At 38.2% G+C, this 118,692-nt stretch overlaps 4 protein-coding genes across 18 annotated transcripts; all 4 read left to right on the top strand.

Moving 5' to 3' along the window:
• The first annotated feature begins 1,148 nt into the window (after positions 1–1,148).
• LOC127419003 (dolichyl-diphosphooligosaccharide--protein glycosyltransferase 48 kDa subunit) lies at positions 1,149–11,821 on the top strand. Its single transcript, XM_051660016.1, has 11 exons — positions 1,149–1,405; positions 1,565–1,675; positions 1,772–1,858; positions 1,940–2,043; positions 7,202–7,296; positions 7,390–7,483; positions 7,575–7,723; positions 7,943–8,090; positions 10,756–10,876; positions 10,962–11,068; positions 11,220–11,821. The coding sequence occupies exons 1-11, from the start codon at positions 1,186–1,188 to the stop codon at positions 11,367–11,369; spliced, it is 1,386 nt and encodes a 461-aa protein (XP_051515976.1). The 5' UTR covers positions 1,149–1,185; the 3' UTR covers positions 11,370–11,821.
• Positions 11,822–11,956: 135 nt separating this feature from the next.
• On the top strand, positions 11,957–45,207 carry LOC127418988 (pleckstrin homology domain-containing family M member 2-like). 7 transcript variants are annotated; one of them, XR_007893582.1, is made up of 21 exons: positions 11,957–13,048; positions 13,952–14,058; positions 14,155–14,264; positions 14,479–14,578; positions 14,702–14,789; positions 16,158–16,332; positions 17,277–17,336; positions 18,328–18,598; positions 23,121–23,915; positions 25,669–25,738; positions 28,675–28,765; positions 28,878–28,942; positions 30,146–30,234; positions 30,351–30,483; positions 31,040–31,105; positions 35,003–35,190; positions 37,535–37,600; positions 40,055–40,214; positions 40,863–41,042; positions 41,353–41,416; positions 42,411–42,478. XR_007893582.1 is itself a non-coding variant. In XM_051659978.1 (21 exons), exons 1-21 carry the CDS (start codon positions 12,989–12,991, stop codon positions 42,546–42,548), a joined length of 3,126 nt encoding a protein of 1,041 aa, XP_051515938.1. In that variant the 5' UTR covers positions 11,957–12,988; the 3' UTR covers positions 42,549–45,207. The 7 variants fall into 7 exon arrangements, 6 of the variants coding, with proteins under 6 accessions (XP_051515938.1, XP_051515937.1, XP_051515939.1 ...); XM_051659978.1 differs by having other exon boundaries at positions 18,331–18,598; positions 41,300–41,416; positions 42,411–45,207; XM_051659977.1 differs by having other exon boundaries at positions 41,300–41,416; positions 42,411–45,207.
• Positions 42,488–72,333, top strand: LOC127418991 (anoctamin-7-like). 8 transcript variants are annotated; one of them, XR_007893584.1, is made up of 25 exons: positions 42,611–42,630; positions 49,220–50,051; positions 51,130–51,247; positions 52,323–52,516; positions 52,636–52,743; positions 53,021–53,157; positions 53,261–53,318; positions 53,499–53,609; positions 53,709–53,874; positions 54,214–54,304; positions 54,903–54,999; positions 55,590–55,733; positions 55,836–55,973; positions 61,284–61,382; positions 61,522–61,624; positions 61,938–62,049; positions 62,160–62,214; positions 63,349–63,446; positions 64,350–64,489; positions 64,611–64,816; positions 65,296–65,438; positions 65,754–65,844; positions 66,815–66,861; positions 68,570–68,714; positions 71,813–71,950. XR_007893584.1 is itself a non-coding variant. In XM_051659988.1 (24 exons), the coding sequence occupies exons 2-24, from the start codon at positions 49,920–49,922 to the stop codon at positions 71,935–71,937; spliced, it is 2,811 nt and encodes a 936-aa protein (XP_051515948.1). In that variant the 5' UTR covers positions 42,488–42,634; positions 49,871–49,919; the 3' UTR covers positions 71,938–72,333. The 8 variants fall into 8 exon arrangements, 6 of the variants coding, with proteins under 6 accessions (XP_051515948.1, XP_051515949.1, XP_051515952.1 ...); XR_007893583.1 differs by having other exon boundaries at positions 42,612–42,630; positions 68,570–68,701; positions 71,813–72,333; XM_051659988.1 differs by lacking the exon at positions 66,815–66,861 and having other exon boundaries at positions 42,488–42,634; positions 49,871–50,051; positions 71,813–72,333.
• Positions 72,334–75,592: 3,259 nt separating this feature from the next.
• LOC127418990 (rho guanine nucleotide exchange factor 19-like) lies at positions 75,593–114,963 on the top strand. Of its 2 annotated transcripts, none has more exons than XM_051659985.1 (16): positions 75,593–76,024; positions 102,178–102,823; positions 103,838–104,353; positions 104,495–104,627; positions 104,724–104,803; positions 104,906–105,144; positions 105,245–105,405; positions 105,550–105,702; positions 105,805–105,934; positions 106,050–106,124; positions 106,214–106,303; positions 106,447–106,610; positions 112,695–112,853; positions 112,996–113,075; positions 113,653–113,757; positions 113,873–114,963. In XM_051659985.1, the coding sequence occupies exons 2-16, from the start codon at positions 102,199–102,201 to the stop codon at positions 114,028–114,030; spliced, it is 2,868 nt and encodes a 955-aa protein (XP_051515945.1). In that variant the 5' UTR covers positions 75,593–76,024; positions 102,178–102,198; the 3' UTR covers positions 114,031–114,963. The 2 variants fall into 2 exon arrangements, with proteins under 2 accessions (XP_051515945.1, XP_051515946.1); XM_051659986.1 differs by lacking the exon at positions 75,593–76,024 and adding an exon at positions 90,630–90,795.
• Positions 114,964–118,692: the final 3,729 nt, after the last annotated feature.

Genomic DNA, 118,692 nt, shown 5'->3' with positions numbered 1-118,692 from the left:
TAATAATAATAATAAAAATAAAAATCTTTAAATCTTAAGAACATTCCAATTCATTCAAAATACATAAATATATATTTGGAAAAAGAATATAGGCCTATATGTTCTAGGCTTACTACTACCACTAAAAATAATAATAGTCACCATCAACATAATTATAAATAAAAATTATTATAGTTTAAATATTGGTAGTAATTAAGGCACTAAACAAATAAATACAGAATAAACTTCACTTCATTATGTAGGATATAGCCCACAACAAGGCGGTTTGTCTAAAACACTTGTGAGAATCGATTTGTTGCTACTAAAGTTAGGTAAGGTTTAGGTCTAGGGTTAAGGTTAGGGGTAGGGCAATGTCCAGGGCTTCTGTGGGATTCCAGATGAACACAATAAACAGTGTTTGAATGCTGTCATTTATGTTGTCTTGGACTTGCAATGACACCTAGCAGCAGTATCATTCAAACACAATAGTTTTCAGTACTAATGCCATAGTCGAAATTCACAGTTCACAGTCCACCATGATTAATGTAATCCATGAGGAAAAGAATCCAATAACAGTGTGGTTACTGAGATTAGGTGAGTACAATCCGACTGGTCATGTGATTCTAACATGGCAGCACCCATGTGGAGACCCTCTCCATGTAGAATAAAACAGCTTTTAGAAGGTTACTAATATGACTGGAGTCTTCATTTCACACGAGTGGTCATGATTTTATACATATGTTTCAAAATGAAAAATAATTTCTTTAGGAAAAAATTACTGAGTGCACCTCTTTAAAATGCCAAATAGAAAAACAAATGAACACTATATGAAAGAGGCAAAGCATCTTAAAGTTCAACCATTTTCTTCAAGTGCATCTTTGTCTGTGACGACGATGACAATTCGTAGTGTTCATTTATTTTTATAAATGACATTTTGGGGGAATATCGTAATTTATTTGTTGGAAATGAGCTTGTACACAGACAGTGGTTTCCATTGTATTTATACATTGTAGTTTCATTATATACCCTGCTAAAGATAAATTACTATGTGTGAACGACTACAGTAATTTTAAACTGGAACATTTTAAATTGAAGTGTGTTTTATTACAATATTCATGATTCCATGAGGCAGCACGCTATTGGCTGCAGCTCTTGGTCAAAGTTCACATCCGCGTTAGCGCTGACGACGTTGTCCCACGTAGGAAAATGGCGATGAGGGACACCGCGACTGTTGCAACTCATACTTGCAAAAAACGAGGCGCTACAATGGTGCCCACGTTGTCTGGTGGATTTGGCAGAAGTACGCTTTTTGTTTTATCCGTGGCTTTATTGCTGCAGGCAGTTTTGGGAGACGGAAAGACTCTCGTTCTGCTGGACAATCCCAATATCAGAGACACTCATTCAATCTTCTTCCGCAGTTTAGCAGGTGAGCTCCTGAATAATGATGCATTTGTATCTGGCATTTGAGATGCACGAGTGTTGCTTTCTAGTCTAGGCTTTTAACTTGGAGAAATTACACTAACATGCCTTTAGCCTGCGCTAAAACTCGTGTTTTTTGACTCTACAATTACATTCTTGTTTTCAGATCGTGGGTTTGACCTTACATTCAAGACTGCTGATGATCCTAGTCTCTCTCTGATCAAGTATGGCCAGTTCCTCTATAACCATCTCATCATTTTCTCTCCATCTGCAGAAGGTGAGCAAATTTCAATAAACATACCTTTCATTAAAGGCTGACATTTTAGTGTTTACGCATGTGCTTTTAAATGCTTACATATTTCCAATGCTATAGATTTTGGGGGCAACATCAATGTAGAGACCATAACAGCTTTCATTGATGGTGGAGGAAATGTTCTTGTTGCTGTCAGCTCTGATATTGGTGAGTGTCCTGGTTTTACATAGATGCATGCATGTCGAACTGTTGGCATTTACATACTAATGTGTCCACTATGACTGGCAGGTGACACTCTGAGAGAGCTAGGCAGTGAATGTGGTATTGAATTTGATGAGGAGAAAACCGCTGTCATCGACCACCATAATTATGACGTTTCAGACCCTGGCGAGGTAAGCGAATCAAAAGAGGGTGAAAATACAATATAAAAAATTATAAATATTTGAAAAATCTAGTTTAAATATATACATAAACATGTGGCAAGTTCGCAGAAATATAATCTTTCCATGCTGGTGTCAGATTCTTTTTTTTTTTTAAACATTTACTGCATTTGTCAAAAAAAGAAAAAAAAAAGGCTTTTAAAATGCTGTGGTGTAACCAAGTAAAAGGTATTTTAAAACTTTCCTTGCACCTTAAATAGTTGAGTGTACACAACCTAATCATAAATTTAAAAAGTTTTCCAACTTATTTTTCATGGTGAAAAATAAATATATATATATATATATATATATATACATACATACACACACATTTGAAGTTAGAAGTTGACATACATCTTAGCCAAATACATTTAAACTCAGTTTTTCACAGTTCCTGACATTTAATCGTAGAAAACATTCCATGTCTTAGGTCAGTTAGGATCACTACTTTATTTTAAGGATGTGAAATATCATAATAATAGAGAGAATTATTTATTTCAGCTTTTATTCCTTTCATCATATTCCCAGTGGGTCAGAAGTTTACATACACTTTGTTAGTATTTGGTAGCATTGCCTTTAAATTGTTTAACTTGGGTCAAACATTTTGGGTAGCCTTCCACAAGCTTCTCGCAATAATTTGCTGGAATTTTGGCCCATTCCTCCAGACAGAACTGGTGTAACTGAGTCAGGTTTGTAGGCCTCCTTGCTCGCACATGCTTTTTCAGTTCTGCACACAAATTTTCTATCAGACTGAGGTCAAGGCTTTGTGATGGCCACTCCAATACCTTGACTTTGTTGTCCTTAACCCATTTTGCCACAAATTTGGAGGTATGCTTGGGGTCACTGTTCATTTGGAAGACCCATTTGCGACCGAGCTTTAACTTCCTGGATGATGTCTTGAGATGTTGCTTCAATATATCCACATAAATGTCCTTCCTCATGATGCCATCTATTTTGTGAAGTGCACCAGTCCCTCCTGCAGCAAAGCACCCCCACAACATGATGCTGCCACCCCCATGCTTCACGGTTGGGATGGTGTTCTTCGGCTTGCAAGCCTCACCCTTTTTCCACCAAACATAACAATGGTCATTATGGCCAAACAGTTAAATTTTTGTTTCATTAGACCAGAGGACATTTCTTCAAAAAGTAAGATCTTTGTCCCCATGTGCACTTGCAAACTGTAGTCTGGCTATTGTATGGTGGTTTTGGAGCAGTGGCTTCTTTCTTGCTGAGCAGCCTTTCGGGTTATGTCGATATATGACTCGTTTTACTGTGGATATAGATACTTGTCTACCTGTTTCCTCCAGCATCTTCCCATGGTCCTTTGTTGTTGTTCTGGGATTGATTTGCACTTTTCGCACCAAACTACGTTCATCTCTAGGAGACAGAATGCATCTCCTTCCTGAGCGGTATGATGGCTGTGTGGTCCCATGGTGTTTATACTTGCGTACTATTGTTTGTACAGATGAACGTGGTACCTTCAGGCATTTGGTAATTGCTCCCAAGGATGAACCAGACTTGTGGAGATCCACAATTTTTTTTGAAAAAATTTGATTTTCCTATGATGTCAAGCAAAGAGGCACTGAGTTTGAAGGTAGGCCTTAAAATACATCCACAGGTATACCTCAGATTCAGTACACCTCCTATCAGAAGCTAATTGTCTAAAGGCATGACATGATTTTATGGAATTTTCCAAGCTGTTTAAAGACACAGTTAACTTAGTGTATGTAAAATTCTGACCCACTGGAATTGTTATAGTCAATTAAAAGTAAAACAATCTGTCTGTAAACTATTGTTGGAAAAATTACTCGAGTCATGCACAAAGTAGATGTATTAAATAGGGATGTGCGCTACGACTAATTTGACTCGTTTAAACGGAAGTTTTGTAACCGACTAATCTAAAGAGAAACCAACCTTCAGAAAACAGTAAAAAAAAAAAAAAAAGTGTTTATGTGACCCATTTAAAATACTTAATCTATTCCAAATCTGATGCTAAATTCTAAGAACTGTTTAGTTGACTAGTCTCGCACATCCCTAGTATTAAACGACTTGCCAAAACTATAGTTTGCTAATATATGAAATCTGTGGAGTGGTTAAAAAATTTAAGTGTATGTAAACTTCTGACTTCAGCTGTATATATTTATACACTGATCAGCCACAACATTAAAACCACAGACAGGTGAAGTGAATAACATTGATTGTCTCATTACAATGGCACCTGTCAAGAGGTGGGATATATTAGGCAGCAAGTGAACAGTCAGTTCTTGAATTTCATGTGTTGGAAGCAGGAAAAATGGGCAAGCGTAAGGATCTGAACAACTTTGATGAGGGCTAGACAACTGGGCCAGAGCATCTCCAAAATGGTAGATCTTGTGGGGTGTTCCCAGGGTGCAGTGGTTAGTACCTTCCAAAAGTGGTCCAAGAAAGGACAACCGGTAAACCGGCGATAGGGTCATGGGCACCCAAGGCTCACTGATGCGCTTGGGGAGCGAAGGCTAGCCTGTCTGGTCTGATCCCACAGAAGAGCTACTGTAGCACGAATTGCTGAAAAACTTAATGCTGGCCATGATAGAAAGGTGTCAGAACACACAGTGCATCACAGCTTGCTGCGTATGGGGCTGCGTAGTCGCAGACCAGTCAGCGTGCCCATGCTCTGATCCCTGTCCACCGCCGAAAGCGCTTACAATGAGCACGTGAGCGTCAGAACTGGGCCATGGAGCAATGGAAGAAGGTGGCCTGGTCTGATGAATCGTGTTTTCTTTTAGATCATGTGGACAGCCGGGTGCGTGTGTGTCGTTTACCTGGGGAAGAGATGGCAGAAGGATGCACCGTGGGAAGATGGCAGGCCGGTGGAGGCAGTGTGATGCTCTGGGCAATGTTCTGCTGGGAAACCTTGGGTCCTGGCATTCATGTGGATGTTACTTTGACACGTACCACCTACCTAAAGTTTGTTGCAGACCACGTACACCCCTTCATGGCAACGGTATTCCCTGATGGCAGTGGCCTCATTCAGCAGGATGGTGTGCCCTGCCACACTGCAAAAATTGCTCAGGAATGGTTTGAGGAACATGACAAAAGTTCAAGGTGTTGACTTTGCCTCCAAATTCCCCAGATCTCAATCCGATTGAGCATCTATGGGATGTGCTGGACCAACAAGTCTGATCCACGGAGGCCCCACCTTCGCAACTTACAGGACATAAAGGATTTGCTGCTAATGTCTAGGTGCCAGATACCACAGGACACCTTCAGAGGTCTTGTGGAGTCCATACCTCGACGGGGCAGAGCAGTGTTGGTGGCATGAGGGGGACTTGCACGGTATTAGGCAGGTGGTTTTAATGTTGTGGCTGATCGGTGTGTGTGTGTGTGTGTGTGTGTGTGTGTGTGTGTGTGTGATATATATATATATATATACACACACACACACACACACACTGACGGCCAAAAGTTTGGAATAATGTACAGATTTAGCTGTTTCTGAAGGAAATTGGTACTTTAATTTACCAAAGTGGCATTCAGCTGATCACAAAATATAGTCAGGACATTACTGATTTGAAAAAAAAGTCATTCAATGATCAAATCTAGACAGGCCCCATTTCCAGCAGCCATCACTCCAACACCTTATCCTTGAGTAATAATGCTAAATTGCAAATTTGGTACTTGAAAATCACTTACCATTATATCAAACACAGCTGAAAGCTATTTGGTTCATTAAATGAAGCTTAACAACCTTCTTTGTGCAAAAAAGAAACAGCTTTCTCTAGAAACTCATCAGTCAGTCATTGTTTTGAGGGATGAAGGCTATACAATGCTTGAAATTGCCAAAAAAAACTGAAAATGTCATACAAAAGTGTACACTACAGTCTTCAAAGACAAAGGACAACTGGCTCTAACAAGGACAGAAAGAGATGTAGATGGCCAGATGTATAACTAAACAAGAGGATAAGTACATCAGAGTCTCTAATTTGAGAAATAGACACCTCACATGTCCTCAGCTGACAGCTTCATTGAATTCTACCCGCTCAACACCAGTTTCATGTACAACAGTAAAGAGAAGACTCAGGGGTGCAGGCCTTATGGGAGGAATTGCAAAGAAAAAGCCACTTTTGAAACAGAAAAACAAAAAGAAAAGGTTAGAGTGGGCAAAGAAACACAGACAATGGACAACAGATAATTGGAAAAGAGTGTTATGGATCTTAACCCCATTGAGCTTTTGTGGGATCAGCTAGACTGTAAGGTGCGTGAGAAGTGTCCGACAAGACAGCCACATCTATGGCAAGTGCTACAGGAAGCGTGGTGTGAAATGTCACCTGAGTACCTGGACAAACTGACAGCTAGAATGCCAAGGATCTGCAAAGCTGTCATTGCTGCACTTGGAGGATTTTTTGATGAGGACTCTTTTCCAATTTCTTTCCATAAGAGCAAAATCTGTACATTATTCAAAAATGTTGTGTATATATATATACACACACACACTTACATTACAAATATCATTAATTTGAGTCATGAATATGAAGAGGTTTTCTCACAGTTAAGCAAAATGACCTGAATAAAATGTGCCATTTCATAAAAATGTTAAAATATTGATTTTTAAATATAAGAATCAGAATGAATGATGTGAATTTCAAGAATTTCAGCTGACTTCACAAACAGTTTTGAGGGTCTAAAGGGGTCCTCTCTGTATTTTTTTATTTGATTGATTCTTACATGTTGGTAACACTGCATGATTTAGATTGGATGGACAATATTTTTTAAAATATTTATCATATTTTAAGAAATAAATAAATAATTATAAAATATTATTCTGCACTACTCATGCCAACATTTATTTTTCAAGAATTTCAGCTTTTAATTATTATCCTTATTTATACTGGCTCTGGATGGCCACACCACATGATATTTTTTACTTTAAGCCTAAACAAATTTTTTTTTTTTTCTCAAAATGACTTTCGATCATACTTTGAAAGTATAATTGAAAACATTTTTATAATAGAAAAGGTGTTTTCACAATGGTTTTGTGTGATTTGTATTTGTAGTGTATTTTTGAATAATTTAATAGATATGGACAACTAAATAAGTGTTACATCATTGACCCATATATTATCAGATGTCTTTGTTTCATACTTTTTTACAGCACACTCTGATTGTTGCTGATCCAGAGAATCTTCTTAAAGCCCCAACAATAGTTGGCAAGCCCACTGATAAACCAGTCCTGTTCAAAGGTGTTGGGTAAGTTGTGTCTTAATGTACTCTGGTCTGTGCTTATTTTACAAAATGGTACTGTTCAAGATACACAAGTTACAAGTCGCTTCTTTTCCTCAGCATGGTGGCTGACCCAGATAACTCTCTGGTGCTGGACATTCTGACAGGCTCTTCCACCTCTTACTCTTACTTTCCTGATCGTCCTATCACACAGGTAAATAAGTATATCCATGCTACCTGAGGGTTTATGTTTCCATGTTATGGTATTTGTAGCCTCTTTCCTCAATCCCTGTTTTTCCTCTCAGTATCCTCATGCAGTTGGAAAGAACACCCTCCTGATCGCCGGTCTCCAGGCAAGAAACAATGCACGTGTGGTTTTCAGTGGATCACTGCACTTCTTCAGTGATGCTTTCTTTAACTCCCCAGTGCAGAAGGCTGTCCCTGGATCAAAAAGGTCTGTAATGTTACATTACAGGATATACAGACATTAAAAACACATTAGGTTAACAATTTGAAACCAAATAGTTAATAAATATTAGAGGATTTGTGAAGTTATTGATGTGAGGAATTAAGACTCTCAACCAAACTAACCGTGCCATGCTGAAAGATTTTTAAACCCTTAAAGATTTTTGAATTTCCATTATTTGTGATGTTTATACTCATTTCTTGTCAGATATGAGCTGACTGGTAACCAGGAGCTGGCAGAGGCTCTGTCCCGCTGGGTGTTTAAGGAGGCGGGTGTTCTTAGGGTTGGCGCTGTTACCCATCATCCTGTTGGAGAGAGCACACCCCCTGCTGCCTACACCATCACTGACCTTGTGGTGAGTCATAGGCTATGTTCAACCAGTCAGTGTTTAGGATTGACAACCATATTTACTTACAGGTGTGAGTCTTGATATGTGCTGTTCATACAACAGCTTACAGTAGCAGTTCAAATGCTGTATGTATGAACGAACAACCGAAATCACAACCGTATTATAACAGCTGTAACTATAGGGAAGATGACTAAAAGATGGCGATGTCCATAACACCAGCATGTTATATCACAGTTGCCGCCGCGTTATTAAATAAATGAGTCCAATAGAGGCGCGAGTCCATCCATCAGATCATAATTAACCGACAGCAGCTTTGAATGATTTTAAACCTTGTACAGAGCGCAGCTTTAGTGTCGTGCAGCTCGTGCCCGTGAACAGCCGGTGGAAGACTGCGGCTGAATCTTCAGATGACACGCAGCTCATTTCTCCATCTCTGTGAGTTAACGAAACCCAACAGGAAACACACGAGACACACACGTGTACAATGCAGCGTGGATCTCACTGTACATGACGTAACTAACAACTAGTTGTTCAGTATGTTTCCCTTCACACAGCACAGGTTTGCAGACAATGCAGCTGTGAGACCTGAACATTTGCGGGTGTCAGTTCAGTAATAGAATGCGGTTGTCACTCTTGTAAATAACCGAACTGTGTGTGAACGTAACAGTATTAAGCACTCAAATACAGGTCTGACGATCATATTCTGCTGCTGTGTGAATGTGACCATAATGTTTCACACATTTTATTTTGATCAACCAGTTGCTTGGACATCATAATCTGTCAGTTAAAGAGCGTAATATGATTTTTGACTGAGAAGCAGGGAAATATTTTGCTAAGAAGATTTATTGCTATTCACTTATCCAAAGAGAAATAGGAATGCAGCAAAAACGGACCTTAAGAGACCTAGTACAATGTGCATTTCTTTAGTGTACAGTAGTGTTAAGGCCCAAACATACTCTACGTAAGTACGTGAACGCAGACACATCTTGCTATGCAAGCTCGATTTCGCTAATTGTTGCATTGCGAAATGTGTCCGAGCGCAATTCATAACGTTCCCCACCCCTGCGCTAGATGGATGTCTGTGACCTTTGCACCATGTCTCACTGTTTTTTCAGCATCTCATGCAGGAGCGCCACGTTTTTATAGATGTCACGTCAGGTTAAAAAGAACTTTTAAAAACACATCTCTAGACAACTTTGTTCTGTTTTATTTGTTGCGCTGCATCTAGCTTTTTTAGAGCAAGAACACATTTGTTTATAGCCCCTAACCAGAAAGCACCCATGCAATAAAGCTCACAGTGTACAGTAGGGGTGTAACGGTTGTCAGTAAAAAAACTAACCGTAACGGTTCGCCAACCATGGTTCGGTAAGCATTTGCTCCACGGTTCATCTCTAGTTTAATAACGCATCTGGAGAACAAGGTTTGGTGAAGAAATGAAAGTACCAAATAGACATGCGCAGTTGTAACCTCCGCTAATGCACCTCTATGGCTCTGTAGATGGACACACTCCACCTGTGTTTCATGTGGGTCAACTTTCTACAGAGAGAAGCTGTCCTATTAACTTAATATGTTAAATCAGTTGATGACATCAAAGTTTGCACGCGTTAGTTGGCAAAATGGCAAGCGGAGTAAGCAAGCCGCAAGAGAGAAGCCCCTGTGTCATTTAAGTCTCCTGTCTGGGAAATGTATGCAGTCAATTACAACAGCGATGGTCAAAAAACGTTTACAAAACAGGCACTGTTTGCAGACATTGCTGGATATATAGCGCGCAGTGCGCACAGAGCCGCAGGTGAGCTGGAAACTGCACACACATGCACACACTCCCTTCCGTCTTTAAACAGGCACTCGGTGCTAGTTCGGGCAGACACGAAACAAGAACTAAAGCACTTGGGGTGTTCATAACCAGCATATGTTGGGGTGTTCATAACCAGCATATGTTGGGGTGTTCATAGCCAGCATATGTAAGGGCATATGTTGCCCTTACTCCGTTGATAAAGATGTGGGATTTCCGCGTATGATTAAAATACTCGAGTCGCGTTACGACATCCATTCTCGTATTTTCATTTTAAATTTTTCTTCTATAGTGATGTACAGATTCTGAATGTTGAATATACTTTGAGTTGACTTTGAAATGCACTTTGTTGATGCATGTAGCATAATACAGGTATTAAGTTAAAATGTTGAGTTAGTAATTCTTTTTAGTTGAGGAACCTAATGAAAATTAACCATGGTTTTACTATAATAATATTGTAGTAACCATGACTGTAATAAGTTGTCACCATGGTTTTCTTAGCAGAAATCACAGTTTTGATGCAATTAACCATACTGTAGTTTCCATATGGTAACCTTGATTTTACCATAGTATTGTAACCATGACAGTAACCATGTTAATTTTGTGGTTACTAAGATTTTACTACAAATACATAAACTATGGTTACTGTAGTAAAACCATGGTGATTTGTATTGAGGGCAAATCTCTTGAAGTGCCTGTTACCAAATAGAATATTTTTACTTTGGTTTTGGCAGTAATATTTTTTTCCCCTGAACATAAATACCAAACCGTACCAAAACCGTGATATAAACTGAACAGTGTGAAATTTGAACCGGTACTCCCCTAGTGTACAGTCATGGTTATATTGACTGACTAGTACTATCTGGATTGTCCCTACAGGAATACAGCATTGTGATTGAAATGCTGTCTGGTGGCAAGTGGGTACCCTTTGATGGAGATGACATTCAGCTGGAATTTGTCAGAATTGATCCATTTGTCAGGACGTACCTCAAGAAAAATGGTATATTAGTACTTTAGTTCTGCCATAAGTTCTCAATTGTATGTATTTTCATGGCATCATTTACATGGGAATGCTTTTTGTTTAGGTGGAAAGTACAGTGTACAGTTCAAGCTTCCAGATGTGTATGGAGTGTTCCAGTTTAAAGTTGACTACAACAGACTTGGCTACACACACATGTACTCCTCAACCCAGGTGAGAATCACAATTCATTGTAAGACTTGCTACCTGTATCTACAGACTCCAGCTTCTGATTAAGAATTCCATTGTCTTCATACTTCTGCAAGAGTGATTTAATGAAACCTTTACATGGAATTCTTTTAACAGTTCTTTTGTTATTCAACAGGTTTCTGTCCGGCCCTTGGAGCATACCCAATATGAGCGTTTTATTCCCTCTGCCTTTCCATATTATGCCAGTGCCTTCTCTATGATGGCAGGACTCTTTGTCTTCAGTGTTGTCTTTCTACACATGAGAGAGAAAGAGAAGTCAGATTAAAATGGGTATTAGCAATGAGGAGTGAAAAGAAAAAACAGAGGCTCCAGACCTCTAGCACAAGTCCGAATGAATAGACATCTGAAATATGTTGGTGTGGGCTCATTATGGTGAGTTAGATGATGTGCCATTACATCTTATGGCAGTATTTGTAAATCATAGATTTTTTTTTTTCTCCTATATTTTTTGGGATAATGAACATCAATACAAATATTTTTTTGTTTTTTTGGACTGGTTTGCCATTTGGTTATTTAAATTAATTTAGAGGGGCACATCATCTTTTTATTTGTATAAAAGACAACTTGAATTGGTTTTTACTGATGCCATGCACTGACGTTTGGCTCTTGCTAAGAAGAGATTGTTTTGAATTCTACAATTTGGTAATGAAAGAGGAATGGATGTTCAAAATGTGGTTGAAAAACCTGATGTCAGTAAAGTTCACATTCCACCACTGAGCTTTTGTGCTTTCTTTAGTAAATTGCATCACACCATCAGTCATCAAGGAATAGCAAAAATTACTAAAGATAAAGGGTCTGAATTGATGGTTTTATGGGTTATCTCCCAAATCTCTACTGCTGATACAAAAGTTTAATAACCTTTATAAGTTTGTAAATAGAAGCCATGAGAAACACAGGCCATTTTTGTGAGGACTTTTATTGTGAAATTTGAAACATTCCAATAAAGGTCTTTCTTGTGAAATCATGTTTTAAATTATTATGCAACGAGAAATTGCCTAGACAAAAAAAATGTGATTAAACTAATAATAATAATAATTACATTTATGAAGGTTAAAAATATGTGTGGAGTCACAAAAGTTGCCTCATTAAAGGTGCAGTTAAAGGTATAGTTCACCCAAAAAAATATAATTAATTTACTCACCCTCATGCCATTTCCGCTGTATATGGCTGAGTTTGGAATGGCATACTATCAACACTACTTCTGCCATATGTTTCTATGTAGTATGCCATTCCAAACTCCGAATGTGACTTTCTTCTGCAACACAGAGTTTCAGAAGAATATATCCGCTTTGTAGGTCCATACAATTCAAGTGAATGGGCACCAAATTTTGGTACCCTTTTTTCACTATCAATCTCCACTTTCACATCTTTCGACGGGTGGATTTTCTGGACCTGTTTATTTTTGTTACTTTAGATTGTAACTAGTACTTTTATAAGCTTTAGCAATCACGTCTAATGTGTCAAGTATAAGTAATAGGGCGCTAAGCAAGTAACTTAAGAAACTAACGCCTAATTGAATACCGAGCTTTACATTCGTGCTTTGTCCACCGCAAAAATAAAATAAATCTAAGCCGAATAGCTCTAATTTTATAAGTCTATTTTTTATTTATTTATTTTTTATTTTTTTATTTTGCGAATAACAGTTAGCCGCTTAGCTAGCAAGTAATAACTCAAAACAAGTCACACAAACAAAGAAGAAGAAGAAAAAGAAGCCTTCAACGCCCTTTTCTTTTAAGCTGTCTAATCAACCAAATCTGTGACCGTATCGCTGGAATAAATCGTTTGTGTCAGTTGGCGATGTGTAATTGTAATAGTTGTCTGTGAACATGCCCGCGGGTCGGGAGCGCGCATCAGCTGACATCTGCAGAGAGAGCACAGCCAGACATGGATCAACTCAAAGTCAAAGACAGGATCCTTGAAAATATCTCTCTCTCCGTCAAGAAGGTATGACACCTCTATACCTGCTTCTATGATGTGTTTTGACTCACTCGAGTGTATAATTTGAAGGTTTGTTTGGGGCTGTTGCGGTTTACGCTTTCATAATTGTTGGGCCTCTCCCTCCTGTGTCTTGCCAAAGACAAACGTCTTCACATCTTGAGGAAAAACATTGAGTGTTTCCGCTTAAATCAGTGTTTCATGAAGACCAGGTAGATGGTAGACATTTGGGTACTTGTGGCGTAGTTATTACCTGTGTTTATTAGTGAAATGAGTCATTCTGGGCTTGAGTGAAGTACATAGGCTACTGTGTACAGCATGAGCATCACCGACAGTGTTCAGCCAGTGTTAACTTAGTGACATGATGCCCCCGTAAACAAGTGTTGTGATCAAATGAGATCCTGTTATTAGGCCAGTCAAGGGTTGCTACCTATTTTGTGGTGCAATCCGAAGTCATTCTGTTTCTGTATGGCTTTCTTGTTGTGCTTTTTGATCTGTCTGCGTTAATGTGTGTTTGCTCTTTATTGATCTACTAATTTTTGAATTCCAGTCTACATTGTACAGAATATCAGTGGCTTGCATACCCTGTCACATTTTGGTCGAGTCATCCAGATTTTGGCCTATCAGGTGCTTAGCATTAGGAAGTTCTCAGGAGTTTGTGATGACAACACCAGAAAGTTCTGCTTTCACAGGATCATGTCAGACAATCACAGAAGGGTGATTTCTTTTAAATGCATTTCACATCCTGATTAGGTTGTTCTCCCAGGATGAAAAAGACTGTTTGGAATGTCAAGGCTCCATCCGAACCATGAATTTAACAGACTGAACACCCTTTTTAAATTCATGTCAACGACTGCAGTCAAGTGTAAGTAATCATTCTTAATCTTATCATGTTTTACATTTAACCTGCAGTTGCAGAGTTACTTTGCTGCCTGTGAGGATGAGACACCAGCCATCAGGAATCATGACCGGGTTCTTCAGCGGTTGTGTGAACACCTTGATCATGCTCTGCTTTATGGGTAAGACAAACTGCTCAGAGACCTTTTTTTTAAAAATTCTAAACTTTTAAGGACAATTTTGAGAGCTTACTGATCTTCTCTCTGTGTGGCTTGAAGACTGCAGGACATCTCATCCGGTTACTGGGTCCTCGTGTTACATTTCACACGGCGAGAGGCTGTCCGACAGATTGATGAGCTCCAACACATTGCTACCAATCTTGGCAGAAGTAAGACCAAACTTTTACCACCTGCAATGACTCTATGATGCTCATATGATTGCTGTAAAGTAAATATCAAATATTTGCTCAAAGGAAGCATGATGCATAGTCAATTTTGTCCATTACAAATATGTACATTGGCGCAGTTGTGGATTTTATGGCACTAAATACATTTGTGGACTTTGTTGCGTACAGCTAAATATGACATGTTGTTGTTCAACAGGCCGTGCCTGGCTCTACTTGGCACTCAGTGAAAGTTCTTTAGAAAGCTACCTCAGACTTTTTCAAGAGAATCAAGGACTACTACAGAAATACTATTACAAGTAAGTGACTTTGATATAATGGATGTTATTGTTCTTCTGTGGTGGTGCTACGTATCTAGATCAGGCTTCCTTTACGCTGTCATCGAGTTATGCGATTTGTGAAAATTCTTTCCTCTTTCACAGGAATGCATTGGTTTGCAGTCATGACCATCTCACTCTGTTTCTTACGCTTGTCTCTGGGCTGGAATTTATCCGGTTTGACCTCGAGCTGGTATGACTGCTCATTGATTTGTCCTCTCTAGAATTGCAGTGGCTGCTCCACTATATTTCCCAGACTTGTAGTACCTTAAGGCTAATTTATATTTACTGGGCGAACAGGGTACGCTTAGTTCACCTACAAATGATGGTTAAATGCAGTGGTGTTTTTATTGTGCCAGTGTGTTCATTTGGTGAGATTTCTCGTGTTCACGCACATCTCCTAGGAAAACTCAGCTGGTCAAAGAGCGTTGATGATTGGTTAAAACTAATTGTGGGTGTGGTTTGGATGTGACTTTTTTATTATTATTTACAATTGCTTGTGCCTGCTGAAGAGTTGTTACCTAGGTAACTGACATTAAAATGGATAACTTCTGAAGAAGCTCCCTCCGATTGTGCAGAAGTAAACTTTTTTTTATATGATTTGCAGCACAAACTCCACAAAGACAGTGTTGTCATGACAAATGTGTGGAGAGAGATTGGAGTTTTATGAATTTCGATCAAATAACTTGTCACGGAGCCCCTTCCACTTTTGGTGACAAGTTTAATAAAGCAAAGAAGCGATGCAGCTAAAAGCACTGATCCACAGAGAGAAAAGCCTGCATTATTGGCATTACTTCCATGGCTGGAACAGTACGTTAAACACCATGATTCACCCTCAGTGAACTAATAAATTTTTTTCTCTCCCCTTTTCTCCCCAATTTGGAATGCACAATTCTCAATGCGCTCTTAAGTCCTCGTGGTGGCGTAGTGACTTGCCTCAATCCGGGTGGCGGAGGACGAATCTCAGTTGCCTCCATGTCTGAGACGTCAATCCGTGCATCTTATCATGTGGCTTGTTGAGCGCATTACCGTGGAGATGTAGTGTGTGTGGAGGCCCACACTATTCTCCGCGGCATCCATGCAAAACTCACCACGCACCCCACCGAGAACCACACATTATAGTGACCATAAGGAGGTTACCCCATGTGACTCTACCCTCCCTAGCAACCGGGCCAATTTGGTTGCTTAGGAGACCTGGCTGGAGTCACTCAGCACGCCCTGGATTCGAACTCACGACTCCAGGGGTGGTAGTCAGCGTCAATACTCGCTGAGCTACCCAGGCCCCCAACTAACAAATTTTTAAACAATGTTGTGTGTAGAATAAACTCTGGCTTCGTTCGCCAAGGGTGCTTTAGCTCATCCAGAAGAGAAAAGGTTAGCTTCTTCCATAGGATAAATCAGGCTTTATACAGAACATATATACAGGATTCTTGATTCAACACATTGTATACGACAGTTTCAAGTAAAACAATTTACATAAATTGGAATTCTTTGGAATAGTTGAATTTAACATTTTCTCTGTGTTAAACATTAAACGTCTTTCCGTTTTAATTCGTGACAGGATGTGCCATACCTGGATGTTGCTCCTTACATGCCAGAATACTACAAACCTCTAAATCTGTTGGATTTTGAGGAGAGGTTGCCAAGCTCTGATAGTCTGTCTCTGCACTCTTTCACATCTCTCACCTCCACTAACCTTGAGTGGGACGACAGTGCCATTGCCCCATCCAGTGAAGGTAAGCTGCTCAGATTTAATTCTCTGTGTATCTCTCTCGCCTTCTCTATCTCTATTTTAACTTTTTGACTTAAGGATGGATTACACATTCTGACCTTTAAAATGTGAACAGAATCTAAAAATTCTAGGTATCTCGCAACTACAGACTATGTACTGTAAATGGCTACGCCAAATGACTGAGTCAAATCAATCTGAACACAGCAAACTCACATGGAAACACAGACCCTCCAGTTCTGTGAGTTGCACAACAATCTGATGTAGAAAAAAACATGGACGTACAGGAGCTGGCTTCTGTTGAACTTGCTGCGACATCAGCTTAGTGGCCTGTTTTTCAATTGGAATGTCCCCGTATGACTTCATATTTGAGTCGTGGAGCATCAGTACCCTACTAGATTTTCTCTGCAGTCAGCTCTAAAATGTCAAACATGTTTAAACTCCAACTAGATGAAATCATGGTCTAAGGGTAAGAAATCTGAGTCTGTACCCATCATACATACTATTCAATATTCTGTTAATATTGATGAGTACCGACTCTTTTAAAAAAAAAAAAAAAAATTGTTACATTTGGTTAGTGTAATCCCGCCTTTTCTTTCTCACTATCTAATATGATATTTTGCTTCTCCATTGCTTTTACAAACTGGCATACGTAACATTAATATAATTTGTTCATCTGCACCAGAATGGCAATAATCACTGTTAAGGTTAAAGATGTGGGCAGTGAGTGTTAATAATCTTAGTGGACCTACATGGTCCCACACAAATGCTTTCATTTTATTCAATGGCACCTTTATGTCACAATGTCTTTTTCAGTTGTCAGCCTTTACTACTTAGTTCCTCATGTGCTCATGTTCAATATTTGTTATCTCTTCCTGTTTTTTCTTTTATCTTTCATTCTCTTCATCATTCTTTTCTTTGTAATGACGACTCTTATTTCTCCCTTTTTAGATTATGATTTTGGTGACATCTTCCCTGTGTTGCAGTCATTGCCAAGTGCAGACTGGGAAGGTGGGACATGGTTATTTCCCCCCTCCGCAATCTTAACATTTCCACTCCACCCCATCTATTCTTCCAAACCCACTAAACAGGATCACGCATGTCCAATTAACTGGGTGGATGTTTGTTTCATGCACAGAACTTGTTATGGGCTCTTGTGCTTGTGAGTATTTAGTTGTTGTTTATGCATAGGTTACTCTTTCAGCCTAAATATATTGATGGTCTTAATTAGTCTGAACAGAGCCCAGGCCTCTGCTGCTGCAGGGTTTGTATGGGACGATACTAAAACATACTATAGTGCCTGATGCAGTCTTTTGTCAGCTTGCATTTCCTGCATTGTACCTGCATCCATGTGGCAGCTGGTCTGCATGTTTGCTGCCTGGTTTTTACCAACTACTCACTAATATTGCTCTGAACATGGTGATTATATAATGCTGACTATAATGATGAACTAGCAGTGTTTTAAATATTCCCCTATTACAGCTGGTTTAAATATTATTTTTATTTATTTGTTTGTGCATGAGGGATATTTATTTTTTGTAGTGTGGCTGCCAAAATTATTGTTTGAGATTAATTAAATGTCTAAAATGTTTTAATGTTTTTCTTAAGAGGAACCAAATGCATTATAGAAGGAAACTATATTTTGAAAGGAAAAAATATAGGCTAAATTTAGAGACATATTAAAAATTTGAGATTAAATGGGAAAATCATGAGATAAATATTGATCTTTTTTTAATGTATTGAAAGGCCTACTTTTCAAATAAATTATTGAGATGGAAATAGCTGTAGAACCAGAATTGTGTTTAAAAGCAACGAATGATTGTTGTGTGTCTATGTAAGTCTGTTATGATTCAATAACAGTTTGCCCCTCCTGTAGTCTTAGACCTGCTAGCACTGGGGCAGTAAAGCTGTTGTTGAACACATAATCTCCACTTGAGCTCCTAATATCTGCCTGTCCTACATATTTGAGATGTTTGTCTTTCTTGCTCTCTCTTTCTGATAGAAGGAGACTTGACCGATCTAGTCAGTGGGCCTCGTTCCTCAGGTTCAGACCCTCAGACTGTAGTCAGTGACTGTGTAGTGGTGAGGACTTCTGCTGGCAACATCAGGACCACATCTCTTTCGCGAAGCCCTACACTTCTACACAACCCCTTCAATGAGGACTCAGACACAAACACTTCAGCTGACGTCACCCCAGTCCACATGGCTAGCCGTCATTTTTCTACAACAGGAGAAGACCCTGAGAACGCCAACAATGAGCTGGAGGTCATTAGGTGTGTCTTGAGCATTAGAGCTAATGTGTAGGAATTTAGAAATGGTAAATTATACAGTTTTGGAATAAAGGCGGTGTGTGTAATTTATAACACATAAAATTACGTAACCAAATGGAATTGAAAACATAAATCAACTTTTCATGACTAGTCATGACTTTTTTTTAAACCAGTCTACTGTACATTGCCCCATCTGCCATTGGTTAGACAAACTGATAGTCCCACCCAGTGTCAGAAATTTACTTTTCATTTTTCAATATTTGCCCCCTGGATTTGATTTTCAGGGGCGTTTTTTGCCTTTGTGGGTGCATATTTCATCTAACAATTTAAAGCAGGGGTGAGGAACATCAGGCCTCAGGGCCGTATATGGTCCGCGAGACAATTTTCGCCAGCCCACAAGGCCATTTGAAAAATAATTTGAAAAGCAAAAAAAAAAAAAAATTGCCTTGATTTAATTTAAAAAAATAAAATACAGTTAAAATGATTATTAATAATTTTAAATGATAACAATGCAAAATATTATAATAGTATAATACACAGACCTTTTAGTGTTTTTTCTTTTATGCGTGAGCATGTAACGGAGTGCGTATGTGAATTTCAACCCACAATCAGAAATTACAAGCAATTGTATGGCTTGCGGATAATTTTGTAAATACTCGAATGGCCCTTAATGGGGGAAAAAGGTTCCCCAGCCCTGATTTGTCAAATATTTCAGTTTAAATGATCAGGGTTCCCACGGTCATGGAAAACCTGGAAATAAAATGGTGATTTCTAGGCCTGGAAACGTTATGGGAAAAATCAATGTCAAGGAATTTTTTTTTTTATAGTTAATATATTTTTATTTATTATCCTCTGTCCTAAAATACTTATTCAGTGTTACGTTGCAGTGGATTAAAAAAAACACACGGTAAAGAGTTTAAAATATATGATGTTATTTAGAATACCTGACCAGTTGGAGACAATGATGTGCCGCTAATACCCACCCATTTTAGGATTCACGCAATGTGTTCGTATGGATTAAATTTGAAAATTAAATGTTTTCTGTTGAACTTATATTAAACAATGGTGTTTTTATTTTTATTTATTTATTTTACAAATTTGCCATTGTGTGAATTTCTGTGCCATTTTCAGAATGAAAGGCTAAATGTTTGGGCATGGAAATTAGCTTTCAAGTCATGGAAAAGTCATGGAAATTTATTGGTTGAAAAGAGTGGGAACCCTGAATGGTTCATTAATACAAATTCTTAAGATTGATCATTTTTTACCATTTACCCTAAGAATTTATGCCATATGGATAACTAGGATTATAATAGAATATTAAGAACTATATTAGATTTTACAAATAAGAATTCATTATGAGGGCTGTTTTTGCTGCCACATTTTGAATTTTGGGGGCATTTTCATCATTTTAGGTGGCATTTTTGCTCTGAGCCCCACTAAATTTCTGACTCTCCATTGGTTTAATGTCAATGTTGATGTGTTGGGCTGGTCAGGATACTCAAACAAGCAAAGTAATGTTATGACAGTGCCACTAGGAAATCAGGGAAATCATCTTATGAATAGCTTACTTATAATTGTCCTGAAGAGTTTAAACACTGTAGCTGTAAAACACTTTCAAAACATTGCTCAGTTTGTTTGAGCATGATCGATTGTTAACGTCAGGGCGGAATGGCTGAAAATAATGATTGTTTTTCAAACAAATTGCCCCAATTCTTTCGGTGCCACAGTGGCGCAAATACGGTGCATTCAGAAAGTATTCAGACCCCTTCATTTTTTCACATTTTGTTACACTATATTGCCAAAAGTATTCGCTCACCTGCCTGTAGACGCATATGAACTTAAGTGACATCCCATTCTTAATCCATAGGGTTTAATATGATGTCGGCCCACCCTTTGCAGCTATAACAGCTTCAGCTCTTCTGGGAAGGCTTTCCACAAGGTTTAGGAGTGTGTTTATGGGAATTTTTGACCATTCTTCCAGAAGCGCATTTGTGAGGTCAGACACTGATGTTGGACGAGAAGGCCTGGCTCGCAGTCTTCGCTCTAATTCATCCCAAAGGTGCTCTATCGAGTTGAGGTCAGGACTCTGTGCAGGCCAGTCAAGTTCTTCCACACCAAACTCGCTCATTCATGTTTTAATGGACCTTGCTTTGTGCACTGGTGCGCAGTCATGTTGGAACAGGAAGGGGCCATCCCCAAACTGTTCCCACAAAGTTGGGAGCATGGATTCTCTTGGTATGCTGAAGCATTTAGAGTTCCTTTCACTGGAACTAAGGGGCCAAGCCCAGCTCCTGAAAAACAACCCCACACCATAATCCCCCCTCCACCAAACTTCACAGTTGGCACAATGCAGTCAGACAAGTACCGTTCTCCTGGCAACCACCAAACCCAGACTCGTCCATCAGATTGCCAGATGGAGAAGCGTGATTCGTCACTCCAGAGAACGCGTCTCCACTGCTCTAGAGTCCAGTGGCGGCGTGCTTTACACCACTGCATCCGACGCTTTGCATTGCACATGGTGATGTATGGCTTGGATGCAGCTGCTCGGCCATGGAAACCCATTCCATGAAGCTCTCTACGCACTGTTCTTGAGCTAATCTGAAGGCCACGTGAACTTTGGAGGTCTGTAGCGATTGACTCTGCAGAAAGTTGGCGACCTCTGCGCACTATGCGCCTCAGCATCCGCTGACCCCGCTCTGTCATTTTACGTGGCCTACCACTTCGTGGCTGAGTTGCTGTCATTCCCAATCACTTCCACTTTGTTATAATACCACTGACAGTTGACTGTGGAATATTTAGTAGCGAGGAAATTTCACGACTGGACTTGTTGCACAGGTGGCATCCTATCACAGTACCACGCTGTAATTCACTGAGCTCCTGAGAGCGGCCCATTCTTTCACAAATGTTTGTAGAAGCAGTCTGCATGCCTAGGTGCTTCATTTTATACACCTGTGGCCATGGAAGTGATTGGAACACCTGAATTCAATTATTTGGATGGGTGAGCGAATACTTTTGGCAATATAGTGTATATTGCAGTCTTATGCTAAAATGCTTAAAATGTTTTGCATCAATCTACACTCCATACCCCATAATGACAAAACAAAAAAAACTGATTTTTCATAACTTTGCGAATGTATTAATAAGAAAAAACTGAAATAACACATTGACATAAGTATTCAGACCCTTAACTCAGTACTTAGTTAAAGCACCTTTGGCAGCAATTATAGACTCGGCATTTTGGATATGATGCGACAAGCTTTGCACACCTGGATTTGGGAAGTTTCTGCCATTCTTCTCTGCAGATCCTCTCAAACTCTGTCAGGTTGGATGGGGACCGTCAGTGGACAGCCATGTTCAGGTCTCTCCAGAGATGTACGATTGGGTTCAAGCCCAGGCTCTGGCTGGCACTGACCAGTCCCTCTCACTGGAAAACATCCCCACAGCATGTTACAACCACCATGCTTCACCGCTGGGATTGTATTGCGCAGGTGATGAGCGGTGCTGGTTTCCTCCAGACATAACGCTTGGGATTTAAGCCCAACAGTTCATTCTTCGTTTCATCAGACCTAGAGAATCTTACTTCTCACAGTTTGAGAGTCCTTTTGGTGTTTTTCTGCAAATTCCAAGCAGGCTTTCATGTGTCTTGCACTGAGGAGAGGCTTCTTTACTATAGAGCCCAGATCGGTGGAGTGTTGCAGTGATGGTTGTCCTTCCACAAGTTTCTCCCATCTCCACACATGATCTCTGGAGCTCAACCAGAGTGTCCATTGGGTTCTTGGTCACCTCTCTTACCAAGTCCCTTCTCCCCCGATTGCTCAGTTTGGCTTGCAGCCAGCTCTAGAATAGTCCTGGTTGTTCCAAACTTCCTTTTAAGAATTATGGAGGCCACTGTGTTCTTGGGAACCTTCAATACAGCCGAAATGTTTTAGTAGCCTTTCTCCAGATCTGTGCCTCGACACAATCCTGTCTCTGAGATCTGCAGGCAGTTGCTTTGACCTCATAGCAAGGTTTTTTTTTGCTCTGATATGCTGTGAGACCTTATATAGACAGGTGTGTGCCTTTCCAAATCATGTCCAATCAATGGAATTTGCCACAGGTGGACTCCAATCAAAGTGTAGAATAATCACAAAAATGTTTCAGAGAAATGGGATGCACCTTAGCTAATTTTCAAGTGTCATAGCAAAGGGTCTGAATACTTATGTTAGTGTGATATTTCAGTTTTTTCTTTTTAATACATTTGCAAAGTTCTGGTTTTTTCTTTGTCATTATGGGGTATGAAGTGTAGATTGATTTTATTTATTTATAAAAAATGCTGCAACATAACAAAATGTGAAAAAATGAAGGGGTCTGAATACTTTCTGAATGCGCTATATTACAAACTTTACCTATAAACTCAGCTTATATTTGTTTTTCTGGTTATTTGGATAGTTATCTAATGCTGAATTGGTTTGACATAAGGTAGATAGGATTGAATGAAGATTTCCCGGTGTTGCTGTTAAAAAGAATTCTCTTTGTGCTACACCAGGATGGCAAGACGCAGAAGACCTGGTAAGAAACAACGCGGGAGGGGATCGACAGACTCTGTGAGCAGTGAGCAGAATGTAATTTCTCCAGACAGGCCTGACACTGAGGAATGCATACAGATTGTAGTTGAGAGGGACATTGGTGTGGACAGCCTTAATGTGGACAAATGGGTTGCTCTAGAGGGGCCAGACTGTCCTGGGACCAACTTTCTCAGGAATGGGAGAGAGGAGGGAGAGGTTGAAGACCCTGGAGCTGGGCTGAGGCTCCCAAAGATGACAGACACCTCTATGGACAGTGTGGGGCAGCCCCTCCGGGATGTCATGGACAGATTGAACGGCTCTCTGGATGGAGAGAGCTGGGAGCAACGTGAAGGTGAAGAGGTGGAGGGAATTGGTGGAGTGGGCGGAGCTTACACTATTCATGATGGTGCCAGCTCTGCCATGGGACCCCTCCACCAGCGGCCCTTTCGAGAGGACTCGGGTGGGGAACCCCCAGACCCAGACTCCCAGCCAAACCCCAGCTTCCTGCAGGCCCCCCTGCCACCTGCAGACTTCTACTGCTTTACCTCCCAGAGTCCAGACCCTGCTGCCTCGTGTGGTGGCCACCATGACTCTGCAGGGAATTGCAAGCCGCAGGATGTTCCTGGTGGCCATGAAGATGAGAGAAAAACAGAAGCAGGGCAGGATACCTCCATCCCCATAGAGGAGTCAGATGTGGAGGATCAGATTAAAACAGAAGAAAAGCAGGAGGAAGATAAAGACAGAGCATTGCAGAGCTCCCATGCTGCAGAGTTTAAGTGAGACAATGAATTGTGATTTTCTTTCAAGCAATGACATTTTAGCCTCGGAATAGCTATAATAATTACCCAATCTTATAAATGTAAATAATCTCATAAATGTATCTAATCTAGAGTATGTTGCATATTAAGATACAGTTGTGCTCAAAAGTTTGCATACTCTTGGAGAACTGGTAATATATGTACCAGTTTTAAAGAAAACATGAGTGAGCAGGCAAAACACATTTCTTTTATTTCTTATGGGATTCATATTCAACTGTAGGTTATAACAGAATGGCACAATCATAAAACAAAACATGGCAACAAAGAAAAAAAAATGAAATGTCCCCTGTTCAAAAGTCTGCATACCCTTAGTTCTTAATACTGTGTATTGCCCCCTGTAGCATCAGTGACAGCATGCAGTCTTTTGTAATAGTTGTCTATGAGGCCCCAAATTCTTGCAGGTGGTATAGCTGCCCATTTGTCTTGGCAAAATGCCTCCAGGTCAGGCAAAGTCTTTGGTTGTCTTGCATGAACCGCACGTTTGAGATCTCCCCAGAGTGGCTCAATGATATTAAGGTCAGGAGACTGTGATGGCCACTCCAGAACCTTCACCTTTTTCTGCTGTAACCACTGGAGGGTCAACTTGGCCTTGTGCTTAGGCTCATTGTCATGCTGGAAAGTCCAAGAGCATCCCATGCGCCGCTTTCGTGCAGAAGAATGCAAATTGTCTGCCAGTATTTTCTGATAACATGCTGCATTCATCTTGCCTTCAATTTTCACAAGATTCCCCGTGCCTTTAGTGAGCCACCACCATGCTTCACAGTGTGGATGGCATTCTTTTCACTATAGGCCTTGTTGACCCCTCTCCAAACATAGCGCTTATGGTTGTGAGCATAAAGCTCTATTGTGGTCTCGTTACTCCAAATTACAGTGTTCTAGAAGCTGTGAGGCGTGTCAAGGTGTTGTCAGGCATATTGTAACCGGGCTTTTTTGTGGCATTGGCGCAGTAAAGGCTTCTTTCTGGCAACTCGACCATGCAGCTCATTTTTGTTCAAGTATCGTCGTGTTGTGCTCCTTGAAACAACCACACCGTCTTTTTCCAGAGCAGCCTGTATTTCTCTTGAGGATACCTGTGGGTTTTTCTTTGTATCCCGAACAATTCTTCTGGCAGTTGTGGCTGAAATCTTTCTTGGTCTACCTGAACTTGGCTTGGTATCAAGAGATCCATGAATTTTCCACTTCTTAATAAGTGATTTTTTACTGACTGGCATTGTCAAGGCTTTGGATATCTTTTTATATCCTTTTCCATCTTTATAAAGTTCCATTACCTTGTTACGCAGGTCTTTTGACAGTTCTTTTCTACTCCCCATGGCTCAGTATCTAGCCTGCTCAGTGCATCCACGTGAGAGCTAACAAACTCATTGACTATTTATACACAGACACTAATTGCAATTTAAAAAGCCACAGGTGTGGGAAATTAACCTTTAATTGCCATTTAAACCTGTGTGTGTCACCTTGTGTGTCTGTAACAAGGCCAAACATTCAAGGGTATGTAAACTTTTGATCAGTGAGTGATTTCTTTTATCATTATGATTTAAAAAGGAGCCAAACAACTATGTGATAATAAATTGCTTTATATGATCACTATCCTTAAAAAAAGACATTTTTTTTCTTTTGCATGATCAGTCATATTTTCAAAATCAATTTCACAATTTCTGCCAGGGTATGCAAATTTCTGAGCACAACTGTATTTATTTATTTTTTTGTACAGGGTGGATAATAATCACCTACTGCTGCTCATGATTCACGTTTTTAGGGAGAATGAAGAACAACTCTTTAGGGTGACTAAAATCTCTTTGATTTAATGTTGGTGGATGAAGACTTTTGTGTTTGCTTCAGTGTTGATCACAATATGCACTCACTGAGCACTTTATTAGGAACACTATACTAATACTGGGTAGGGCATCACTTTGCTCTTAAAACAGACTTTATTCTTTGTGGCATGAATTCCACAAGATGTTAGAAACTTTCCTTTGAGATTCTGGTCCTTGTTGACATGATTGCATCATACAACTTCTGCAGATTTGTCAGCTGCACATTCATGCTGCAAATCTCCCATTCTACCGCATCCCAAAGGTGTTCTGTTGGATTCAGATCCGGTGACTGGGAAGGCCACTGAAGAACAGTGAACTCATTGTCATGTTCATGAAATCAGTTTGAGTTTTGCTTTGTGACATGGTGGAGTATCATGCTGGTAGTAGCCGTAAGAGCATGGGTAAATTGTGGCCATGAAGGGATGCACATGGTCAGCAACAATACTCAAAGAGGCAGTGGCATTCAAGCAATGATTTATTGGTATTAACTGGCCCAAAGTGTGCCAAGAAAACATTCTGTACACCATTACACCACCGCCACCAGCCTGGACTGTTGACACAAGGCAGGCTGGGTCCGTGGATTCATGCTGTTGGTGCAAAGTTCTGACCCTACAATCTGTGTGCCTCAGCAGAAATTGAGATTCATCAGACCAGGTTATGTTTTTCCAGTCTTCAACTGTCCAGTTTTGGTGAGCCTGTGCCCACTGCAGCCTCAGCTTTCTGTTCTTGGCTGACAGAAGTGGAACCCGACGTGGTCTTCTGCTGTTGTAGCCCATCCGCCTCAAGGGTTGATGTGTTGTGCATTCTGAGATGCTATTCAGCTCACTAAAATTGTACAAAGGTGTTATCTGAATTACCGTAGCCTTTCTGTAAGCTTTATCCAGTCTGGCTATTCTCTGTTCACCTCTCTCATCAACAAGGCATTTCCATCCACAGAACTGCCGCTTGCTGGATGTTTTTTGTTTTTTGGCACCATTCTGAGTAAACTCTAGGGCAGGGATCGGGAACCTTTTGCTCACTAGCCACAAGTGGCTCTGTTAAAAATCAAGTGGCTCCCTGGGTGTCTCACCATTCACCAACACATGATCGTTTAAAACTTTCTAGAGATAATTTTCCAACAGAAAGTGTGGGTGCGATTGCAAAGCTTGAAGTCAATGACACTGTTTTGATTTCCTTCCGAATTAGTCGTAAAGCCTACTGGTGAATAAGGTTTGAAATGAACACCCGCCAAATGTGGATTTTTCATTCAGAGTATCTTGCTGATGTACCAGCCACTGTGGAAGGCAACCTGTAAGACTTCTCGGAGTGATATATTACAAGAAATTAGACACAGAGACGTACGTTTGACGAAACGTGATTATATTTTGAAGAACAGACTAAAGAAAAGCCTCCAGTGAGCGTCTGATTTTATATAAGTGCGCAGTGAGCTCTGCTGTTCACGAGTGCAATGAAAGTGCTTCTCCTAGACACGCACATGCATGTTGTTCTGGGCCTCATTTCCCAATAACTATTGATCTTCGCGGTTAAAAGCATTTTCTATGAGCAATTTTATGAATGTTGTCATCTCATGAGGTACTGCGAGTTTCCCTCTATTTCCACGGAGCATTTCGCTCATACACATTGTGAACGCAACTCTGCAGGTTCAGTAGCCTAATATATACAGGTGATGGCAAATGGGGCCCTTGGAAATGGTAAATGTTTGGATTTGGGGAGGTGGTTATATATGGTTTTTTCATCACTTTATTATTTTAATTGCTTTTTTCCATTTCGTTTCAAATGCAATTTGAATTTAGAAATGTCTTAAGTTTTTTGTGTTTCAATGCATGTAATTTTTAAAGCGAAATCAATAAAGCAAAAATATTCACCGACCTTGGGGGTTGACCATATAATCAAATATCGCGATATTTTAAAGGCGATTATTGTTAAAATATTTTTTACATATTGCCCAGCCCAAAAGAGAAGTTAAATTTTTCATGAACAATTGTAAAATGAAGTAATTTTATGGAGACCCGCACAAACACATGTATTCAGTTCCATATTGCCACGTTACCTATCAGTTTTTGAGTCTATGAGCAATATAAACATTTTATTTTATTGAAAAACTTTGTTTTTGAAAATAGTAAATTATTCATTTGTGGTATGGCTCTTTCGAAAAAATGCATCAACCAAAAAATGTTACATTGGCTACTTGGAAAATCGGAAAAAAGCTTCCCGACCCCTGCTCTGCTCCAGGGACTGTTGTGCGTGAAAATCCCAGGAGATTAGCAGTTTTAGAAATACTCAAAGCGGCCCGTCTGGCACCAACAATCATGCCATGGTCAAAATCATTGAAATCTAATTTTTGTCCCATTCTGATGGTTGATGTGAACATTAACTGAAGCTCCTGACCTGTATCTGCATGATTTTATGCATTGCACTGCTGCCACACAATTGGCTGATTAGATAATCGCATGAATAAGTAGGTGTACAGGTATTCCTAATAAAGTGCTCAGTGAGTTTACATTAGTTTCAATGTTGCATTGAACTATTGACTTCTAGGCCATTTCCATCTATTAATATCAGTAGTAGCTTAAGTTGACTGCACTTAACACAGGTGTAAAGGTCTTCCAAAACATTGACCACATCACATTTTTAGTGTCTAATTTATAGTACATTTTATAGTTTATTGTGGTTTAATTTGTAGACAATTATACTAATGTAGAATGCAGTGACACAAATAATTTGAATGCACATACAAAGTTTAGTTAATACAGGTGCTCAACTGAAATAACAATGCAACATTCAGCAGAACATTTTTATATTTAAATTCAAGTATATTTGCAAATAGTGAAACAGGTCAAATAATATTATACTGCAAATCTGTGCTTTCTTAGTGATTGGTTTGAATTTGTACACTATTTCAGATGGTGAGGATGAGTACAGGCCACATGGAAGGAGATTTGCAGCCCCTTTATCTGCTTTTGACAAATTGCTACATTTACCTCTTGCGAAAAGGTAAGCAGACCTTCCTGAAATACAGTAGATGTGCAAGAGGTTGGAAGACATCTGTAAAAGCACTTATTCATTTGGATCTGTTTGTTGCTGATGTATGCAATTTGATTTTCAGGGGCAGCAGAGAAGCCCTACAGTGTTGAGGAGGCCGTGTCTTACAATGAGCTGGACTACATATCTGTGAGTGTGTTTACATGCACTTTAAAAGTCCGATTTCGTACTGAAATCGCAGTCCAGTTTTTGCGAAATGGAACTATCAGATGATTATGCGATGGTAGATCAGTTCCATCTACCATATATACTCTTCAATTGGTGCACAATAGGCTTTGACGTTATGTGCATGCTCCGAGAAACAGAGGTGCTGCGCAACATGTATTTAACCTGGAAGTCAAATGCAACACAAAGCAGAGAAAAAGAGCAACAACAACAACAACATGTTTCAAGTAATCATCCCTATGCCCTATTCCCTTCAAAGTCTTTACCATCTACTTTTTAGAGCTTTGGAAAGCTGAAAGGTGTGGGACTTAAACAGAGTTCATTAGGAACTCACCTTTTTATACTGAAAATTCTGTTTGAAGCGATCTTTCAGCTCGGCTACTATGATTGTTCTCCCTTCGAAGTGCCCTTTGGAAGCTGATTTATCTCGTTTGTAACACACGGACACATGGTGAACTCTAGAATTGTTAATTTTATGATTGCTCAGCAGCCTGTAAACCATTCACACCTGAGACCCATTGATGTGCCTCTAACTACTATTCTTTTGTCACCCAACATCAATCTTTGCAGTAGCGATAAATGTCTTTCTTTAATAAAACAAGTATAAAAATAACTTTTTGATGATCTTACATGGACTATTTTGACACATTCCATAATAAAATACAATAAAAGTGGGTACAAGATGCATACTACGGCCAAGGTTAGCACGTTAGCATTAGCGCTATGAATGCATGATGCAAACATTACAAATTACACATTATATACTGCATATATATATTTCAGTTATCATCAACTGGTTATAACGGCTTACTGATACCACATGGATACCATGCGATAAATAAATGCATTACACCTAAGTAGTACATTTAATAAATTACAACAGAAAAAAAATCAGCCTAGCAACAGAACAGTCATGGTAACCGTTTGAAGTCGCATAACTGCACCATTTAGCCATTCTAACTTAATGTTATTAAAAGAGAGAGAGATTGCAGAGTGATACAGGAGGCATAATGTTGCTGTGAACAACAGTCAAATGTACAGATTATCAGTCATTATACAAAAATATTTGAATGCTGCGATTTTCCAATAAGAATAAGGGATTTAATTGCTTTGTACTAATCTATTTTATACACTGTATAGAGATTCAAGTCCTTTTGTGTGCCTTAGGTTGGACTCCACCAGCAGACTTTCACTCTAGTCTGCACTAACAGAAGACGGCACTTCCTTCTGGACACAGCAGATTCATCACTGACTATGTGAGTTATTGGTTATTTTGAGCCAGGCAGTTTCACTGAAGGGCGTCCCCATGGGATTTTTTTTATTATGCATGTCTTTGATAAGAACGTCTCCATGTTCTCTCTTCGCTGTACAGCTGGTTTCTGACTGTGCTGAAGACAGCTCTGGAAAACAGTTGCAGGGAGCCTCCCTACCCCTCTGTTCTTACTGACGCCACCATGGAGAAACTTGCTCTCTCTAAGTTTGTGTGCCAAGAGACTCATTGTGAGGTAAATGGAGATCTATTAGCCTGAATAATTCATGGGTTTGGCAGACAGTGCCGCACTTTTATAATCTCAGTTCTTTGTGCTATGTCTTCTTGTACTGCATTTGCATTTACAATTTTTAACATGTTGATTCAGTTTAGAGATGCAGTGGGGTTCAAAAGTCCACATGTGAATATGCTTAATACATTATTTTTTTTTCATTACAAATGATATTATCAGCACAACAATTTGAGTGAAAATTTGAACTGAGAAAATTAACATGAATTTCAAAATGGAAGCAAGGAAATCTGACATTTTTTACAAAGGACATAACATGCCTGATGTAGGCATGGGCAGGGGTGGGCTGTGCCCACCCAAACAGGAGTCTTGCCCACCCAATCAAACATTTGGAAAACACGTTTTTAAATAAAATATTTTATTTTTTCCAATTTGTGCATTATGCAACATGGGGGCGGGCTGTGTGTTACAAACATTAGGTGTGGGCTGTGGACTGCCCAACCAATCACAAAACAGCATCAGAAATGTGTAGTGTTTTTCTATTTTTGTCATTGGCTGAAAGCAACGACACACTCAAGAAGCAGCTGCTGCACACCAGAGAGTCAAAGACATCACGCAAGCGAGAATGGTAATAAGAGATATTTTTGTGCAATGCATATGTTTTTAATGGCCATAAAGATGCTTGGTGCTGTCTCAGTGTGCAGTGACTATGTGGCTGCTGTTAATGTACCACAGGCTCTCTTTTCAAATATCTCCCACCCTGACTTCCTCTACATCAGCTCCCCAAAATTGCACTGCGGGTGTTCATGAAATGCTGGACTTGAATGATAAAGTAGAGGTCTGCACGGGATGGATTTTTCAGACCCGCTCCCGCAAGAAATATGTAATATTTTGTCCCGCTCCTGCCTGCAAATTTCATGTTTTTTCCTGCTCCCACTCGCAAAAGCCCACAGGTAGTGGTTTTTCGTCCCACTCCTGTAAGATTCTGTCCCGCTCTGGGAACATAGCTTTTTTACAATTCCCACCTGGAAAAAAAACAACAAAGTGAGAGAGAAAAAACAAGTTTTGTTAACACTCTAACATTGCCAAATATCTGATTGAACTTTGGTTGGTTACAAAGTTTTGTTTGTACTTTCTTTAATAAAGCATTAACATCCATAGCACTTTCCGCCGCATGGAGCACAAGGAATAATTTGTATGAATTAGCCACTAACCCTGTGCCTGTAAATAGTTTATTTTTTTGTTGCTATTGTGCAATAGACGAATAACACACATAACATTCTGTACCTTAAATACATTAAATACATTTGAGGAACATCTATTTTATTTTATAGACATTTATATTTTGCGGTGGTCCCGCAAGTCATTTCTTTTTCCCGCTATTGCACACGCATCATCCTGTCTGCACAATCAAATCTTGTCCCACGCCGCACTGGGTCCCGTTGATTCTGTGGCCAATATTAGCTGATAGTAACGTATGTGATCATGGCTGGATGCAGTGTTTTGCAGGATACGTGCTTCTGTTTGTTGTTAATTCTGTGTCGATGAGAGATGCTGTCTGTCTCCTAGTGTCTTACATCTCTTTTATATACTGTACATCTTTTTACAGTGCTGTGAATGTGATAGTTTGTTGTTTATTGTTTGTCATTGCTTTTTAAACTACTCCATTTTTGCCATGAAAATAACTTTTGGTGCTTACATGGCATTACCATCCATCCATATTCCTGTATTTCCTAAATGGCTTTACACATATACAGTGCTGAGAAAATGTATTTGCCCTGATTTCTTCTATTTTTGTGTATTTTCCATACTAAATTGTTTCAGATCTTCAGATGAGATCTAACATAAAACAAAGGCAACCTGAATAAACACAAAAATACAGTTTTCAAATATATATATATATATATATATATATATATATATATATATATATATATATTTTTATTGAAGTGCAAAAAAGTTATCCAACAACTAAATCACCCATGTGAAAATCTAACTGCCCCTTAAACTTAATAGCTGTTTGTGCCACCTTCAGCAGCAATACTGCAATCAAATGCTTCCGATAACTGGAGATCAGTCTTTCACAATGCTGTGGTGGAATTTTGGTCCACTCTTCTTTGCAGGACTGCTTTAGTTCAGTCACATTGGAGGGTTTGAGCATGAACTGCCCATTCAAAACTTTGACTAGGCCACTCCAAAACTTTAATTTAGCTTCTTTTGAGTCATTCAGAGGTGGACTTACTCCTATGCTTTGGATCACTTTCTTGCTGCATAATCCAGTTGAGCTTGAGCTTCAACTAACGGACTGATGACCGGACGTTCTCCTTTAGGATTTTCTGGTAGAGAGCAGAATTCATGTTTCCCTCAATTATTGTAAGTCACCCTGGCTCTGAATCAGCAAAGCATCCCCACACCATCACACTACCACCACCATGCTTGACCGTAGGTATGATGTTTTTTTTTGTGTGATTCTGTGTTTCATTTACGACAGATGTAACGGGACCCGTCTTCCAAACAGTTCCACTTCCGACTCATCAGTCCACAGAACATTCTCTCAAAAGGTTTGAAGCTCATCGAGGTGTTTTTTGGCAAAATTCAGAGAGCCTTAATGTTCTTCTGGGTTAGCAGTGGTTTTCGCCTCACCACACTTCCATGGATGGCCTTTTTGGCCAGTGACTTTCTGATAGTGGAGTCATAAACAGTGACCTTTATTGATGTGAGAGATGCCTGCAGTTCCTTGGATTTTTTCCTTGGCTTTTTTGTGACTTCCTGGATGAGTTGTCACTGTGCTCTTGGAGGAATTTTGGAAGGTTGGCCACTTCTGGGAAGTTTCAGTACTGTGCCAATTTCTCCATTTGGAGATAATGGCTCTCACTGTGGTTCTTTGGAGTCCCAGAGCCTTTGAAATTGCTTTGTAGTCCTTTCCAGACTGATGCATTTCAGTCACCTTTTTCTTCATCATTTCTGGAATTTCTTTCAACCTTGGCATAGTGTGCTACTGGGTGAGACCTTTTAGCCAACTTCATGCTGCTGAAAAAGTTCTATTTAGGTGTTGATTTGATTGAACAGGGCTGGCAGTAATCAGGCCTGGGTGTGTCTAGTCCATCTGAACCCCATTATGAATTAAGCTTCATAGATTTGGGGATTTAGTAACTAAGGGGGCATATATTTTTTTTTACACAGGCCCAGTTGGTAGTGAATAACTTTTTTGCTTCAATAAATAACATTATTATTTAAAAACTGTATTTTGTGTTTACTCAGATATACAGAGATATATACAAAACCAGAAGAAATCAGGATGGGGGCAAATACTTTTTCACAGGACTGTAAAAATATCAATACCCTTTACTACGCTACAAAGGCCATACTCATTAACTAACATTGAAACTGAGAAATTTTTTTTTTTTTTTTTTTAATTATTTTTATGTGGATTTTGTAGTTACTGCATTTTCAAACAATGGTTTCTCTGAATTTCAGCATATGAGACAAACTTGTCTGTCACTGGACAGATCAGAAGAGACCTGGTTCAGTCATAACCCAATTTTGCGTTTTGCCTTTGTAGGGCAGTATAATTGCTTATTACCTTTCTGTCAAACAGAAAGAATTGTCATCGTTTAATATTATATAATTACTTCTTTAAGCAGTTCCCATCTGTCAAATTTTAGTTTCTTATATGTTATTGATCTCTCCATTTAATATATTTCCTTTCACTCCATCCTTATTTTCCTCCTTGATATTATTTCTCTCCACTCCATCCTTGCATTTGTGGGGACTCTGATTTGTCTTTGTAATTTGCTTTAAAGCTGTAATTACTCTTAAAGTGTATTGCTTTATTTATTAGTAATGAGTAATGGAGGTAGTATACCTTGACAATTACGCCATGTTACGCCAATTAAAGACATTAAATTAGTAGTCAGAGTAGCACCCTCCCCCCCCCCAGCTGGTTGATAAAGTGGGTCCTCACAATCCGCCAGAACAGTTTTGAGAGCAGGTGCTCCCAGTTATGCGGAGAATGGCGGTGTGTGGGCATCACAGCTATTTCAACCCACATTATATCAGATATTACACTTATTCTGTGGTGTCTCGTGGATGCATTTAATAAAATGAGATATTTGCTCCAATCTTGCAAATAAAACAGTCCCCAAAGCAGGAAGAGGTCATTCAGCTGCTCCATCATGACAAGGCGGCTCCCTCATGATTATGCACATTACGTTGTGGATGGAAACGCTCAACAATTCGTATTTTCTTATGCTGAATTTTTTTAAAATGCGCTTAAAAAATGCTAAACATTTTGGATGGAACCCCAGCAAATGACAGATAGAATTATCAGGAAGAGTCAAACGTAATCACCATGGTGGTTTGAATGTAACATTACACTACATTGGTTAAAAAGTGAATGGTTAAAAATGGCTTTTAAAGATCTTTTTACTGTAATTCATCAAAGGGTTATTTAAAGATTACTATCTTAAAACAATGGGACTTGTCTCCTGATACCCCTGACTTTGTGTTTACTGTGTCTTTGTAGTTGTCAGAGGTGAGTATTCGTCTGTATTCTCTGGTTCACTGGGAGGATCCAATGGATGTGTCTGTGGCTTCACCTACATCTCCATCGGGCTCAAGATCCAGCAGCACAAAAGAGGGGGCGCTCTTATACCAGGCCGGGAGCTCCTATCTGGGGAAGGAAGTGTGGAAAAGCTGTTACTTGGTGCTCAGGTACAAAATGCCTTTTAAAGGGATAGTTCACCCAAAAATGAAAATTCTCATCATTTACTCACCCTTATGCCATCCCAGATGTGTATGACTTTCTTTCTTCAGCACAACACATTTGAAGAAAAATAATCAAGAAAAATATCTTGGCTCAGTAGGTCCTTAAAATGCAAGTGGATGGTGATCAGACCTTTTGAAGCTCCAAAAATCACAGACAGTCAGCATAAACGTCATCCATACGACACCAGCGGTTAAATTAATGTCTTCTAAAGCTCATCATTCGCTTTTGGTGTGCAAAAGATCAATATTTAAGTACTTTTTAACTATAAATCGTCGCTTCCTGTCAGCAGCTGTATGCGCATTCACGTCACGAGGGCTGAGTTCACGTGGTGTCTCGTGACGTATTCGCGTTGGCATGTTACTAGGGCTGGGCGATATGTAAAAAATATTTTATCGATAATCGCCTTAAAAATATTGCGATATCCGATTATGTCATCAACACCCCTGCCGAGGGTCATTGAATATTTTTGCTTTTGATTTTTCTTTAATAATTCATTTATTGAAACACGAAAAACTTTAAAGAAAATATATTTCTAATTCAAATTGCACTGTAAATGAAATGAAAAAGCAATGAAAATAACGAAGTGATCAAAAAATCTTATATAATCACCTTCCGAAATCCAAACATTTACTGTCTCTAACAGCCTCATTTACAATCACGCAAGTATTCTAATTACTAATAGCCTAAAAATTAAGGACTAAAGACAACTGTAAAGATGATAATAATAATAATATTAAGAAAAATAAACCATTACCTCTAGAAAGTTCAACACAACCCACACTTTTAAAACGGCTAAAACAGTTTGTTACTTCACTTTGTCTGTGCTTAAATGAATAGAAAACACCAGTTTTTAAATTAGGTGTAAGCCTAATAAATTTCCTTGTGTTCCCAAAATAATTCTGCCAAATGTGTGTTCTTATCGAATTTGTGTTTGTATTGCATTTATTTAAGAGTTAATGCTGCCTAAAGAAAATAAAATAGAACTAAATTTTAGGTTCAAGGTGAACATGGTATTATTTTATGATTTAATCACTTTCGTCTTTGTTTCTTTATCACAAAGATATATTTGAGTGAACCTGAAGAGCTACGTTCACAATGCATGTAAGTGCGAGCTGCTCCATGGAAATAAGCAATCTAAACTTTGAGCACCTCCTGAGATGGTCTGAGGTCATTTTTAGAATTCTCATAGACAACATTATTCTTGCAGAGAAGAAAGAGTGAACTCGTTACATGCACATGTTCCACAAGACATTCTCGCTGCACGCCTCTGAACAAACAGTGCATCAGACATGGGCACTGAAGGCTTTTCTTTTGTCTGTTCTTAAAAATATAATAAAGTGTGTGTGTGTTTTTTTCCAAGCATGTGTCATTGTTTAACAGCATTTCTTGTCATGTGTTACTCCGAGACGTCTTACAGGTCACCCACCACTGTTGCAAAATTACCTGCTCATGAAATACCCATATTTGGACGAGGAGCTTGCGAATAAGGAGCTGGATTCAGCCTCGTTGCATTTGGCGGGTGGTGGGTGCAAATTTCACACCCTGGGCTAATGTTTAATATATCCACCAACTTCCGAGATCCATGGTTTGCCATTTACCGATATTGTCGGTGTGTATTGAAATTGACATCGGGAGATTTGTAAGACATCGTCAGTATCCGATAACATCGTCCTATCACCCAGGCCTACATGTTAATGGACGTTATCTCATGTTTTTCTCTCGGTTGAGACATCCAGGATAAGCACACAAACACACCATTGTGAAAAACATACAAATACAAATAAATACAGAAACCAAATCCAATGAAGCTTGTCAGTTGTAAACAGAGCTGCTCTTCTTGGTGTGTTGCACGTGCGTCAGTTCTCGCATGAACATGCCAACGCAATTACGTCACGCTCGCATACTGCTGCTGACCAGAATTTATAGTTAAAAAGTACTTAAATATTGATATTTTTCTCACCAAAAGCATTTGTTAACAGTAATTTAACCACTGGAGTCATATGGATGAAATTTATGCTGTGTGTCTGTGATTTCTTTTTTTTTTTTTTGAGCTTCAAGTGTCTGATCACCATCCACTTGCATTTTAAAGACCTACTGTGCTAACATATTTTCTATTTTTCTTCAAATGCGTTCAGCAGAAGAAAGAAACTCATGTACATCTGGGATGGCATAAGGGTGAGTATATGATGAGAGAATTTAAATTTTTGGTGAACTAATCCTTTAAGCTAGTCGACAGTGTTTCAACAAGCTGTTTGTGTACTGAATAATAATCTGCTGTGTACCTTGCAGCAATGGAATCCTCTATCTGTATGCTGAGAAAACAGATGTTACACCTTTGATGTCTGTTACCATGGGGTAAGCTCTAATTGTTGTACCATTTTCCTTTTAGTAAAATGTATGAAAAAACTAAACATTTTCACAACGTAATATACACTATAAGGCCAAAAGAATGTAGACACCCCTTCTAAATAATGGTTTGACTAGGCCCATTAATTTTAATGAAGACAAATCTTAATTCTTCTGAATTCAATAACATTCTAGAGAATTGTGTGCTACAAATTTTGTGGCAACAGTTTGAGGAGGGACCTTTTCTGTTCCAGAATGTATATAAGTATATATAAGTATAAAAAGTATATAAGTATTGTTTTGTTTCTAAAAATAATCAATCGTTTGCGTTCAGAAGAACTTTATTTGTCGACTGGAGTCGTGTGGATTATTTTGATGCACCCTAAATATGCATTTTGGACCGTCAAAAAATGGAGGACATTCACTTGCATTGTTAGAGGAGGCGGCCTGCAATGAAATCCTAAAAGTCTTAAATTCTGTTTTGATGAAGAAAGAAACTCAGATACATCTGAGTAAATTATCAGCAAATTTTCATTTTTGGGTGAACTGTTCCTTTAACTGGTCTGCACAAACAAAATCAGTGCCTGAACTCATGTCTGATCATGCAGATTTGCTCTGTATAACATGAGGAAGGTCAGACCCTTCCTATCTGAGCATGCTACACAACTCCTTGTCCAGGCTCTTGTTAAGTCTAGACTGGACTACTGCAGTGCTCTACTTGCAGGACGTCCTGCATGTACAGTCCACCTTGCTGAATAATTACAGATTAACATTGACATTAACCTGACTTTTAGCATAAAGAGAAGATCCTTTAAATTATTTGAAAGTTCCGAAGCAAGGTAGCTTGCAATTCGTCAGCGCTAGCAGGCAAGATCAAGTTAGCTAAATTTACACAGATCAATCCTTATGGCACTATATTTCACATGCTTTGCAGTTATGTAAGCTTACCTGTCCAATAAGAACGCCAATTCAGGGTCGGTTTTGATCCCCAAAACCGAAGGAATGTCCCTCCAGGAATCAAATGCCTTGCCGATGTTCACTCTAGTTTTCGCTCGACCACGATCATGTTTCCGCTTAGCCAGACGGGATTCAGTAGATACATTTTTTTTTTTTTGGCTTACTCAGAGTTTGTGTAGGAGTCGGTGTTGTGCTGTGAGCCGGACGTTTTCTGGATTCCATCTCTAAGGTAACGTTACCTAGTGTTGCATACTGTCTGTTGACGCTGTTGAATAGTGGAAGCACTGAGGCAAGGCTCTCAGGAGCGTGCATAAATATCACATCCTTAAAGTCTACAGGCTTTAAAAGGCAACCTAGGAAGTCTGGGAAGGGCTCTTTTTTTTTTAAGTTGCGTTACAAGCCATTCACACTTTGGCAAAAAAAGGCGAATATTACATCAAAATTGTTACATATTGCACCTTTATACAGATGTCATTCACGAATCTCAAGAAAATCCAGCGCTTTCTTCACATCGAGCGCTCATCTAATATCTTCCTCTGAAGCGTGTATTCTATCAGCCAGAATCAAAAACTTCAGGATCAGGAACAAAAGTTCTTCTCATTCACAAATCATGAAGTAGGTGATCCAGGCTGTTTAAACTGTCCGGAAATGGATCCGCACGAGCACGTGAGTGCAACTTCAAGGCTGTGTCCGAAACCAGGAAAATGCTGCCTCCAGAGGCTGTTTACGGAGGTACAATGAAAATAAGGTGCTTTTCAAACTGTTTGGAGACCAGTTTCCTTAAGTGTTCAATTCATTCAAAACAGATGTCAGTTAAGCCATTAACTGATTAGGCAGCAAGGTAGCAAGTCAGCTGCCTATGTTTTCGGATGCAGCCCAAGGTAAAAGTGCTTCACGTGTGCTATAAGTAAATGTCTTATTCACTATCACTGTATGTACACTGTAGGTTTGATTCTGTATATATTTTTAGTAAATGCGATTGCTAACGTGGACATGCCATTCATGGTTGCTGAACTACTGTGTGTACTGTTATTTCCTTCTCCCTAATATATTAAAAATGTCTTCATTTTCATCAGTAAATTACAAAAATTATTAAAATTTGATGTCTTAAGAGAAATCTGAAGAAACTGCTATCTGCCATTTAAAATACAATATAATTTTTTTGTTTTGTGTGAAACTGAATAAATATAGTGCTAAATAACATTTTTATTATTTTTTAGCAGTTTTATGTTTGTTACTATATTAAATTGTGATATATTGGCATTGTATCGGTCTATCTGCCACCCTGCTCTCTGCATATCGGTATCAATATCGGCCATTAAAAAAAACCCATATAGGTCGAGCACTACTCTCTATTAATGCCAATTGTTTTGAAAGTAAATGTTCAACATGCACAAATGGGTGTTGTGTTCTGGTGTCCACATACTTTTGGCCATATTGTGTACATCCCTTTAAATGAATGTCTTGTAAAAAAAAATCTGTGTTCATGTTGTGTTTGTGTCATAGGGGTGAGCACTGTGGAGGTTGCAGGCGATCAAACAGCTTAGAAAAGCCACACGCATTTCAGGTGATCCTGACGGAACATCCTCCATTAGAGCTCAGTGCAGAGAATGAACAGGAAATGGCTGACTGGATGCAGCTGCTTTGCCAGTCTGCCTCTAAAGGGGTGAGCACACGCTCATAGGGGTGATTAAGCTAATTTTTTTCAAGACGCAATTACCTTGAAGGTCTTGCTTAATATTCTCTTGAATGGTCACATTTCTTGGAAGTGTGACTCAAGACACATTTTCAGACTTTTTTTTTCCACATTTCCCCAGTAGATTTCCCCAAATCTACTGTGTCATTTCTGAGCTGTTAGTGTCTGGGCAAAATGTGGGTGTGTGTGTGTATATGAGATGCTTTTACAGCTTCCATGACACTGACAATGTGTTGTTGTTCCTCATCAATTTCTGACACACCCGCAGTCTGTCTCCTCTCTCTTTGCATTTTGATCAGAAAAAAGGTTGTTGTCTTAGTCTAGCCTAACCAACATTATGCACAATTGTCCACATGCTGAGCACATTTAAAGGGATAGTTCACCCAAAATGGATTTACTCAACCTCATGTTGTTCCAAACTCATATGACTGTCTTCTGTGGAACACGGCAGATGTTATGCAGAATGTTAGCCTCAGTCACTATTCACTTTCATTGCACATTTTTTCCATACAATGAAAGAAAGTGGTAAGTCTAACATTCTGCAGAAATTTAGATTTTGGATGAATTATTGCTTTGACAATTATTTTTTTATACATTTCTACATTTTGTGCCTCTCAGGTTATTCCACAAGGAGTGGCCCCTGCACCCTGTATCCCATGCTGCCTTGTGCTCACAGACAGGAAGTTGCTGACGTGTCACCAGGATTGCCAGACTAGTTTTTTCCGTTCTCTAGGAGAAGCTGATCTGAACGATGTCACAGCTGTTTGCCTGGAGGAGGATAAAGAATACTGTGTCATTGTAAGACCTTGTGCAGACTGCAGAGTGTCAGATTTGCTAGTCAACAGATGTTTGTAATTTCACAGTTACAAATAAAGTTGCATTTAGGGTGTTCCTCATATTTATTTTTCTTAGGATTTAGGAAATGCATGCTTGTCATCATGAGTCATGCTAGTTTTATGAATATAAAATCTGTTGTGATTCAACTGATTGGCACAGGGCTTGATTTTTATTTATCAATTTTATTTATTGTTTGGATGTGCACTCAACCTTTGCAGGAGTTTGCCGAAGATCATGTTCAGTTTCTCCCCCCCTGGGTTCTATATTTTAGTGGATGTGAGGAGAGAGATCGTCTACTAGCAGAATTGCATCAAGCTTGGACTGCTGTTTTCCAGGTAAAAAAACAAACAACATTATTTTTATAAGCTAGCAGATCATCAAATCTGAATACCATATCTGTGGTTTCATACTTGGCATAGAATCAAAAATAACTTTTTGGCTAAATTTTGGTTCCATGTGTTTAAAATTCGTTTTCTTAAATTAAAACTACCATGTTATCTCAACTTAAATACTTCAAGTAGAGGGAAACTGATTGAATTGAGTAAACCCATCTAAGTTACATGTTAAATGAACTCAAATTAATCTCTAACTATTTTTAACTACAGTGAATGCTTGCTTGCTAAATGTATGCTAATGGTAAACACTTTGCTATGATTAGCATAGCAATTGCTCAATGGGTAAAGCAATAAAGAGCATTCCCGACATGTACCTGCCCTCAAGCTATAAACTCGATCTCAAACATAACAGAAACTCTTCTAAATCTCGACACAGCAGAACACTACAAGTCTCCCCCTTTACATACATCTTGCACAAAGACACATTATATAACACTTAATTTTAACATTTACTCTCAATTTTAACATTTACTCTCAATATTGATTACCATTCAAAGCATGCTTGGAATTGGAAGTCCCCAGTTTCAGTTAACCAAACAAAAATAATTCATGTTGTCCCAACACAAATAGATTAAGTAAAGTGTGAAAGCCTCAGAACAACTCAGTTAAATTTAAGTTAATTTGGTTATATGAATATTTGGTGTAATTTGAAAGCAGCATATTACTGTGTGGAAGCAGCATCATGCCAAAAAAAAGTTTTCAGTCATCGATGCCATTGTAGAAATGTGATATTATCGGTCAGCAATAATTATTTTGTGAGCGAAAGTGTCTGATAATATGGGGGTTACAGAGATAAACTGATAAATATTAATCTGGTCATGTGATCTAAACATTTTGGACGCCATGATGCAGTTTTTATTAGACCACAGAAAAAATTACTGTATGCACCTTTAATTCTCATAATGCATTGATTTATGTGTGTCTTTTGATCCAGGTGAGCCTACCTCATAAGCCAGTGTCAGACCTGTCATTGCAGAAGCGGTGCGGGGAGGCACTGGAGCTGATGAAGAGTGCCTGGCAGAGGAGTGACAGTATACACAGAGGCCGATCCGAGAGAGAGCCCTGGTGCTGACTACCTGTCAATCACCGCATTGAGCCCACGATTGGATAGGTTAGGACGGGGAGGTCAGCTCTCCAGCAAACCTACTCTTTATGTAGGTATGAGCAGACCATGTGACATCTACAGCTCATAAAGAGGAGATACAGATACTAAATTGGAGGAAAATTTGAACAGTGTGGGCTCATGTGATATTTAACTAATGATGAGGCATTACCTTGTTTACACTTGCCTTGCACAAATATTTAAAGAGTTCTGTTAGCTTTTGCTGTCACAAGTGGAGGCGTGCAACAGGAAAAAGAAAAAAGCAATCTGTTCCATCATACATAATTGGAATATGTAGAGTGTAAATACATAATCGGCAACAAGAAGCATACAATTTTTTTTTTTTTTACCTTACCTGTCCTCCTTGTGTAAATTTGTCAATGTACAGACACTGTACATGCATATACAATAAGTCGAGGTACGTCTTGCTTTCTGAGCACTTGTGGTCACTCCAGTTAACAAAGTGAAGGAGGATTTTAGTTACATTTACTTTATTGATACTTTCTGGCTGCTTTAAAATGATCATCATTTTAAGTTGGCTAAAGTATTAAAAGCCATTCCCTGTTCCTTTCTTAGTGGTACATTAGATGTAATATAACACTTAAAGCAAAATACTGTAAAGTTTGTTTTAAGAATGTAGAGAGGGATTTTAAAGAGAGTAAACTTGAGTATGTGAATACTTGTCGGACTGTAATGAATGGAAACAAAACAGAAGCACAATCTCAGGTATGTTGAAGTTTGTTCCAGTCAACAGTGATGTTAAATGATACATTGCTGGACAGTGGTGGAATGCATTTGTTCGTTTGCAAATTCAAGTGGGGTTGAAGAAAAAACTTTTTTTTATCATTTTATTTTATGCTTTGTGACTGTTAAAATGGGAATGACCTAATCAATTACAGTTGAAGTCAGAAGTTTACATACACTTAGGTTGAAGTCATCAAAACTAATTTTTTAACCACTCCACAGATTTCATATTAGCAAACTATAGTTTTGGCAACTCGTTAACTACTTTGTGCATGACTCGAGTAATTTTTCCAACAATTGTTTACAGACAGATTGTTTCACTTTTAATTGACTATATCACAATTCCAGGGGGTCAGAAGTTTACATACACTAAGTTAACTGTGCCTTTAAGCAGCTTGGAAAATTCCAGAAAATGATGTCAAGCCTAATTTAGCTTCTGATAGGCTAATTGGAGTCAATTGGAGGTTTACCTGTGGATGTATTTTAAGGCCTACCTTCAAACTCAGTGCCTCTTTGCTTGACATCATGGGAAAATAAAAAAAAATCAGCCAAGACCTCAGAAAAAAATTTGTGGACCTCCACAAATCTGGTTCATCCTTGGGAGCAATTACCAAATGCCTGAAGGTACCACGTTCATCTGTACAAACAATAGTATGCAATAATAAACACCATGGGACCACGCAGCCATCATACCGCTCAGGAAGGTGATGCATTCTGTCTCCTAGAGATGAACATAGTTTGGTGCGAAAAGTGCAAATCAATCCCAGAACAACAGCAATGGACCTTGTGAAGATGCTGGAGGAAACAGGTAGACATGTATCTATATCCACAGTAAAACAAGTCATATATCGACATAACCTGAAAGGCTGCTCAGCAAGGAGGAAGCAACTGCTCCAGACTACAGTTTGCAAGTGCACATGGGGACAAAGATCTTATTTTTTGGAGAAATATCATCTGGTGTAATGAAACAAAATTGTAACTGTTTGGCCATAATGACCATCGTTATGTTTGGAGGAAAAAGGGTGAGGCTTGCAAGCCGAAGAACACCATCCCAACCGTGAAGCATGGGGTGGCAGCATCATGTTGTGAGGGTGCTTTGCTGCAGGAGGGACTGGTGCACTTCACAAAATGGATGGCATCATGATGTGGATATATTCAAAATCTCAAGACATCATCCAGGAAGTTAAAGCTCGGTCGCGAATGGGTCTTCCAAATGGGCAATGACCCCAAGCATACCAACAAAGCTTTGGCAAAATGGCTTAAGGACAACAAAGTCAAGGTATTGGAGTGGCCATCACAAAGCCCTGACCTCAATCTGATAGAAAATTTGTGGGCAGAACTGAAAAAGTGTGTGCGAGCAAGGATGCCTACAAACCTGACTCAGTTACACCAGTTCTGTCTGGAGGAATGAGCCAAAATTCCAGCAACTTATTGTGAGAAGCTTGTGGAAGGCTACCCAAAATGTTTGACCCAAGTTAAACAATTTAAAGCAATGCTACCAAATACTAACAAAGTGTATGTAAACATCTGACCCACTGGGAATGTGATGAAAGAAATAAAAGCTGAAATAAATAATTCTCTCTACTATTATTCTGATATTTCACATTCTTAAATAGTAGTGATCCTAACTGACCTAAGACAGGGAATGTTTTCTATGATTAAATGTCAGGAATTGTGAAAAACTGAATTAAATTTGTTTGGCTAAGGTGTATGTAAACTTCTGACATCAACTGTATATTCTAACACTCAAATGTCGCAGATACACTAAATGTTGCACGTGCATTGTTTCAAAGATATGTTAATATGATAACAGCTGTAAATTAAGAGTGACTTTTTCTTGTAAATGGGAAAAGTATGAATAAACAATAATAGTTGCATTTTTAATACTTGCTGCCTATGACCTTATATTGAAAGGGGGTAAAAGCTTAAAATCATCAACTGTGAATATACAGTATTGCAAGTTTAAGATTGTCACATGTAAGGCTCAGGATGTTCCAAAGGAGAACACAAGTTCACAGAAATTAGGTCTCCCAAAACTGAGCTAAGAGCAATCCTAGTAGTAATTCTAAATTTAGGAAAACTAAATGGCGTAAAACAGCTGCACACAATATCTAGTTTACAGGTGAACTAAAGAGCACAGACTCAATGGCACTTTCTAATGGCTGAACAATGTGAACCACCCCTCCTTAGTATAATTTGATACATTTTCATTTATTGACAGAATTGAAATCTTGGAATTATGCCTTTTTTGTTCAGTGATCATTACATGTTATTTTGTTGGGTTGGGGACTCAGTGGTGCCTGAAAATGAAACAAGTACAAACTGCAAATTTGCTTAAATGTAAAGCTAAAAAAAAACATTAAACAAGGCTCTAGGAATATAGAACTAAAGTCCTCCTGATATAGCCTCTTATTTAGTATTAAAGCATGTTTTTTCCCCATATGCAGGAAATCTTTATCCAGTGTGCAAAGTAGACAAATGAAAACTAAAGGAATGTTTCAGGTTCAATATAAGTTAACCTCGTTCAACAGCATTTGCGGCATAATATTGATAACCACAAAAATAATTCAGACTCATCCCTCGTTTATTTAAAAATGAACTAAAATCGTGGTTACAGTAAGCCACTTACAATGGAAGTGAATGGGGCCAGAAGTATACTATTTCAGAAGTATGGCCACAAGATGGAAACAGTGTGATAAAATACCTTACTAACCTTATCTGTGTAAAGTTATATCCAATATGATAACTTTGTTGTCCTGATGATGCAATCCTAGGAAATCCTGTGAAGTGGTATTGTCACAATAAAATAATGTAGAACATAGATTTTATTACACAAATCATGCTAACAGATATAATATAGCTATACTTTTGAAACAGTATATTTTAACGTTTATGGACTGGCCCCATTCAATTCCGTTGTAAGTGCCTTTCTGTAACCGTTATTTTTGCTTTTGTTTTAATTAAGTGAGGGATGAGTCAAAAGTATTTTCTGTGGTAAACAAAATTATGCCACAAATGCTGTCAATTGAGCTTAATTTACTGATCCCGCAAAATTCCTTTAAACAACCTGAGTAGGTTAGTTCACAATATCAAGGGATCCCAATATAACAATCCCCAGTGAGCTCTTCTTGCAGTGCATTCATTTTGCAAGGGAACTCCTAAAACATGGTGTTCACTGAGTGCAACTTTCCTGTTGTGTGCAGAAATAATTAGAGTGTGCAGAGTTAAGATCTTGTGACAATGTTCGAGCATCTTAAAGGAATATTTTACCCAAAAATGAAATTTCTCTCATCATTTACTCACCCTCATGCCATCCTGGATGTGTATGACTTTGTCTTCTGCAGAACACAAATGAAGATTGTTAGAAAAATATCTCAGCTCTGTTAGTCCTCACAATGCAAATTAATAGTGACCTAAACTTTGAGGTTCCAAAAAGCACATAAAGGTAGCATAAATTTATCCATTCTACTCCAGTGGTTTAATGCATGTCTTCAGAAGCAATATGATAGGTGTGGGTGAGAAACAGATCAATATGCAAGTACTTTTTTTTTTTTTTTAACTATAAATCTTCCCTTTCACCTTTTTGTTTGGGTGATTTGCATTCTTTGTGCATATCACCCCCTTCTGGTTGGAGCTGGCCAAAGGTGGAGATTTATAGTAAAAAAGGACTTCGATACTGATCTGTTTCTCACCCACTGTTTCTCATACCATAATATTGTTTCTGAAAACATGGATTATTTACATTTCATTTGGCAGACGCTTTTATCCAAAGCAACTTACAAAAGAGGAAAACATAAGTGAATCATCTTAAGCAGACAGTGGTATGAAAAGTGCTGTATAACAAAGTTTCACTAGCACCACAACAGTATTCAAACCAGAATAAAGTGCAACAGGAAAATCTGTTCTCTTTCCCCTTTCTTTTCTTTCTCTTTAATGACTGGTTAAGGAATATACCACTAGAGTTGAATGGATTACTTTTATGCTACCTTTATGTGCTTTTTGGAGCTTCAAAGTTTAGGTCACTATTCACTTGCATTGTGAAAACATACAGATCTGCGATATTCTTCTAAAACTCTTTGTGTTCTGCAGAAAAAGAAAGTCATTCACATCTGGGATGGCACGAGGGTGAGTAAATGATGAGAGAATTTTCATTTTTGGGTGAACTATTCCTTTAAAATTATATAAGATAAAAGGTACCCACTAGTTTTGTTTTCCTTTCTTCATGAAATGTGGGCAATATCCTCAATCAAGTGGAATTGCTTGTTTTCTTTTATGACTTGTTCTTTATTAGGTATTTCAGTTATTGTGTCTCTCTAAACCAGCAGTTCACATAAGCCTAGTTTCCATCTAGTTTTCGCGCTATTTTGTTATCGACAAAGTGAAAATGCGTATAAAACAATTTGCGAAATTTGCCGTCTCCTGCCTGTTTTCATTCAAATGGCTTTTTATCGATAAAAATGGTGTGCGTGATGACGTCATGCCTAAAAAATCACTGTGTCGCATAAGTTTTGGTTTAGCGCAAAAGAAATCTGCCCGTAAGCCGTTTCCATACAGAAATGTGTGTTTATCGCTAATTCGCCTCCCAGATGTCCCTAATTTTTTTTCCTCCGAAGTTTTGGTAAAATGGGGAGAATATTGAGACAATTCATTGAAATTAGCCAGGCTTACTGTCATTTTAATTTCACAAATAAAAGCAATCAGAAGACGGAATTGCAATCAAAAGGGAACAGTTGCCCTTCTGATAGGACTGTAATATTGGTCCTGAGGTTGCCACCGGTTCCGACCCGAAATTGAATCGTCATGGCCCGGTTCAAGCTGGCGACCTGCACTAAGTAGTGGGGTAAACTTTCAGTCTTATAAGGACCATCCATCGATGTCTATATGCTGTGTGCACAGCTATTAAAGAAGATCTGTTGCGGTGTAATATCAGGGTTTACATTTATGATACATTCCTAATATTTAATAGGCAATTTTGAACAATCATCTAATCTGAAGCATCGCCATCACAACTGCATTATGTCCCGTATATTTGTCCAGCAACTTTTAACGACCAACTGAACTTGAGTGTTATCTAAAATTAATTTTTGCGTCATAATGCAATTTGGTGCGCCTACTCCACCGGTTGCATACTTTGCATATATGGTTTTTGCGCCTCTGAAACGAGATATTTGTGTTGGCACTGCTGGAAGTGTCATGTTTGTAGCATTGGATCTATATGCCGTTAAGATCAAATCATAATCACGTACAATAAACTGTAGTGAGTAGAAGGTGTTCAAACCCTCCTCTCTCTCTCTCTCTCTCTCTCTCCCCCTCTCTGTGCACTGCCGCAGTAACATCACTCTGAAAGGGTGAAATATTAACGCAGAACAGAGACTGGGGGGATGGGACAGGGGAGATGTAGCAAAGGTGTATATGTCACATATGGAGATTTTAATGTTTAAAGGGAAGTGAACCATAGTGCCAGTCATGCATAGTCAGTACCATATGTAATTCAATATATTGTTTATTTTGTTTGTCTCACACACCCTCTTGCACTTGATTTCTGTGAGATATTTGCATTATTTGTGGCTCACAGCCAAGCATGCAGCACTTAAAACTGACCTAGAAATGTACAAATACCAACCAAACAGCTAATGGTAAAGTTTAATAATGCAAATTCAAATAATGGCAATGCACCTGAAGTATTAGACAGTGAAAGATTGGATGACTCAGTCCATGTGTTCAAGCTCAAAAACAATTCCCAGCATTTAGGTGACTTATCTATTTCCCATTTGACAGGCAATAGGATCTGTGTGATGCAATCTTGATCCATTTCATTTATACATGTAGAAGAATCTTGTATGCAAATTAAAGTGCATTCAGTGTATTCATTTTGTCAGTTTTTGTGTTCCCTATAGGAGCCGAACCAATGATATTGGCATTGCAAGTGCCATGCTCTTCCAGCTGAGCTGCAGGAACCCTGTAGAATTCTATGGCATTAAACATGCTGTAAACATTAAACATGTAGTAAACTGTGTGTAGTAAACTTAGCAAAGATAAACTGTATATTGTTGCACTGTAATTTGTACAACAATGTGTTTATTTGTACAGTAATGTATCTACTTCCCATTTGACAGGCAATAGGATCTGTGTGATATATTCTAACTAAAACATTGACGTGTGTTTTACATGTATCTTTCCTTGCTAAAGATGAAAGAATTCAATAGGCTCCTATTTCAGAAGAATTATGGTAACTCTCCTATGCAGTGAATGAGAGAGAGAGGGAGAGAAAGAGAGAGAGAGAGAGAGAGAGAGTGCTGCAGACCCACTTCTACACTCCTTGTTTTCTCTCATCCGCTTATAAAGGCACTTAGTGCATTCCCTCTGCCTCTTCCTCCTCTCCTGCATCTCTTCCTCTGAGGGAATGCATTAACATTTTTATCTCAGATTTAATTTCTGTGCATAATTTATTGGAACCTGATGTTCTGCAGGAGTGCCTGGAATGAAATCTGGGAATGTGTAAATACATTAGTCATATAGAACCTCTGAATGTGTGTTTAACTACCTAGTTTCTGCAAGCTCCACCTCATTGTCTGGTTGTGATTGTCTGGAATCCTCATGCTAAAGAAGAGAAACCCTGAGGTGCTGATGGACCGGGAGGTTCTGCTGGATCTGGACTACAGTGGTGAGACTCATGGTTCAGACAGTTATGGAAGCCTGCAAAATGGGGGATTCATCCCTCCCAGATATGTGAGTATACAGCCCTGTGTTTTGAATTTTGTGTGTTGTTCCTTTACATTTGAGCATCTTTAAAAATGCATGTGAATTTGCCTGGTAATTGTGCAGTTTTTGTTTTGCGCTCCAGAAGCAGTCGTAATTTCCCCAATGTAAAAATATCCACTCGAGCTGCTCAGATGTGCTAAAATTGCTGTCTAATTTGTGTAGACACTAGAGTATATAGACTATTAGACACGCTTACAGTGTCCCCCACAATCCATTTGATGCCTTTGCTGATCAAGCAATTTGCTGGTTTTCAAGCATGTTTTTAATGTCACAAAAAATCTGGATAAAATCTGGATAATATAATAAAAATAAAAAACGAGGTATTATTTGCAAATCTTGTAAAAAAAAATGTTTTGTTTGATAATCTAAAAAATTTGCTTTATGTGGTGACATCTAAGTGAACTAGTTTAATTCAAGAGCAAATTATTATTTACCGTAATCTGACTGAATCAACCTGAGAATGAGTGTTGGGAAAGTAATTTAAAAAACGTATTTCACTTCAAATGACTAATTACTTCTCTAAAATGGTACTCAATTACTTTACTGATTACATCATTAGAAAAGTAATCACATTACATTCTCTTTTGCTTTCACAGAACCATCTAGCTTTCACTGAAATGCAAACAAACATACAAATATATGAATTGATGTTTTAAATTAAAACCACCTAGTTTTAATGTTGTTGCTGATTGGTGTATTATACAAAAATAATATTTTTTAGATATATGTTTGTCCCAAGTTTTACACTTAAAAGTAATTACTTGAATTGAAAGTCAGTACCTGTATTTAAAATGCAATGCATTACTCTATTTTTTATTAGTTTAAAAGTAATTATTTTAAAGTGACTAATACTTTATAATCAGATTACAAGCAACACTGCTGACAACATTTGGTAACACCAACACAAGTAATTTTTAATGGTTTCACTTTTTGTGCAGTGCATAGTTTACATGATTTCTTCTATGCTTTTTCAATACAAAAATGTGGTATGATTCTACTAATTGCACAATTATATTTTAAATGTGATGTTATCCTATAATTTTAGTTGAACACTGCAGCTAATGATGACGATGATGACCCCATCTATATTCACTGTGAGAGAACAGCAAGCCCACGTGAACGACCCCCAGGCAACTACTTCAGAGATGGCCATACCAAAATAGGTGATGGTTTAATGAAAGGGCTATAAATATAGTACTGTGCAAAAGTTTTAGGCACTTGTGAAAAATGTTGCATAGTGAGGATGTCTTCAAAAATAATGACATAAATAGTTTTCATTGATCACTTATTGTCATACAAAGTCCAGTAAACATAAAAAAGCTAAATCAATATTCAGTGTTACCACCTTTGCCTTTAAAACAGCACCAATTCAACTAGGTACACCTGGACACAGTTTTTCTTGGTTGTTGGCAGATAGGATGTTCCAAGCTTCTTGGAGAATTCGCCACAGTTCTTCTATATATTTAGGCTGTCTCAATTGCTTCTGTCTCTTTATGTAATCTCAGACTGACACTATGTTCAGTGGGGGGCTTTGTCTGTTGCAGGGCTCCCTGTTCTTCTATTCTAATCTTTTCTATTTGCAAAAGTAATATTTGGGAGTCTAACATTTATATTTCCTATTGACACACTAAAGCTGCAGATATAAATAACCATCTTAAGACAAATGCTTTTGTGAAACATCTTATGTGCCTAAAACTTTTGCACAGTACTGTATATTGAAATAAATATAAAGAAATACAACAAAAAGACCTTTTTCAAACAAAACATTTCACAAAAAGAAGTTTAAGTTCAAAATATTAAACAACAGATATTTTGTTCAAAATTAAGACAAAACGTATTTGGACACTTTCTGGTTTTCAAACTTTAGTGGAACATATCCATTGGTAATGTTATGAACTACAGCTGTGGTTACTTTATTAGGAAACCTGTGTGAACTTGAGGGCCTGACTTCATACATCTATTCAGAAATACCTTGTCACCAGTTGGTTAAAAGTCATTGCAAAAATGGCTCAGAAATGTGAAATTGGCTGAGAATAGAGCTCAGAAAAAAGCTCTATTCTCTGAGAAAAGCTCTAGCATCATTTGTTTACAAATACCAATTGGTTGTATGATATTTTGTTATCTATGTAATGAAACTCAGACTTTTTAAAGTGTCTCAAGTGATTCAAGTGTCCAAAATAGCCTAAAATACACTGTAGGGCCATTCTATGTTATTATATTAAAACTGGTCTGTCTCAGACTTTGTGCTGGTGTGGGAGGTGAAGGTACGACGCAAACGTCGAAGTCGTGGACAATCGCATGGAGAGTCAACAGAGGTGGAAGATAAAGCAGCACAAGAGGAGAGCAGTTCAGAGAGAAGGAAAGCTCAGCTGGCCCGATGGAGGGACAAATTCATCCAGAACCTTAAGAGTGCTGGACTGTTCATGGAGAAGGTTTGGCTAATTAGGCCTATTTCCTCAACCGAATGCTATTTCTGAAACTTGACGTTTTGTTAAAAGTTAATGGTCTAATGGCCTAATTTAAGGTCTTATGGTCTTCACTTTATTATCAGGAGGAATCATCCAGTACAAAGAAGACTATACACTATCTGAAGCTTAGTGCCCCATGGGATGTGTTGGTTTACTATGCTGAGGAGTTGTGTCTTAGGGCACCTTTGCAGGTCAGTGCTATTCTAACGTTTTTATTTTCTTAGTATTGTAATCTTTTAGAGTCTTTGACCCTCTCCCAAATGGCACATATGATGTGTACTTGTGGACTTGCACAATGCCCGTGAAGTCCACGAGACTGTAGTGTGTCCCATTTGCCATCTTATTCTGTCTTAGAATGGCATTTTGGACAGATAGCAAATGCATAGGGCTTAGAATAACACTGGAAACAGAATTGAAACAAGTAGTGAATTGTAAGCTCTGAAATTATTTGGTTTTATTTGTCAACAGGCTCAGCCGAATCCAGACTTCAACACTTCAGCTCGAGTTCTTCAGAAGCTCCGGATCCCAAACATCATGACAGACTCTGTTCCCAACCGTCCCGTTGACTACTACACGTGTGCCTTTCGCAAGTCCAAGATGGAAAAGTTAGATTCTTAACTTGCTTATTTGCACAGATTCGAATTGCATTTCTGAGTAAGAATACTTTATTGAGGTTATTGGTTTACCTTGATTTCCTTGGTTTTTTAGGTTTCTGGGCTTTGATGACCGTGATAATTACTTCACCAGCACACAAAGACATCGAATTGTGAGTGAGCAATGAACATTAAATGAGGAAAAGCAGAATAGGGCATCAGATAAGAAGTTTAGGTTATTGGGTTGTTAGTACTATGTGTGATCTTGTAATAAATTGTTAGTACATGTGTAATAAGGTGTATTACATTGTCATTACCTTGTATTAAGTTGCTAACACCTGTACTCATCACAGGTGTATGAAATATTAGCAAGGACTGTATATGGTAGGAGAAAGCATGCTGAGGTTGGAGTCGCACGTTTGCTGAATGAGGGGGCTTTCACAGGTGCATTCCCTCTACACGAGGTTAGGCACAGGACACCACATACAGCAATCCATTGCAAACCTATGTGCCTTATCGAATGCATTGCTTGATACAATTTCACCTTTTTGTTTACCTCTAAGGGCCCCTTTGAGCACCCTGTTCAAGACATCAAGCCTGATAAGTTGAATAAGAGGCAAGTGCTATACCACTATTGGGCCAGCTGGCTAAAATGGTATAAGTACCAACCTCTGGATCATATCCGTGAATACTTTGGAGAGAAGATTGCACTTTACTTTGCATGGTTGGGTTAGTAGGCACTATATATTTTGTATTTTGTTTGTGTGGTGACATTGCAAATGTAATTAATCAGTTAGTGAAAATAGATGGTGTGAAATTACTGGTAATTTTATTGCATAGCAGTTTCATAAGAAAAACATTTACTTTAATACATTTTGCAGACATTTTGCAAGTGACTGATTCAGGTGCATTCAGGATATACATTTTATCAGAATGTGCGTTCCTTGTGAATCAAACTCATGATCTTGGCATTTCAAGGGTCATGCTCTACCATTTGAGCTACAGGAATGCTTAAACAAGATCAAAGTGTCACAGTTTATCCAGTTCGTCTTTTTATTCCGTTCACAGGGTTTTACACAGCCTGGCTCCTACCAGCTGCATTGGTTGGTATGTGTGTCTTTGTGTCGGGTATTATGAGAATGGGATCCAATACCCCAGCGTAAGTGTCTTGCATGTTATCGATTAACGGTGCTTCATCTGCTATATGTAAATTGTTGCAATTTCACATTACTCACACATTTATAGCTCCTCTAAGCTATTCTGCTGCTGTGAGGAAAAACAAATGCCATATCAGTGTGACTTATGACTTGAATTTGTTTCTATAGCAACTATTGCACATCTACCTGAAGGACTCATTGTGATTGGTTGGAAATATTTGCTGCAATTTTCACCTAAAAAAAGAAACAAAATTATGTGTGAAGAGAGAGCGAGTGAGCGAGAGAGAATGCAAACAGAGACTAAATTAGAAGCACTGAATCTGTATCTTTACGCTTAGTGAAACAATTATTTTTGCAGTCTCCCTATTTGGTCTATTGATCTTTACAAAAAACTAAATTATTCATTCTGTTAACCACACTCTTGCTGCACTCTTGTCAGATTAACATTATTTCTGCTTAAGCCATGGAGCCTCCAAAACATCAAAAAAAAAAAAAAAAAGATTGTTTAAAACACAGGCTTTATGTTTGCTATCCACAATATCTTTTTTGTAAAAAATGTAAGCTCTAACATCATTACATTTGTGCATTTACCTTCTACAGGAAGGAAATCTGTGAGAGTAGAGGACTCTATCTAATGTGTCCTCTGTGTGAAACCTGTAAACCCTGGAATATGTCAGACATCTGTCCCATGGCCAAGGTAATCTGCTTCTTTGACTTTCGGTTTTGTTTAGCTGGGTAATGTTGAATACTATTGTTGTATTTAATAATACAATAACACAGTTTATGATTCTCCAGCAGTTTATGGCAATGTTTATGCAGTGTACACATTACAGTGATTTAATTCTGTAAAATATACAATATGTACCAGTCATTTTTATGTCTTTTTAGTTTTGGAATTTAAAGTACACAGTAAAAATTAAAAGATATGTTAAGCAAAATTTGGGGTTCTTAGATTACCACACTAGCACCCTTTGCAGAATCTCTTGGTACCCTTTGAATGTGCCTCAATTATCCTATTGAATACTCAAGGAACTTCAATATAATATATTTCATATAATGGGCCTCAAACCCTTTTCTTTATCATGAGGTTGGCAATAAGTTCTTGCAGGAACTTTTGGGTTCCCTCAAAGAACTGCCTAAAGGTTCTCCAAAAGGTTCTGCCGGTGTGGAAATCTGAGGAACCCCAAATGGTTCCTTAAAGATCTTGTCATTTTTGTCAGGTTACCAATATTGATAAAAAAAAAAAATAAAAAAAAACAGGGATTTTTACTGGCCTTTCTTCTTTAGGTGGGTTATCTGTTTGACCATCCCGGCACAGTCTTCTTCAGTGTGTTCATGTCATTGTGGGCGGTCACGTTCCTGGAGTATTGGAAACGCAAGAATGCCACACTCGCTCACCACTGGGACTGCATGGATTTCCATGAAGAGGAGGTTCAATGTGCATTCTGTATTTATAACTCATGGTTTAGTATTGAATTTTGGTGATCTACAATAAGAAATGATGAAAAGTACTTTCTTATGGTAATGATTCAGGAACCACCACGTCCTGAGTTTGCTGCCATGGCTCCTGCAATGGAGGAGAACCCAGTGACCGGGGTGAAGGAGCCCTACTTCCCTGAAAAAGCCCGGATTTCACGCATGCTGACCGGGTCTATGGTGATCATTATAATGGTGAGACCCTTAGGACTTGTTGGAGGCTTACTGGAGTGATAGTATTGGAGTATTTAATTGTTCAGTTAGAAGGTAAGTAAAGTGTCGTAATTAGTGGTGCTTTCTCATACATAGGGTTACGTTTTTTTGTAAACCCCTAACCATAAGTATTAAACTCTGGAAGACAATAAAATGTGTGGAAAAAAAATACCTAAGACTTACAGTACATCGAAGGAGGGACCCAAGCCACATATAGGGGCCGGAATATCATAAGCTATGTTTCCATCCAAATTGCGAATTTAATTTATGCGAAAAATCATAATATCACAAAAACAGTGTAAAGCAAGCATACACGTTTTTTTTTATGTGCATTTTGGAGATTTTATTCACATTTTGGTGTTTCCATCCAGCAGTTTTCATGCAATATGGATGGAAACCCAGCTATAGGCAGGGACTGAAAAGGGTTCAAGGAATGAAAACGAAACCAAAAACGAACAACATTTTTGCAGGACGTAACCGAAAACGTGAACAAAGTGATTTTCAATTGTTCCGGAGTGACAACTTTATTTTTAAATGCTGGTAACTGGTTATAACTGGTTAATATTGTTTCAGTAATTTTTTAATGAAGCCAAAGGGTTTATCACTGTACATTTTTGGAACTACACCACTTCATGTTGCCTGAAAAAAGTGAAATGTGCTTTGATCCTGAAGGAAACTGCTGCATCACACATTTCTTTGCCTAATTGCCTGTTGTGGATGTTGCATTCTGTGAATGAAGACCTTTTTAACAACTTTGTATAATTACTACATATTTACATGCAGAGCTAATCCAGATACAAGAAAAACATTATTAGAGGTAAAAGCTTTTCTCTCTGGGCCTGGGTTGCTCAGCAAGTAAAGACACTGACTACCACACCTGGAGTCGCAAGTTCGAATCCAGGGAGTGCTGAGTCACTCCAGTCAGGCTTCCTAAGCAGCCAGTTGGCCCGGTTGCTAGGGTGGGTGGAGTCACGTTGGATTAACCTCCTCGTGGTCGCTATAATGTGGTTCTCGCTCTCGGTGGGGTGTGTGGTGAGTTGTGCGTGGATGCTGCGGAGAATAGTGCAAGCCTCCACATGTGCTAGGTCTCCGCGGTAACACGCTCAACAAGCCACGTGATAAGATGCGTGGATTGACTGTCTCAGATGCGGAGGCAACTGAGATTCGTCTTCCGCCACCCAGATTGAGACGAGTCACTACGCCACCACGAGGACTTGGCGTGCATTGGAAATTGGGCATGCCAAAATTGGGGATAAAATCCCCCCCCCCCCCCCCCCAGCTGTTTCCAAGTCTTCATTAAATTATTCAGAATCAGAATCAGCTTTATTGCCAAGAATGCTTACACATACAAGAAATTTGTCTTGGTGACAGGAGCTTCCAGTACACAACAATACAAAACAGCAACAAGACTTTTAAAAAATAATTAAAAATTGAATAAAAAATAAATAAATATTGAAAAGAAAAAAGTATATATAGAATACACAATAGACAATATATACACATACATATATACATACATACATACACATATGTAGTGCAAATCTAAATACAAATCGGTTATATACAGTGCAAGGGAATGTAATGGCAGAAGAGGTTGGATGTGTTGGATAATATAAAAAGACTAAGCTGTGTATTACACATTAATTATTGCTCAATGGGGCAGTTTTAACTGTTCATGAGATGGATAGCCTGGGGGAAAAAAACTGTTCCTGTGACTTGACGGTTCTGGTGCTCAGAGCTCTGAAGTGTCGGCCAGAAGGCAACAGTTCAAAAAGGTAGTGGGCAGGGTGAGTGGGGTCCAGAGTGATTTTTCCAGCCTTTTTCCTCACTCTGGAAGTGTGTAGTTCTTGAAGGGAGGGCAGGGGTCAACCAATAATACTCTCAGCAGTCCGAACTGTCCTTTGTAGTCTTCTGATATCCGATTTCATAGCTGAACCAAACCAGACAGTTATAGAAGTGCAGAGGACAGACTCAGTGACTGCTGAGTAGAACTGTATCAGTAGCGCCTGTGGCAGGTTGAACTTCCTCAACTGGCAAAGGAAGTACAACCTCTGCTGGGCCTGTTGTGGGTCTCCCACTTCAGTGTCCTGTGAGATGGTAATGCCCAGGAACCTGAATGACTCCACTGCTGCCACAGTGCTGTTTAGAATGGTGAGGGGGGACAGTGTTGGGGTGTTCCTCCTAAAGTCCACAATCATCTCCTCCGTTTTGAGCGTGTTCAGCTCAAGGTTGTTTTGACTGCACCAGACAGCCAGCTGTTTAACCTCCCTTCTGTATGCAGACTCATCGTCATCTCGGATGAGGCCGATGACAGTGGTGTCGTCTGCAAACTTCAGGAGCTTGACAGAGGGGTCCTTGGCAATGCAGTCATTGGTGTAGAGGGAGAAGAGTATTGGGGAGAGCACACATTCCTGGGGGGCACCAGTGCTGATTGTACAGGTGCTGGAAGTGAATTTCCCCTGTCTCACAAGCTGCTGCCTGTCCATCAGAAAGCTGGTAATCCACTGACAGATAGACGTGGGAACAGAGAGTTGGTGTAATTTAGTCCGGAGAATAGCTGGGATGATGGTGTTGAAAGCCGAACTGAAGTCCACAAAAAGGATCCTTGCATATGTCCCTGGTCTGTCCAGATGTTGCAGGATATGATGCAATCCCATGTTGACTGCATCATCCACAGACCTGTTTGCTTGATAAGTAAATTGAAGGGGATCTAGAAAGGGTCCTGTGATGTCCTTCAGGTGGGCCAACACCAGTCTCTCAAATGACTTCATGACCACAGATGTCAGGGCGATAGGTCTGTAGTCATTAAGTCCTGTGATTTTTGGTTTCTTTGGGACAGGAATGATGATTGAGCATTTGAAGCAGCAGGGAACTTCACACTGCTCCAGTGATCTATTGAAAATCAGTGTGAAGATGGGGGGCCAGCTGGTTAGCACAGGATCTAATTTTAAATTCACAGGACATGCAGGTGAAAAACCATCTGGGCCCTGTGCTTTCCTTATCTTTTGTTTTCAAAATACACGGCACACATCATCTTCACAGATCTTAAGTGCAGGTTGAGTAGCAGGAGGGGGGTTGCAGGAGGTGTTGGTGTTTGTGTGAAGTGAAGGTCAGAGTGGGTGTGGGATGTGAGATTGGGCCTTTCAAATCTACAGTAGAACACATTCAGATCATTAGCCAGTTGTTGGTCCACCACAGGGTTGGGGGTAGGAGTCCTGTAATTCATAAATTGTTTCATGCCACTCCACACTGATGCAGGGTCATTAGCTGAAAACTTGTTTTTCAGCTTCTCAGAGTATCTTATTTTAACCACTCTGATTTCCTTATTCAGTGTGTTCCTGGCCTGATTGTACAAGACTTTATCCCCACCTCTGTAAGCATGCTCTTTGGCCTGATGAAGTTGCCTGAATTTTGCTGTAAACCATGGTTTGTCGTTGTTAAACGTTAAATAAGTCCTAGTAGGGATGCACATATCCTCACAGAAACTGATATATGATGTAATAGTATATGTGAGCTCGTCCAGATTGGTGTCTGCAGCCTCAAAAACACTCCAATCAGTGCAGTCAAAGCAGGCTTGTAGTTCCAGCTCTGCTTCATTGGTCCATCTCTTTACAGTCCTTGCTACATGCTTAGCAGATTTTAGTTTATGTCTGTAGTTTGGAAGAAGATGAACCAGACAGTGATCAGAGAGTTCAAAGATGCTCTAGGGACAGAGCGATATGCATCCTTTATTGTTGTGTAGCAGTGGTCCATTATATTTCTTTCTCTGCTGGGGCATGTAATGTGCTGTCTATATTTTGGCAGTTCACGTGTGAGGTTTGCTTTGTTAAAATCCCCAAGAATAATAATAGCTGAGTCTGGGTATTGTTGTTCCATGTCTGTGATTTGATCAGCCAGCTGTTGCAGTGCGGCATTCAAACATGCGTTTGGCCGATGTAAACACTCACCAGAATAAACGAGGAAAACACCTGCGGCGAGTAGAAAGACTTACAGTTAATAAAGAGCGCTTCCAAATTAGGACAGCACATCTTCTTTAATGTTGTTACATCTATACACCAACTTTCATTGATGTAAATGCTGTTCCACCACCTCTCGTTTTCCTCGTTAACTCTGCGGTGCGATCCGCTCTGAACAGCTGAAAGCCCGGCAGATGTAACGCGCTGTCCGGAATGGCTTCTCTCAGCCAGTTTCTGTGAAGCACAAGGCAGCAGAGATTGAAAAGTCCTTGTTTGTGCGGGTAAGGAGATGTAGTTCGTCCGTTTTGTTAGGAAGAGAGCGGAGATTCACAAGATGAATACTCGGCAGCGCTGTTCGAAAGCCACGCCGACAGAGCTTGACCAGCATGCCGGATCGTCTCCCTCACCTGCGTCTCTTTAACAACACAGATGCGCCTCCAAATAAAATGTCCAGCAAAACATCTGAATATTCAAAAACTGGGAAAAGATTGTCTGGTATATGCTGTCGAATGTTCAGCAGTTCGTCTCTGGTAAAACGGACTGGAAAAAGATTGCTAAACACAGGACAAACAAATAAAAACAACAAAACAATAGGAGCACTCCACACTGAGGCAGCCATTCCGTGGCGCCATCATGATGTCCCTTTTCTTATTGAATTATTGTTAGATATGATGCATTAATACAGATTTGATGCTGCCGGGCTTTGACTGATAAGCAGATCTGTAATTACAATTATACTTCCTGTTAAGTGTATGCTGTTATGATTTCTATGCTGATAAATCCACCACACAGGAAAACATTTAATTGCTTATTTTTGCTTATTTTGGTGACTCATTTGGCTTATTTTGGGCTTGTTTTTCCAGACCAGGTTGCTTATTTCTCTTGCGAGATCTGGCAACACTGCAATTGGTATTTCACCCAACCATTAGCACAGAGTCGTTTTTAAAAGAACATTATAAAACATTATTTTATTTTGTTCTAACCTGTTACCAGTTGGAAAGGACTCTGCGGAACTTCTGAACCGGAATGAAAAAATACTGTTTTCCTCAGAATGAACTGAAAAGGTTTTTTTTTTTTTTTTCGTTTTTAGTCCCTGGATATAGAAACCTGAAGGTGGGCACTTTTCTCTTGGGCCAGTATGTAACCACCTAAGAACCTCTCAGAACACTCTAACAACAACTTAGCAACTACGCTAAACACCTTAACAACTGCATCACAATGCCCTGGCAACCACCCAGAACACTCTTGCATTGTGGTGGCTAATTTTGCAGAGGCAAACACCACTCAAAATCTAGGTCATCTAAATTTCTCTCTATTTCTTTTTCTGTTTTTCCAGCTGTGTGTAGTGATGATCTTCCTGGTCACAGTGATCATTTACCGCAGTATTGTGAGTGTAATGATGTTTGAAACTGGGAGTTCTGTTCTGCGCACTCAGGTGGGAGCCCTGTCAATCAGCATTAAATTTAAATATGAGATAACTTACTGTAATGCACCATTTCATTAATCTCACCACCACCTGCAGTTGCTCTCACATTCTGAATCCATGCCGGGCGTGCACACAATTTATTTTTCAGGCTGGGAATATTGCCAATATCTCCAGCAGTTTGGTGAACCTGGCTCTGATCTTGCTGTTGGGGCAGGTCTATACAGCTTTAGCAGAACAGCTCACTAAATGGGGTAGGCATTCTGCATGTAGCATCAGACTCCATCCTGCAACAAATGCCCAGAGCAGTCAGGACTTTAAATCAAATCAGTTCAGTGTTGCTATTCTCTGTGGTTCAGGGGAATTAGCCTGTCCATGCACACTGAATCTGAAAATCAATAAACCATTAGGTTTTGTAGAGCCTTTTCCAATCTCTAAGGCAGTTATAATGAAGCTTTCAGACTTCTTACATATGTAACAACCATTACATTATTTCTAGTCTTATTTATCTTGTCTACCTAAATATGGCTGTTAATGAAAAAAAATAATTTTTTTAATCCCTTACAGAAATGCACAGGACTCAGACACAATATGAAGATGCCTTTACATTTAAAGTCTTCATCTTCCAGTTTGTCAACTTCTACTCATCACCCTTCTATGTGGCTTTCTTCAAGGGCAGGTTACAGAACAGACAAACTTTTGTGCAATTATGTTTCATCATCAGATTAAAACTTAGAGTATACATTCTATTGATTTGATTATTTGATGATTACATTTTTTTTAATGCAGATTTGTGGGCTATCCTGGTCACTATGGGACATTGTTTGGGATGAGGAATGAGGATGTGAGTGTTTTGCCTTTAGTTTTATGTCATAATATATGCCATAGTTAAAGACCCCTTGGAATACAAAAGTAGAGTTCTGTGGCTTTCAGTCCATGTCTGTTAGCTTTGAGACCATTTATAAGCTAGTGTACTCCAAAAAGTTTAAATAAATTGGCTTTTATTAGATATCAAGATTATATGGTCATAGTGAACCTGGAAATATCATGGAACTTTAAAAAGGTGTTGATCAGGCCTGGAAAAGTCATAAAAATAGAAATCTTAAAAGTCAGAAATTTCTATAGTGAATCTAAACTTCTAGTTATGCTCTGTTCTAAAATATTTTATCACCTAAATATTGCTTTTGGTTAGAGCTTGTGTAGAGTAGAACTTGTTTGCAAGCCATAGTGATGTCAAATTTGTTAGCAAATCCTTCTTATCAGTAGTAGTTTTGTGTCGGTTAATTGGTCAAAACGGTTCACAAATTGGTCTCAAAATGATTTTTAAAAATGAGTTTCTTGGAATCACAAAAAAATAGAAAAGTGAAGGAAATTCATTGGTCAGTAAAGATGGGAACTCTGAGATATACACATTTAAAATTAAAATGTACAGCCTTTCTCTTCCAGGAAAACAGAACAAAAAAATATTGATGACATCCACACCACTGATTTTTGTCATCAAATGCTATCGAGTATAAAAATGTTGCGCCCCCTAGTAACACCTGCATCCACTAGCAAATCATGGTTAATGACTGTGATGTAACAAAAATGTGTTAGTTATTTTTTTTAAATTGACAAGACCTTCGTTATGTCCCGCCCAAACTTCCTGTTTCATTAAGAAAAACAGGAAAGAAAACTGTGATCGTCAAGCAGTTTCATGGGGTCTTTTACATGAGCATCCTGTTTTAGATGTGTTGAAAATGATTGTTAACATTATGAAGGCCTGTGTTTGTATATCATTAGCAGAAACCACGTACGTATCCATTAAAAGTGATTTCACAAGAAGCAAAGAGTTCTGTGTCTGGTGTTGCAAAATACACAAAGAACTCATCAGTCATTATATTTATAACATATTACTGCTCTTTGTTAAAACATTTTCAAAACTGAAGAAAGAAGATTTTCCTGTATAACATGCATGTTTGTATGTTGGTGGTTTCAGTGTGGACCAGGAGGCTGTCTGATTGAACTGGCTGAGCAACTTTGTATCATCATGGTGGGAAAACAGCTTATCAGCAATGTTCAAGAGTTCGTCATCCCGTACGTGTCTCCCTCAGAGCCTGACTTTACATCAAACAAGTCATATTTCTTAAAGCCACACTTCTAGTCTTAATAGCCTTTTATATATGAGCAAACCACAAATTATTTGACAATTAGTAGCATCTAGAAATCTCAGTACTGCAGAATCAAATTACATTATGTAGCTCTCTGAGAAAAGCAAGTCAGCATTGTGAGAGTAAACAAGTATTGTTTATTATATTTTTAAAGAAATATAACACAAACACTCTTTTCAAGAAACACATTTAATTAAAGAAAGTTAATGGTTGAAAAAAAAATGATTTGGACAATTTCTGTTGATAGGTAATGTGATGAACTACATTTTTTTTTTTTTTTTTGCTAGAGCATCTGTGTGAACTTTTGGGGAAGTGACTACAGACATCCACTAAAAATCACAGTGGGACCAGCTGATTAAATTTAAATAGCAAAAAATAGATCAGAAAAGGTAGTTCAGAAAAGTTCTAGCATTGTTTGTTTGCAGATGACACTTTGTTTGTTATTCTATACAATGAAAATAATTTTAAGTGTAACTTAAGTATCCAAATATATAGTGTCCAAAAACTGTCTATTGTGTGTCACTCTCTATTGATTTCTGCAGATACTATTGTGGTGTGCGTTGAGTAGGTCAGTGCTGCAGTATCTCTCTCCTCTGAAGCAGCACTTCCAGTGGTTAAACAGAATAAAGAGCACACAGGAGAAGCTTTCAGCTCTCTCTTCAATAATACATCACTAGCGTCAAGCACAGGCAAAACCGGATATTTCAAAATGAGCACATTTCTATTTTAGAACTAGAAAGAACCTCAGAAGAGCCATCATCATCATAACTCTCACAAGTTCTCTCTCTGTCTCCCTCTCTCTCTATCTCTCTCTTCCATTTCTTCTCAGTAAAATTAAGGCCTGGAGGCAGAAACGGGCCTTATCATCTGTGAAGAAGGCCCAGAGTGCAGAGGAGGAGCCTAAGTGCTGGGAGCAGGACTTTGAGCTCATTCCATGTGAGGGGCTTTTTGATGAGTACCTGGAGATCGGTAAGATGATGCTCTGTCATTATGTTCATCATTAATGCACATTTTATTAAAATTTCTGTTGGGACTTAAGTTGCTACTGATGTTCTTGCTGAACTTGTAATTATCTGATTTGAACTTCAAGTCCTGCAGTTTGGCTTCATCACCATTTTTGTGGCTGCGTTTCCCCTTGCTCCTCTATTTGCTCTACTGAATAACTGGGTGGAGGTGAGACTGGATGCTCACAAATTTGTTTGTGAATACCGGAGGCCCGTGGCAGAGCGGGCCAAGCACATCGGTGTGTGGTTCATCATACTGGAGGCGCTGTCCCATGTGTCAGTCATAGTCAATGTGAGCACTTACAGAAAGAGTCACTACTATCATTTATCAGAGTATTAATTCTGTCGTTTTTTGGACATGTACCCAATGGTTCTTTTTGAAGTACCTTGGAGTACCATGGCATTTAAATATGGTAATCATTCAGTACCATGATACAGTATATTCATTAAGGTACCATTGAATTATTATCTGATACAATCACTGTACAATTGGACAACCACAGTACGTTTTGCAAGGGTTCTTTTTATTTAATTTATTTTTTTTATCAGATTACTTGCATTATTTACAATGGTACATTATGCATTATTCAGCATGATCCAAATGTTTTTCTTATGCATTTTTTTTAAATATATCTATCTATCTATCTATATATATATATATATATATATATATATATATATATATATATATATATATATATATATATATATATATATATATATATATATATATATTTGGAAGGTTTTACAATATCTTGTGTTTTTCTACAGGCTTTTCTCATTGCGTTTACCTCTGATTTTCTGCCCCGTCTGCTGTACCAGTACAAGTTTAACAATGACCTGCATGGTTATGTAAATTTCACTCTGGCTTACTCTCCCCCAAGCTACAATCACTCCAACCACACCGTATGCAGGTAACACTGTTGTTGATAATGCTGTTGTTTTGTTTATGTTCTATAGCTCGACCAATCTGAAATTGGATTCTTGGGTTTAGTTAAAATCTTTTGGATTTTAAATCAGCAAAATATGTTTTCCTTATTGCTGGTTTAAAATCTTTATTTGTTGGAATTTTAACACAGTAACCTGTTTTTTTCTCAGCAATATCTCTGCTATCCTACCATTATGTGCAGTAGCCTAGCCCTAGAGGAAAAAATGCAGTGCAGTAAACTGTGAAAACTGTAGCTGTCAGCACTGCTTGATTTTCTTGACATGACTGTGTGTGTTGTCAGATATAAAGCATTCCGAGATGAAAATGGAAGATACACACTGGTGTACTGGGAGCTCCTGGCTGTCAGACTGGGCTTTATCATCGCCTTTGAGGTATGTAGTAGAGTTGGGGTAATCGAGTTCGAACTCAAGTCCGAGTCACGAGTTCAATTTTAATGGACTTGGACTTGTCAAGGACTTGGATGCATTTTTACATGGACTTGACTCAGACTCAAGCCTTTCGGACTCTGGGTCCAGCCGAGTCCATGGCATTTGTGATGCAATAACAAACAAACAAGCAAATGAATAATGTAAAGAGGGTGACCATACGTCCTCTTTTTCAGACCTGAAAAAAGCATCCAGCCGGGATTTCAAAATTGCCTCTAAATGTCTGGGATTTGGCTTTGTCTTCATAACGATGTGCTCTCTACAGTTAGTACTATCATACAGTACTGTGCAAAAGTCTTAAATAGTTATTTATATCTTCAGCTTTAGTGTGTCATTAGGAAATATAAAATTTAGACTCCCAAACATTTCTTTTGCAAATAGAAAAGATTAGACTAGAAGAACAAGGAGCCCTGCAACAGATGGCATGACCCCCACAAAGCCCCCCACTGAACATCGAGTCAGTCTGGGATTTCATGAAAAGACAGAAGCAATTGAGACAGCCGAAATAGATAGAAGAACTGTGGCGAATTCTCCAAGAATCTTTGAACATCCTATCTGCCAACAACCAAGAAAAACTGTGTCCAGGTGTACCTAGGAGAATTGGTGCTGTTTTGAAGGCAAAGTTGGTCACACTGAATATTGATTTTTTATGTTTACTGGACTTTGTATGACGTTAACTGAAAAATGAAAACTATTTATGGCATTAGTTTTGAAGACATCCTTACTATGCTACATTTTTCACAAGTGCCTAAAACTTTTGCACAGTACTGTGCATTTTGTGTATTTGATGCTGTGCATCAGTTTTCACGCGTATATCTCCTTATGTGTGATTATTCTGGCTGAGAGCAGCAGCGCGCACTTTCAAAGTACTCTCTCTCTCTCGTCCGTGCATGTGCTGTATGTGTGTGCGCGAAAGAGATCGCCACAGGTGCTCTGCCACTCTCATCCAGAAACATCAATAACGTAAGTACACTTTTGAAAGTACGTTCCCCAACTCTGCAAATTATTAAATAGAACAAATGTTTTATCAGACTCATGTTTCTACGCAAAGCCATTTCTAAATGAAAATGTTGACTATATCAAGAGAAAATCAAATATGCTACATACTAGGGATATTTAAACTAATATGATGGATGAAATAGACCATGATAATTGTACAACTCAGTCCGTTACATATTTGTAGTGCAACTTCTGTGTAAAGCTGGCACTTGCGTTTCAATGGCAAAAAAGTCAGAAAATGCAATGAAGATCACAAGTTAGATGAGAAGTCTCTATTCACTTATTATCCATACTAAATATAATGTGAAAAGAACAACACATCAGCTCAAGGAGTGTTTGCCATAAAAAAATTCTTAACTTTAGGGAAGTAGGCTATACCTGGAATGAAAAGTGTGAAGTATAGAAGAATAAAAATACATTTCTAATAGTATCTGATATTTTCTGTTTTTATTTTCTGTTTAAGTTTATTTGCATTATTAGATGTTTTAATATTACCATTTATTAAATGTATTAAACAAATTAAATGTGGGGCCTGTGTAGCTCAGAGAGTATTGACGCTGACTACCACCCCTGGAGTTGCAAGTTCGAATCCAGGGTGTGCTGAGTGACTCCAGCCAGGTCTCCTTAGCAACCAAATTGGCCCGGCTGCTAGGGAAGGTAGAGTCACATGGGGTAACCTCCTTGTGGTTGCGATTTAAGTGGTTCTCGCTCTAAATGGGGCACATGGTAAGTTGTGCATGGATCGCGGAGAGTAGCATGAGCCTCCACATGCTGTGAGTTTCCGTGGTGTCATGCACAGCGAGCCATGTGGTAAGATGAGAAGCGGAGGCAACTGAGACTTGTCCTCCGCCACCCGGATTGAGGTGAGTAACCGCGCCACCACAAGGACCTAGTAAGTAGTGGGAATTGGGCATTCCAAAATTGGGGAGAAAAGGGGATAAAAAAAATAAAATTAAAAAACACATTAAATGTATATAATTAATTACATTACATGTATTTCACCCATAACTAAATTGAATAGACAAATTGAAAATGAAGTAGAAAAAAAAACTAAATTAAAATTCGAAATAATAATAACTCTGGTTGTAATGACTAACTCAGCTTTCACTTTCTTTAGTCTATGTTTGAGTGGAGGGGGAAAAGCAACAAATAACAGAAATGTCAACAGAACACAATAAGAAGTGTGTTGAAGGACAGTTTTGTCTTCATACACCTAAACATATATGCTTTTATTCTAAAACCAATTTGAAGTTTTTTCAGCAGGAAACTAATCATAAAATGTGAATATGAAATGCAACAGAGGCGTTTTTGTTGCATTTATATCGACAAATTGTTTTTCTTAGTTGGTTAAAATAAGCTTAAAATATTGATGTTGAGGTTTCGGTTACAATTTTCATTCAGATTCATGAACAGATTCATTCGGACTCGACTCTGACTCGGCCTGTTATGGACTCGGTCTCTATGTACATTGTGGCACTGGCAAATTAATTTCACTAGTTTTAAGCATAAAAATTGAAGAAAAAAAAAATGGCACAAGACAAAAAAATAGAGATGAGATTAAACATATAGAGTCATTAGAGTTATTATAGAGACAAATTAAAGATAATAAAATAGTGTATTTATTGTCATTATTTGTATATCTTGATAATAAAGACTGTGTACACATCCTCAGCATGTGGTGTTCTTCGTTCTGCGTGCCATTGACTGGATGGTTCCAGACATACCTGAATCGTTGGAGCTGAAGATCAAGAGGGAGCGTTACCTGGCTAAGCAGGCGCTGGCTGATAACCAGGAGGCCCTGCTGGTGAGTGGCATAGGTGAGGTTAGTGCACATAGTGACGTCCACACCCTCCAGTACCCACTCACTGTAAACCAGACAGATGTGTTCTCATTAACACACTCATACCAGAGAGCTCAGAGACTTTTAAAAAAAAATAGCTTTTTCACAGTATGTGACATTGTGAAATAACCCACAAAGACTGAGGCATATTAAAACCAGTGTCAAGAATGTCTGTGTCATGTTTATATATATATATATATATATATATATATATATATATATATATATATATATATATATATATATATTTTTTTTTTTTTTTTTTTTAAAGGTTCTTTAGTGGTTCATCATTTTGTTCAAACCTCAAATGGTCATGTTTTCTGTAGATCCCATATTTGAAGCCTATCAAATGTGATTTCCTCTCTCTATGCATTGTTATATTTCCACAGTATCTTTAAATCAACAGTATACACTCTAGTACAGTGATCCCCTACTATTTTTGTCAAATCCAAAAACACAAGGATATAATTTAAAAGTAATTAAAAAAATAAATTTAAAAAAATGACACACTTCCAGCACTCCCAGTAAAAGTGAAGAGAGCAGAGAAGTTTTACTTTACTTATTAGAGACCTGATTAAAGTACTCCACATATTCTAAAATTAAAGGGGGGAAAAGATCAAAACATAATTCAACCTACTTAAAAAAAACAAAAAAAATATGTATCAGGATGATGCTCTACTTCTTGGTTTATATTTGTAATGTGTATATTTGGCTACTTGCACTGGTTACTAGGCCATATTGTGTGCTGCAGTCACTAATATAGGGCAGTTTTTATTTATTTATTTATTTTAATCGAACTTAAAAATACTTTAAAAAGACCCTTGACAGTCAGAGCAGGTTGGGGAGAGTTTCTCCTGGCTGGCTCTCTTTGTCTCTTTGACTTTATCATTGTGCTGTCAGTGATGGAGTGGTGTGGTGTGTACGTCTCAGTGTTCTGACCATGCCCTAATGTGTTGTTGTTGTTGTTGTTGCATTCCCATCATCTCATGAGTTGAATTTAAGCAATAAAAGTGAGACCAGAAGAAGGTAAGCATAGATGTTCTTTCAGTTGCTGTTCACACCAAATGTGTTTTGCATCCCTCTTTTGCGCCACGTATCCCTGTTTTTTCAGCATTTCGCACATACGGTTTTAAGACACTATATGAAGTTAAAGGTGCGGTATATAAGATTCAGAAACCCTTGTTATTAATGATACCTGTGGCCGTTAAGTGAACTGCAGCCAGCTACCAGTTGCTCGTGCTCGCGCTTGTGCACACACTCCATAGGGACGTGAGCGAGCAAGCATCAGCCAAAACAATGACATTACGTACAAAGAGACTGAACGTGATTCACCGACATCATGCTGACAGATGAGGTAGCATAATTAAAATTACACAGTTATGATTGTTTTACTACAAACTTTGAGACTGCATATTATATTTGACTCTCCAGTGCTGGAACAGGGCTAAAACAAAGTGTGGATATAGGTCTGACTATGCGAGACTGTAGTTTGAAGTAATCACTTTTCTTTGCATGATACATTGACTGCATTTATACAATATCCTATGTCGGCGTTAGCTAGCTAGCCAGCTTTATCAATAGCTGTTAGCTAAATTTGGTGGATGATGACAGTAGCTGTTTATAAAATAGACTGTACATTATAAATATGTTGACACAATTCAGTATTGATGCGATTCCATCACAACTGACATTTTGATATATCGATGTGCTATTGTTTTATAATATTAGAATGTATATATTTTCTGTATAACCAAGTTACGTTACACTAATGAATGGGTCTTTTTGCATTATCTTGAACATTGTCTAGCTTTCATTTCATGTGTTATTGTAGTTTAGCTAAAATTACACAGATCAATCCTTATGGCACTAAATTTCACATGCTTTGCAGTTATGTAAGCTTAGCTGTCAAATAAGAAGAACACCAATTCAGGGTCGCTTTTGATCCCCAAAACAGGAATCAAATGCCCTGCAGATGTTCACTCTAGTTTTCGCTCGACCACGATCACGTTACCGCTTAGCCAGACGGGATTCAGTAGATACATTTTTATTTATTTTTTGGCTTCCTCTGAGTTTGTGTTGGAGTTGATGTTGTGCTGGGAGCCGGACTTTTGCTGTGTTCCATCTCTAAGATAACATTACCTAGTTTTGCAGACTGTCTGTTGACGCTGTTGAATAGCGGAAGAGACGCTACTTTCTGAGGCAAGGCTCTCGGGAGCGTGCATAAATGTCACATCCTTTGGATTTTCCCAGCAAAAGCTCCTTTTGCATGAAAATCAGTCTAAAGGCTTTAATAGGCAAACTTGGAAGTCCGGGAAGGGCTCATTTTTTAAGTTGCGTTACAAGCTGCTCACACATTGGCAAAAAAAAGGCAAATATTACATGAAAATTGTTACATATTGCACCTTTAAGATTTAGCATTTTAAAAACGTGTCTTGGGAGACCTGCATTCTTTTTCATTCGTTATGCTGAGTCTAGTTTTTTATGAACTACCCCTAACTTGACACACTCTTGCGAAAGACGTTTACATAAGATGTGCCACAACGATGTCCGTCTGGGGCACGTTTACATAGAAAAACAATTAAAAACAGAACAGACTGACAAAACTAAAGTGTTCGGTGTGAACGGCCCTTAAGACTGTTTTACAGTTGAGAAAAGAAAAGATGCATGAAAGAAGCATTTTTGTGCAGGAAAAATATCAAAAAGTAATATTGAAAAATATATTTTTAAAGGCGAAGTATGTAATTTCTGTGCCACCAACGGAATTCGCAAAAATAATGTTTCCAAACAGGTTTCCTCAGCACTTCTGCCTCACCTCAGTCTATTATTGTTCTTACAAACAGATTGTCCTGCCTTAAACTCAAGCCATTAGCTGAACCAAACATTGATGTGATTGCTCAAACAGACAGATTTATGTTTTAAAAGCCTGACAGAACAGCAGTGTTTACATTTAGCAGGAAGCACATTACAATGGGATAGGAGAAAGTATTTTAATATATTGAAAACAATTACACACTTTTTGTTTTGAAAAATGTGTTTATTTTTTCTGCTTTCTTCCTTGTGCTCTTGTCCTTGAAGCAAGCAAAACGTCTAGCTACGTGAGACTGACGTACAGAGCAGAGTTTTCTCCAGGAGGGGGCGCACTCGCTATGAAAACACTTGACACCCACCTGATACAAGATGGACATCTTAGTATTTGCTGAAATAAAGTGCACTTGGCTTGAGTTTTGTGGTGGTTGATGTGTGTGTGATTGTGTGCGTGGTCTGTGCATGCATCTGTAAATGTAGAGGTTTATGCCAAAATAATTTACTATCACCTCTACTTGTGATTAGGCTGTTAACATATGACTTCCTATGGCTTCAAATATAGTGAGACATGTGATCACATTCTGCCCTCCTTAAAATGTTTTTATACATTATCACCACAGTATATATTTTTACTAATGAGATGGCAGATGAATTCGAAATAGCCCATTCTTCATTATGTGATAATGTAAAATTCTCTTCTAAAAAATGCCTAAACATATTTGCCTTTGTCATGTTTATCTCCGGGCTGTTTAATGTAGTGTGTTTTGAAATAAAGCTAGTTTCAAAAAGCATTCAAAGCAGTGTAACTCCATCAGAATGATTGCTTGCTGGAGAGAAGTATTTAAACCGTGATTACGGCTGTCCTTTTAAACAAAGCCTAATTGTACAAGAAATGGTTAGGTTGAACAAGAACAAAAATGATATGCTTGAACAAGTTAGAAAGGTATATAATACAAGACTAATGGTAAGCCACTGAAGATCTGATGCCAGCTGGCAAAAGCACCAGATCCTTAATCTTTGGTTAACACTTACATGTAGACAGCTCGTGCCCCACTTTTCAGTTGCTTTCTGCAGGAGAGCTTTTGTTCTCACATTCCATTAAATTTGACCAAACCATCAGGTCCACACTGTAATAAAAATCCCGTTGTTTTTACAAAAAAACACAAACTGGCAGCGGTGGTTGACAGAATAATTATGTAAGAAATACAGTAAAAATGTAAACAACTTTACAGTACAACCTGTATATTTTACAGTTTAAAACTGTTGTTTCTATGGTGCAGTACCGTTGTTTATATTATTAAATGATAAACTTAATATGTTAACCTTCTGAAACTGTAAAAATCTGCCTTTCACTTTATAATGTATTGTTAATCACTGTAGTAATTACAGAAGGGCACATGATGACATGAAGTTCATCAATAGTGGCCCTTTCAGGAGCAATGACCTATAAACATGTTGAGACAGTGCTCAGTGTAACTCACACAAACACTTAACACCATCAGGGTAACACATGTGAAATTAAAATTATGCAATAAACATTAAGTAAACTAAATCAAATATAACACAGAACACCCCAAAGCACATAACTAAGAAACAGAACTATTCCCATAAAATATAATGAAATGTAATGGGTCACGCAGGGAATTCTGGGAATGCCCAATTACCGCAATTTTAACAATAATTTACCGTAAAAAGTACATGCACTTAATATAAATTTGAACCGTTAATTATACGGGAAAATCATTTTTTTTTTTTTAAATATATTAAAACATTTTAACGTACACTACTGGTCAAAAGGTTTGAAACACTTTTTCTTTATTATAATTTATTTTTTCTTCACATTTTAGAATAATAGTAAAGTCATCAAAACTATGGAATAACATAAATGGAACTATGGGAATTATGTTATGACTAAACAAAATCCAAAATAAATCAAAACTGTGTTATATTTTAGCATCTTCAAAGTAGTCACCCTTTGCCGAGAATTTGCAGACATGTACTCTTGACATTTTCTCAACCAACTTCTTGAGGTATCACCCTGGGATGCTTTTTAAACAGTATTGAAGGAGTTCCCATCTATGTTAGGCACTTATTGGCTGCTTTTCTTTATTATTTGGTCCAAGTCATCAATTAAAAATAAATAAAAAAATAAATAATAATAATAATAAAATTTTAGTTTTATAATGAAATAAATTAATATGGTGGCACAATTATATTTTTGTCTACAAAACTAATTTCAAGCATTTAAGCATACGCCTTCAGATCAAAAGATTTTTAAGATCATGAGAAACATTTCAGTCGTGTTTCAAAACTTTACTGGTAGTGTATATTTTACTGTAAGTACTCATTAACCAATTTACGTTTTTTTTTTTTTTTTTACTGTAGCATTTTAACAGTCTTTTATCATTAAAATTACGGACATTTTTACAGTACAGATTTGTTTGAGGAACAGTAATTCAGCAGAATGTGGTTAATTTCAAGGTACATGAGCTTTCAGAAGCAGCATGTCGATTTCCAGAGTGATCGTGTCATTTTCGCTGCATAAGGTTATTGGGTTGGCTTCTTTGTAGATAAGCTCATGATAGGTTCTTCAGCGAAATCGTCAGGATTCATACGACTTTTCTAAATTTGGCTAATTCGTATGATATCGTGCGAGACCATACGAAATAGCCAACTCGTACATTATGTACGAATTTTCATGAGATTGGGTTAGTAAAATCACAGATCAGATCCATTTAGATTGTGACTTGCATAAGTCCCCTGCTTTCCAGATGTTTGCTTCTGAGAAAAAGACCCCAGTAATCTCACGTCTCAAATGTGTTCAGATATGCCAAGACCCAAGATACCAAAGTCTGCAATTAAATGTTTATCATGTTAATGTTTCCATTTAAAATTAACTCTGATATTTCTTATCAGATTCTTCCACCAACATTATTATTAATTATCTGAGCTATGCTATATCTATCATTTTACAGCTCTCTTACTGTATCTTACTGTTTTCTCTTTTGTGTCTCTCTTATTTCTTCTAAGGAATTTAAGGAGAAACATCTGAGACAATGTTCATACTTAATGACTTAATACTTCTGACTTTAATTTCTTTTCAGTAAAATGTTCTTCTGGTAAGGTTCTTGTGGCACCAGGCTGTAAATTAATTTTTAGTTCTAAATGGAAACTTTATTTGAAAAAAATGCAGGTTTTTCTTTTTTCTTCTTTTTCATTTTTTTTAAGGTGAACTAGATGAAGCTATGCTGATTTATTAAAAGTCAGGAGGCGACAGGTGTTCTGTTAATGACTTCTCTCTAACCCCACCCACCAAAACTGAAAAAGAATCTCCATAGCCTTGGGCTTTTTACCTTTTTCCGTCTCTCTCTCTCTCTCCATTTTTTGATTGTTATGATTGCTGCGCGTTCCTAGGCTGTTCAGCCTGCAGGAGGGGTTGGGGTTGGGTTGGTACATGTCAAGGTGCTGAAGTATGCAACGTGGACAGCGGCCCTTTCACCGTATTAATAATGGACTCCATGTGCCCCATCACCTGCAGGAGCAATCCAGAACAGTCTATTACACAAGAACCACATGGCATAGATAACTGTCATAAATTGACATTAATATGTTTTTCCCTCCTATATACAATCATTTCTCAGTACCAATGTATTAAAAGGATACAGATTAACATTAAAAGTTTAACAATAAAGTCATCTACCATATGATCTGGCCATTTCTCAGTCCTTTATAAGTGAAGAAATGAGGTGTTTGAAAGGGAGCAAGTTAAAGAGGTTTTAAAGAGCATATCGGACTGAGTTTGAGCATGCCCTCTCAGCTACTTGCTATCTTCTAACTGATACTTAATTATACACACGCTCATGCACACACTCACATGCATGAAGGGATATTAGTATACAGTCTCATTCCCACCCTTCTTATTCCCCTCTCTGTTTCACTAATACCCCCACCCCCGACTGCCTGCTATCCACTTGCAAAGTACTGCTGTTGACACACAGGAATCCAGACCCACACACACTCTTTCTCCCTCATTGGCAGGAAGAACTCTTGGAAGCAGACGACAGCTTGTGCCTCTCTCTCCTTCTTTTTCTCTGCTGGCAGGTAGTAGAAATAAAACCATAAATAAGTGGAACAGGGAGCCAGAGACATGTCTGTCTTCATTTGTTGCGGGAGAGAGAGGGGGGGAGATATGAGCACAGATATGAAGGAGAAAGTGCATTTTTAAGGAGCTAGAACAGTCAGTATATGTTATAGCTGTATTTTTGAGTGACTGATAAGGAGATTTAACAGAGCACTTGGATCATCTGATCACAAGCCGCAGTGTTTGACTGAGATAAAGTGCAGCTGAGTGTAAACTAAGTAACCCAGAGGAACACCAGGCGGTCATGGACACTATACCACATTAGCCACAATCTTGTATGGCTTGGATTTGCACATTGGTGTTGGAGCCCGTCCAGCCCGCAGTCCAATGATACCAATGAGGTAAATATAAATCTATGGAGATCTGTTGCATATAGGCTGATAACACCAGAATGTTTTGGGGAAAAGTTGTGCACTTTGTTACATGTTTTATTTTTGAGGTTATATAAGGAAGCATTATACAGTATATGCAATTAAATCAATTAAAATAATTTAAATGTGGAAATATACGTTTTAGGGTTTTAAAAAAGAAGTTCAGATTTTAAGATTTTGCACAGTTTCTATATTATCAAATGTAAGCAAATTTGTGACTTTGACCAGGAAATGGAACATTTTAGGAGTTTAAAATGTTAAAACAAGGACATTTTATGACAAAATAAATACGAAATATTCTGCACGCTTTCTAGGTCACCAATTGAGCATATTTATGATACTGAACATGTTAACTCCTTTGTACAAAAGGTCAGATTACCTTGTTTCCAATGAAGCACACAAGATACTCTCTAAAACATTCTCAAATCATGTTTGGATAGCATGGATCATTACGTTTTGCACAGACTTGTGGAGTCCATGCTAATGCAAGTGCATGCTGTCATTAAAGCAAAAAGGACACATTTTAATATCTACATTTTTCAGTTAATATGCTGAATCTGATAACATACATTTTTAATGAAAACGTTAGACAAATGCAAAATAGAAGCATTTTCACTAGTTGGACCCCACTGTATGATTAATTGGTTATTAGCTGATAAAAAGCTTGTTTTATTTTGCTTACTGTAAATTTTGTGACATTGTGAAATGCTACCAACAACTAAATTCTGACTACTTCATCTTTACTATGTGACACTTAATGTTAAAGGTCATTTAGACTAAGGTCATCTCAATCTGTCCCATGGGGTTTTCACATTTTAGTACCAGGTAGCTGTAGTCTTGCTTGAACAGACACTCGTGCATAGAGTAAATTTTTTTGCCTTGCACACCAGATATTCATCACCTGCCTAGACAAAGCTCATGATAGGTTTTGAATATAGTCCAGTTCATAAAATTCTGGAAAAGCAAGCAACAACACTTCCCTGCAGCCCTGCTAACAGACACAATCAGATGCAAATATGCCAGTGCTACCGAGCACTAGCAAGCTACTTAATCTTGCATGCATCATAGTGCAATAGCTCTGGCAGGATATGAGCCCTGAATATGCTACAGCTGCAGGGAGCAGAGATGGTAAGTGTGCATGTGTGAGCTGCTGCTGTTGATGTGTGGGGCAGGTGAGTGCTTGTCAGGAACATGCCGTCAAAGAGGCTGTAAAAGAACTGTACGTAAAATTGGTCTGTGCTTGCCAAAATTCGAACCACTGCTCCCAGTGGCCGAAACTGGAAGTGTTGTTGAATAGATGGGACCATGTTAGCTCGTTTCCAGCAGAAATTTCCACAGAGTGGTGTCAAAAAATGAGTTGTAAAGCAAAGTATTTTAGTTGTAAGTGATATAATACAGTAAGCAGCAATGCATATTTTATTTGACATACAGCATAACCCAAAACCCAACCCTAAACCTAACTATCAGTGGAGAAAAAAGATACTTAATGTACTTAAATATTTAACTTTTTTGCACCAGAAGCGATCGTATCGCTTTAGAAGACGTTAATTTAACAGCTGGTGTTGTATCGATGATGCGTATGCTGAATGTTTGTGATTTTTGGAGCTTCAAAAGAGAAATCTCCATTCACTTGCATTTTAAGGACCTACTGAGCTAAGATATTTTTCTGTTTTTCTTCAAATGTGTTCTGGTGAAGAAAGAAAGTCATACACCTGGGATATCATGAGGGTGAGTAAGTAATGAGAGAATTTTCATTTTTGGGTGATCTATCCCTTTAATTATGTGAACACGATTACTTCCTGGATTCCTCAGGACTCCAATGTTTCCAATGAAACTTGTGTAATGCGCTATTAGTAGCACCACAGGAAAAGGGAAATGCTTTTGAATTGATGCAGAGATGACTGATTGGAGATGGAACTTGGATGAATGGGGTCTATGTTAGGGTACCAGATCATTCAGTAGCAACATGTCAACTTCCCATGTGATGATGTTGGAATTTGATGGGAAATGTTTCATAATGAAAGTTCATATTGAAAGCTCTGACTTTTGATTGCAGACTTTGGCAAATCTGAGCACAGTTTTTGACATTATTGAGATCACTTCTGACACTGTAAAAAAGACACGTAAGATTACTGGGGTCTTTTTCTCAGGAGAAACATCTGAGAAGCAGGAGACTTCAGCAAATGTCTCAAAATTGCTCTCCATTTAATTCCTTTTGCTGTCTAGGAGAAACAGTTGAGATAGTAAAGAGATCTCGTTTGTAATTTTTCATTCTTATGGCACGTTATGAAAAGGGCAATGTGGCATTCAGAGTTCTTAAACCAGTTGAGACAGTTAGAACATTTAAGTGATATTAAACAGAAGATCTGTCTACCTGATGACTTACTCATCTTGTCACAAGTTTGGAGGACTTGCTGTTCTGCCCAACTCATAATTCATATGATTGAAAGCTGTTGCGTTATTTGGGTATGTTGGTTAATATACAGTGCATCCGGAAAGTATTCGCAGCGCTTCACTTTTTCCACATTTTGTTATGTTACAGCCTTATTCCAAAATTGATTAAATTCATTATGTTCCTCAAAATTCTACAAAAAATACCCCATAATGACAACATGAAAGAAGTTTGTTTGAAATCTTTGCAAATTTATTACAAATAAAAAAACGAAAAAAAATAAAAAAATAATCTCATGTACATAAGTATTCACAGCCTTTGCCATGACACTCAAAATTGAGCTCATGTCAAAATCAAATCAAAATCAAATCACTTTATTGTCACACAGCCATATACACAAGTGCAATGGTGTGTGAAATTCTTGGGTGCAGTTCCGATCAACATAGCAGTCGTGACAGTGATGAGACAGTACCAATTTACAATAACATCAAATTAACACAACACAATTTAAACATCTGATATACACATAATTACACTCAACAATATACAAATAATAAAGTACACTGTACAGTATACAGTACGCACTATATAGATACACATTATTCAATAAAAATAAAAAATAAAAATATATAAAAAAGTATATATAGAATGTACAGTATTGTACTGTATTGACATTCAGGCTGTCGGTTGATAGTCAGTTGTTAAGAGAGAATATAATATAATAATAATATAATTTATGACAGTCCGGTGTGAGATATAAGAGTAAGGGTAATAAAGTGCAGTGCTGATGTATATTGATCGTGGGAGATCAAGAGTTCAGAAGTCTGATTGCTTGGGGGAAGAAGCTATCATGGAGTCGGCTGGTGCAGGTCCTGATGCTGCGATACCGCCTACCTGATGGTAGCAGTGAGAACAGCCCATGGCTCGGGTGGCTGGAGTCTCTGATGATCCTCCTAGCTTTTTTCACACACCGCCTTGTATATATTTCCTGGAGGTAGGGAAGCTCACCTCCGATGATGTGTCTGGCAGTTTGTACCACCCTTTGCAGTGCTTTGTGGGCGGTGCTATTGCCGTACCAGGCGGAGATGCAGCCAGTCAGGATGCTCTCTACAGTGCAGGTGTAGAACCGTGTGAGGATGTGGCGGTTCATTCCAAACTTCCTCAGCCGTCTCAGGAAGAAGAGGCGCTGATGAGCCTTCTTCACAACGACTTCAGTGTGGATGGACCATGTGAGTTCCTCAGTGATGTGGACACCCAGGAACTTGAAGCTGCTGACTCTCTCCACTGGTGCTCCATTGATGGTGATGGGACTGTGTTCTCTGTCTTTTCTTCTGAAGTCCACCACAAGCTCCTTTGTCTTACTGACGTTGAGGGAGAGGTTGTGCTCCTGACACCAGTGTGTCAGAGTGTGCACCTCCTCTCTGTAGGCTGTTTCATCATTGTCAGTGATCAGACCTACCACCGTCGTGTCATCAGCAAACTTGATGGCATTGGAGCTATGTGTTGCCACACAGTCATGTGTGTACAGGGAATACAGGAGTGGGCTGAGAACACAGCCCTGCGGGGCTCCAGTGTTGAGGGTCAGTGATGAGGAGATGCTGCTGCCCATTCTAACCACCTGGCGTCTGCTTGACAGGAAGTCCAGGATCCAGCTGCACAGCGAGCTGTTTAAGCCCAGAGCCCGGAGTTTCTCATCTAGCTTGGAGGGCACTATGGTGTTGAATGCTGAGCTGTAGTCTACAAACAGCATTCTCACATAAGTGTTCTTTTTTTCCAGGTGGGAGAGAGCAGTGTGTATTGTAGATGCAATGGCATCATCCGTGGAGCGGTTGTTGCGGTAAGCAAACTGCAGCGGGTCAAGAGAGAGAGGCAGCACAGAACAGATGTAATCTCTGATTAGTCTCTCAAAGCATTTGCTGATGATGGGGGTCAGAGCAACTGGACGCCAGTCATTTAAGCAAGTTATTTTTGATTGTTTTGGAACAGGCACAATGGTGGATGTTTTAAAGCATGTGGGGACTACAGACAAAGAGAGGGAAAGGTTGAAAATGTCCGTAAAAACACCAGCCAGCTGGTTCGCGCACGCTCTGATGATGTGGCCCGGAATGCCGTCTGGGCCCGTGGCTTTGCGGATATTCACCCGTTAGAAGCATCGGGTTACATCCGCTACAGAAACTGAGAGTGAACTAACCTCTGTAGCTTCAGCCGCGAGAGCTCTCTCCACGAGGGTGGTGTTATTTCCCTCGAAACGAGCATAAAAAGTATTTAGCTCATCCGGGAGAGAGGCAGCGGTGTTCATGGCGGAGTTTTTATTCCCTTTAAAGTCCGTGATGATGTTAATTCCCTGCCACATGCTTCTAGAGTTGGTGGTGTTAAACTGTCCTTCAATCTTGCTCCTGTACTGGCGATTTGCGGTTCTGATAGTTTTTCGGAGGGCATAACTGGCTTGTTTATGCTCCTCCACATTCCCGGAATTAAAAGCAGAGGTCCGCACATTAAGTGCCACGTGAACATCGCTATTAATCCAAGGTTTCTGATTCGGATAGATCCGTATTGTTCTGGTCGGAACCATGTCCTCTACGCACGTTCTGATAAAACACATTACGCTATCAGCGTAAAGCTCGATGTCGTCATCAGAGGCGGACCGGAACATCTCCCAGTCTGTGTGATCAAAACAGTCTTGTAGTGTAGAATCTGATTGGTCCGACCAGCACTGGATCGTTCTGAGGGTGGGTGCTTCCTGTTTCAATTTCTGCCTGTAAGCGGGCAGAAGAAGAATGGAAGAGTGGTCCGATTTGCCAAATGGTGGGTGGGGGAGGGATTTGTAGCCATCCCGGAAGGGAGAGTAGCAATGGTCCAAAACCCGGTCCCCTCGTGTGTTGAAACTAATGTGCTGGTGGTATTTTGGTGCGACTGATTTTAAACTGGCTTTATTAAAGTCCCCGGTCACAATGAACGTGGCCTCAGGGTGTGTGGTTTCCTGCTCACTTATACTCCCATACAGTTCCTTGAGTGCCCGGTCTGTGTCGGCTTGTGGGGGAATGTACACAGCTGTGATAATGACCGCTGTGAATTCCCTGGGTAGCCAGAATGGTCGACACAGAAGCATAAGAAATTCCAGATCAGGAGAGCAGAAAGACTTGATAGAATGTACGTTCCTCTGATCACACCAGGATTTGTTGATCATAAAACATACACTACCACCTCTGCTCTTACCTGAGAGGTCTTTCGCTCTGTCCGTTCGGTGCACAGAGAACCCTGCGGGTTCAATGGCTGAGTCTGGAATCTCCGCAGACATCCAAGTTTCCGTAAGGCAGATAATGCAGCAGTCCCTTGTATCTCGTTGGAAAGAGATCCGCACCTTCAGCTCGCAGAGCTTGTTATCCAGAGACTGAACATTTGCCAGTAGAATAGTGGGTAGCGGGGGTCAATTTGCGTGGCGTCTTACTCTGATGAGAACGCCGGCTTTGTTTCCCCTTTTCCTTTTGCGTTTCCGCGGCCGTGCTGCCCAGACAAAGGGCTCCGCTTGCGTGTTTGTAAACAGCGGGTCAGCATTGAGGAATGTGAAGTCCGGTTTATGGTGTGAAATTGCTGAACCAATGTCCAAAAGTGTTTGTCTGTCGTAGACAGTAAGGCAGACAACATCCAAGACAAAAAACATAAGAATTGTGAACAAAACAAACAAAACACTACTATGTTGTGTCGGCGCTCGCAACGCATGTGCATCCTGTTTCCACTGATCATCCTTGAGATGTTTCTACAACTTGATTGTGGTAAATACAATTGATTGGACATGATTTGGAAAGGCACACACCTGTCTATATAAGGTCCCACAGTTAACAGTGCATGTCAGAGCACAAACCAAGCCATGAAGTCCAAGGAATTGTCTGTAGACCTCCGAGACAGGATTGTATCGAGGCACAGATCTGGGGAAGGGTACAGAAAAATGTCTGCAGCATTGAAGGTCCCAATGAGCACAGTGGCCTCCATCATCCGTAAATGGAAGAAGTTTGGAACCACCAGGACTCTTCCTAGAGCTGGCCGCCCGGCCAAACTGAGTGATCGGGGGAGAAGGGCCTTAGTCAGGGAGGTGACCAAGAACCCGATGGTCACTCTGACAGAGCTCCAGCATTTCTCTGTGGAGATAGGAGAACCTTCTAGAAGAACAACCATCTCTGCAGCACTCCACCAATCAGGCCTGTATGGTAGAGTGGCCAGACGGAAGCCACTCCTCAGTAAAAGGCACATGGCAGCCCACCTGGAATTTGCCAAAAGGCACCTGAAGGACTCTCAGACCATGAGAAACAAAATTCTCTGGTCTGATGAAACAAAGATTGAACTCTTTGGCCTGAATGGCAAGCGTCATGTCTGGATGAAACCAGGCACCACTCATCACCTGGCCAATACCATCCCTACAGTGAAGCATGGTGGTGGCAGCATCATGCTGTGGGGGTATTTTTCAACGGCAGGGACTGGGAGACTAGTCAGGATCGAGAGAAAGATGAATGCAGCAATGTACAGAAACATCCTTGATGAAAACCTGCTCCAGAGCGCTCTTGACCTCAGACTGGGGCAAAGGGTCGTTGTCCTGTTGGAAGATGAACCTAAGCACACAGCCAAGATAACAAAGGAGTGGCTACGGGACAACTCTGTGAATTCCTTGAGTGGCCCAGCCAGAGCCCAGACTTGAACCCGATTGAACATCTCTGGAGAGATCTGAAAATGGCTGTGCACCGATGCTCCCCATCCAACCTGATGGAGCTTGAGAGGTCCTGCAAAGAAGAATGGGAAAAACTGCCCAAAAATAGGTGTGCCAAGCTTGTAGCATCATAATGAAAAAGACTTGAGGCTGTAATTGGTGCCAAAGGTGCTTCAACAAAGTTTTGAGCAAAGGCTGTGAATACTTATGTACATGTGTTTTTTTTTTTGTTTTTGTTATTTTTATAAATTTGCAAAGATTTCAAACAAACTTCTTTCATGTTGTCATTATGGGGTATTGTTTGTAGAATTTTGAGGAAAATAATGAATTTAATCCATTTTGGAATAAGGCTGAAACATAACAAAATGTGGAAAAAGTGAAGCGCTGTGAATACTTTCTGGATGCACTGTACATGTCTTTGTGTCTGTCTTAAGTTCATATATTTGTTTATTTTAGTGTCATGTGGAGCATGTGTTTTGGGATGTTTTCTTTTCTTTCTGAGTGGGAAGGTTTGATGTCTTCTTTATGACCTAGCACCTGTCTGATGTAAGGCTTTATGTTCTCTCCACTGCTGTGTGGGCAACAGCAATTACCCTGACTGCACAGACACAAGAGTTATTAAACAGTGGAAACCATTCCTTAAGCATAAAGGAGAATTGCATAATTTTTACAGTGTTAAAGTATTTGATCCTGTTGCAGATTAATATGCAGAAAGAGAGACAACTAGAAGTAAGCCATTCAAAGATGATATCCTCAAAGTTTAAATACTGTGGTGCTATCAAAAGCCTGACACTGCCCGACACAGAAACATTGGCTTAACCTACAGTGTGAGTTTGGGGTGAGGCTATTGGTTTATTTCAACGAATGGCAGACAGAATTAATGTTTGAGGAGCCTGTTTTTTTTTTTTTTTTTGCTATGGGCCCTTTTCACAGCCTGTGATGATGCCTGACATGATTAAAGGAATAGTTCACCCAAAAATGACAATTCTCTCATCATTTACTCACCCTCATTCCATCGCCAGACTTTCTTCTGCAGAACACAAAGATTTTAAAAAGAATATCTCAACTCTGTAGATCCATACAATACAAAGCAAAATTTTGACGCTCCAAAAAGCACATAAAAGCATCATAAAAGTAATCCATATGACTCCAGTGTTTTAATCCATGTCTTCAGAAGCGATATAATAGGTGTGTTAATCTTGCAAACTTTTTAAAAAATATATATTTTAAAATTATTATTTAGTGTAAATTAATAACATTGTTCTTTGTTCTTTTATATTACCCTGACATTAGCCTATAAAAAAAGAAAAGAAAATGCAAGTCACAACTGTAGCAATGAGGTTTCAAATAGCTGCTAATGGAATACCAGTTCATTTGGCATCTTTGTCTCTTCTGACTTCAATAATCCATCGCTTTCAATTTTTTCCTCTATTGTAAAGTCGTAAAAACGTAACAGTGGCCATTTCCTTTTCCTGTTGGAGCAAATGGAAATGCAAAAAAATTAAAATAAAAAATAAATACAAATAAATAATTATTATTTGCAGTGGTCTCCCTTTCACTGCTATAGTTTACCCCACTGTAGTTTGCTTCCATGTTTCAAACCCAGAAATGTGAAAATTATTTTATTTTTGGTAATGCTAGCAGTGCAGATATTACATGAATCACATTTAAACTAGCTTCATAATGTCTGAGTTTAGGTAGCTACTTGTAGTCTAATATGCCATGGGATTGTTCATCTACCTGGAAATTGAGTATGCTTTTAACCTCAAATAAAACCAATATCATTCTCATAGCTCATGAATGAATGACCATATGAGGATATGTGGACAAACAAAGAAGTATCACATCCCAATAAAATCTCCCTTATTCATCTTCATTTGTATTCATCCTCATCCTGTATAGAACCAGAAACCATTGTGTGTAATTACTGCGTCATACAGTACCATTGGAAGTGTAAGAGATATCCTTTTAGTAACAGTGATTATCCCACACAATTATGGTCCTGCCTGAATGGAGTGAGATCAGGTGGTTTTCATACACGCAGACTGGGTGGACGTTGTTGACCAGATGAATTGTTTGTGAAACTCTTGCCCTTCCCTTTATCCAGTACACAACCAGAAGATTGACACCTGTAAGAGAGTCATCTAAGACAAGCACAATTTTCAATGTCTTCATGGATCTTTGGTAACAGGAGTGAACTTTCAATGCTGCAGGATGTGTTTTAGCATGAATGAAACAGACATGGTGTAGCTTGGTGGTGCTTTGCTTTAGTTAAAACTGTTGGCCGATATTAACATCAGAGAGACAGTGGGGGCGGCCAGACCTTTGGAATGTCTATCGTTATCCTCCAGCTCGGCCGTGCCAGCCTGTGTTTTTGCTGAATGTGTTTGGATGACTCACTGCATGCTCATACTGCATATGCAGGTAGAGATAAAACTGATAGTGGAGGGAGCACTAAATGGCACAAGATGTTTGGTAACAAATACAAGTGAACAAACAGGCATGTTTATGTTTTTTTGAGGCAATGTCTTGGTCTTCATCAATCAAGCTATTCTTTATGTCCTACTCCTTGAATCCACTAACAAACAGTACAATGTTATTAACTTGTTTTTGTTTTTTGAAAAAATTTTACTATGTTTTTTGGACATGTACCACAATCTTACAATGGTATTATGTCAGTATCATGTTTTTTTGGACATGTACCACAGCATAACCACATTATTTTGGAAATTGTACCATGGTAATACCAATACAATACCATGTTTCTTTTTTGGACATACCACAACATTACCATGGCACTGCCATGCATTTTTGGACATGTTACCATGGTAACACCATTGTTTTTCTAGACATGTACATCAACATTACCATGTTTTTTGGACATTATACCATGGTAATACCATGTTTTTGGATATGTATGATAACATTGCCATGTTTTTTTGTTTTTTTTGGACATGGAAATCATATAATACTGTGGTTTCTTAAAAAAGATACTATGATATTACCATGTCTTTGGACATGTTACCATGGTAATACCATTGTTCTTTGGGTGTACCACAACATCATCATGTTATTTTGGACATGGTTCCATGATAATACCATGATTTCTTAAACATGAACCATGGTAGTGCCATGTTTTTGGAGTGTGTTACAATGATAATACCATGTTTCTTTGGACATGTACCACTCCATTACTATGTTATTTTTGACATGGTACCATGGTAATACCATGGTTTCTTTAACATCTTCCATACTGTAATATTACCATTCTTTTTGATATGTTCCCTTGGTAATACCATTGTTTACTGGACATACCACAACATTAACATGTTATTTTGGACATTGATAGTACCAAGTTTTGGGAATGTTACCATGATTATATAATGTTTATATATATATATATATATATATATATATATATATATATATATATATATATATATATATATATATATATATATATAAACTGGTGGCCAAAAGTTTGGAATAATGTACAGATTTTGCTGTTTCGGAAGGAAATTGGTACTTTAATTCACCAAAGTGGCATTCAACTGATCACAAAATATAGTCAGGACATTACAATATTTTTGATCAAATCTATACAGGCCCCATTTCCAGCAGCCATCATGCTAAATTGCTAATTTGTTACTAGAAAATCACTTGCCGTCATATCAAACACAGTTGAAAGCTATTTGGTTCATTATATGAAAATTAACATTGGCTTTGTGTTTGTTTTTGAGTTCTGGCATGTGTTAAGGTCGATATTAGGTCAAAAATGGCAAAAAAGAAACAGCTTACTCTAGAAACTCGTCAGTCAATCATTGTTTTGAGGAATGAATGCTATACAATGCTTGAAATTGAAACTGAAGATTTCATACAAAGGTGTACACTACAGTCTTCAAAGACAATGGACAATTGGCTCTAACAAGGACAGAAAGAGATGTGGAAGGTCAGATGTACAACTAAACAAGAGGATAAGTACATCAGAGTCTCTAGTTTGAGAAATAGACACCTCACATGTCCTCAGCTGACAGCTTCATTGAATTCTACCCGCTCAACACCAGTTTCATGTACAACAGTAAAGAGAAGACTCAGGGGTGCAGGCCTTATGGGAAGAATTGCAAAGAAAAAGCCACTTTTGAAACAAAAAAACAAAAAGAAAAGATTAGAGTGGTCAAAGAAACACAGACATTGGACAACAGATAACTGGAAAGGAGTGTTATAGATCTTAACCCCATTAAGCTTTTGTGGGATCAGCTAGACTGTAAGGTGCGTGAGAAGTGCCCGACAAGACAGCCACATCTATGGCAAGTGCTACAGGAAGCGTGGGGTGAAATGTCACCTGAGTATCTGGACAAACTTACAGCTAGAATGCCAAGGATCTGCAAAGCTGTCATTGCTGGACGTGGAGGATTTTTTGATGAGGACTCTTTGAAGTAGTTTAATTTTTCATGTTATTAATGTCCTGACTATACATTGTGATCAGTCGAATGCCACTTTGGTTAATAAAAGTACCAATTTCTTTCCATAAGAGCAAAATCTTTACATTATTCCAAACTTTTGGCCAAAAGTTTTTTTTGGATATGGTACCAAAAATTGTTATTTGTGTCTTTTGACTGAAGCGTAATACACAACTTCGCTGAGACTTCTTACTGATTTACAGTTCACTTTTTCCTATAAAATGAACTAACTCCCCTCCCTCCCATTTTTTCTCCTGCATTTGGAGCACCTGCCCCTTCACCTGTCAGTTAGAGGCAGAGGGGTAAATTAGTATCTGCACCTACATGTACCAGAACTGCAGTATGGGGAAAAAGGGCGCCATGCCACACCCAGAAATACTCCATCCCATTTGGGCTCTCTGCGTGCAGAATGTTCTGTCCTCAGTTTCCCTCATTTAGCTTGCTGAATTCAGGTCAACAGGACCACTCGGGGTGGAAGGGGGATCCAGATCCTCAGGCCCCTCTTCTAAAGCCCTTCACTCAACTCTGTTAGTACGGCTGGCCTTAAAGGTCTTGTAAGGGCTGAAAAAACAGCAACGTTCACCTGCAGAATGAACAGATGGTGACGGAAGAGGTTTGGGAAGCAGTAATAAGAACAGGCCTTGTTTGTGTGACTACATGCTATTAGGGCTTTCCCCAATGGTCAGCCCAGCAGCACAGATGGGATGAAGCCACACAAACAGGGTCTGTTCTTGTTGCGTGATCTGGGACAGACGAAACTCTTTGTTTGTTCTCGGCTACAGCTTACTGGGCAATTTAAGTAGAATGACAGAAGCACAGTTATTTGGGGAATGAGGAAAGTGTCTACATATGTCAAAGATCTTATTTGCGAGTGGGGGTCGTCCATGATAATGAACTTGCTTTCCCGCAGCTCTCAGAAGGTTTAATGTTTAACCATTTTATTGTAGTCTCTTTTTTGCATTTGCAAAAGCTTTGTGGCCCAAAATATGTATAAAAAAGCAGGATAGTTTTAAATTATGAATTAAGTTTTATTTATTTACAATTTAGTCAAATAGATTGACTGTTAGTTTTTTTTTTTTTTTTTTTTTTAAGTGTTTTCTAGTTTCAGTTACTCTTCTTTTTTCAGTATATTTAAATTTTATTTTACTTTTAGTATTTTAGGACTGTGATTTTATTATAAGTCAAGTCATTTTTATTTGTATAGCACCTTTCACAACACACATCGTTTCAAAGCAGCTTTACAGAAAATCATGCATTAACAGAAAATGAAACCACATTATCTATAATGTCTTAGTCATCATTGTGTAGTTTGATAAAATACAATTATGAAGTATGTATAAAAATAAGTAGTTCAATAATAATTGTATTTAGGACCCCAGTGAGCAAGCTGAAGGTGACTGTGGCAAGGAACTCAAAACTCCATAAAATGTTGATTAATGGAGAAAAATAACCTTGGGAGAAACCAGGCTCACTGTGGAGGCCAGTTCTCCTCTGACTAACATCATGAATATAACGCCAATATTACTTATTTATGTGCAGTGCAAGTCATGGTTTCAAATTATTAAACTAAGTGTTAAGGGCCAGTGTTTAAACGAAGATTTTGTAAGAACTGTAAGCTCAATGACTAATTTCTTTGAAGTTCATCCTGGATTAACTGCAGAAATTCACATAGATGCAATTGTCCTTTGTTAGTTGGCTGATGAAGGCTTTTGTTGGCAATTTATTGACAGTCTATGTATTCCATTTCAAGAGTGTAGTCCATCATTAGACCAAGGTGATGCAGGCCGAGATCAAAGAGGTGCTTTGCAGTTAACCGGCCAGTAATTTTGGTGAGGTCTATCCTAAGTCCAAGGTTCAGGCAATGGCATATGAAGTATCCCATGTCTTATGGTTGGAGTTGGCATCAGTTCATCCTCTGAGGTCCATCGTAATAGACTGAAGTGATGTCTGGCTGGCACCAGCTGCATTTAGTCGTCATCATCCACTCGTAGCAGTGGAGTCCGATACCAAGCAGGAATGGAGCTGGATCCAGCCGGTTCTGGTGACCTCGGGATAGGAGTCCCGAGGTTGAGACATGGAAACAAATAGAATAATATTAGCATAGATGCCATTAAATTTTTTGCAGAGTTATAGATCATGATCAATGTTTCAGATTCCAGCAGACCAAACTAAAGCAGCCTAATTGTGTGGTGAAGAATAAATTAGGTGTATGCCTGGCTAAATAGATGAGTCTTTAGTCTAGACTTAAACTCAGTGAGTGTGTCTGCATCCAGTGTTAGGGAGACTATTCCATAATTTAGGAGCCAAACAGGAGAAGGGTCAACCTCCTTTTGTGGATTTTGATATTCTAGGAACTACTAACAGGCCAGAGTTTTGCGATCGTAATGAACGTGATGGAATATAGTGTGGTAGAAGGTCACTTAAGTACTGCGGAGCTAGACCATTGTAGTTTGTTTTAGAGTAATGAAAATGTATTTAAAGGGTTAGTTCAACCAAAAATGTAAATTGTCTCATTATTTACTCACCCTCATGCCATCCCAGATGTGTGTGACTTTCTTCCTTCTGCAGAACAGAAATTAAGATTTTTAGAAGAATATCCCAGCTCTGTAAGTCCATACAATGAAGTGAATGGGTGCCAAATTTTTGAAGCTCCAAAATCCACTTAGAGTAACATGTTAACCTAACAAGCACTATTTGTTCGCTGCATTACTTCGAAAAAGCTTTTGGAAGTTTATGGTTTAAATACGTAGAAACATTAGATCACCTGGCAATCTATAACACACTGTGCTATTAAATGCTATTAAATGCTTTTAATGTTTATAAAAATATGTGTCAAGGTATCTGTGCCTCCTCTCATTAAGTATGCTCATACAAATATGTGTCAATGTGCATGAGTGGGTGAGTGTTGTTGTTTTGTATGGTTGAGTATGTGTGCACATGGTTGTGTTTGTCTATGAAAACTGATCTTGTAAAAGCCAAGCCCTACTGGTATGTGTAAAAGGCCTTTCTCTGGCTCCACTTTGTGCACACCTGTTTAGCGCTGCAGCCTGCAGGCTTTTTCAGGCACTCAGTTGGCTTGGACCCATCAAATCTATGTGAATAAAATAATCTGCGTGACTTTATTACATGGATTTAAAACCCCTGAATACAGCCTCTCAGAGAAAATCTTAAAGGAATACCAGCACTGCAGGTATTATTTGGTCTCATAGATTTTTGGAATTTCAAATGTTTTTTTCTTTGTTTTTTTTTTTTGTAAAATTTAAAGTTGATGTGTGTCATTTTTTTTCATTGTCAAAATTAAGGCTACTGATTTAATGCATTAAAGAAATATTATGGGTTCAATACAAGTTAAGCTCAATTGACAGCATCTATGGCAAAATAATGATTACCACAAAAATATACTTGTTCCTCCTGTTCTTTAAAAAAGCGAATGTGGCCAAACCATAAACATTAAAATACTCACTGTTTTAAAATTATAGCTACAAGACGTAAACAATATGTGTGTTAACGTGATTTTAGTGTGACAAAATCGCTTACTAACATTTCTGTGCAAAGTTATATAATTTTACAACTTTGCCACCATGTTGATGTAATGCTGTAAACCCTAAAACGACCGTAAAGACGATAACTTTAGAGCTCAAATAATAAACAAGTTTTAACAGAAGAATTAATGTAAGTGCTTTTATAAAATTATAAGCTTTAAATTTCTGCCTTTAAACCCTCCAAAAATTGGCACCATTCACTTCTACTGTAAGCATCTCACTGTATCCTCGATTTTTGCTTTTTATAAAGAAAAGGAGGGACGAGTCATAATTATTATGCCACAAATGCTGTCCTTTGAGCCTAACTTGCATTGATCCCAGAATATTCCGGAACGCGTCCTGTGAGACATTGAGAAACTCATTTACAAAATGGATTGCTGTCTAGAGCAGGCCAATAATGTGCTTATGTTCAATGATATGGAAATAAAAGAAGCAATAAATAGACTTCTAAAGCCACTTTTTGTATTGTCTATTCTGTGCTTTACCGGGTTACTAACCCATTATCTAAATTATTGTAATTATATTATGTTTATAATTATTTTAAGTATTATATAGTAAATTATCTTTATTTTTGGGCTTTTTGTTGTTGTTGTTGTTGTAAATATTGATTTATAAAATTAATTTAATTAATGTAATTAATACAATTTATTGACAGCCTAGTTAAAATACTTTCTCCAAGCTTTGTATGCAGAAATAACTATAATTAAGCCTTTAGGTTAATTCCCTCATAGGTTAATTCCCCTGAAAAAGTGCAAACACTGTGGCTCTGTGGTGCTATTTAAACATTGCTCTGTTTGTTTGAGCATCCCAACCTGTCTGAAAAAGCAACATTCACTCAAACAGTGGTGTAAATTTATGGTGGAATTATCTATTTGACCGACCATGGCTGATGGGGGGAGCGTTCATTATTTTTGCAATTCCATTTGGTGATATTAGTGGCACAAAAATGACAGACTTTACCTTTAAATTGTACAGACTGTAGTTTAGTATTACAAACTGTGATTTTGATTTTAGTAAATGTAATGAGCCACAATTTTACAATAATCATTTTGCAAGAAGTTAATGTGTGAACTATACTTTTTAACAGGTTTATACTAAATATGCTGAACCAACTTTGCATTAAAATTATTATATTTGCATGTATTACCAAATATATGACAAATAATAAGTGTAGCCTGCTGCACGGTCAGTCTCACATTGAAAGCAGTGTACCTGATCATATTTCAAAACAAGCAGCTCCGAGTGACTAGTCTTTACCTGTCCATATAATAAAGGAAGAGGGAGGGGGGAGAATTTGCAGGCTTGGTTCACCTGCCGAGCAGAGAGTGAAAGAAAACAGGAAGCTGAGTCTAAATGAATGTGAATAGAGTGGGAAAAGTAGGTCATCGTTTCAATGTGAAGCAAATTTAACGGCACATTATGAACTGATTGAGCTGTATGGATAAAGCAAACATAAGCAGGACTATGTGAAGGGTCTGCATAGTGCAGTCATGCAGTAAATGGTAAATACTGATACTGTGTTCTGACAAAAGGATAAAAAATGTCTTTATTATTAAACCCTATCATTTATGAGATTGCTTTGATTTCCTTTCTAAAGAAGATTTTTCTCCTTAGAAACAACTCTGACCTTCAGAAAAGTTGCTTGTGAATATTTTCTGCTACATAGATCAGTTAAGTAATTTCAAGGCTTTGTTGGAACTTCTATTATTTATTATTACAAAGTAATTAATTACTGTAACTCAATTACTTTTTAGTCAAAAGAAGTACTGTATAACATATTACATTTAAAATTCTTATAAAAAAGATTACAGTTACTGACTTCCAATTAAGTTACTCTAAGTATATTACTTGGGTTACACATACTGTATTTCTAAATAATATTGTTTATGTAGAATATATTTAAAAACATGAATTTTGTTCATATGTACAACTTATGACTTATGTGTATGTTTGCATTTCTATCAGAATATAAACATTATTTTGAATTTGATGAAAAAAAAAACTTTTCTGTGAAATTTGTTTTAGAAATCAACTTAATAGTTAATTAGTAAAGTTTTTTATGAATTAATCAGTGAAGATATCTGATAACTATTTTAGATAAGTAATCTGTAATGGATTACTTCAAGTAGCTTCCCAATACTGGCCGCTAAGCAACAGGCAAACTGTCAACCTAGAATGCGGCAAACAGAGGCAAGCGGAGTGATAAAAATTGTGAAGTGTCCCAAAATTGTTATTCTAAACAACAACACTCATGGATGTAACGCTACTTGTCTTATTAGATTAGAGGATTGGAAATTACTGTTTTATAATTAGACAATAAACAGTCAACATGTACGATTAAAACCCCCAAAGAGATTTAAAAGCATTAATACTTTTAGTGACACAGACAAAACAAGCCTGTAGTCTAAGCTAAGTGGACTTAGAATAAACAATGTGATTCTAAGGATGCACCATTCAGTATATTTGTGTACATTTTCAGATCAATTACACATTAAACTGCAGCATTTAATAATAATGTATTGTTTCCACTCTTAACACTACTGTCATGTGTTCATAACCCTTCTGTTTTTGACTGGGTGTGTCCAGTATGGGAGGTGTTGATGTTGAAAGATGGTGAGTGCACAGATGTCCCAAAAAGGGTAACATTTTTCTTTAAGAAGAGATGGGGGGGCTACCACCCCTGGAGTCATGAATCCAGAGTGTGTTGAGTGACTCCAGCCAGGTCTCCTAAGCAACCAAATTGGCCAGGTTGCTAGGGAGTGTAGAGTCACATGGGGTAACCTCCTCGTGGTCATGATTAGTGGTTCTCACTCTCAAATGGAGTGCGTGGTAAGTTGTGCATGGATGACGGAGAGTAGCATGAGCCTCCACATGCTGAGAGTCTCCTTGGTGTCATGCACAACGAGCCACGTGATAAAATGTGCGGATTGACGGTCTCAGAAGTGGAGGCAACTAAGACTTGTCCTCCGCCTCCCGGATTGAGGTGAGTAACTGAGCCACCACGAGGACCTACTAAGTAGTGGGAATTGGGCATTCCAAATTGGGGAGAAAAGGGGATAAAACATTTTTAAAAAAGAAGAGAAAAGATGGTGTGAAATGGTACAAAGAAATTCAGCTTGTTAGAGTCAAACCTTATACCAGGTGTTGTTACAGTTTTGTCTCTTTGTTGTATTAGTGTTGAAAGGGTTTAGGGCAATGTCAATGCTTTGTGAAGGTGAAAAGGGATTTTCAGTGTTTGTCTTGATGGAGTAGGTGGAAGAAGGCCTCAGGCACTTTGAGGGATCAGGCCCCACACCAAACACAAACAAAGTGTTCTCCACCTCCAGCTGTCCCCGCTCACCCCAAGAGAATTTAAAGGGATAGTTCACCCAAAAATTTAAATTCTCTCATCATTTACTCACTCTCATGCCATCCCAGATGTGTATGACTTTCTCATTGCTACTAAACACAAACAATGATTTTAGAAGAATATTTCAGCTCTGCGGGTCCATACAATGCAAGTAAATGGGTAACAACATTTTGAAGCTCCAAAATGGACATAAAAGCAGCATAAAAGTAATCCATAAGACTCCAGTGGTTAAATCTATATCTTTAGAAGTGATATGATAGGTGTGTGTGTGAAACAGATCAATATTTAAGACCATTTTTACTATAAATTCACCTACCTACCCAGTAGGTGGTGATACGTGCAAAAAATACAAATTGCCAAAAACAAAAGAAGAATGTGAAAGTGAAAGTTTCTCACCCACACCTATCATATCGCTTCAGAAGACATGGATTTAACCACTGGAGTCTTATGGATTACTTTTATGCTGTTTTTATGTACTTTTGGAGCTTCATAATTTTGGTACCCATTCACTTGCATTGTATAGACCCACAGAGCTGAGACAGTCTCCTAAAAATCTTTGTTTGTGTTCTACAGAAAAAGAAAGTCATACACATTTGGGATGGTGGGGTGAGAAAATGATGAGAGAATTTTCATTTTTGGGTGAACTATCCCTTTAAATCCATAATCTCTGAAATTAATTTGCTTCTTTCTCTTCTAGAACAATACCTTCACATATTAACAGAATTCCCATAGTTATATTAACATGGCATGGAAAACCTGTAAATATCAGGGGATTTTAAAATGGTTATTTCAAGGGCAGGAAAAGACATGGAAAATAATAGAATCTTTAACTCCTCTGTTTTATAGAAAATTTCCAAATAATTGTTCTGTTCAGGACAAAACCTATGACCTGGTAGACTACAGTTTGTAGTAAAGGTAGGTAAGGGTAATAAACCCTTCATTTTGAGTAACATAATCTGATTATTGGAATACTTACACATTTTATATGTTTAAAACTAATACAGAATCATGGTTTATATTCTAAAAGAGTTTTTATTTCAGAATAAAAATGCCCATCCGGCAGAAGAAAAATTATTGAAATATCCCATAGTCTTCCATTAAAAATGTCACCACACATATCTGGGCCATTCTACTGAATTAGTTCAAACTGCACTCCCGCAATAAAAAGAAAAAAGAAATCAAAAACAATTAAGCATTTAGATATTGGATATTCATAAGAATATATTATGATCTATTAAACCCAAGGCATTAATTGAGATAATACTAAGCTAAATATATACAAAATCATAATTTATAGAGTACTTTCTATTAGGATGTGCCTGTCCCACGTAAATTCAAATTTATTTAAAAATACTATCCCACATTTTCATATCACTACTGAAACACAAAAAGTTTTGGTCCATTGGCTGATCATGATTTTAGCCATAACCATGAAGTGAGACTGCATCCTTGTCCATTATCGCCATATGGACAAGAAGTTGGATCCCATCATTTTGAAGTAAATGTGCTCTAAAATCTGAACCATCAATTTGTAACTTCAAGAACTGTCATTACCGAGCACATTCTCTGCTATTCCTTAACATTCTCTGGTAGTTAATCTAACATGTTATGTTTTTTATGTTGGTACAACTGTTCAAGGAGTATGATTATTTCCTAGTAATCATTAGCTAAAATGAGCTAAAATTATAATTAAATTGTCACTACCGAAACAGACATGATTATTTCAGAAGTCACAAAATGTTACATTCATCTATTCATTTTAAGAGAAGGATCTTAAGATTTGAACAGTTGTACATAAATAAAAACATAATATTTTAGATTAACACCCTAAAAATTTTAATTGCAGAGAATGTGTTCGGTAGTGACACATCTTAGAGTTACACACTGATTTTCAGACTTTGGAGCACATTTTAGTTCAAGGGATCTATCTACTCACCTGATGGCCATGATGGACAAGGATACAGTCTCACTTCCTGGTTGTATTTTTCTGGATGTTGGATATGTTTGTTAATTCCAAACAACCGGTAAGCCAGTAAGCAAATAATCTTGTAATCATTTAGTAATTCCCTAGTATAGCAACGCCCTAGCAATGCCCTAGTAACCCAAAACACCCTGACATTGGATATATTTAAATGTACTAATATATATAATATATATATATATATATATATATATATATATATATATATATATATATATATATATATTTTTTTTTTTTTTTTTTTTTACATATTTATTTATTAATTATTGTGGAGAATCCAAAGGCATTTTGACCAAATACAAGTTAGTTTTTCACTGTTTTTAAACAGGTCAGAAATGACCAATACATAACATGTTATAACCTATTTATATACACTTGTCTAGTTTACTAGCTCAGGTCAAAAATATTACATTGGCTACAAACCTTTGCTTCTTGTGAGTGCAATCTCTATAAAATAATAATAATAAAAAAAGTGTTTTCCAGTAATCATGAACAACTAGAAAAATCATAGAAATTCAATGGTCCCAAAAGTGTGGGAACCCTGGATATTAGTAGTCCATTATAATTTCATCCATTCCATTATTTAAAGAAAAATTAACACTTTACCCAGAATGTAGTCAGCCAGCAGAGCCTTACATCCAGAGTCAGGATAGCATCTGAAGTTCAAAACCGTATGATTTTAAGGCCAGTTCATGAAAGGAAACTCCTCATGGGGTAACGATTTATCTTTGACAAATAATGTCTTCATATTGTTAGTCACCACCTGTATCTTGCCTTCAAGCTGTGTGGCATAGTTGCAGGAGCTAAAAATTAGGCATTTGAATTTGAATAGCAGATGCCTTGATACACCCTGAATCTGAGCTTTCTGTCACAGACCAATTAGAACAGTGGTGTGAGTTTACCTCAGAACAATATAACACACAAACAGAAAGCCCATCACACCACACTGTTAGACCCTGAGCTCCAGCAAGTCAATATTCTAGGACATTAAGAGGGAAAAGGGGCATGTGTGTTTTTCAGTCAAAATTTGGAGTTGTATCTTCAACAAATTTGTCTGCAGTCATTTATCAGAATTATGATGTAGGTTATTTCCCAGTAGGATTTATGCTTTACAGCTGTGCAGAGCATCTGTGTAGACAGCTACACTATGAAAGAAATGTGCAGTTCTTCTTTGTGTATCTTTGTGTATCTATTGTTCCTGACTCTGACAATGCTCAATACCATGTTATATTACATATTCGAGTAGTCATGTTGTTCTGCATGTTTTTTGTTTTGTTTTGATTTTTTGCAGCATGTCAGAGGGAATGATGTTTCTTTAACTGCAACTACAGTGAAGAAGATACTAGTTTTCTTTTCATTTACTTTGTAGATGCCCTGACTTACAGGAGCCCTCCAAAATTACAGGGAAAACAGATACAAAAAAGACAAAAACATCCAAAAATAACATGTTAATAACACTGAAAATGATATAGTGGATTTAACTGAAAATTGTATTAGTTGTGAGAGATGAAATTGGATGTATGGTATATAGCCATATCATAATGGGCTTTAATGTAGTGTATTATCATATTTTTTTTATAGTGATGGTTATGTGGAGCATTTACAAAATCACTTTGGCTCTTTGTACAGTACGTTTCATTTGTATAGCACATGTACAGGGTTATAAAATTATGCTTTACAACAGTTCCAACAGCTCTGTGTGCTACTAGTTAGCTGTTCCACTGTCACAACATGATAACACAGAAAATCAGTGTTTTAGTTCCAAATGTTTTTCTGCTTATAACCGGACCCAATGTGCCGATTTCCAGACAAGCGCCACAATGCGCTATTTGTTCCAACCTGGTCTCATAGAATCACGTTACTTTAGCTACATTTTTGCAACATGAGTTTTAAGTGGCTCGTTGAACGTATCGTGGAAGTTTCCTGGTGCAATAAGCACTTGAGGTCCCAATATAACAATGACTTATACTCCCTTTCACACAAATCACAATTAAAATGACAGATTATCCATTCATAAACACTTACTTTTCAACTTGTTCCTCATCCAATGTAATTTTAAGACATCTAACTTTTACTTTAGTGCATGACTTTTACTATTTTGCATGAAGGCGATACATTTTAATGTTTGCATTACATAACCAACTACATTTACAAGCTTGTTCAAGTGCAAACAAATTGTGTGATAGCTTAACTGATAGAGTGTTGCACTTGTGATGCAAAGGACTGGGGTACAAGTCCCGAACAGCACGTGAGTTAACACATAAGCCGAAAGTGTCATAAGATGACGTGGTTGCTTCGGCTATTCTGTATTTCATCTCCCATTTGCTTTTTATGACACTATCTGTTAGGTTTAGGTTTAAGGTTTAGGATAGGGAGATAAGATTTGTTGTTTTATAACTCGGTAGAACATTAACCCTGAAAACCTCATTTGTTTTTCATCTTACATTTGCTTTTTATGACACTATCGGTTAGTTCAGGTTTTAAGATTTCAGGTAGTAAGGTAGGTTTAGTTCATTTAAAAATCGGTAGAGCATTAACATTAAAAACCTTAACTGTTTGGGAGAAAACTCAACTTGCTAAGAGTGCTACTCAGTGGACATTACACCACGGAATTGCCACAATACTTGTAAGGAACCATGTCATATCATTTTGCAAAAATTATGTCACCAAAGCAATTCAGTTTTCATGAGATCAGGCTGGAATGTTTACCTGTGCTGTGCCTTTGACATCACATGTATTTCATACATACCTGTATGTGTACATCACATGTATCTACTACATTTGCAAAGATGCAAGTGAAAGAACGCAGTAATGGTCTAAGTACCGTTAGGGTTAGGTTTAAGTTGTGGGTTAGTTGTGAGTAAACTAATGCAATTACTACTCAAATGTTTCCGTATATTGGACACACTGTGGCTTTCAGGCCACATGCATTCAAATGTTTCTTTCATATAATGTCTGCTCGTTTTGCACAGTGTGGTGTGTCCCGCACCACTGTAGTTCCAGCTATTACTATTATACACTAAAATTGCTGTTTTTGTTTCTTTCTGTGAGCTCAGTCAGCTGTCAGCCAAATGCTACTTTAAACTTACCAAACTTGACCCAGTTTAAGTGTCAGTCTTTTATCTTTAACTAATCACGATCTGTCTGTGCAGTATTTTAAACTGGTTGCACTTTTAATTTAGTGTGTGTGTTAGAGGAATTTAGATTTGTTCCTTAACTCTCAAATCTCTTGTGCACCTAACAGCGTTCCCCATCTGGAGAAATAAAGGGAGCCTTTGTTTAGAGTGAAGAACAGGTAACCCATTTGTGCTTTGTGTTTTTAGGGTTTTGTTGTGCAGATGTGGGAATGGTTTTTATCAGGGAAGAGGGGTCAGATTGTGTGTTTTCTGGGCTTTTCAAAATTGTATGCTAGAATGTGTGGTAGTACTTATGCTTGTGAATCATGATGAATCATGCAGTGGAGGAAAGGAGAGAATTAATTGTGTGTACATTCTGCATTCAGAGAGAAATTGAGATGGGGGAATACTCATGTTCTTTTGTGTCCTATGAGGAAATGGAGGTACAGCAAATATTTGTTTAAGGGTACAAGAGTTTGAGATTGTTTGAGAGATTTGCAATTGATAGTCACAAACTATCACAAAAATAATGCTTTATTTTGCTTTAAAGGAATAGTTCACCCAAAATGAATATTCTCTCATCATTTACTCACCCTCATGCCACCCCAGATGTGTATGACTTTCTTTCTTCTGCAGCACCCAAATTAAGATTTTTAGAAGAATATTTCAGCTCTGTAGGTCCATACAATACAAGTGAATGGGTGCCAAAATTTTGACACTCCAAAAATCACACAAAGGCAGCATAAAAGTAATCCACATGACTCCAGCTGCTTGCAAGACTAGACACTTTGCCCATTATCATAGTTGGAGAGCTCTCATGTGAGTGTCCTCATGTAACTGAAATCTACATGCAAAACTAAAGTACAGGAGCAGCTATGTTTGGAGTAAGAGATCCGGCTGTAAATGATTTAGCTAAGTACAGGGGATGAGGGCTGCATGCTGCACTCTTTAATTAGAACAGGAAGGCACAGCGACTGAGCCAAGCCTGCTATGGGGAAGAGCTTCCAATATTTTCAGCTAGACTTAATTTTACCCAGTTACACAGAGGAACGCCAAATCCACAAAAACTGCAGAGATAAGCAGAGCTTTACTGGGCATAAATCTGCACAGCAAAAAACATTGGCCAGAGGGATATAATCTTCTTTGTGTAACTATAGAAATACAAAAGTTGTTCAAGTCCAGAAGAAATGTTACTGTAGTGTTTATAAGGCTCTTAAGACCTGCATGTACACACCCAGAAAAGGTTTCATTTACATTTGGAATATGACATCATATGCAGCACACTAACAGTACATATGATTTGCATACTCTTGATTAGGATATTTAAGTTCTTTGAATTTTCAGCACAAGTGTAGAATTGTCTAAACAGACAAAGGTTATCTGGAAACATGCCCAGACATTTTTCAACATATTTTCAGCACAGATTTTGGGAAAATTCTACAGAATAGATTTAAACAAGGTAAACTGTGTTATGTGTATAGATTTAAACATGTAAAATGTGTTGTGTTAGGTTCAGTGATGTGACGCTTATTTTCTTTTTGTCCAGATCTATTAAGTTAATCATAAATACATAAAAAATACAATTCACACAAAGCAAGTACTTGAATACACCGCTACTATGATGATGAACATATTTTCATTGTCTGAATCCAAAGTTATTTTGATATTTATTATAATTGGTTTAACTGTCTGGGGACAGTAAAATAATAATAATAATAATAATAATAAAAGTCTCAACAAAAGCTGAAATTCTTGAAAAACAAAAACAAATGTTGGTGTAAGTAATTTGTAATAATCTTTAATTATTATTTCTGGATTTTATTTTTATTTTTTATCATATTATTATCTGAAAAACCTTAGTCCACCAAATTAAAGTCTTGTGCTGTAACCAACATGCAAGTAGCCATTCTGTTTTCATGTGAAAAAAACAAAACAAAACAAAAAACAAACAAACAAACAAAAAAAAACATAAAAATGAGGCAACCCCTTTAGATCCTCATGACTGTGCGTGAAGAAAAGCTTGATATTGGTGACTAAACATTCATGATTTTTGTAAGAAATATTTTTTTCCCTTGAAAAATTTTTGAATTATTATTATTTATAAATTATTACGTTTAGTACATTCACATTTATTAAAGAGCAACCAAATAATTGTAATTAATTTTATTTGATGGTTACAGAACTTGATATTGAAGTCATTAAATATTTTTTTGTTTTTTGTAAATGTTATAAGTGTTTTTCAAAAATGTATGAAACCAACATGGACACAAAGAATACATTTCTACAAACTTGATACATGTGTTTAAACTAGATTTTTAGATTTCTAATTTTGATCTCCTCTGAAAACCTTATTTGTCAATGACCCATTGATGGATTTAAACGTGGTTTGCTGAGAGTCACTTACAAGCTTTTTGATAGCTACAATTAGCCAAAATATTTAATAAATGATTATGAAAAGGGCACAGAGTGTATTGAACTTTGAAATTCTGCAGAGTTTTCTGCAAAGTTTTTGTAGGTGCAGATTCTGGGTTGATCTGTATTTGAGTTAGTATCTTCTATTCTTTTTTTATCATTTGCTCTGCAGTACCCATGTGCCTCCTGAGCCATGCTACCTGGCTATGGATTGTCTCCTCCCCTTGATTTTCAGCCTCACCTCCAAGTGTTCCATTGCAGAGGGGAGAGCTCTGACATGTGGTTCCCAGGCTCAGTTGAGACCCAGGCTTTGAGCGACTCTCGGGAGGGAAGGCCTCTCCTGCGGCAGAATCAGCAGGAGACATTGGCGTTCATTGAACTTCAACAGCCTAGCACTAATGGTTTCCAATCACACACACCAGAAAAGCATAGTTCCTCTCCTTGCTCCAAGCCTGTCAGATGCAAAGGAAACAGACCCTCTGACTTTGCCAAGAATGGGAGTACAGACACAACACTGGACAATTATTTGACCCAGGACAGCAATGATGTGGAGGTGGCTCAGGATCAGACATGGACACCTATTACTGAAGTACCTGAGACAGGTTATGAAAATTCTGAACCAGGAATTAAGAGCCTCGGTTCTAGAGGATTATTTTTGCCTTTGTCCCCTACATATGTCTTGGGGGACAGGGACTCTTTGGACTCTCAGCATCAGAGCTCCCCCTCTTCCCCCTCTTCCCCCTTAGAGTTCCAAAGTCCAGACCCATTTTGCCTACAGAGACGCACCTCAATGGGATCTTTAAAGGAGAAGTCCGTACGTAAGTGCCAGTCTCACTTACTGTACTTGTATCATGACATATTCTTTCTACATTTCCACATTAAAAAATAATCAGTTTATCATAGGGCAAGGGTACTTCCACAACTCTTGAAGCAGTATGAGCCCAGTTAATGTTGAATATTTTGTACGGTATATATGCTGTGGTATAGTGCAATTCTACTAGAGACAGTTCATCCAAAATGTCAAATTCTGTCATAATTTTCCCAACCTATGCCAAAAAACCTGTATGACTTACTTATGCAGAGCATAAAAGGAAATGTTTTAATGAATATCTCGGTCCATCTGTTCAATATAATGGCAGTGGATAGTACCTAACTTTAAAGCCTAAAAAAGTACCCAAAAGTATCATAAAAGTAGTTTATGCAGTTTTGCGTTATATCTCACTGTCTTATATCTCCAAGCATACAATAGCTTGTGGTGAAAAACAACTTTACCAGTGAAAATCTTGATGTCCATTGTGCATTCATATGTTCCGTTTTGCATAAGAGTAGCTCGGTCACAATGGCATGCGTATTCATGTGAGATTGCATTGTTTTCAGCTTTTATCATGGCACTCATTACACACATTGCAGACGAAAAATTACTTACATTTGGTTTATTTCTCACCAAAACATATCTTATGCCTTCAGAAGACTTGAAATATGATGCACAAGTCACATGAACTATTCTGAGTCATTTTTGAGCTTTAAAATGAGCTACTATCGACCGCCATTGTATTGACTAGACAGACCGCGTTATTTGTTACAATGACTCCTTTTGTGTTCCGCATCAGAGAAAGTCTTACAGGTTTGAAACAAATCGAGGGTGAGTAAATTATGATAGAATTTCATTTTTGAGTGAACTATTCCTTTAATATACCACGCCAAGGCTCTTGCAGATGTGTTTTTACACTAAGATGGTTGTTTGTGTCCCATTGAAATTATGGTGGTAAATTAGAGGTGAATGTGACAAGCGGTTGTACCTTTCCTCACTTAATGTGCCATGTCACAAACAGGGCGCAAGATGAGAGTGTACTCGCCAGACATCCTGAGCGATAGGTCTCTCAGCAGCCCAGGCCTGGAGTGTGACTACATGCTCCCGGGATCCTTTGAATCATTCGTAGAAGGGGGACTCAGCATGGTGGGATGTACCATACCCACATCTCAGAGTTCCAGCCCTCTCCCAAATCTAGATGAAGACTTCTCCATACCAACTCCTCCAAAACCCTCCTTAGATCCCTCTCAGGAGGTTTCCAGATTGGAGGTGGGTGTAAATGATGAGGGCAGGCAGAGTCTAGGCCTGGAGGACTGTGGGGCTCTGGAAGTTTCTGCACCCAACAATGGGACCTTGCCGCCTCTCTCCCGTTCCCGCTCAGCAGACAACGAGCGCAGGCGCTTCTCTGCTTCTGAGCTCATCTCCCGTCTGCAACTTTCCCAGAGGAAAAACTCCTTTACCCTTAAGCTGGGAAAGTCCCTCTCTGCTCGAGTGGCCTCGCGGGACCGCCACCTGTCTGGAAACCTCAGCCCAGACTGTAAGTAACTCATCAGGACTGATTAGTTCAATCAAAGACTTTTTTGTGAATGTCTCGTAATGTAATGTCAATATGACACACCCAATACTAAATGTTTGAGGTCCCTTTTGTAAACCTTCTCTCTTCCTTCTCTGTTTTTAGACAAACCCAACTCCAGACAGCGCTTCTCAGGGGGATCAAGTGACAGTGCACCACATAGTCCTGTGGGGTCTGCACCACCACTGCCCTCTTCTGACTGTAATCTGCCACTACACCGGAGGAGTTCCAAGCAGAGGTAGATCTAACCCTCACTAGTACCAACAAAGTACACCTCAGCAAATAGAGTGATAACCCATTCTATTTTTAACTTTTTTTTATCCTTTCTTCACAGTATGAGAAAGGTTTCCATTGATGAAGATGCAGACAGTCCTCCCAGTAGCTTTAAACGCCTATCACGCTTCCTGCCAAACTGTACGTCTGATAAATGAAGAATTCGAAAGTATTTTGTATCAACATTTTTGTATTTATTTATATATTTATCTCTTTCTCTCTCTCACTCGTCAATTCTTTCAGTGATTTTGTATCAGGAATACAGTGACGTTGCTATTAACAGAGAGATACAGAGGCAGCAGGGGTCGGAGCCTGGAACTGATGATGAAAGAGGGGAATCTGTGTCCCCTGGCAACCTTTCTCCATCCAGTTCATTCTGCTCATCACGAGGCTCCACCTTCTCTCTTTGGCAGGATATTCCTGATGTTCGGATGAGTGGACAACTGGACAACTTCAGCAATGAAGAGCGCAAACTCCAGGAGGTGACTCCACATTCCGATCATGTTTTTATTCTTCATTTACCAACACAGTTTACTGGGACAGGAGCTAATCAATATTTTTTTACTTGATTTCTCATTTCAGGCCAAGTTTGAGTTGGTGACATCAGAGGCCTCATACATACGAAGCCTGTCTATTGCGGTCGACCATTTTATGATGTCTCCTGAGCTGTGTGAATGTCTTGGGAACCAGGAGAGGCAGTGGCTCTTCTCCAAACTTCCTGATGTGAAAGAAGTCAGTGAGAGGTGAGAAAAAATTGGCGAGACTGGTGAGAAGATGAAGAGTAACTGCAATTTTGCTAGTTTCACCCGTGTTTTTTTAAAGTACTGCTGCGTTCCAGCTTAAACACCCATCTCTTCTCTTTCTCTTTCAATTTTCCCCTTCCATAGGTTTCTTCAAGATCTGGAGCATAGGTTAGAAGGGGACATTTTGCGTTTTGACGTGTGTGACATTGTCCTTGGACACTGTCCAGCACTGCGGAGGGTTTATCTGCCCTATGTCACCAATCAAGCCTATCAGGAAAAGACCTATCAGCGGCTCTTGTAAACAGTGCCACCTAATGAGAAGCAGAAATACTAAGAAAAATGTATATGGTGCATTAATGCCATAGTTAAGAGGTGTACATGCTTACTTTGTTTTCTTAGACAAGAGAATCCTCGTTTCCCTGGAATCCTTGCCCGTCTGGAAGAGGACCCCATATGCCAGAGGCTGCCTCTTACATCATTCCTTATCCTTCCTTTTCAAAGGATCACACGCCTAAAAATGCTGGTGGAGGTATGCTATCATCTCCTCTTGCTTAATGACATCAATCATCCACTGCCTTAGAACAAGCCTCATAAGAATCATAGATGGTACCCCATCAAAGAAATTCCCTGTGTGTCTGTTGTAGAATATCTTGAAGAGAACAACTCCTGGATCTCGGGATGAGGACACTGCCACCAAAGCTCTAAATGAGCTGAAAAAGGTGAGATAAACAATGATTTACAATAACATTAAAATAAATGGAAATCTAAATGTGATCAATGAATAAAACCCCCTCATCTGCTGCACTAGATTATAAAGGAATGTAACTCCAGTGTGCAGTCCATGAAGAGGATGGAAGAACTAATTCATCTAAATAAGAAAATTCACTTTGAGGGCAAGGTACCATGCAAACAGCATCAAACATTCATTTCCATGTTTTTGTATACATTCAGTATGTCTGGTGTATTATGCACATAAAGTGAAATTTCAGTTACTAATACAAGAAACTTGTAAATATGCAATGATAACTTCCTTCTTTTTAGATTTTCCCACTCATCTCTCAGTCTCGCTGGCTGGTCAAACACGGGGAACTTTTAGAGGTGGACACACAGAACTTGAGTATATCTGGGTCAAAATTTAAACTTACCACTCGACCTGTGTACCTCCACCTATTTAATGACTGCCTTCTGCTGTCCAGAAAGAAAGAGTAAGTCCATAAATAAAGGAAAAGTGTGACAGAGAGCATGAGAAAACTAGCGATGGAAAAGAGTTGCCTCTGGCTCTTTCTGAGCCCTTGTTTCTATTGTATTCCTAATGTAGAAGGATTTCAACCTGGTCTTATACAGTTGTGCTCAAAAGTTTGCATACCCTGGCAGAAATTGTGACATTTTGGCATTGATTTTGAAAATATGACTGATCATGCAAAAATCATATCATATGAAGATCATATGAAGCCATTTATTATCACATAGTTGTTTGGCTCCTTTTTAAATCATAATGATAACAGAAATCACCCAAATGGCCCTGATCAAAAGTTTACATACCCTTGAATGTTTGGCCTTGTTACAGACACACAACAACCAAACCATCTTTTTCTCTGGGAAATGTTTGGAGAGGGGTCAACAAGTATTGTGCTCCTTGAAACAACCACACCATCTTTTTCTAGAGCAGCCTGTATTTCTCCTGAGGTTACCTGTGGGTTTTTCTTTGTATCCCGAACAATTCTTCTGGCAGTTGTGGCTGAAATCTTTCTTGGTCTACCTGAACTTGGCTTGGTATCAAGAGATCCCCGAATTTTCCACTTCTTAATAAGTGATTGAACAGTACTGACTGGCATTTTCAAGGCTTTGGATATCATTTTATATCCTTTTCCATCTTTATAAAGTTCCATTACCTTGTTTGGCAGGTCTTTTGACAGTTCTTTTCTGCTCCCCATGGCTCAGTATCTAGCCTGCTCAATGCATCCACGTGAGAGCTAACAAACTCATTGACTATTTATACACAGACACTAATTGCAATTTTAAAATTGCACAGGTGTGGGAAATTAACCTTTAATTGCCATTTAAACCTGTATGTGTCACCTTGTGTGTTTGTAACAAGGCCAAACATTCAAGGGTATGTAAACTTTTGATCAGGGCCATTTGGGTGATTTCTGTTACCATTATGATTTAAAAAGGAGCCAAACAACTATGTGATAATAAATGGCTTCATATGATCACTATCCTTAAATAAAAGACTTAAATAAAAGTCTTAAACAAAAAAAAAATAAAAGTGTTTTTGCATGATCAGTCATATTTTCAAAATCAATGCCAAAATTTCACAATTTCTGCCAGGGTATGCAAACTTTTGAGCACAACTGTATATATATATATATATATATATATATATATATATATATATATATATATATATATATATATATATACATATACACAGTTGAAGTCAGAAGCTTACATATACCTCAGCCAAATACATTTAAACTCAGTTTTTCACAATTCCTGACATTTAATCATAGAAAGCATTCCCTGTCTTAGGTCAGTTAGGATCACTTCTTTATTTTAAGAATGTGAAATATCAGAATAATAGTAGAGAGAATGATTTATTTCATATTTTATTTCTTTCATCACATTCTCAGTGGGTCAGAAGTTTATATACACTTTGTTCGTATTTGGTAGCATTGCCTTTCAATTGTTTAACTTGGGTCAAATGTTTTGGGTAGCCTCCCACAAGCTTCTCACAATAAGTTGCTGGAATTTTGGCCCATTCCTCCAGACAGAACTGGTGTAACTGAGTCAGGTTTCTAGGCCTCCTTGCTTGCACACACTTTTTCAGTTCTGCCCACAAATTTTCTATCGGACTGAGGTCAGGGTTTTGTAATGGCCACTCCAACACCTTGACTTTGTTGTCCTTAAGCCATTTTGCCACAACTTTGGAGGTATCCTTGGTGTCAATGTCCACTTGGAAGACCCATTTGCGACTGAGCTTTAACTTCTTGGCTGATTTCTTGAGATGTTGCTTCAATATATCCACATATTTTCCTACCTCATGATGCCATCTATTTTGTGAAGTGCACCAGTCCCTCCTGGTTGGGATAGTGTTCTTCGGCTTGCAAGTTTCACCCTTTTTCCTCCAAACGATAACGATGGTCATTATTGCCAAACATTTCCGTTTTTGTTTCATTAGACCAGAGGACATTTCTCCAAAAAGTAAGATCTTTGTCCCCATGTGCACTTGCAAACTGTAGTCTGGCTTTTTTATGGTGGTTTTGGAGCAGTGGCTTCTTCCTTGCTGAGCAGCCTTTCAGGTTATATCGATATAGGACTTGTTTTACTGTGGATATAGATACTTGTCTACTTGTTCCCTCCAGCATCTTCACCAGGTCCTTTGCTGTTGTTCTGGGATTGATTTGCACTTTTCGCACAAAACTACGTTCTCTAGGAGACAGAATGCGTCTCCTTCTAGAGTGGTATGAATGCGTCTCCTTCTTGAATGGTATGATGGCTACATGGTCCCATGGTGTTTATACTTGCGTACTATTTGTACAGATGAATGTGGTATCTTCAGGCGTTTGGAAATTGCTCCCAAGGATGAACCAGACTTGTGTTTTTTTTTTTCTGAGGTCTTGGCTGATTTCTTTTGATTTTCCCATGATGTCAAAGAGCAAAGAGGCACTGAGTTTGAAGGTAGGCCTTAAAATACATCCACGGGTACACCTCCAATTCATTACACCTCCTATCAGAAGCTAATTGTCTAATTGTCTAAAGGCTGGACATAATTTTTTGGAATTTTTCAAGCTGCTTAAAGGCACAGTTAACTTAGTGTATGTAAACTTCTGACCCACTGGAATTGTGATGTAGTCAATTAAAATTGAAACAATCTGTCTGTAAACAATTGCAAGAAAAATTATTTGTGTCATGCACAAAGAAGATGTCGTAAACGACTTGCCAAAACTATAGTTTGCTAATATTAAATCTGTGGAGTGGTTAAAAAATTACTTGTTATTTATTTTTATCCCCTTTTCTCCCAATTTGGAATACCCAATTCCCACTACTTAGTAGGTCTTTGTGGTGGCGTGGTTACTCACATCAATCTGGGTGGCAGAGGACAAGTCTCAGTTTCCTCCTCTTCTGAGATCGTCAATCCATGCATCTTATCATGTGGCTCATTGTGCATGACACCGCGGAGACTCCGCATGTGGAGGCTCATGCTATCCTCCACGATCCACGCACAACTTACCATGCGCCCCATTGAGAGCGAGAACCCCTAATCGTGGCCACGAGGAGGTTACCCCATGTGACTCTACCCTCCCTAGCAACCGGGCCAATTTGGTTGCTTAGGAGACCTGGCTGGAGTCACTCAGCACAGCCTGGATTCGAACTCGCGACTCCAGGGGTGGTAGTCAGCATCAATGCTCGCTAAGCTACCCAGGCCCCCGACTAAAAAATGAGTTTTAATGACTTCAACTTAAGTGTATGCAAACTTTATATATATATATATATATATATATATATATATATATATATATATATATATATATATATATATATATATATATATATATATATATATATATATATAAACTCAGCAAAAAAAGAAACGTCCTCTCACTTTCAACTGCTTTTATTTTCAGGAAACTTAACATTTGTATGAACATAAAAAGAATCAACAACTAAGACATAAACTGAACAAGTTTCACAGACATGTGTCCCTGAACAAAGGGGGGGGGGGGGGTCAAAATCAAAAGTAACAGTCAGTATCTGGTGTGGCCACCAGCTGCATTAAGTACTGCAGTGCATCTCCTCCTCATGGACTGCACCATATTTGCCAGTTCTTGCTGTGAGATGTTACCCCACTCTTCCACCAAGGCACTTGCAAGTTCCTGAACATTTCTGGGGGGAATGGCCCTAGCCCTCACCCTCCGATCCAACAGGTCCCAGATGTGCTCAATGGGATTGAGATCCGGGCTCTTCGCTGGCTATGGCAGAACAATGACATTCCTGTCTTGCACAGAATCACGCACAGAATGAGCAGTATGGCTGGTGGCATTGTCATGCTGGAGGGTCATGTGAGGATGAGCCTGCAGGAAGAGTACCATATGAGGGAGGAGGATGTCTTCCCTGTAATGCACAGTGTTGAGAATGCCTGCAATAACAACAAGCTCAGTCCGATGATGCTGTGACACACCGCCCCAGACCATGACGGACCCTCCACCTCCGAATTGATCCCGTTCCAGAGTACAGGCCTCGGTGTAACGCTCATTCCTTTGACGATAAACGCGAGTCCGACCATCACCCCTGGTGAGACAAAACCGCGACTCGTCAGTGAAGAGCACTTTTTGCCAGTCCTGTCTTGTCCAGCAAAGGTGGGTTTGTGCAGGCGACATTGTTGCCGGTGATGTCTGGTAAGGACCTGCCTTACAACAGGCCTACAAGCCCTCAGTCCAGCCTCTCTCATCCTATTACGGACAGGCTGAGCACTGATGGAGGGATTGTGTGTTCCTGGTGTAACTCGGGCAGTTATTGTTGCCATCCTGTGCCTGTCCCGCAGGTGTGATATTCGGATGTACCGATCCTGTGCAGGTGTTGTTACACGTGGTCTGCCACTGCGAGGACGATCAGCTGTCCTTTCTGTCTCCCTGTAGTGCTGTCTTAGGCATCTCACAGTAAGGACATTGCAATTTATTGCCCTGGCCACATCTGCAGTCCTCATGCCTCCATGTAGTATGCCTAAGGCACGTTCACGCAGATGAGCAGGGACCCTGGGCATCTTTCTTTTGGTGTTTTTCAGAGTCAGTAGAAAGGTCTCTTTAGTGTCCTAAGTTTTATAACCGTGAACTTAATTGCCTACCGTCTGTAAGCTGTTAGTGTCTTAATGACCATTCCACAGGTGCATGTTCATTAATTGTTTATGGTTCATTGAACAAGCATGGAAAACATTGTTTAAACCCTTTACAATAAAGATCTGTAAAGTTATTTGGATTTTTATTAAATTATCTTTAAAATACAGTGTCCTGAAAAAGGGACATTTCTTTTTTTTTGCTGAGTTATATATATATATATATATATATATATATATATATATATATATATATATACACACACACATACATATACATACATTTATACATATATATACACATCTAGATACATACATATATATATATATATGTATGTAGATGTGTATATATATGTATGTAGATGTGTATATATATATATATATATATATATATATATATATATATATATATATATATATATATATATATATTTACGTATACATACATATACAGTATATACATATACTGTACATATATATTCACATAAACATACATAAACATACTTTCAGCAACCAGAAATAGAATGATAGTACTGTGAGAAAAGATTAGTTTTAAGCTGAGATTTGAAGATGGAGATGGAGGAAATGTTGCAGAGGCTTATAGGGAGTGAATTCCACATTTTTGGTGCAATTACACTGAAGGATCTGCCCCCGAAAGTCAAGAGGTGAAATCTGGGGATAGTGGTTCATTGCACATATTGTAATAGTTTCCTGGTGAAATGAACACTTGAGGCACTACAACAACAATGACTTTGATTTCCTTTTATACAAATCACTACTTATATGGCAGATGAATAGTTCATAAACACATACTTTTCCTCCTGTTCCTCACACAGCACTGTCTTATGATTATCTCTTGCAATAGTGCGTTACTTGTAAGACGATACATTTTAATGTTTGCATTACATAACCAACTACATTTACAAGCTTGCAGCATGATCAAATTGCACGGTATCTCAACTGATAGCGCATTTCACTTGTGCAAAAGACTGAAGAGCACACAAGTCGAAATGTGAGCCAAAAGTGTTATAGAAGCATCGCAAAATTACTTGGTTGCTTAAGCAATTGCGTTTTTTATCTAACATTTGCTTTTTATGACACTATCGGTTAGGTTTAGTGTAGGGAGGTAGATTTAAAACTTGATAGGGCTTTGACCTTAAAAACATTATCTGTTTTGAATAACATTTAACTCGCTTTTAGCACCACTCAGTGGACATTTCACCTCAAAGCTGACACAATACATGTAAGAAACCATGTACTATGCAAAAATGTTGCCACAGTCTCATATTTTTCATGACATCAGGCTAAAGGATTTAGTTGATAATTTTGGTTTACTTATTAAAGATGAATTACAAACTAGCTAACATTGCTTGCTTTTGTAAGAAAGAATGTACAATTATATAGTATAATTGATACAAAGTTTTCAACATAAGCTGTTCCTTCTATTTTGTCACAGTACATGGAAGTTCATGGTGTTTGTACATGCAAAGATTGAAGACCTCAAGGTGAAAGACCTAAGCCAGAAGCTTCAGGGAATATCAGGCTTCATCTTCTATCTGCAGTTATGTGAGGGACAACAGCTAAAGCACCAGATCCTGCTCAAGTCATCCACAGAGTGAGAACATTCCGCATAATTTCCAAACATTAACTTCTATAAACCTGTCACTGACAAATAGACCTTTATGTTCCTTGAAGATGAGCCATAAATATGTCCTCACATGATACATAAAACTAAGAACATTCTGTTATATACGTAGGAGCAGCAAGCAGAGATGGATCACGGCCATGTTTCCCTCTGATCCAAAGACAGCTATTGAGCAGACCAATGAGAATGATGGTGTGTCCTCTCTTTATGTCTCACTCTTGTTATCGATTTTAGCCTGAACTGCTTTCAAACATTGTAAGCTAAGCATGTATGACATAAAGTTAACTGTGGCTTGTCACATTACATCAGTCAGTGGGCGGTTCTAGGCCAGATTGAGCTGCAATGTGGACCAGACTTAATGCCGATAGTCAAAAATCTGTCTCTGCGAGACTAAGCAAACATTGGTCTTTGAAAAAGGGGCTGTTTTGCCTGACATAACTCTGAAAACAAAGCATAATATACAGTTTTTCTCAAGGATATCCTGTTTTACTTGCTACAAAGTGCATCTTACTAAACTTATTATAAGATTCCATGCCACAAACCTCACAAACATGGGCAAATCCAGTGAGTAGTTCTTCTTTTTGAACCTTTTAAATACAAATATTATTTTTATTAAAGAAACAGACTGGAGTTTTGCAATTATGGAAAACTCTTTCCATTTTTGTATGCAATATGTATCTGACGATTTAGGCCATCTGAGGCTAAGACTGATTTCTAAGATCTTTCTAAGACTTTTATTTTAAATTTTTATTTGTATGTGTCTTTACAGATCTATCTCAGGTCCAGTGCATTAAGAGCTACCAGGCTCAGGAGCATGATGAGTTAACGCTGGAGAAGGCAGACATCCTTCAAGCTATAACAATTACTAGTGATGGTTAGTAGAAACATTGCCCTTCTTCTGGGTATCCTCCATTTATCCCCAGTAAGAAGGGAAGTTGGAGGACTACAGAGCAGAGATAAGTAATTTTTTTAATGTTTTCAATTCACAGGGTGGGTAGAGGGAATCCGTATGTCGGATGGAGAGAGGGGCTGGTTCCCCAAAACTTACGTGGAGGAGATCACAAGCCGCAGTGCTCGTTTGCGAAACCTCCGTGAGAACATTCGCATTAAATGTGTCTCTCAAAAATTAGAGGGAGAGACAATTTAAGACACTGAAGTATGGTCTATTCTTTTACTTAAAGCTTATTCTGCTTTACCAAAGCAGAGTAAATTTGTTAAATTGAGTCATTGCGCATTTCCAGGCATATTTAAAATGTCCGTGGCTTATATTATAGCTATAATAAATTATACTGTAAACATCTTCTCAAATGTATTGTAAATGGGAAAATAAAGCTATGCATTGCATTTTTGAATAAAAATAATGGAGGACTTGAAGTGCCACATAAAAGAAATCGAAGGAATCAATTAGTAATTTAATATTTTTTTTAAATAAAATGTAAATAAATTCCTTTGCAAATTCACAAATAAATATAAATAAGTTAAAAGACTGAAAATTTGGTATATATATATATATATATATATATATATATATATATATATATATATATATATACAGTACTGTGCAAAATTCTTAGGTACATAAGAATTACCTAAGATTTTTCACAAAAGCATTTGTCTTAAGATGGTTATTTATATCTTCAGCTTTAGTGTGTCAATAGGAAATATAAATGTTAGACTCCCAAACATTATTTTTGCAAACAGAAAAAATTTGAACAGAAGAACAGGGAGCCCTGCAACAGTGTCATGGCCCCCACAGAGCCCCCCACTGAACATCGAGTCAGTCTGAGATTACATAAAGAGACAGAAGCATTTGAGACAGCCTAAATAGATAGAAGAACTGTGGCGAATTCTCCAAGAAGCTTGGAACATCCTATCTGCCAATAACCATGAAAAACTGTGTCCAGGTGTACCTAGGAGAATCAGTGCTGTTTTAAAGGCAAAGGTGGTCACACCGAATATTGATTTAGCTTTTTTATGTTTACTGGACTTTGTATGACATTAAGTGATAAATGAAAACTATTTGTGTCATTATTTTTGAAGACATCCTCACTATGCAAAATTTTTCACAAGTGCCTAAAACTTTTGCACAGTACTGTATATATATATATATATATATATATATATATATATATATATATATATATATATATATATATATAAACATATTAATGCATACATTTTTTAATCACTATTTAAGTTTCATTTTACAAAAAAATATATAATTTCTGCGTTATAAACACATTTTACAAATTGTTTTTTCAGTTGCACCTACCAATTCTTTTTTCATTAGTAATTTCATTTAGTTATTTATCAGCAATTGTTTCTCTTATTATCTATTTCTTTTTTTTTCTTTTTTTTATGCCTGTTCTTTCTTTTCACATTTGCTTTCTCGATTTTCAGTTCTCCTGTACACTGTTGTGAAGAAAATTGTCATTGGATATTTGATCATGTGGATGCAACCTATAAAATTTATTAAAGACAAACCTCCTTTGACACAGCATTGCTGGCAATAAAAATAAAAGTCTGGTGAGAGATTGTTGATTCCACTGGCATATTAGTAGATTGCTGTTACACAAATTCTTTGCTCAAAAAATAAGAAAAATGTGAAAGTGGAGATTGACTGAGCAGGTAGGAGAATTTATAATGAAAAAGGATTTAAATATTGAATTGTTTCTCACACACACCTAATGTTTAGCTTCAGAAGACATTGGTTTAACCACTGGAGTCTTATGGATTACTTTTATGCTGACTTGTGTGATTTTTGGAGCTTCAAAATGTTTGCACCCATTCACTTGCATTGTACGGTCCAAAACAGCTGAGATATTCTTCTAAAAATCTTAATTTTAGTTCAGCAGATGAAAAAAGTCACACATCTGGAATGGCACGAGGGTGAGTAAATGATGAGAGAATTTTCATTTTTGGGTCAACTAATCCTTTAAAAATTTATTTCTTTCCAATTTGGCACTCCTAGTCCTCCGCAAACAAACAATTTTAGACTTAATTTGGTTACTAAGCAGTGGTAGCTCTTTAAGTGAAATTAACTTTGGTTTATTCCTACTACTTGCTATCGCTATGACTAGCATGTGTTGTTACTGCATGTATCCAATGGTGCTGAGCTTCAACAGTCTACAGATGCATAATACTAAAAATCCAGCTGCCCCAGGTTCATCATCGTATGGATCTGTTGAAAAGTAACAATATCCATTTTAAATGGGTGAGTTTTAAGTGATATATCAGCCATTGCACAATCAAGTGTTTTTTAAGCATTTATTTTGTACTTGGGGTCACAGAGACACCTTACTCTTGGAGTTAAATAAAGTGAGATGTTTTCATGCTTTTGTCAAAGCTACATGCTTGCTTATCTAGTGGCATGCTGGAACCAGATTTTGGACATTTCGAATGATGTTGCAGTTCTCTAATATACTCATAAATATTAGTTTATGCCACTAGTCTAAGAGAGTAATTTACTTAATAGTACCGGCATAATGATAGGAAGTATGGCAAACTTTCAAATTATTACCATTATTTATGTCAATGATACTGCTGTTTATTTTTCTTTCTTTTTTCTTTTAAAGTTTTTTTGTAATATAGATTTTGGGCAATTTGTTGTATTACTGATATACTGAGCATGTCCTCTAAATCACATTTAAAATATAATCCTTTATGGTGACTATGTAAATAAAATAAATGCATATATTCTAACTGAAAGTGTCTCAAATGTCTGTTACAATTCGGCAACAATGGGTCGAAACTTCTGCTGAAATCGGTCTATGATTACTGAAATTCAAAGCACTGCCCCCAGTGGACAAAGATGGAAGTGTTGTTCATATGGACACGGTTGAACTTCATTTTGAAATGTCCACAGAGTGGTGCCGAAAGTGAGTTGTTTTTATATTTGTAAATTATGTAATACAGTCGACAGGAATGCATATTTTATTAACCCTACAGCCAAACCCCAACTCTAAACCTAACCATCAGCAGAGTAAAATGTAATCTTAGAGGAAAATGCAACCTTCGTATCATGCTCAGCATTGCTATGTGAATATGATTACTTGTTTCCATAGGACTAGAACCTGTGTTTCTGAGGCAGCTTGCATAATGCATTATCAGTTGCACCACAGGAAAAAGTAAATACATTTGGATTGATGCAAAACTGTTTCACTGCATATGGTCCTCTTTGTAACTTGGCAGAATGGGGTCGATTTCAGGGCACTGGAACATTAGTAACAACATGTCGATTTCCCATGTGTTGTAAATGTAGTTCAAATACCAAAATTTCAGTTGAGTCGGATAAAATTAATCCTACTGTAACCAGGATTCCCAACAATGTATGCAGTTAGCTACAACAAAGCATTTCTCATAAAATTGTGTTTCATTCCAAGCTCCTCTACCCTGCTCCTCATATCCCATGGGGCAATAAAGCAGCGGGGTACAAGGTAAATAGAATAGTTTCTTTGTCACAGCTGTTCTATGAACCTTGAACACTTCCAAACTGCTGTAAATCAGAAATGAAAAGGTTGTAGAATAGAAGCTGCCGGTAGAGACAGATAAGAGACAGACTGCTGAGGCCCAGGAATGCCTTTCTAATGAAAGCAATTGTGGTAGCGGTGGCGTAGTCAAGCATCCGTCCGGAGAGAGAGAAAGTGGTAAGGGCGCTTGCACCTGAGCTAGATTATGTTTAACACCTGTTTCTAATTCCAGTGAATTAGGGGATGGGGAGAGCGGCATATAAGCAGCCACGCCACCAGCAGAGCAGAGAGAGAGAGAGTCTGGCACAAGGGTGCCTACAGTGCTCGTGGAAGCTGATTTATATTTGTGAAGCTAATGAGTTTGAGTTCCTACGTGCCTCTGAGACTGTTGAGGTTTGTGAAGCTGTAAAGCTTTGAAGTGGCCGATTAAAAGCCTTACCTGAGTCTGGAAAACCCACTTCCCTGTGTCCTCCTTCCCTTTTGTTTGTGGAAACCTTCACAGCAATCTATTACAGTACATCTCAAAGAAACATTTTGTATTCATTTATACAATGCTTTGTACTTATAAGTGGTTTGTTCCCTAACGCAAAAAATAAATACACTTAAATGGGGTAGACTGTACTAATTATTAAGTATACCAAAATTGCCTGCTCTGTTTTCAGCTGTCGAAGATGTTTCTGTAACCTGCAGAAGTCTTTTCCTTAGGAATCATATATACAGCTGTAAATGGTTCATATGTCATCAGTGGCATTTATTGGGCACAAAGGCAGTTCAGAAAGACTCACATTCATTTGGTGGGAAAGACTTGACATGCTGCTTTGGTTCTTCATAAGGTTTCTTTCATTCACCTAGAGACATTTTTGCTACTGTCACTTTGAACTTGTTAAATAGATGTATTTATTAATTATATACCATATGTACTGTATATAATAGCTTATATATTAAACATGCCTGATAACTTTAGTTTAACAAAGCAGTATAATAGGCTATATTTATTTTTGGTGGACTGACAATGGAAAGGTGCTACCATAAATGTATGCTGTTCAGACAGTGCCTGTCTTAGAGTGATTAAGTGTTTAAATTTAAATTGTACTCATTTGAGAATTAACTTACCTCTGCCTACCTGTGTGTCAATAACTGCCAGTGTTGATGTTGTATAAGATGTTTCAGATCTTCAGTTGCAGTTGTTCCATTGTTTTTATTATTGTATCTCCAGATGCCTCTTTCATACTTAACTACTAGTTTTAACTGCATTTCAAACTTTACTAACAGTTTACTACTGCTTACTCAACTTTTAATGTGTTCCCTAAAGTTCAACATCCCAAAAGCTGTGGTACCAT

This window comes from Myxocyprinus asiaticus, chromosome 28 (genome assembly GCF_019703515.2).
Source record: "Myxocyprinus asiaticus isolate MX2 ecotype Aquarium Trade chromosome 28, UBuf_Myxa_2, whole genome shotgun sequence".
NCBI classification, from domain to species: Eukaryota; Metazoa; Chordata; class Actinopteri; order Cypriniformes; family Catostomidae; genus Myxocyprinus; species Myxocyprinus asiaticus.
The sequence above is the reverse complement of the archived record's forward strand: the minus strand, read 5'-3'. Positions and strand labels throughout refer to the sequence as shown.

Coding starts and splice junctions, on each gene's coding strand:
- LOC127419003 (XM_051660016.1), top strand. CDS start 1,186: ATGGCGATGAGGGACACCGCGACTGTTGCAACTCATACTTGCAAAAAA. Junction 1,676..1,771: donor TTTCTCTCCATCTGCAGAAG/GTGAGCAAATTT, acceptor CCAATGCTATAG/ATTTTGGGGGCAACATCAAT. Junction 8,091..10,755: donor ACACCATCACTGACCTTGTG/GTGAGTCATAGG, acceptor TTGTCCCTACAG/GAATACAGCATTGTGATTGA.
- LOC127418988 (XM_051659977.1), top strand. CDS start 12,989: ATGGATCAACTCAAAGTCAAAGACAGGATCCTTGAAAATATCTCTCTC. Junction 16,333..17,276: donor CATTGCCCCATCCAGTGAAG/GTAAGCTGCTCA, acceptor CTCCCTTTTTAG/ATTATGATTTTGGTGACATC. Junction 41,043..41,299: donor ATAAAGAATACTGTGTCATT/GTAAGACCTTGT, acceptor CAACCTTTGCAG/GAGTTTGCCGAAGATCATGT.
- LOC127418991 (XM_051659988.1), top strand. CDS start 49,920: ATGCTAAAGAAGAGAAACCCTGAGGTGCTGATGGACCGGGAGGTTCTG. Junction 55,734..55,835: donor TGGATTTCCATGAAGAGGAG/GTTCAATGTGCA, acceptor GTAATGATTCAG/GAACCACCACGTCCTGAGTT. Junction 68,715..71,812: donor CCTGCTGGTGAGTGGCATAG/GTGAGGTTAGTG, acceptor TTGTCCTTGAAG/CAAGCAAAACGTCTAGCTAC.
- LOC127418990 (XM_051659985.1), top strand. CDS start 102,199: ATGCTACCTGGCTATGGATTGTCTCCTCCCCTTGATTTTCAGCCTCAC. Junction 104,628..104,723: donor CGGAGGAGTTCCAAGCAGAG/GTAGATCTAACC, acceptor CTTTCTTCACAG/TATGAGAAAGGTTTCCATTG. Junction 106,611..112,694: donor CTGCTGTCCAGAAAGAAAGA/GTAAGTCCATAA, acceptor ATTTTGTCACAG/TACATGGAAGTTCATGGTGT.